General features: G+C 38.9%; 3 protein-coding genes, 1 long non-coding RNA gene and 1 pseudogene across 5 annotated transcripts in view; all 5 read left to right on the forward strand.

Moving 5' to 3' along the window:
* Nucleotides 1-8,874: 8,874 nt before the first annotated feature.
* LOC146467572 (uncharacterized) lies at nt 8,875-9,615 on the forward strand. The gene is made up of 2 exons (XM_085125621.1): nt 8,875-9,006; nt 9,251-9,615. The coding sequence occupies exons 1-2, from the start codon at nt 8,934-8,936 to the stop codon at nt 9,613-9,615; spliced, it is 438 nt and encodes a 145-aa protein (XP_084981747.1). The 5' UTR covers nt 8,875-8,933.
* A 1,902-nt stretch (nt 9,616-11,517) lies between these two features.
* On the forward strand, nt 11,518-41,756 carry LOC146467573 (uncharacterized; annotated as a pseudogene). The gene is made up of 17 exons (XR_014867689.1): nt 11,518-11,613; nt 15,320-15,427; nt 16,139-16,264; nt 16,505-16,601; nt 17,293-17,511; nt 18,630-19,009; nt 19,305-19,472; nt 19,813-19,923; nt 20,467-20,583; nt 21,202-21,296; nt 21,655-21,882; nt 22,341-22,483; nt 25,315-25,425; nt 26,872-26,982; nt 29,126-29,236; nt 32,213-32,310; nt 39,439-41,756. The product of XR_014867689.1 is annotated as an uncharacterized LOC146467573 (transcript).
* Nucleotides 41,757-47,484: 5,728 nt separating this feature from the next.
* On the forward strand, nt 47,485-69,965 carry LOC146467574 (uncharacterized). Its single transcript, XM_085125504.1, has 18 exons — nt 47,485-47,572; nt 48,233-48,591; nt 52,815-52,979; nt 53,747-53,854; nt 54,199-54,324; nt 54,637-54,733; nt 55,406-55,624; nt 55,798-56,177; nt 56,473-56,640; nt 57,007-57,117; nt 57,639-57,755; nt 58,130-58,220; nt 58,612-58,986; nt 59,235-59,345; nt 59,909-60,019; nt 63,952-64,062; nt 66,052-66,143; nt 69,303-69,965. Exons 1-18 carry the CDS (start codon nt 47,500-47,502, stop codon nt 69,948-69,950), a joined length of 3,462 nt encoding a protein of 1,153 aa, XP_084981630.1. The 5' UTR covers nt 47,485-47,499; the 3' UTR covers nt 69,951-69,965.
* A 21,255-nt stretch (nt 69,966-91,220) lies between these two features.
* Nucleotides 91,221-92,736, forward strand: LOC146467575 (uncharacterized). The gene is made up of 3 exons (XR_014867671.1): nt 91,221-91,384; nt 92,150-92,257; nt 92,611-92,736. It is a non-coding gene; the product is annotated as an uncharacterized LOC146467575 (long non-coding RNA).
* Nucleotides 92,737-97,009: 4,273 nt separating this feature from the next.
* LOC146467576 (uncharacterized) overlaps nt 97,010-106,938 on the forward strand; it is a 17,977-nt gene continuing 8,048 nt past the window's right edge. Inside the window, exons 1-8 of the mRNA XM_085125494.1 lie at nt 97,010-97,177; nt 97,544-97,654; nt 98,165-98,281; nt 98,657-98,747; nt 99,124-99,498; nt 99,801-99,911; nt 100,622-100,732; nt 101,125-101,235. Coding sequence (XP_084981620.1) covers nt 97,019-97,177; nt 97,544-97,654; nt 98,165-98,281; nt 98,657-98,747; nt 99,124-99,498; nt 99,801-99,911; nt 100,622-100,732; nt 101,125-101,235 — 1,186 coding nt within the window. The 5' untranslated portion in view covers nt 97,010-97,018. The remainder of the gene's footprint in view (nt 97,178-97,543; nt 97,655-98,164; nt 98,282-98,656; nt 98,748-99,123; nt 99,499-99,800; nt 99,912-100,621; nt 100,733-101,124; nt 101,236-106,938) is intronic.

The following is a 106,938-nucleotide window of genomic DNA, read 5'->3' on the forward strand; positions in this document are numbered from 1 at the left end:
GTGCCAAGCTGCTTGACTATAGACCCCCCGTATGCTGAAAGGACGGCTTTGTTCTTTTCCAGTGCTTCTGGTTTGGGATTTCCTTCGTCGTCAAACTTCTCTGGGGCGATTATGCGCAGTAGCCTTACGGGTAAAACATTGCTCTGTGCGCCCGTATCTACTTTACATTGAAGATTAATTTTCCGCTTCTTTTCTGGCTGAGTTATCTCAAGTGTTGCAAAGGCTTCGTCGCGTGTGTCGTGTATCGAGTGTTGCGTGTCTTCTATGGCGTTAACCTCGATGCTACGGATTGTCAGAATTTCATCGTCGTCGTCGTCGTCGTCTTTATCCTCAATCGCGTGAATAACTTTTTTGAAGACCGACTTCGTTCCTTGGTTAAGTTGTTTCCGTTTGCCGGATCGGCAAACAGATTGCCAATGATTAGCTTTGCCACATTTTCGACATGATGTGCCGTAGGCTGGACATTTGTTCCTCGGGTGTTGTTTTCCACAGTTGTTACAGAACTCCCTTTCTTGTTCCCTACGAATGGCATTAATACTCCTGTCCTCTTGGAAGTTTCTGCTACTTCCTGCTAGTGTCTTCATGTGTTTACTTGTTGCCTCGTGGCTCCTTGCAATCTCAATAGCGGCCGCAAGGGTTAGTGATTTGTCTCGACTTATGAGAGCCTTTTGAACATCAGGATTTCTCGATCCCCAAATAAGCTGATCTAGGACTCTGTCTTCAATTTCGGCGTTGTCGCGAAATTGGCACTTTGCTGCTAGATTTTTTAATCTTGAAATAAAATCATCCACTGGCTCGCCTTGCTCTTGTCGTATTCCTTGAAGCGTGTATCTATGAATTCGATGACTTTTTTTTTGGCTCCAATTGATTTTCGAACCGTTCGAAAATAACGTCCGGCTTTTTCCTGTCTTCCTCCTTTGCGAATGCCCAGCTGTTGTATATATCCAAGCCTTTTTCTCCTGAACAGAGTAGGATGTAGCTCACTTTTTCTTCGTCGTCGGTGCCTTTGAGAACGCTTGAAAACATAAGCTGGCATTTTTGTTTGAATCTTGCGAATGCAGTTATTGGGTCAGGGGCGTCCCAGTCCATCTGCGGCGATGCGAAAGGCGTTGCTGCTGTCATCATTCGCTTGTATTGACCTCTCTCTACTTAACTTTAAGGATTATTCTTGTAAAACGCTGCCACCATGTAGTATGTTGTCGAAGACTTTATTTCATCCGACTCCTGCACACAGGCCGCGTGTGCTTTCTGCATTTACATAAAACGTGTTAGCCTACTTAAATATGCGTATACAAAATATAACATATAATAGGTGCTAATTAGCACATGCATGCTGATATGTTACAATAACTAACCTGACATTTGATGCAGCAACTCAGTCAGCACAATAGGAAGCTTAGGCAGCTTTTTAAAATTATTTCGCTGAGAGAAAAATCTTGTGTCTTTAGCGAATTTGTGAGAAGTAATGTGTTTGCGCGTGGTAGGAATTTTTTTTATTCAAATAACTAGGGCTTTTTGAGCCTTGAAGTAAATTCTTCTGAGCTTCACACAACCACAGCTGGCTTTCTTTAAAGCCCTTAGTAAAAGGTTAGTAAAATTGTGATAATGTTCGCACCAGCGCCGTTATTTCTTCCGCTCCTGGGGCTGAAGAATAGTACGTACATGCCGATTTACTAATTCAATTCAGTTTTTATATGTCATATATAGCAAGTATAACAGGCATGGTTGACGTAAACGTTTTGCGAGCAGTATTATTTGTTTGGTATTAAACAGGGACACCCAAGCGGGGAAATGGCCTGTTCTGAAGACATACGCCCGGTGGACTTCTCTTTACGGGGAAATGATTTTGGCGGCTATTTTAACAAAAACAAATCAGTAAACAACTACAGCAGCACATGCTTGTCTTTTTATTTAGTACCTTTAATTTTCACCAAAATCAAATGGCGAAAAATCTCGACGGATTTTATTCGTCAGCTGGTTTAAATTTCCGTTTGTAGGAAGGTGAATTTCTCATTGAAAGTTCTGTCAACCTTCCGTTATAGCAGATTTCCGAGTCAAAATTAAACAGAGCAAGTTTCTGAAAAAAAGAAAGACTATTAAAAAAAATAAGATTACTTTGCAGAATACCAGACAAAGTTTAACAGTTTATAATGTTTAGTAATGCTCAACTTCAAATATCTCAGAGCTGAAAAGTCAAGGAAACATGGATAATTGGCTGCCTGAGAATTCTTACGTCTTTTGTTAACTTTAAAAGATTCAGTTTTGAGGTTTTGAGATGCACCTGTTTATGGCATGATTTTATGATCTGCTTTCGCCTTCTAATATAAGCCCCAAGTGCTTTCCAGTTGCGTTAACACCATCCCCCTTTTTATCCATTTATCGTTGTCCGACCGACCCAAATTTTGACAATTTTCAATTTGCAAAAAGAGAGAAAAAAAAATCAGTGATAGTACACTAATATTACAATTTCACGGCAGCTAACAGCTAAAAGTTACACAGATCAGGCAAAGGGGCCAGCCAACTTAGTTTCAGCGTAGAATTTAAAAGAGAGAACCTTTTTTACCATAAAAAACCCCGTAATTATCGGCCATCGCTACTTTCCGATTTAGTGGCCTCTTACTATAGCGTTAATTTTGGATTGCTGCCTTGAGCTAACGTACTTGCGTCCATCTGCCTTTTAAAATCATGACAAATGTTTAAACGTTCACACTCATATATATTTTTTGACCGAACAGGTATTCGTAATTTTTATGCTAAGTAAAAGTATTAAGGTTTTTGAGCGAAGGAGTTTCTTTACAGAATACAATACTCTATCCAGGACTATTTTGGCTGAGAGTACTAGTCCGCTACGTTAAGTTTTTCAACTGTGATATCGTTACGTTCGGGGAGTCGCTTCGCGAAAGGTTAGCAAGAATGTGCGTTAGCTTCTTAACGAAGAGACCAACTGTGACTGTGATTTATATGAGCTTGAATTGATCGTCATCATGATTCCCAACACTTTCCAGCATTTCTAGTTGAGGGTTTATGACCAGTCTCGACTCAAATTAGGGAATCTGAACAAAAACAATCAGTCACAAAAGGTTGCTTTCATTTTTGGACTTTCTCCCCTCAATGCTCTTGGGGATTAACACTAGCTTATAGACGCATACTAAGCGATTTTTTTTTTCTTGTTTCTCCCTCAAGGAATTGGATACAATGCGTAACGTCACGAAACTACCAACCGTGTAAAAGTAAAGCATATGACGTAGGTTTAACCCTAGTGATATCAGTCAGTAGCTTTTGTAAGTTAAGTTTTAAGTATAAACTAAGCTATCCTTCAACTCGATGCCCATGACTGATTTGATCAAACTCGCAATGCCGGTTTTCAACACCAATAGAATTACCTACCTTAACGGCTACAGGATTCTTTCGGAAAATTCTTAACGTCTTGGAACATTTAGCCTTTATTTATTTATTTATTTATTTATTTATTCACCACGACATACAAACATAGAAAGTTACAATGAATAATAGACTAGGATTACAAGTACATAAGTTTAGAGTAAATAAAAAATAGTAAAAGAAGTAAGAAGTGGCGAGGAGACCTCAAGAAACCCCCGGGCTTATACTGAGAGGTCTCCTCGGAGATATGTTGGGACTTAAAGACCAGTAAAGACATTGTGTTGAGATTTTTTAACATACGGTGGTGGTAAGACTATAAAAACATAACAGAGTCGGACGTTTCATGCAATTAACTGAGGAAATCAAGAAGCTTTCTTTTGAAGGTGGATAGACTAGGGGAAGACGTAATTGATAATGGCAAAGCATTCCATATTTTTGGCCCTCTATAGAGTATAGTAAATTGCTTGATATTAGTTCGGCAGGTGTGAGGTCGAAAATGAGCTGAGGTTCTGGTATCATAATTATGAATTTGACCACCAGTCGGAAATAAATTTAGAAAGGGCGAAGGCAGCAAACGTTGGTGATAGGAAAACATAAATTTTGCAATATAAAAGGAATTCACTTTAAAAATATCTAGGATATTCAGTTGTGCAAATAAAGGTGCAGAAGGTGCAAGGTGATTAGAATTTGTCATAGCTCGCACAGCTCGTTTTTGAAGAAGAAAAATGCGATTTAAGTTTGTTACATAAGTAGAAGACCAAACTGTAGTACAATAAGTTAAATAGGGATAAATTAAGGTATAATACAAAGATTTTTTAGTGTTTGATGACAAAAGGAAACGAAATCTGTACATTATACCAACGGACTTAGAGATTTTCTTGCAAATATAACTGATATGCGATTTCCAGGTGAGACCTTCATCAATATAAATACCTAAGAACTTAACTTCTGTTACTTGCTTGAGGGGTATACTGTCAAGTGAAATTTGGGAGCTCATGCGGACAGATTTTTGTTTGGGTTTAAATATAACATAATTGGTTTTCTTTATGTTAACAGAAAGTTTGTTTGATTTCATCCATAAGCTAATCTTAGTCAGTTCACTATTCATTACAGAGGCAACATGATCAGGGTCTGAATTGGAGTAAAAGATACTAGTGTCATCTGCAAAGAGCAGGCATTCTGCCAGTCTGGTTGTTTTGGGAAGATCATTGATATATAATATGAAAAGTAAAGGGCCTAATATGGAACCCTGTGGAACACCGCATCTAATTATCTGTTCGGAGGAACGGGTATCGTTGATCTGGACGAATTGGGTACGGTTGGAGAAATAACTTTTAATCCATTGCAATGCTAGTCCACAGACACCATAATGTTCAAGTTTCTCAAATAAGATTTGGTGGTCTAGCGTGTCAAACGCTTTAGAAAGGTCAAGAAAAACACCTGCCGTGATTTCATTTTGGTCAATGGACGTTGCAATTTTATTAACAAGGTAAGTTAGCGACAGCGCAGTGGAATGGTTTTTACGAAAACCAAACTGGAGTTGGTAAAAGATATCATGGCTATTTGCGAATTCTACTAGTCGATTGTGCATGACCTTTTCGAAGAATTTCGAAAAATTAGGAAGTAGTGAGATTGGTCTGTAATTAGTGAATAAATCCGGTTCATCACCTTTAAATACAGGAATCACTTTGGCAAGTTTTAGCTTGTCTGGGAATATTCCTTTGGAAAAGGATAAATTAATAATATTCTTAAGAGGTTCCGATACTACTTCAAAAGTGTTTTTGATAACATACATAGAAATATCGTCATATCCTGGGGCTTTCCCAGACTTCATGGACATACAGATTCCATTCAGCTCTTCAACAGTCGTCGGCTTCAAAATCAGAGACTCATTGATCTGATCATTCAAAAAAGAGTGGAAAGAAGAGTTCACCGGAGGTATTTTCGCTGCTAAATTAGGTCCTACGTTAGCAAAATAATTACAGAATCCATTTGCTATTTCTACAGGGTCGGTAAGAATGCTACCATCAGATCTAAATGACGAAGGAAAAGGAGGTCTACATTTACGCTTGTTGATAACTTCATTGATTAATTTCCAGGTCTCCTTTAGGTCATTTTTAGCCGAAGCAAACCTTTGGTCATAATAATGGCGTTTGGCAATTCTAATGAGATGGGTTAATTTGTTTCTGTAAGACTTATATTGTAACTCCCTCGTTGGATTAGGTGATCTCAGTAATTGTCTATACAGCTTGTTTTTCTTTCGAACAGAAGCTAATAAAGATTTGGTTATCCATGGGGAATAAGGCCTTTTACAATTCTTAACTTTATGAGGCTTCAATGGGAAACATAAATTATAAAGCCGCGAATATTCGGACAAGAATTTATTGTAAGAATCATTGGGGTCTTTATCATGTAGAAGTTCAGTCCAATCGACTTGAGAGAGGCGAGTTTTGAAATTATTTAAATTTGCCGTAGAGAAGTTTCTCACAGGTCGGTTGCCAATTCTTTTATGAACATGAACAAAAGAGTCATCAGAGACATACGCAAATACTGGTAAATGATCAGATATGTCACTTATATAACTCATGCCCATGTCAATCCTCCGGCCAAACCTGTATTAAGTGGACACCCTCAGGACCCTTGCTTATTACAGGGTGTCCGCAGAAAACTGGCTCCCTTAGAATTCGTCTTAAAAGGGTCATATTAACATTCCTCAGCATTAAAAGGCCTTGAAAGGATTAAATACCATTCCCGTGAACGGAAAGGTGTTTGGCAGACCGAAAACCAGATCGAGTTTATTCACCAGCAGAAAAGCCTACAGATCTTATGGAAGTACAGTCAACTCCCTTTATTGCGGACACCCTCAGGACCACGAGTTAATTAGTGTCCTTAATAGCGAGAGTCTGTAATAGCGGGAATTTATTTCAGTCAAACGTCTGTAATTTATTTTCGCCGGGGATTTAGCTGCTGTCCATATTATCGGGGTGTCCGTAATAGCGAGGTGTCAGCAAGGCGAGAGTTGACTGTAGTTGGGCGCGTTCCAAAGCTCATTAAAGCGTCCAACAAACCCAGGAAAAGTGAAAATTACTGAAAAGAGGGAGAGCAAAGCGGTTTGGAGCTACCAACTCCATCGGACCCCACGCTACGAAAGGGTTCTTTCCCTTTCTAGCGTAGTGTCCGGTGGAGAAACCACTGCTCGTAGGGTAGAAGTTACCCTGCGAGTACATTTTTCAAGGGGACACTTTTTCATGTAACTGGTTGAAACAGAAATTGATTAGGGATTTGTATTATGTACTCGTTTTACAGACATGTCCCTAGGTCTCGGGGGTAGGGGGGTGGGAGGGGGTACCCTCTAGAGCCCCTGTCCCATCATAGTCTATTTTGTGGCCAGTTATATAGACCCCATCTTAATCACTTTTGGGAAAATGTAATTTTCGCCATCCCAACCAAGTCACTTTCTATTTATTCATCTTCTTTATCAATCCCTTAAATAGATCATCCTGAATGAATTGACACATTTTTTTTAATTGAATGAAGAACACTTTATTTTTCACCTACAAAACAAGCATTCTGGTACGTTTGCTAACCGTATATACAGGCTGGCCCGGTAGGCGGGACGAATTTGGTATTTTGTTCATATGGGAAATTTAATCCCGGTTACCGAGATGAAAAATGTCCAGAAGGCCCCCAAAACTGACTCGTGGAACCGCGTTCCGACTTGTCAGCGACATTACAAGCCATGTACAGTTGAAAATGTTTCGTTACGGACAGTCGCCGGTATCCGGGCTGCGGAGTGTTCAGATGGGAAAATTTTTTTAGCTCGGGTACCGAGATCTCGGTTTTTGCGCCGGCCAGCCCGCCTTCTGATATGAACACATTGAAATTTTTGAAAAGAAAAGAGTCGCGAGGCGCGATGTCGGAAACTGAGCCAGCCCGGTCGGGCTCATATTAAGAGTAAAAGCCAGCAATTAACTGTGTTTGCAAGAGCTACCGAAACAAAATAAAAGTACCGGATCCTGTAGTGAAGGATCTAATCAGGAAAAAATTGTAAAACAAATAATATAAAAAATGAGCAAGGCTGATTTCACGGTAGCGTTATTTTGCTCATGCCTATTTACCAGTTGTATTAACAAAAGAAAGGACCATAAAAGACAAGTTTAAGGTGTCCGCGTCCGCTTAATAGAGGGGTGTACAGGCCCGCAAATAATCCCCGGACCGGAAATGATCCTCAAATTGAACCGCAAATGATCCCCGGACGGGAAATGATCCCCAGATTGGACCGCAAATGATCCCCGATCGCCTCACCATAAATATAGAATGGAATGGACTCAAATTTGGACAGTGGATTTCAACTTTATAGAAATCATTTCTTTTCAATAACACCAGTCGTTACAGTCAACTCCCTTTATCGCGGACACCCTCAGGACCACGAGTTAGTGTCCTTAATAGCGAGAGTCTGTAATAGCGGGAATTTATTTCAGTCAAACGTCTGTAACTTATTTTCGCCGGGGATTTAGTTGCTGTCCGTATTATCGGGGTGTCCGTAATAGCGAGGTGTCCGCAAGGCAAGAGTTGACTGTATATTTAAACTATCTGCATGCAAATTTCACATCTTTAAAAATTATAATATAGCAGTACAGTACAACAGAACAGTTTACCTATAAACTGGAACATACATGTATATGATCGGGGATCATTTGCGGTCCAATCTGGGGATCATTTCCCGTCCAGGGATCATTTGCGGTTCAATTTGGAGATCACTTCCGGTCCGGGGATCATTTGCGGGCCTGTACCGGGGGTCCGTTGAATACAGGTATTTTCTACAGTAAACGTGGGTAAAAAAAGAATGGACTTGTGCTGCTGTCCGCTTAGCAGAGGGTATCCGCTTATTATGGGGTCCGCTTAATACAAGGTTGACTGTGCTATGTTTATACTAGCTTAAAAAACATTTCAAATTGAAATAAAACCAAAAACGTTTGATTGATTTTGGCTTATCTGCGCACTGTTAATAGCTGGCAAAAATCCATCGTAGAAAATCCGATTTAAGACTGCTTAGCTTAGGGCCACCTTAAGGCATTTCACCGTAGATTAAATATAAACAGTTAAATGTCAATGTCATGCGGTTGTTCCTTTGCTATTTTTAACATAAACGTGAAGTTATTTCCCAGAGGTTATTCAATTCCTTGACCCAATTCTACCTGCTTTTCTTTCTATAAATTTGATACTTCATTTGACTGGGTGATTGATCAGCTCAGTGACTGATTGATCATAGTCTATATTCTCCGGACCTCTGCGAAACTGATCACCCTAAGACACTGTGTATATTCTTACCTTTGTCGGTTCGTTTCCTAGTTACTTCCGCCTTGTTAAATTCCTAAGTTCTCCCAAACTTTTACCCGGGAAGAAGGAATAAGAATATTAATTTTCGTCAGTTGAAGACATGGACCCTTTATGTACAAATTCGATGAGAGATTTAATCAGTGGCGTGTTCGACACCCAGAACGCATAGGTCGGAGTCCTTGTTTCTGCAGTTTTGCTTCTCCTCTGCAAGAATGGGGGTGTTCCCAGCTGTACAGCTGTTAGCTACGCTCTTAACATCGTGCGCTTTTCCCTATTTGGCCGAACGTGAGACCAGTGCAATTATTCTCTTGCCACTAATTGCAATTCGTTTTAGCCTTGAAGGTCCGGTTCTTGAACTGAACAACTTGAAATGTTAGAACCATGCGTTTGGCTCCGATACTCAAACGATCACGCCAGTTTGGATCTGTCACAGGAGAATTTAAAGTCATTCGTTGCTCCTGAAGGTTCATTTCTTTTCTCTTTTGAATCTTTGTTTTAAACTACATTTTCTCATATAATTTTCCGTTAGGACAAATTGTGTTCCAGCAAGGAAAGGTCAACTTCACTGTGTCATATCCTGACTTGGTCCATTGCAAAACCGTGCAATACCCTCAGGTATTTTCCAGCTCTGGCAATATTCGTGTTCTTGCATCTATCAGCCATGAAAATGAACCGCCCAGTGTTCATGATTTAGCAGTAGTGTGGACCGCCGAAGTGACGCAGAATAATTTCCGCGTCTGTGTGTTGGAATCAGGAATTGGTTCAAATGGATCTGTTGTTGTGAACTGGGTTGCGTTTCGCGGCACGCCTTCGGGAGCACTTGGCGGCACCGCCTCCTTCAATGCATTCACCAGCGGAACACAATGTGAAAGGGTTGATTATGCACAGGTATGACTCCCATTTGATAAGTTAATGAAGAAAAACTTCATTAAACACAAAGGAAGTAGCATATCAATTGGAGAGCTTTTCTTTTTAGAATTTGGCATTAACAATGACCAGCATACCTCACTACCTGTTCCATCCCTGTTCCATAAGTACTTGTAAATTAAATCGCTCAAAAATAAGAAGGTGGTTGCTTTGCCATTTAATTAAAACGTCTCGACTCGTTAGTCGAAAAAACAGACAGAAAACAATTCCAGCTCACATTTAAGTCGTATTTGGCAAATACCCAAGAGCAGTGTTATTCGTGTCTCACGCCAGTTTGGATCTTAAATTCCATTTCGTATGAATCAACTATAAACAGATTCACTGACCTTCAAGATGACAACTGCCTACTCCGAGCCAAACCCCTAAACACCAAGTGACCAGTAGTATTACTACTCCCCTCTGGAGAAAATGTCAATCCATCGCATGGTATCCCCGAGCGGAGTAGGCAGATACATTAATGATGGCGAGTAGCTAATGCCCTGCATAGACTTTGAGATTAGCATGGCTTGTAACTCTTTTGGTTGTTCTTTTCCTCCAGGGAACCTTTTTTTTTTGGCGTCTCCACAAAATGATACAAACTGAAGATGATTGATTTACCATCTTTCAACTAAGCACTTAAGTCTATTCGGATCAAAAAATACCTTAAGATGCAGAAACCAGGGTAAATGGAAATTCTTCTTTGACTTTGAGTTTAATAAAACAGTTTGGTGGCCCTATTGTTTTTAGAGCAAACCTTAAGAAAGATGATTTGTTTAAATCAGTTTAAAGGTGTCCGACGCTTTTACGAAATTCCGCAAGACTGAGCAGGAGAATTGTTTTATTATTCAACACATTGCTAACAAAGCGCAGGTTTATAGAAAAAAGCTGGAGGCGATCTTTATTTGTTAAAAAAAGAGAGTTTTAACACTGATTTGACCGGGCAAGGACGCGCATGAATGAAAGTGGTTTGACAGATTTATTCATCTCAAAACATTTTAACGCATTTATTCAACATAAAAAATGCTTAGAAATGTTTTACTCGTGATAACTGGAACAAAACGGAAGTGTAAAACAAAAACGTTTCTACTCTAAATAGTTTACACGTCCTATTAAAGGGTTAAATGAGGGTTTCTAAACTTTCTTTGTAACTCAGTAGGAAAAAACAAGGGGTGATAGGCCTGCGCGACTTTTAACAATGGAAACATTTTTTATGTGTAACTTTTTTATATTTTTGCTCCGACAAGCATATCATTTGGAGATTTTCCTTTTTTGAAGGAAATAAGTGGTTGCTCTTTGAAGATTTCTCTAAAAAATGTTTGAGGTTGGGCACTGATGGTTGGTATTGTGTTACAAAAGGCAATATTTGTCTGGGGGTGTTGTCTCAGTTTGCTTCAATGCTGATGACCTTTCAGTAAATTTGACATCTGATAAACTTTTTTCAATCAGATTATTTGGGTAGCCTCCAGCAAGGGTCGTGATTTAATTTTTTAATTATTTTCCTCAAATGTTGTTTTTGAAGAGTTTGTTCGTAGGCGTCTTAGGGCTTCGCCATTAACAAATCCTTTCTTGTCTCCTGGTGGATGGCTGGAGGAAAAATGCGTGTATTGAAAGGTTTCAGTCGGCTTGAAATGTGTTTAAATATCCAGAATGGAATGACGATGGAATCGATTGCCTTTGTATGCAACTGTATCCAGAAATGTAGTCTCAGCATTTGAGATTTCAGCCGTAAATTTGATAGTTGGATGATATGAGTTTGCTTGTTCAAAGAACCGTTCTATATCGTGTTTATCAGTGTCCCACAGAAACAAGATATCGTCAATGTAACGTTTTCAAACTGTAGGTTTTACGACGCTTTGGTTAACAATATTTGTTTCAATGCCGGCTATAAAAATGTTTGCCCATGGCTGTACCATGGATGTGGAGGTAATTCCTTCTATTGAGTTGAAAAGAATATTCTCTGAGAATGACTGTTGGAATTTCTATCAGGTACATGTATGGGGTGCGAATGGGAGGGTTGTTGCTGTGAAAATTATCGTATGCTTTGAAATGAATAAATCTGTCAAAGTTAATGCATTTCCACACACTTAGCATTTTCAATACTTCTCATCTACTACACTCCGTACTCCGCATTCCTTATTTTCCGTCCAACCAGCTTCCTTCAGAAGTTTTAATGAAATCGAGAGCGTGGATCGCACTTGCATCAAAATTGCGTACTCGTCTAGTACGCCAACAGCTCTGGCAAACATTTCCACAAAGTTATAGCCTGAAAACAAACATTATTTTGAAGTTGCGAAAGATTTGTTGTGTCAGCTGGGCCGAACGGAACAGAAAAAGTTTTGCAACGATTTCTCGGGTGAGTGTTTCTTTGTTTTCTGCGCAAGCATTTCACCATCTTTCCTCGGTGTTTTGCCGACAATTGAAACGCTTCCAGTGCCTTGTTGCTCTCAAGAACTCTGGATCTGTTATGATACTAAACGGTTTTATACAGCCAGCTCTAATTCTTCTAAGAGTAATTGCTTTGTACTCTATATTTTTGTCTACCAGAGAGATAAAATTTCTCGAGGCACTTTGCGAACTCGGTTTTCTCAGGTGGTTTTCTCCATTCCTTCGAGACGAGTCAAGAACTCTGTTTGATTGTTTCGAGATGAGGAATCAATCTAAGAAAATACTGTTTGTAATTTCTGAGCCTTTACTAGAATACGGGATAATACAAAAGTCTAGCGAAAAAAACAAACAAAAACAAAGATGCCCCCTAATGGCATTTACACGGAATGCTTAATGTAGCCTCATTAATTCCCCATTGTATGCTTCGCAGATTTTTAAAAACTATCCTCCCTTCGCAATTGAAATAATTGAATGATTTTATTCAGAGAGACTGCGTGATATTTTATCGTTGTGTTACTGGAAATCATACCGGAAATTACTATGCCATAACGTTATAACCCCCACTTGAACTGGTCTGGTTTCCTTCGCCTTGAATTATTCGATCTGTTTGTGAAAGTGTAGTTTCTTCGCTGTGAACTCTCCCAATTTCCACCGTTTAAACTGTCGAGTACTACTTAGAAGTTATTTTTTTCGATTTACTGCTTGAAAAACGTTTCTTTTCTTTCTCAAAACGGCAGATCAGAGTCTTAAATTCATACATGTGGCCGCCATTGACGCTGCATTGAACGAAAACAACCTTCTAAATGATGATTTGCTTTCATGTCACACAGGTAGAGATGACTGGGTCCCCTCCCTCGTGATATACGCGCCGATAATGGATTTTGATTGGGCCGGTTTTGTTTAAGACAATCAGAACAACAGATCCCTTTTGGGAGAGGGCAGAATTTAATGAAGGTTCAATGAATAAATCAAATAATCAGATTTGACGTCACACAGGAAGGAATGAGTGAGGCCCCTCTCTCGAAATATGTGCCTAAATAATAGATTTTAATTGGGCCGCTTCTGTTGAAGACAATTAGAACAATACATCCTTACTAGGAGAGGGGAGAGTTTAATGCATAAATTAATGTGCAAATTTGTGGCTACAATGAAGAAAAAAAAAACAAGATGCCTATACTGGCATTTACGCGTGATGCTGTGGCTGATTCATGCCCTGAGGGCATCCCGTGTAAAAAGGTAAGCAGTAAAAGTTTTTGCACTAACCATTACAAATCTTTACAGCAAACTTGGTTGTCTTGGTTGCGTTTTATGAAACATGTACTTGCGAGGTCGTTACTTTTTGAAAGCGCTCTGCCATACATTTTTCTTCCCGACACACGAAATTACGTATATCGCAGCAGAAAAGGTCTACGACCAAAATATTGAAAACTATGAACCGGAGGCAGTCAACAAAATTCTCGGGGATTTCCACGCAACAGTGCGTAAAGAAGACGGGAAAGACTATACGAGCATGGCAGTCTTCGCACTGCAATTGAACGTTACCTAAGAAGGCAAGGTTACAAATACTCCACAATTAGAAACCGAGAGTAAAAAGGTTCGAAGCAAGTTCTTGAAGGTAAAGCTCGACTACTGCGACAACAAGGTTAGCTTAAAGTCAAGCGGCTGAACAAGTCTCAGAAGTCTGACAAACACTGAATTAAATGAGCTGTTGTAAAGCAAAACGCTTTGAAGCACAAGTTCTGGTACAAACGGTTTGGTAGTTCCTGACTCAATATTTTGGCGTAGAGCATCATGTTGAAGATTTTCATGTCGGCTTGGACGAAAACAAATATGAATTCATTGAGAACCAGGTTAAAACACGCCAGTCTGGACTGTCTGCAAAGCCCCGGCTCCTAAGATCCAATCAGTTCGAAAACATGCCGAGGACGGTGATCAGACTTCAGACTTCTTTTAACATTGACCTAAAATTATGCTTTGTGATTTGAAAACTTGCTCTTTTTAGAGTGATGGTATTTTTAACATGTTTTCCGTACGTATGATGTATGTCAATCGAGCTTGTCATTTTTGAAACCAATCAAAGACATGTAGGCGGAGCATTAGCTGACGGACAAGAAATAAACAAAAACTCATTTGAAATTTTTGAATGTATATTATTAACAAGTAATCACATGATTTCTCTCGTGCAATTTGGAATAAATAAGCACTTGTAAAATTTTAAAAGGCCACAAATTGCACTCGCCCTGCGGGATCGTGGAATTTTGTTAGCCTTTTAAAATTTTACTCGTGCTTATTTATTCCAAATTGCACTCGGAATCATGTGATTACCTATACAAATTGTTACCCAGACGGACTGACAACAAATGATTTCTTGAAGAAAATAGGCATCAGAAAAGATAATATGTGCACCTTTTATTGAGGTGGAAAGTATAGTCCATCTTTTTTGTTTTTGCGAGGCGACGCCCTGCAGATCTGGCGGTGTTTCAAGCATGGCTTATCACCGAAAAAGCATGACAGATTTAAAGGCTATCAACCTTACTCCAGTCATAATATTGGGCTTAAATCCTCATTCTTTTAGAAAATAAATAGGTGCACCTCTTTCCCTTAATTGCAAGCTATTTTATTTGATTTAGCAAAATGCAGGATAAGGACCCTGATATACAAAAGCTTTTTTTTGACTTTCCTAACCTCCTTCCTGTGATGGGAGGTATCAAATTGTCTCGTATAAATTGCCTCTCGATTCACGAAGTTAAAATATACTCTCAGCCATGCTTCCTCAAGCCATGTAATTTTTTCCTCCTAAAATTTAATTTAATTTTCCGCAAAAAAGGTTCTGTGTTGTATTTATTTGACGTGCTTGCTTTAACTGTGGTGTGACAGTAATAGCGTCTCAACTGTACTGCAATGCAAGTATAAAATAATTAATTTAAAAAGGATCGGGAATATTGTCAGTATTGTAAGTAATGTAGGTATTGTAAGTATTGTTTAGTGTCAGCATTGTTAGTATTGTACGTGTAGTAAGTATTGTCAGTAGTGCAAGTATTGTTAGTATTGTAAGTAGCTATTTAGTATTGGTAAAATAAAGAAAATAAATTAAAATAATAAAAAAAGATAATTAGTATTGTGGAGTTCAAGATATAGTGTCGAAGTCGATTTTCTACAGCTTAAAGAACTCTTCCCCCAGCCTCTGTCCTTAGTTTTTCTTTAACACTTAAAGTATAAGGTCAAAAGGAAAGAATTTGACAAATTGGACAAAAAGAAGTTATTAGTAACATGTAACTAAGCAATTTTTTTAGACTTTTTCTTTCAGGATTGGTTGGCATTTTCACAGGGAATTGCTCAGTTGACTCTCCAAGGAAAACTCCAGTTTGAAAATGGTGGGGCTCCCCTGAAACAGGACAACTTCGCCTTCTGCAAGGTAATGATTTTTCTTTTTAGTTTCTGTTTGCTATTACAAACCTTAAACAGTAAAAAAAAAAAAAAAACAAAAAAAAAAAACGATAACAAACAAACAAACAAACAAAAAAACATAACCCCATCGAGGTAAGGTGTTGATTCCTCCCCAACTAGGTCACTAATATTTAGAGATATCAAAAAAACGTTCTGAGGACACGATGGGACACTATTTCGTTATGATCTCACTTCTGAAATTACAATACAATACAATACAATACAATTCAATACAATACAACATTTATTTTGCCATATACTCAACATTTACAGATGGAAAGAAAAATAAAGAAAATTGATGAAAAAAAATAAATGGCCAGAAAACCTGAAAGAAACCACGAGGCTTATAACAAGTCCGGATTCCTCACTTAAAATAACTAATCTTATATTAGAATTACAATATGGACTTATGGTAATTAACTTTGACCGCGCACACGTACACACACACACACACGCACACTTATATTAAGTAAGTTAGTTTAGAAATTAAAATAGATGAAAAATATCTGGCACTAAAACTGTAAAAATACCGCGAATGTTCTAAAAACCCTAAAGTATAACCTGTAAATGTAAAGCAAATTTTAGGATTTCCTTTAACTTACGTCATCAACTTCGCTGTCACGCTTACATCTCTCAGGACACTTATGGACCTTTAGCCTTTGCATTTTCTTTGTCACAGGTGTTTAATTTTACGGAAAAGTTTTATGCACCTCCTGTTGTCATGGTAACAGTCAATCATCTATACGATAGCAAGAACGTGTACTCAGTTAAGCCGGAAAACAACGTCCTTAACACCTGGAACGAGGTAAGTTACCATTTTTACTAACAAGTAGATTTGAATAGGAAAAGCACCTTCGGTATAAACTACCGTCGCATAAATACACAACTTTCAAACTACATGTTAAATCCGGCTGCTATTCCGCTCAAGACGTACCAAGTTTCATGCAATACAATTATCTTCAACCTTGAAACCTTGAAGAAAGTTATCATTCAGAGCATTGATCGCCATTTTACTTATTTGAGTTCATTTCTGCTCTTATCACAGGAAACAACAATTTCTTATGTTCGCGTGTGCATAAAAGACTTGGCAGGAATACAGAGCCAACATGATCCGGTCACAGTTGATTACGCAGTTATTGGAGGTAAACAAGTTGTTACGTTACTGTAACAACTAAATTACCAAATGGGTACACCTTTGAAAAAATGCACATGCTTGTATTACTTGGTGTATTAAACAAAAGGGACACTCAACGATTCTTTTAAGTGAAGTAGGTCTTCAAAAGGCCTTTGTTGATGGAAATTATGAGTTTTTTCTGCTATGAAAGTTTTCGAACAGACAAATACGTCGTTTAGCGTGTAATAAAAGGTCAGCTAGGATTTTTGGAAAGCCAAAAACAGCTCGCAAACTCCGGGAATGGGCTTCTGTTCTCTGAAAGTTTGAGCTACTTAAAAGGTCAGCTCTGAGGTGAATGAATGGAAGTGTGTTTAGTTACACAAATATCAGTTTGTAAGGTAAGAAAACGCAACCTTTGAAGGGTTTATTTACATTTTCTCGTCTGGTGCCCTTGAAACATTTAAGGCGGGAAAAATTTGCAAGTTCTGTTTTGACGTACATGCAAAACACGAACCAGCTACAGTTGAAAAGCTTGGACAATTACTTACTGTGATGAAATGTGACATTTTAATGGTCCAATTATCCATGTTTGCTCACAAGACGCCCAGTGATGTAATCTAAACCCTCGTAAAGTGACAATGATTTTATGATGCGGGCTATTATCGGTTCTATCACTTTCTTTTTCCTTATTGCTTTTCCTCTTAATTTATGTTATACAGATGTTGATCCTTGCATTAATGTTTCCTGTAAGTACTTTGCCGTTTGTAAGGCATTTGGTCCCAGGGACGCGCGATGCATATGCGTGGATAATTGTCCGTCGTATGAAGAGCCTGTGTGTTCCTCTAATGGTATCACATATGACAATGTGTGTGTGTTCCAGCGAGAAATGTGCCATCTGAGAGCAAATTTTACTGTCTATCATCCGGGTGACTGTACAGGTAACATCGCTGAATTCACTCTCTTTTCATAGAGGTATTGTAACCCTTTAGTTACCAGGGTAGGGAATTTATTTCCCTTAAAAATGGAAATGCTTACAAAGACACTTGTCGAGCTCATCCTTTTCGACAGAATCTTACAAACCCAATATTTTGAGATGGTGCATAAAATGTACTTTGGTATAACATATGGACATTACTGGATCTGTTAAAATTGCGACGTGACGAACAGTAAAAATATTCGGAAAACAGTAAAACCTCTTCGTGTAAACTACTGAACTACAGAAAGCTCTAAGATTAAGTGGCTATATATGGCTACTGGTTGTGCAAAGGGATAATCAATTGCAAGCAATTAAAAGTGGATAGTAACAGTTACACGGAACTAAAGAAAAAAAAAACGACTATACAAACTACAGCTTCTAACGAATGTCATCATGAGAATCGATATAAGAAGCGTGAACTTCCAAACAGTGTATTTAAGGACGGTGTCCACTAATACTGAAACATTTTTGCGCGGTTTATGACTATGCGGGAAAAGCAGATCTTTGCAAGGGCTATTGGAATCCAAAAAGAAAATTGGGGCTAACCACGCATTTTTTAGTAAAAAAATAATTAAGCCACAATTATTCTAAAAAGCCGTAAAATACAAAGCAGTGTATGGCATTATTTTTCCAAATTAAAGCTTTATTATCTCTTAAATGGTTACCACCCAATTTTCATTTTGGATACCAAGAGCACTTGCTGAGTTCTGCTTTCTCCGCATTGCTTTAAACCGCGCAAAAATACCCCTGTATTAGCAAGTACCACCCAAAGGAAACCCGAGTATCTCCAGATGCGCAGAATGTATGTGCAGTAACAAAAGTAGGCAACGTCCTTAAACGACAGCTATATCACAAAAAAATGAAGATGTGAAGTAATATGAAGATTTTTACAGAATTTGCTGTATTCACTTGAATCATTATAAACTGTTTCACACCAATGAATCTGACAGCAATCTTTAGGCGCATAAGCCTGGTGAAGCTCAAGCAAAGTATGGCAACTTGACCCTCAATACCTATGGCAACAGCATTGTAGTCCTATTATAAGAAAGAATTGAGATAATGTTGTTAAGTTATTTCCAGGATTTCCATCGCAAAAGGGCCGCCATCGCCTCCGCCACTATCCAGTTTGGGCTGAAGCAGTTTGTGAACAATTTCCATTTGCTCCTTACATCTTTTATCCTGACAAACCGGTTCACATACAGGTTTCCGTCAATCACGTGAACTTCTCAGATCCCAGATATGTCCACGAAGCTGTGGTTGCCTGGGTTGAAGAAATCATGGAGAATAATTTTACCGTTTGTGTTACACAGGCTGGGAGAAACGAGAAGAGAAATGGAGAGACGTTTGCTACAGTTGACTGGCTTGCCTACCAGGGGGCCCCTGACGGGGGAGTGTCTGGTGAAATGGACATGCCGACTTGGTGGACTGGAACGAGTTGTCGTACCGTGCCACTTCCCTCGGTAGGAGGCAAACTGCTATTGGTTTATTTTTGAAACTGAGTTTCAAAATTTTGATCTGTTCCGGTGGTTTCAACACAAACCTCAACACTAGCTTACTCAGAGTACTGAAAAAAAAAGACTGACGTAATGGGAAAAAGTACGGTGAATTAAATCATAACTTTAGCCAAAAATCAGAGATTTTCAAGATTTGAGTTCGGTTTAGGTGAAATAAATTTTCATTTACCGCCTTGATGTGCATAAAAACATTCACATTGCCGTTGAAATTGAGGCCATTTTTTGTTGTCCTTGATTACAGAGCAAGTTTAAGTCGACGCCCAGAGTTCTAGTGTCAGCGGAGCATGAAAGGCGTGGTGTGAAGCACGATGCATCTTCTGTGTGGTTAGAAGATATCACGAAAACGTCTTTCAAGATCTGCGTTCGAGAATTACAGAACTTTGATGGAGTTCACCGAAGTATTCATGTTGTGAGTGGTTTAAGTTAATACTCTCTTTATAATTTCTTCAAGTTCAAACTTCGCGTCAAAACTCAGCCGAAGCCTGTTATATGAAAAACTGCACTCAATTTATCTCTTTGTTGGATGGTACAGTTGGAGGACAGTTGTTATTTGAGTTTTACTAAAGTACGTTTTTAATGTTTTATCTTAGATCCGTACTTTCCATTATAACACAAAAAGAAATATCGTGCTGTTTGACTTATATAGTCTTGCACTGGGTATTGTTAGGACAGAGGATCACTCTTGCTCTTGGAAAATAGTTCTCAGAAAAGTGCCATTAACGTAATAACAAACGATGGCTTCTTTATAGGATTGAATAGCATTTGAAGAGCTTCATCGACCTCTGTTTAGAGAGCATGGAGCTATATACTTCTCCAATTCGAACAAGCCATCCCGAGATTTCAACTATGCGTTTTGTGAGGTAAGTAAGTCATTATTCTGCTCACAGGTTTGTTACGTTCTCCATCTACCTTTACAACCAATCACGTTTTCTTGTGCGGCTGCAGCGTCATTTTTAGGTGACACACGCGCATCTATACATTCACGCTTGCAGTCGCGGCTGCATTTGCGCATGCACACACCCATGGCCACGCATACAAACACGCACTTACGCCTGTGCGCACTAACTTTTTCGTTTACTTTTTCATTCGTTCTTCTGTTCGTTTTCTTTCAGATGTACTCTTGCCCACTCATACATTCTCAACTCTTAACAGTAATCCTAACCATTCATCTCTCATTTCCTTTTTTCTCTCTCCTTCCTTCCCTTCATTCCCTCTTCCTTCCTTTCTTCCTTTCTTCCTTTCTTTCTTTTTGTTCCATCCTCTACTTTTATAATAGCTCGATTAATTGGTTCACTTGTTTATTTCATTTTTTGTTTAAAATGTTCCAAACTTGCCAAGGCCGGTTTTGTTTTGAACTGTCATTCACAAGCAGTTGAAATCTCTCTTTTTTTTTTCTAATTTAGGATGTCGTGTTTAAGAAGCATTACAATGACTCTCCCGAAGTCTTAGTGTCAGCAAACCAGTCAACAAGCGGAGGAAATCTCAATCCTTTGTACAACTCCATTTCAGCATGGTATAAGGTAAGATATCACTTTTTTTGTCAACATGTATCTAGGAAATGAAAACTTTCTGGGAGTAATATCAAACGGCAGCATTTGAAAGTCAATCTTAGCTTCATTTGTGTTTTGTAGTTAACGTAGAAAGATGTGAAGATACAGTGTAGAGTAAGCGTTAATAGCATGTAAGGCGAGGAGATCCTTGGTTTGAGGATTGATCCTAGCTCGCTGAACGGGTGAGGGTATTATAGAGGCGAGAAAGGCCTTGCGATGAACTGACTTCCTATATAGCGACGTATAGTTATTCTTTAGTGACTTCACACCAAGAAAACTGGAGGTCAGCTTTGTGCAACTACAGGAACAGCTAGACATACTCTTTAGTTGTACAGGGAAGCATCCTTAATGCGACCACTTTCTGGACGTAAACGGATGTGAAAGTAATAACGGGGTGGTCGGAATAATGAGGTTGTTAATTTAAGGGAATGACTGGACTTTTGATTCGTTTGGGGCACAAACAAGTGGTCGATCGCAATAACGAGGTGGTCGTATTACCTAGGGGGTTCTACTGTATTTACTTTATTTCCACTGTAGTATTTGCATGTTATTAATTTCTAAAATATTGTATTCTTTGTATCTTTGCAGTACATAAACAAGACGGGCTTTAGAGCCTGTGTGAAGGAACTATTTGTACAACAACATGACCCTCTGTCAGTGTGTTACGCAGTTTTGCCAGATAGGGCCTTAACCATAGCTAATGTTATAGCGCTGAAATTCTTGAACTGACTAAAAATCGATGTCATATTTCTCACATTATGGAAATGTGATCTTTTCTTAAGGAGAAATTTTTATGTATGATTGCAGACGTGAAATTTTATTCCCACCTTGCCAAACTTTAGTCTACCAAAGCTACTGCGTACAAGGCAAGCCAAATTATGGGTCGGCTCAGAATCTTCACAAACGTGTTGTCGGGTTTGTTTGTTTGTTTTTTTTTTTTTTTCGTCAAACAGCCTTTTCAGTAGCGTTGGACTTCATTTTCAAATTAAGGGAAAATTACAGTAACGACAGCAACATTATCGTTTTATTTCCCACAGACGTCTGTAAACCCGGCTGGAGTTTCTACAATGGGTCCTGTTACTTCACCAGTGAAACATGCGAGACTTGGTCCAATGCAAGTATAATCTGCAGAGCCATGGGTGCAAATCTAGCTGCTATTGAAAGCCAGGAAGAAAACGTATATATCCAGCACAGGCACAATGGCGACAAGGCGTGGATCGGTTTAAATGAGATTGCCACAGAAGGATTGTTCAGCTGGGTGGATGGATCCCGGGGGGGGGGGGTACTCCCCTATATAAGGTATATAGGTATGTGCCGCCCCAAAGGGTATGGTTTTTAAGCCGTTTTGGTCTGAAATAGGGTATAGATTTTGACAATTACGGTCTGAAATGGGGTCGGGTTTTTGGGGCCGGGAACATTTACGAAAGCTTACAAACATATTTTTCTTCTCAGTACGTAACTGGAACGACTAACGGATAGCGAGAAAAAGAAATAGATAAACTATGTCATTCCAGCTTACTTTTACTCCTTGCGTCAACTTCCGTTCGGCACTGATGCATAATTATCAGGTCTGAAAACGGGTATAAATTTTAGAGGTCAGGTCTGAAAAAGGGTGTAGAAAATGGCATGTTTAGGTCTGAAATAGGGTCGGGATTTGAAGACCCGGGCGGCACACCCCCACCAAGAATTCCGAGAAGTACCCCCCCCCCCCCCCCGGGGGATGGATGTCCTGATAAATTTCGCTACTGGGCTCAAAACCAACCAAACGACTTTAGAGGGGAGGACTGCGTCCACACGCTCGGGGCAGGGCATGGATACATGTGGAATGACGTGGATTGCTCTGCCTGTCATCAGTACTCATGCAAGAAAGGTAAATGAGCCAACCGTGACAATTCCACCCAGGGGTCCTCTTGATATTGTGCTCGATGTGTCATCGTATGCCTGGAAATGTAAGATGAAACAGACACAGTGTATTAAAGTCGCGCAGTTTCATCTTGCGCTTTCGAGACAAACTCGTGCCTTGCGACGCGCAGTGTTTTCCGGAGAGGTATTGTATGATTCCACGATCAACTGCCGATTTTGCCATTGGTTTACCTTCGTTTTCATAACATTTCCTAGCCCAGACTGTCACAAAGGAATGGGATTTTTTGTATTTATCGATAATTGCGGCGGGCAGCAATTTAATTTATTGAATAACAGCAGACCACTTCCTCTGCTCGGGGATTTACCTTTACACATGCATATTCGACTTGGTAAGTTGTATCTACCATAAAGCCGAGGAAAATAGATCTTGGGTCATTCGTTTTTATTTTCTTCACCTGGGAATGCGATGCTCAGATGAATCGACGCCAGCCTCGAGAAAATAATGTACTTATGAAATTTCGTTGTATTAGTGTGAATTGTCCCAGCTTTGTCTGTCTTTGAATTTGGCTAACACATTTCCTCTCAGCATTTTAATAACGCAAGTATCATAGGATTGAAATGTCGAAAAGCAACGTATACGTTTATGAATTAGAACGATATTTTGGAAGGATGTACCTCTTTAGACCATTGCCGAGAGTCGAAGTCTTGTTGAATCTTTGTTATTATGGCGGGAAACTGATCGAGGTTGGGAAACTCGCGCGTATTCGACATGGATTCACGATCATATAAAAGCAAGGCAAGGCATTTGTGAGTAGTGAAATTTGTAAATAGGCTATATCAATTTTAAGATTCTGTTTTTTGAACTTATCAGTTGTATTGCATAGCTTGGCTCTTAGTCATTTATTTACTGCATTGTTTATATCTACCGCGCTACATTAATTCAGCCATCACCGCGAGATATTAATCCTGTTCTGCTTTACTTGGGTAGTCAGTTTTAATTTTAACTGTTGTTATCTGTCGAGCAGACTGCTTTTCTTGGGTAGTCAGTTCTTCCCAGAACTGTTCCTATCTGTCGAGCAAACTGCTTTACTTGGGTAGTCAGTTCTTTATTAAGCTGTTGTTATCTGTCGAGCAGAACATTAACCGGCTAACCTCGAGCAGAATTTTCTGCTTCCACTAATTAATATCGCAATAACCAATTCTGCTCTACTTGAGTAGTCAGCTTTCTTTTCAGCTAGCTGTTGTTATCTGTCGGGCAGGATATTAATCCAGCTTACTGTAATATTCTGCTTTGTAATATTTTGCTTTTGCGTTGCGCATAGCTGCTCTGTCTAGTACAAATGTAGTATAGAGTAACATTGCTTTGTAGTCCCAATTCTTTATAACTCTTTATGAGAGGAATACCAACCTCGCACTCCAGTTTATCAACTATTCCTTTTTTCTTCCATTTTAGGGCCGTCCGAATGCAACGCGCGGAGACTATCACTTGCTTTGTATCATCAATGTACAATTGTATCACTTTTCTTTCTTTCTTTTTTTTGTGTGGAAAAAAGACTCCAATTTTGTGTAATGTGATAACAACGTTCATAAAAACACAGTGTCTAGCGCGGCTTGTGCTACAATAAATATTGTTACATTTTGTGCAGGAAATAAATGTCCCAAACTCTGTGCCGCGATTCTACTGCTTTTGGCAGGAACTGTTTGCGTTCGTTCTTTGATTCGATTTTCTTTTAAAATGCTAAATCTCCCAATTGCCTATTTTGAGAGGTTCATATTATATTAAGTCTGTGTCTTGGAGTTACTATTCAGACAAAAGAACCATGTCTTACAAAAAGCATAAGAACCTTCGTTACTGGTTACCGTTCGCGTGGATAAAACGAAAGCATTCCTCGCGCGTTCGATCTGCACAAACCACGATGGCTGGGATTCTGTTTCTCTCTGCGTGACTGCTGGAACTCCGCGCGTGTGAAAAGAGACCATTCCGACCATGAATTATAACACGCAAAGGTGCCAAACGATTTCTCTTGTTGCAGTTAATGATAAGCCATTGGTGATTTCAACTCACCGTAAGCTCATTAGCATACATTTTTTTCTTCACCTAAGCTCATCAGTAAGACGCTGCAAATGTAGTAAGCTTCTCAGCAATAAGATTGCGAACACCATGAAAAGGGCATAGTAACTTTGAAGAATAGTATGGTTAATTATGCGACGGTTTTACCGGGAATAAATTTTTACCGGGGCGATTTTCTTGTTTTTCCTTAAAGGTTACAGATTCTTTTCTTTGTGTACCTTAGTGGTACTAATAATTCGATGGTGGGGTGATCGGGGAACAACTCTTCGTGAAACCTACTTTTTATCAAAAGTCGCAAAAATTAGAACCCGCAAGCACTGCATACCATACGGTATTTTTAGTCTTTCACGTCTGATTTCCGCGAGCGAGGAGTTCGTAAAAAAGACAGCGGATGAGGACATCGCTGGAGTCAAGTACAGTATATATATATTCGGGTGATATTTTGAAGTCTTCGGTTAATGAGCTAATTGGACCTTTGGGCTAAATTAATGCATGTACCCGAAAAACTCTTCATTTGTTCAATGTTACAGTTATTTCGTACGATTCAAGACTAAATCAAACTCTTATTTTTAACTCTATAGTGAGCTACATTCTCCTAAGTTTTACCTCCTCCTAAGTTTTAAGAGTCCCAGTAAAACTTGATTGAATACATTTACTTTGTAGTGTTTGAAATACAAAACATTTATTTACTAGTCAAGTACAGATAGATATAGCCCGTGGTAAAATTAAGATTATTCAGTTCAGTGATGTTATTTTTCTAAAACTAGATTATGACGAATGCATCAGCAATCCATGTTTGAATGGAGGTACTTGTGTGAACGGCGAAAGAAAATTCAGCTGCATCTGTCCTCGGACATATAAAGGAAGAACGTGTCAAGGTTAGTTCACTCACAAACGTTGAAACAAGAGTAAGGAAAAGTTGGGAACACGGTTTTGAACTGACGGCGACTGCTCCTGTCGTTGTTTTAGAGGTCGAAAACTTGAAAAGATTTCATAAAATGCTGTGAGTTATTTCCTCAGCTTGAATTAGATGGTATAGTTTTGTCATCTCTGTTCGTATGTATCAGATTTCGGCCATCGTGATTCTTAGCTCAACGTACTGGCAACATTTTCCTAATCACGCAGTACGTCATTCCAAAAAACGCCCAAGACTTAAATCAGCGGAAAATTTGAGCTAGCAAAGACAGTGAGTATTTGTCACACAGCCATTGCTAAAAACGTGTTTATGCCGACAGCGGCGCCTATATATAACCGTCGCGCACGAGAGACTGAAATGGGTATAATTGCGGTCAAGCACGAGGCCAGGATTCACTGAATCACGGATCATTTGTTGGGTTAATTTGGCCACTCACGCGGTGTTTATTTCAAACCATTTAAATGCTAAGGTATCAAATTAATCAAGTAAACATCGCTTTTTGTAAACTCATAGTATTTGTTTCAGTGAATTAAGTTGGGGCAAAAAATAGCCCAATAAGAGGTAGCAAGAGCAGAGGAGGAGTCAAGGGGATGGTGGAGAGCCGAATAAAGAAAAGTAACGTAAGCTTTGAAAGCTTAGCAGCTATCACGATCGGCGTTGGCAGAAAAAAGAGGCGAGAGATTGCTGAGCTCGCGAATTTATAGCTCGCTCTGCGTGTGGCGTCGAGCCTGCTATTGTTAATATCTTGGCTAACAACCTCTGAAGCCATTTACGCGAAAAAAAAAAACAAAAACAAAAAACAACAATAAAATAACAACAACAACAACAACAACAAAAAAATGTTTATTCACCAGACTTAAAATATAACATCACACTTCTTTTCGCATGTACCACACATCGACATTCAAATCTTAGCTGCAGTATGCAGGATGTTTGCCACATGAACCTAGTTTAATGGCCTTAGCTCCCACTAGTCTCCAGTAGCTCAGTGGTAGAGCATTCGAACTAGTAATCGGATAGTCATAGGTTCGACTCCTTATGGGAGAACTAGGATTTCTGTTTCTGAGTATGCCACTAACTGAAAAATACATCTATCAATGTGTGTTGGTAGCTTCTGTTCGTTGTTTATTGTAGAGCTAGCTCCAATTGTTAATTCAAAGAGTGGCTAACTTTATACAGCTGATAAGTCGCTATACCCAGCGGATAAAATGTATTAGCTGGAGTACATCTTATCCGCTCTTTGCGGAATGGCCGGATCCTGATGCCACATTTTCCCACTCCATCCGTTAGTTTCATTTACCCGGCCGAGGGCTTAATTTTCTGGACGCCATCTTGGTGAGGAATTTCTCTACAATTAACATTTTATAAAAATATAACTCTCATTCTGGATGTTTTTTTCTCGTTTCAGCGTTTGACGAATGCTCCAGCAATCCTTGTCTGAATGGAGGCACTTGTACTGATGGAAACAATAACTACACATGCGCATGTCCTTCACCATTTTATGAAAGGCAGTGTCTAGGTGAGGGATCAATTTCGCTTAAGGGCCCATTAAAGTATCTTTTGATGCCGTTGCTAGGGAAAAATCAATTTGCTAGAACTCTGCACGTGTATGTTTCAATTGGGCCAAATTTGGGTGATACCCATAGGGGGTAAATATGGTCCAGTTCGTGACGTCATCGGACCACGTCCAATGTAACGTGACCAGAAACAGAAAAAAAATGAGAATGGAAATTGTGCTTCTTTGACCACTCTTTTTCGCATATTTTTTTTGTTTTTCATTTTGTCGCAAAACCCATGCTTGAATTCCGAGAAAATATGATGTTCTTTCGAATTGTTTTAAAATCCAGCAACTACAATTATCTCTCGAGGAGAAAAGTTCTTTTTTCGCGGCACCGGAAGTGGTGAGCGAATTTTCAGCAGCCTGGTGCCTAAGCATTGTTGGCCAGGCTGCTCAACCGCTTATCCCTTCCCAGTTAGCACCTTGGCCGCGCGTTGTTCGGTGTGAGTACGCAATAATTTTGCCAGTCTTCGCATCGTGAACGGTAGCTGAGCTGTTATTCGAATAGTCGAATAGTGACCCCGAGTCAGATAAAATCCGTCGAACTGGATGTGCAATGACGAGTTATCTCCACGTCGAACTGCTTCAGTTCTTGCTTCTTGCACGCTCCAGTCGGCGATCCTTTTTACAAACGGTGCGATCCCTTCACTGAATATGGATCCACTGAGTGGAACTGACGTGATCCAGACCGAGAGTCCGGAGAATTTTGTGGTAATCTTTGGAATATTGCCCATTGACAAGGAATGAAAGAGCAACGAGATTACGAATTGCATATCTTGGATGAGTTGTGGCTTTAACGACAAGAATGCTACTCTTCAAGTTGACTTTTTTCGCTCATCGACTACACTCGAACTCGAACTCTTCAACTGTGTTTTGTTTTACCGAACGAAATTCGAATTCAGTTTCTTTTTCACAGTCACAGTGTTGTAGATTACTTAAATTACTGTTAACTAGGTTCTCAAGCGAGGTTGTTGTTGTAAGGAGAAGTTATCCATCACAAGTTTCGAGCTCACCATTATCAGTAAGGTTTTCTATCGAGTGGTTAGTATTTTTTTATGTAAGAATGAAGTTCTTGTGCTAGAGCTGCTTTCAAGGATAATTTACAAGCCTCCTTGCTCACCGTCTACTGCTCCATGCTGTCTTGGGAGAATGGTTGCAATTTAGTGGCCTCGATAGCTTCGTTTATTTGTGTTATATCTAAACAGTGGAGTTTCTCAGATTCGGAAGGGCAGTTCACGGACACAGGTTTACAGGGCGTCAGGGAGTTTCGGAGCGGTCAAAAAGGCCGCGGACACAGAGTTTTCTTTGAAGTTTGCAGGTGATGGTAGCGCAATACTAATTTCAGTTTGTGTCTCCGCATCTTTGAGTTTTCGATTCCCAACCTGACACTGGAAATCTTGTACTGTCATCTTTTCGAGATTTCCCCATCGACATGCAGCCATCGCTTCGGCGTTCTGTTTACGTCCGTACGTGGATGACATTTTCAAGCAAAACACTCAAGTTTCAAAACTAAAGGCACGACTCACATGTTGTAACCTTAAAGCAGAAAATTTATCAATAAAAATGTAAACAAAAAGTTTTTCTTGTGTTTGTTGCAACGAAGTGAAAAAAAAGGTACCGGCGACTTGAATTGGCGACGCCGGGCCGGCACCGAAAAAAGGGCGCGAAAAAATTTTGGCTGACCGGAAGTGAATTTGCCCTTGGTTAGCAACCGTGTAGCTTAGCAACGAGATACTTCAATGGGCCCTTAAAATCAAGAAAAAGTAATTTTTTCTTGACAGTTGGCTTACTTATATTCGTTAGTTTCATCAGTTACGTTGTTGATAGACAGTTTAAGCTGGTTCATGGTCGTACAGAGCTAAACCTTAATCGTGTTGTTTATGGTGATAACTTTTGGTAAATAAAAATAACGTATTAAGAATTTTTCGTGGACAAGTGTAAAAGAAAAACAGGATTTCAGTGTGATATTTAACAAACATGACCCACAATGGCCCTCATTTTAACTTTCTTCGCTCCATTAAACCTCAAGGTAGAGTCTTCGATGACATTTTTTTACAAGTGCGAGTGACGTTTGTTGAGGTTGATTTTGTTACAATCTTAACAGAAACAAACGAGTGTCAGTCCAACCCTTGTCAAAACGGTGGAACTTGCGTAGATGATGTGTACAAATTTACTTGTCTGTGTCCAAATGCTTACGCAGGAACATTTTGCCAAGGTAAGACTAAGTACAATTAATTATTATCCTTGAAGACCATCACTTTTCATTGGTGTATACTCATGACCTTACTCGAATGAGTTGAAATTAGACTTTGACCAATCTTGGATTAAGCCTAAGTTCTGCAGACGCCTGAATTGTTTCTCTTATCAGCCATATGGTTTGATATTACCCCAATTGAAGTGCACCTAGCACTTAAATAATTCCACCTTAAGTTAAAAAGTTCTTGGACAAATTTTTTGAATTGCTTGCATATGCGATTTTCTGTGGCTCAGCGAAGTTTCGAAACTACCGTCAAAAACGGCGCCATTTTGTTACGCGTCTACCAAATTAAACGGAGGACACGGAGCTATCTTATGCGTTCACTAACCTAACGAGGGGCACGCATAAAATGAGCTTAGGTAGCAAGGCCTACTGAACTGTTCAGCCCTCTGCCGTGGGCTAATATGAAGATTTACAGGTCGACTGGTTAGCGGCATCATTTATATCACGGTGGTCGGCTGTGATTAGTGCATTTCGATCCTCAATGTTCCGGCAAGAAGTTGTTCACTCGGCGGTTCGCTGTTGTACTATTCTCCTATTGTTTCTTGTCCGTGGGCATCCATGATTCGTGAATTTCAATTCCACTATCCCTGTTGATGTTATTAGGGTGAAGTCTTACGTGGATAGCTTCCATGACCCTACAGGTGTACCAGTGAGAGTCTCGATCAATAAACTTAACCTCACCCAAAGCGGATAATGGCCGGTCTCGTGGGCGTGCTCAGAAACGGCGGAGGTCTGGATACAAGCGAGTCGTATAACGAGTTTTTCTGTTTTTCGGCTTTTCTCTTTGTAGGGAAGAAGTTTGTTTAACACAGATTCATACTTTCTGTTTCAGCAAAAAATAACCGGTTTTCCTTCACTGAATGTTTAATTTTTGGAATTTTGTGGTAAAGCACAAATTCTGAAAATTCTAAAGAGAAGCCGTTTACATCCAAGTCTTGTTGGCGATGTGTTCTTTATGTCACACCGAAGAAAGGACTTGAGCCACGCAACAACGCAAGCTGTTTATGCAATTTTTTTTTTCAAAGCCATTGGCTCTAGAAATTTTTATAAGACCGGGTATACATGAGGTTATTTGTTGCCAAAATATAGGATATTATTATAGAAACAAGTTCTCGTTCGTATTCTGAGGTGTGCAATTGCTTTCTGCCCAAGAAATCGATCCCTTCTTATGGCTTATCATTTCAAGTGGAAAAGTTTGCTTTGGCTATTGTTTCTGTTTTGCGGACAACTTGAACAAGTGGTCGTCTTTTTGTGCTTTCAGTTAGAAATCGGTCTCGCTTTGTTTTATTATCCTGCTTTAGTGACGCTCTAATTTTCTGCATTGTGCAGGCCGCTTCCTGATGAAATTACTGAGTTAGACAAAAGTAAAAACGCAATTTCGAGATGTACCTGTCTGTCCCGTTTAAAGAGTAACGAAGGTACCGGGTCAAAACCAGCCTACGCGCCTAAGTAACTGGACGATACTGGGTAAGCTCGATCGGTTTCGATTGGACATATAAGCTGTCGAAATGATAAAATAAACAGACTTGATAATAAACCAGCTTAGACTTGTAATTGAAGAAAAATTAGGTGAAAGTTCGGCAACTGTGCATGGCTAATCGTTCCATTTTGGTACATGCACTTTCATGGCAATTTTTCTTTCAGTCTCAGCGTGTACGGGTACTTTGGCTCGACTGCATCGAGGAAAAGTGGAAACGAAACTCATTGATTACCGTCATTGAACATTCGGTGAAGGAAATTGAGGTTTGAAACAAAACATTGTTTCCTAGCCCCCATAATAAAAAGTCGAAGTCGCGGAGAATCACTATTTATTTACTTCTGTGTGAGGAAACCAAACACTTCCTCTAAACATTCAAGAAAAATGACGAAAAGAATGTGAAACCCAAGCGCAGTTAACTCTTGCTGATTATAAAAGTTTTGCACACATCTACAAAACTCAGAGAGTTCCAATTAGAATGTTTACATAAAACCAAAATGTGCAGTTTTTGTGGCATTTCAGAAGAAACTTTTATTCAATCCATTTGTTTTGGGGTTGCATCTCCGTTGATAATATCCGTGGTGACCACACAGAACTTTAAATGCGTCACCAAATAGTAAGAGGGCTTAACATTTTCAACAAACTCAGTTTGTTCGGATTAAAACCCCACACGGATGACATTTTGTTGAATCACTCCTTATCATTGGCCAGATATGACATATTCATCAAATCCTGATTCTATGCATAAATTTGTGTTTAACAGCCGAAAGAACTCAAGGAAAATTATATCTTTGAATAAGAGGTAGCCAATCAAAACAGACCTATATTTAATTGACAATAATGGTGCCGTATTTAGTCCACGTTCAAAGAAAGGCCATAGTTCTAGTCAGTTTCTCTTTCCAAACCAGTAATCAGGAATCCAGTGCCTACAATAATTATGATAAAATAGTACCCCCAGGTGCCTTAGGAAATAAGAATCGCTCTCGATGTTAGTCATGATGTCGTTCAAACAGGTTACACATCTACATTCCCTTCATGTTTCTAACTCTCTCCATTGCAGAGGCCCCTTTCCCACTAGAGCGGAGACATAACAACATGATACAAGGGACTGAAGAGAGACGTCCCCTGCGCCCCCTTTTTCTCCATTTCCGTTATTCTTCCCATTTCCGACTTTTTGTTCCCTTCTTTATGAAGGAACCTCTGCGGAGGATAGAGTGTTTCTAAATATAATTTGTCTGTGTATGCTCTCATAATTTGCACTAATCTGTAATAACCAACACCATTAATTGTAACGCAGTCTAACTAATCAAGCATAATAAAAACTATTTAAAAATTGATAAATGAATCAATCACGTACCGTAGCAAGCTCTAATGGGGGTTAGAGTACTGTTCCTCATTATCACAGCCTAGGGTGCCGAAAAATCATCATATCTATTAACATTTTTATTTCGTAGCTTCTGTGCAGGCAGCGGCATCTTGCAAGAGCCACTATTCAGCTGGGCGACATTCAAATGGATTGTATTACATAAACATCGGAGGTTTTCCTTTCCGAGTGAGTATTTCAATCATTAATTGCTTTGGCAACTGTAGGTACCCTCATGAAACGATCATTATTACAGATAGTAAATTGATTAAGGGAGTCAAGCTGCTTTTCTGTTTTTCAAGTAGATAAACAACCAGTGCAGGCACAACCGTTATTAATGATGACAAGCAATTAATATAATGACAACAATTTTCAGGCTTCGTTGCTTTGGTTTTCTCTAAGAATTATTTTTCTGAGCCTTTAAAACAATACCAACATCAGCGAAATAGAGATGCCATTACTAAGTAATGCAGATATATAAGGTAGGAATATAAGTTTCCACTGTTTCAGCAAATTCAAAAAAGATTCTGACAGGGCTTCAAAATCCTTGGTATATCTGTGAGAGGCAAGTAGAAGGATTACAAGAAATTCGAATAGCTTTCAAAAAGAAACAAGTTGACAAAATTATCTACATATAAACAGGATGCTTATAACTGGGAGCCAAATCAATAAAACGCTGTTAACGTTTACACTTGTTACTGAAATTTTTTGTTTTGGGCCCTTTGGTTGTAAGCGAGGGCAAAAACAAATTTAATATAACAATACAATTGATGTTCGCGAGCGTAAATGTGCTTTTGGCGCGCACTCTGCAGCTCATTTAAGTCCGAGCCACAGGCTAAAATGAGTTCTGAGAAGAATCTACTCTATACATGAGGATGATGTATTAATCACTTTATGACACAGGCATACTCGGAAAAAAAATCCGAGTGCTCCTATCAGGAGTCGAACCTAAGACCTTCCGATTACTAATTCGGATGCTCTACCACTGAGCTACAGGAGAATCGTGGGAACTAAGGCCATTAATGCTATGTTTGTCCCATGAACCTAGTTTAATGGCCTTAGCTCCCACGCATTACCTTAAAACTTTGGCAGAACACCGCAAATTTTTTCAAAAGAATCTTTGCTTCTAAGTTTTCAAAAGGAAAATATAAGAATTTTGTCAACAGCGAAGTGTTAACATTAATTGTGCAATTTCTAAACAGAGCGGGTTTCGCTCAACGAAGACAATTTTACATTCACCTCGCCTCCGGCCATGGAGCTACTACAGGCATTATTTCCACCATCACCCACGAGTTTCTGTATTTTAAGAAGTCTTCTTCATCTAGCTGACACGACTGAGAATTTGCTTCTTCGCTAGGTTTTTCAACCATTTTGTAGCTCAAACAATTTCTTTGTAGATGGCAGCGCTTCCAGTCAAACAAGCAAGAAAACGGCGCGAACAGTTGCATGGTTTCCAGTTCTGATTGGCTGGCTATGTTATTTTCTTCTTTCTTATTGGCTTAGCTCATTTTAGCCCGCAAAATACGCCGAAATGTTCGATGAAATTATTATAATAACAAGTTTAAAAACAAGTAATAAGGATTGTTTAGAACATGTACCAAATTAGACTGTAGCACAGTCCTCATTTGTCATCCATAAGTGTAAACGGTTTATTGAGTTGGCTCCTGAATTTTAATTATGGATTTCAAATAGAAAATAAGAATCAAATTAAAGTGCCCCTAACCCTTCAATTTGTTTTCTTTTGGTAGATTTCCATATCTGTGAAGAACTCATTTTCGTAAAAATTGTTTAGAAATATTGAAACCTTTTTTTTTACGAGCGCTAAAAGTTACTGAAATTTTTAAATTTTTGCGCGCTTTAAGCCCCGCTGGGCAAAGTTTTGTCTCATGGGCTCATTAGGAATGAGCCAATGAGAAGCGTCCGATATTTGACACTTTCTTAGCTGTGACGTAAGAAAAGGACACCAGAAGGATTCAGAAGGAATCTTATGCATGCTGATTCCTTTCTCTACATTTCGAGAGTTGCTGCATCCAAAAACCACACATTTTTCAACCATTTTCTCTGTTTAAATTGAAGCATTACCGCGAATCTCCGGATATTTTTGCGCAATGTCCTTTTCTTACGTCACGCTCCATATTTGGCCGAGTGGGGGACTAATGCGAACGATAGGTGAAAATATCGACAAGACTGCCTTCACTTCTAGCGCTCGTAAAAAAAAAAGGATTCAATATTTCTCAAAAAATTTTTCGAAAATGAGTTCTTGAAAGATATGGAAATCTACCAAAAGAAAACAGATTGAAGGGTTAGGGGCACTTTAATGTTATGGCTAAAAATGTGTACAAGTTGCATGTTCCTAAACTATTGCGTACTACGATTGTGAAAAGGGCACCCCCTTTGGGCGAGCCCTATCCTTAAAACCCTATTACATGGAGTTTTACCCCTCCACCCCCTCCCCTCACCCCTAAACACGCCCTTCCCCATCCCTCCAAGGCAAATGCATGACTCTCAAAAGTAATGAAGGCCGGACAGGATAATTTAAACAATCAGCAATGAAGTCGCCTTGGTTACATTCTTTTAAAAAGTTAGACTGTCCCTTATTGAGTACTGACCGTAAATAAAAAATCATTTTCACAAAAAAAAAAATAAATAAATAAAAAATAAGGAGACGATCAAAATTGCGGCATGAGGGTTTGCTACCAGCGTATTATAAACTTTTTACCCACAGCTAGCAGAGGTTTCTTTCTGGCAAGTCTTTTAGCATGTACGAAGTCGCTCGCTCGCGTTTTGAATCACATGACTAAATTTAAAAGCATGTTTTGCAGTTTTGATCGTCTCCTTATTTTTTTCTGTATAAAATATTGAATTATTTTGGTAGCTGTATGAATTTTGCTGCGGCTCATTAATTAACTAATAAATGCTTAAGTTGGCTTTGTCCACTTTCCTGTAGTCAGAAACCGTTAATAACTTCCTGCTCGGTTGAATTAAGGGGATCGGAGTATTTGAAAATAATTAACCCAGTTTTCTCCTTAACCCTTTCCCTACCGAGGGTCCTCAACTCATAACGTGGTCAGTATTTTCTCAATTAGAGAGAGCTTTTGTCAGCAAATTGGTCTTAAAAAGATCTTTGTATTTCAAAGAAAAAAATGGTACCCTCTGGTATCTACGATGTGGTTCACCACCCAAATGATTTGTTGAATGTTTTCATACACAGACTCTCACATATCTCAGAGTATTCTTGCATTAAAAGCTACAAAAGAAGCTACACGTTTGAGGTATACTTATCACCTGAGTCGATTTCTATTATAAGACCTGACATCCTTCAGTTATATCTTGATTCCAGAAACGAACTTCACTCACCAAGACCTTTTAAATGGTATATTTATTACACTAAGCAAGCTGGGTTTTTCTTCACCGTTTTGGAAAAATGGGCCAAACAATTTGGTAGGGAATGGTTAACCATATTGTGGGCCATTTCTTTGTCTTCAGAAACTCTATCTTGCTCTTACCTACTATTTCGTATAAATAAACTGATCCGCTTGTTCATTTGCTATGCCACAAAGAAAGAGATTTGTTAAAATCTACGAATATCTCGTTTGAACATGAATAAAAAGATTTGAATGAAGCTTAAACCAACTCCTCGGCCTATACCTTACGTTAGACTGGGACACATTTTTTCTTTCATTTAAATCAATATTTGTACGAGGTGTCCAGTTTAGCAAGGCTAGTTCAAATGGGGCCCTGATACAGTAACAACACAGTGGTGATAAAGTACATCCTACATGCGCAGACATGGTAAATTGCAGATTAGTGAATGAAAACTTTTTAGAGGCGACACTGAGTATCTGCATGCATGGCTATACACCACATTAGAAGTTGTAAGATACTGCCTATTTTTGACCGATGTGATAGTATTCTGAAATTTTTTATAATCGTAAATTCCAACCTTTGGATTTCAGTTCTGATAAAAAGACCCCTGAGAGGACATGCGCATAGGCAGCTAGTACAGCAAAGAGTTCCACCGTACACCCCCACGCCGTCAATTTGATCACGTCATTCATCATTACGCCACTTTTTTTGGCTTCAAACAACGCGTAGGTAGGCATGACAGCCAACTGACTGGAACATCGCATTCATTGTTAGTCAGTTAGTCATCATTGTAAGCTATCAGTAGTTCAGAATTATTTTCAGTTATTGTGAGCCACTATCACTGTAATCTATTGTGAAGCTGGCTGTATCTTTTATTCCGTGTCTGACGTTGTTGTAACTCTTCAGCTCTTTAAGTCACTGTAAATCAGTCAATGAATAAAAAAAAACAACAACAACAACAACAACAATTAAAAAGAAGGCTCTGATTGTGTCACTGCGAGGAAAAGGTAATTTCCTCGTTTCAGCCAAACTCTGAACAAACAAGAGAAAATGTGATGCGAACGTATCTCAAACAGTCAGTTAACATGGCGGGGAAAAAACTGACAATCGATATGCTTAATCTGCTCGTGCACGCAAGCTAGAGCAGTAAGCAAGTGAACTGGGGATCTCAGTGTACGTACGTAGGTTAATGTACGTTTACAGCCAGCGACTGGGAATTGACTATGGCGTTAGCGCACTACTCGACGTGTGATTCAATCAGTGAAGTATAATATAACAATAGAGTTGTTGTTCGCGGGCGTAAATATGTTTTTGGCCCGACTCAGGCTCATTTTAGCCCAAGCCGCAGGCGAGGGCTAAAATGAGTTCTGAGAAGGGTCAAAAAAATTTTTACGCCCAAGAACATCAACTCTATTACTATTATGATAATTTCAGAAGGCATTCACAACAGGAATACAAGACAATACAATGAGCGATCGCGATATCTTCTGTGAACGCTGCCGGAATTGCGTCGACGTTTATTTTATTGTACAAAAGCTTTCGTTGTCACAAAAACTTAAAACTTTGGCAGAACACCGCAAAATTTTGCCTTCTAAGTTTTCAAAAGTAAAATAACAGAATTTTGTAAACAGCGAAGAAATAGTCATTTTCGACTATTACAATTAAGGGTTTCGCTAAAAGAAGACAAATGACACTCGCCTCGCCTCCGGCCGTGGAGCTACTACAGGCATTATTTCCACCATCGCCCACGAGTTTCTGTATTAAAGTCCTCTTCATCTAGCTCAGACGACTGAGAATTTGCTTCTTCGTTAGGTTTTCCTTCGATTTTGTAGCTCAAAACAATTTCTTTGCAGATGGCAGCCCTTCCAGTCAAACAAGCAAGAAAACGGCGCGAACAGTTGAATGGCTTCCAGTTCTGATTGGCTGGCTACGTTACTTTCTTCTTTCTAATTGGCTCAGAGCAGCAGGCTAAAATATATTTTAGCCCGCTGAATTCTTCATTTAGCCTGCAAAATACGCCGTAATACCCGATAAAATTATTAAAATTATAAATATTTGCACAACTAAATACTTAAGACAAGAGATAAATGAAAAAAGGCTGCCTGAGGCCCCTTTATGCAAGTTTAATCAAGACCAACTCATGAGATCAACAGAAGACCCGACACGAACCGGGTAAACGGTCACTTGAAGATATAGCTTTGGAACTGAGCGCGTGTGTCATATCTGCAGTCTACTTAGGCACGATAGAGCTTTCAACTGCAGGTGCTGATCTGCCGTGAATAAAATTATAGTTTTCGTTCGTATTTTTATATTGCTTGGCAGTCTTGTTGTTGGATGTAGTGCATCGGAATGGGCAGTACCTCTTTTGTATGAAAATTTGAGCGAAAAGTTGGCTTTGATCTCGTTTCATTTGTACCATAGGCGTAACCGTGAAAGGTGTGCAGAACGAACGCCTTTGTCTCCCTTTGACATGTCTTGATGGTAGCTAATTATAGCACACTTGACAGTCCTTTTACATACATCAAAGTTGTTACGTTATTCCTAGGTGTGTGTCAAAGGTACCTTTGCACTAGTCAATCAAACATTTGACAACGCTTTTACCCTGCCTTTGATCTTAATCATTGGCGCTTTGCCTTTCACTAGGCCTTAATTTACCAAGTTTAACGATGCCAAAAAGCTTAGTAGAGGCGGCGTTACCACGTTTGATATAAGTCAAAGGTGAGTCAAAAGTGAGCGGCGAAAGCAATTTTTCGTGCACAGGAAGCGACGCACTTTCAGATGTTCTCGCAGATAGCCGCACTTTTCTCAGATCTATGAATTTCAAAACTAAGGTGTGGTCTATATGCCAGTCTTGGTGGCATTGTTGACTACACAGAGGCAATGGACCATGCACTGTATTTATGGAAAATATTCTCTACAAAGTCTAGGGAATTTTGGTGAGACCTTATGTGACTTCTGGTGTTGGTGATGTTGCTATGCTGTGTCTAAAAGCTCTTATTGCAGCTTGTTAGTCTGGAAAGCAGATATTTGAGTTAGAAGTACCTGTAGCCTTCTTCTTCTGTAGTCCTATACACTGACAGCATAAACATCTGCAGTAAAGTTCGCGCAGATTACTCCTGCACGTATTCCGTTCTGTAATTGTTTTATGTGGCCACAATATTAGTACACCATATCATCTGTCTCTGAAAGTATTTTCGCAGGATCTGTCTAGGAACAACTTGTCTTGGTGATGTTCAATTTAGTAAATAAGCCCTTTCGGGCAGCTAGTATATATAAGAGGATCATGGCTGAGGCTGAAAGCATTGTCCGACAAATGAACGATTGGCCGAGAAGCTTCGGTGGCAACTGTGAAATTTTAAGGAAAGGGGTTCATTTATTTAAAAACTCCGGATTAATTTCAGCCATGGCCAGTCATGGTCAAGACATAATTGTAGGGAAATAAATACTAACTGACCAGTTTACTCGATTTTAATACAGTCATCATGTCAGTTTAAACTAGAACAGTTAACCAAATATAACATTCTTTCTTTTTTTCTTTGTCGAAAAAATCGCGGATATCAAATTGAAAGAAAATAGGGGACGACATCCGACGCTATCCGGTTTTGACAGAACTGTCGTTCTATTTCAGCCACTACGATTTTTTACCTAGCATACCATTTTATTTCTGAAATTGGTATCGCTTTCTGTGGCAATATCATTTTATTATATACTAATATCTGATTTTACCATGTTTAAATGTTTGTCATTTAACTAATAATTAAGTGGTTACCTCCTCGGATGTTAGGGTTGTTATCAAGAAAGCTAGAATCCCAAGAACGCACTACTCTGACTTCCATAATTGGACGCCAGCATTCCTTACATTATTCCAACTTTTGATTCCTTTTATAAATATTGTTAGTAAAGTTTATTTCGTGCAAGTCACTAAATGCCTTTATCCTTTTGCATTGTAAGGTGTACTGTGACATGTCCAATGGTGGCTGGACTTTAATCTCACGCTTCTCGAATGCTGACAGTGCAAACTGGATGCAGTACAACGCCAGCTGGTGGTATGACCGAACAACATCTTACGGCAGCGTCACCAGTCCTTCAGACAACTATGACATGATATCGCCCGCATTCTGGCTTGTTCAGGGCGATTATCTCAAAATAACCCGCAGTGATGACAGCTCCCATACATATCTGCTAAACACTCTTAGAGGCTGCACTGGAGGGGTGACCTTCAGGAACTTTGTAACAAGCTTTGGTAACTACCGAAATGGTGGCATCTGGAACAGTAACTCATGCAGGCGCAATTGTATAGCGTGGTTTGGTGGTAGTTATTCGTCGACAGGGGGATTTAGTACGGTGGGGTGCGGCAGTAATCTTGGTATATATGGTGATAACAACTTAGCATTCTGGTGTGACTGGAGTTCCGGTGATGGAGCCGTGACGATGATTGGCGGTAGTGGTGACAGTTGTCAAAGGGCGGATCATGGGATTGGTATCACAGAGGCTGATCAGGCTCGGTTCGGTACAGGAGACTGTGATGGAGACTTTGGTGATAATTGCAATTTTCCTAACGGCTATTCTCTGAACTTGTGGATTAAATAGATTAAGATTAGCCTTTGGCGGTATACTGAATCTATTTAGCTACAGAACACATAAAGACGGATTAAAGTGTATCCACAATCCAAAAACAGTATGGTCGCCTATTAAAATTAATAGTAAAAACAAAAGAAATCCCAAGATTTAAAACTCTTAAAAGGAAGTTCAAGTCGTCCAAAGGGCTGGATGCATAACGTTTTTTGTATTTTTGTATTTCTTTCTTTTTTTTTTTTTTTTTGCAAAGAGCTTCAGAGTGCGGTTTATTGATTTCCCAAACTAATTTAAAATAATTCGTGAAGAGAAAACAAAGGAAATAACAACCTTGAAGGAGGTTTGAAAATGTGATTTTAATTATCATAAAACTTGATAATGTTTTTCATTTGAATTTTTTCAAGCTTTATTAATGCTTTAGAAGCTATAAAATTCACTCGTAAGGGTACTTTATCAGATTTCCAAATACCCCGAAGTTGCTTAATAAAGAACTGTGCTGCGCCTCATTTTTCAAGTCACTTTTCAATGTTTAGAACTCAGATGAAACGCAGCTCCTCGTGTTTATTCCATCACTTAAAGATTATTTGGAACTGTGATGTTACTTATCAAGTGAACTAGTTTTCTTTTGTATTTTTCGATGCTCCGTCCAAACTTATTTCATCGTTGTTAAACCGGCAATTACGATAGTAGGGATTTGCTGAAGCAAAGGCATATAAAAAACCAGGAAAGATTTATTAGTGCTCGACGATTTATTGCTGCATGCTAGTTAACTAGTCTCTTGATAATGGAGTCAATATGACCCCGAAACGTCGAGCAGCAATAAATCTTTCCTGGTTTTTTAATTACGATAGTGTCGCGCTTGGAAAAAAGGCAATGAAAACAGGTTTCAATTGTCGACCTTTCTCTACACCATCTAGGCACTGCTGAAAAGGTTGCCAATTATTTTTAGTATTAGTTTTTGTTATCAAAGAAAACTACCAACGATGGTCTATTTTTACGATATGACTCTTAGTTTTGTCAAACAATAAATTAATGCCTTTGGCCATGGATGACTAGGGTGGAATGAATCCCAACAGAACTTGAAAAAGCTGGACCAAAGTTTTCAAGTTCTACACATTTGTCTTGGAAAAATCGCTCCAATTGATTATGCACGGTTTTTTGTTATGGTATGTATACTTTGAAATAGTTATTTCATATCACGTTTTTTTTCCTCGGGTTCTGAGAGCATTGCGTGTAAGATAATTAGTGTATTGTTTTTGTGATTTTCAATATCCTGTGTTACTGCTAGTATTAGTTCTTAACACTTAACGTGAGGTATCTCCTAAAGGTTATTCCATGCCTTGACCTACTTCCAGTCATAACTGTCATAAATTAAATATGTCACTTAGTCAAACGTAGACTGCAAGCAGTCCCTTTCTGGTCAGTCGACAGGGTGCGCTTACAGAGCAGCGAGACTGGAGCGAAGAGAAATAAACGAGAAGAGACTGGAGGGGAATCTTTTCCTTTCCCTTTTTTCCCGCCTCTCCCCAAGCCCCCCTCCGCTCGTTCGCTCCAGTTTTTTCGCGCTCGGCTTTTTCGCGCGACCTCTCGACTATCCAGAAAGGGACTGCTGGCAGTCTAGGTCAAACGACGTTATTGATCAAATTCTAGGTCCTCAGGACTGGTGCAGATTTGATCACTTTCTGACCCTCTGAATTTTCAAACTTGTCGCTTCTTTTCCTAGTTACTTAGTCATACGTCTTGATTAAAATTGAGATTCTCTCAAACTTCCACCTGGACAGAAGGAATGAAAATATTAATTTTCGTCAGTTTATGGGATGGGCCCTTTATTAGGAGAATTCAACATGAATTTTCGCCAGTGGTATCTAGGATACCGGAAGAAGACAGGTCGAGACCCTGATTACGGCATTTCGATTGTTCTCTTCCAAGGATGAAGCTTATCACAGATGTTCAGCTGTTAGCTACGCTTTTGATTTTGTGCACACTTTCCTATTTGGTTGAAGGTAAGTCCATGCAATAATTTGTTAGTAACCGAAATCTATTTTGAGGAGTAAAAATTTGTAAATACTGATAATAAATACCGCAGCTCGTAACGTGTAGAGATATTTTACCCAAACGCAGTAAATTTTGACTGATTTGGTTAAAACGATTTCTTACCTCCTTTGAAGTATAAGTGTGCAAACTTATTAACGGACGCTGTCAGCAGATATGCACACACAGTCTCTTGTGGAATTTCTTGCTATTATTTAACGTTAATTCGAATACACCGCCTAAAAATATTCGCAACGCTAAACTATACTCTTCGTTTATTACCGAGGGTTACAGTTACACACAAAAAGAATACAACAGCATAAGCTATTTAAACTTAAATTCAAACGAAAATACAATAGTTTCAATAACAAAAGAAAATTCACTATTACCAATGGGAAGCTTAATTAAATATTCCTGTGAAGTAATGTCAGTGTGCATACATTAAAGTTCGAATTAGCAACCGTCAAATCACGTTCTTTTTCACAATAACAACACCGCCCCCATAATTAAAAGTTCAAGAAAAGTTCCAAATTCTGCTTTTATGACATTAAAACAAGAAAAATCAAAGGGAAATACAGCCTAACAGATTGGTTGTATTCCAATGGGCTCTCACCCGCCTAATTTCGACATACTGCAAAAGTTAAAAGCACAGTATATGCAGTGTTTGAATCTAGGATCAAATTGTCACAAAATCGCAGGATTAAGTAAAGTCATAAGTTACTTGGAAACTTAAACGTCACTCTCCTTTGAGTTGTTTCTTTTTGACGATCACTTGTACAATTTTCCCTCAAGGCAAAATCTCTTCCAGCAAGGAAAGGTCAACTTCACCGTGTCATATCCTGACTTGGTCCATTGCAAAACCGTGCAATACCCTGTGGCTCAGGTGTTTTCCAGTTCTGGCAATATTCGTGTTCTTGCATCCATCAGCCATGAAAATGAGCCGCTTAGTGTTCATGATTCAGCAGTAGTGTGGACCACAGAAGTGACGCAGAATAATTTCCGCGTCTGTGTGTTGGAATCAGGAATCAGGAATTCGAATACACCTTAAACTGATGTGTTTTATAAGTCGCAACACTTTCCTCCCCTCTCATGGGAGCCCAAAAATTAAGATTCAAGAAAAATTGACTACACTACAGCTGAATAGTTTGTATTCCAATGGCCTCTCACCCGGAAATTTCCACAGACCGGGAAAGTTAGCAGCGCAATATATACAGAGTTTCAACCTGGAATCAAAATTGTTCTCAGGATAAAGCAAAGTCATAAGTTACTTGGAAACTTAAACGTCATCTTTGAGTTGTTCCTTTTTGATTGTTTCTTATACAATTTTCCCTCAGGTCAGAATCTCTTCCAGCAAGGAAAGGTCAACTTCTCCGTGTCATATCCTGACTTGGTCCATTGCAAAACCGTGCAATACCCTCAGGTATTTTCCAGCTCGGGCAATATTCGTGTTCTTGCATCCATCAGCCATGAAAATAAACCGCCCAGTGTTCATGATTCAGCAGTAGCGTGGACCGCCGAAGTGACGCAGAATAATTTCCGCGTCTGTGTGTTGGAATCAGGAATTGGTTCAAATGGATCTGTTGTTGTGAACTGGGTTGCGTTTCGCGGCACGCCTTCTGGAGCACTTGACGGCACCGCCTCCTTCAATGCATTCACCAGCGGAACACAGTGTGAAAGGGTTGACTTTGCACAGGTATGGCTCTTATTTTATAATTTAGTGAAGAAAATTAAAGTTACTTAGTATTTCTTAACACGAAGGAAGCAGCACATTGAAGAGGTTTTCCAAGAATTTGGGCTTACTTATAAACTATGACATCATCCACTCTACATGCTTTTGCCTGTGCCACCCAGCTTACGTGTTAGCATGTTATGTCACTCAAAGATGAAAAGCGGGTTGCTTCGCCATGTAATTAAGGCGTCTCACCTCTTTTTAAAAAACAAACAAAAAACAATTTCGGCTCGCATTTGTGTCGGCAAATACGCCAAAGCAGTGGTAGTGGAATCTCATCGAGAAATAAAAGCAGTTTTTATTCTATTTTGTATGAATCCTGACTATAAACGGATTCACTGACCTGAGGTCTAACATGTAAGATCACACCTGGACTGCTGACAGTCTCCTATTTTCCGTGGGATTTTCGAGACCGAACTCCCGCCATATACATCTTCGTTTGTAAAGGCGAGCGCAACCTGGGGAGAGTGCCTAAACTACCGAGGGGTCCCTAGACAGGGGATTTCGATCGACGCCTACGAATCTCAAAAATCTCACGGAAAAATGGTGGACTGTGAACAGTCTAGATCACAACTGCCTGCTCCAAGCCAGACCTCTAAACACCAAGTGATCAGTAGTATTATTATCCCCCTTTGGAGAGAACGTCAATCCATCGCAGGGTATCCCCGGACGGAGAAGGCAGGTATTAACGTATAAATGACGGGAGTTGCTAAGACCTTTTTGGCTTTGAGATAATTTTTTTCAACTGGTGACTCTTTTGCGTTTGAAATTTTCATTCTAAACCTTTCATGTGAGAGGAAAAGATTTTGGCAGTTTGACCAGTTTAATGGGTTTAATGCGGTGAACAATCGACTTTTTGGGGATTACCTCCTGGCACAACAGTTTAACCAAATAGATTTGTATTTGATCGAGTGACTTGGCCTCATTCGCACGCTCGCCCCTAACCCTCAAGAGCTTTGTTAAATTTCGCTAACGGCTCTCTGAAATAGTAAACCTGAATGGTGTGAGACTTAAGCAGAGTACGTATCATGAGTTTGTTGTGAAATTTTTTTAATGGATTAATTTTGTTTTATAGTCCAATTTGTTTGCATGTATTTTTATTCGACGTGGAAGCTCTGCATGAATTTTATTTCGACAGAACTTCCTTTAATATCAAAGGCATGCAAAGCTTCGCACAGTTTAATTACAGTACCGCTCAAGGTGACAGTCTCTTTGGAGTCTCGATTTTCGCGAAATTCGAGTATCACGATTACGAGAAAGAAATAAGCTACTAAAGGTATCGCACCTCATTCGTCTTGAGCATTACACGATTACAAGATGACAATTAATGTTTTCTGTCGGAATATGTTGTTTGTTAGCGCGTTCGTGTTTAAAGTGCCGGTGGGGTCCAGCTTTACGGCTTCACAAATACTTTAATTTAACCATAACAAGGCAGGTGCCTGACAACACGCATGGCTAAGCAATATCGACGGTACTTTCATCGTCTGTATTGAATGTTTAGATATCTGAAAATATTTGTCGACATAGATCTTTATAACATACACCACCCCCCCCCCCCCCCCCCATTATTCTGCAACTATTCAAGTTGACATCTTTCCATTTCTTGATGTCATGATCTCCTTCAAAGATGGCTTCATAGAAACTGAACTGTACACTAAACCTACTGGTATAATTTTTTCTTTCCTGTCATTGTACTCACAAAACCCACATTTTTGCTCTTGGCCTCCCCCTCCCCCGGCGCCCCGGCTTTGCCTTCGCCGGCAACTGCTTTAACAATAACACTTACGAAAAAGGGAATCGCGTGAACTTATGGATTACCTCGCTAATCTGGGTTGTGACTTAAAATTCTTCAAACACAAATACAGCGAGCTTCTGACATTTCTCGCAACAGCGCACTCAAAAGCAAAATCTAAGAAAAAGATTGAGACCGTCCCTTTCGACATTATACAGAATCTCGAAATGGGTAACATTTCTCACATGACCCACAAAAATTCCACTCTACACTACTAGTCTGACCGTTGTAAAAACTCTTTTCAGTAATCTCGACTTAAGTAAGAAGTAATCCCTTGGTGAAGGAAGCGCGAGTGCACGCGGAAATCGCTTACTGCGAGAAGAGGCGACGCGCAGTAGGAAGCCGTTTGTGTTAACCCGTGCTAAACAGCAAATTTCAATTTTAAAAATGAGGCAATCAGGCTTGTCTGACCGTTCTCAACGCCATCAGAATTACTTGGGTCAGTGCGTTTTACTTGAGGGCAGAGCCCAATGACACTTTCAAGGATATAAATTAAACACTTGAAAGCAACAACAACAAAGAAAAAATGATCACACAACGCGCTTAGAAGGGTTTTTTAATAGATAATAAATATTTCTCCTCGGCTCACATAATTGTTTTAAGTTATGATCAATTCAGGAGACTGCTGCTTATTGGAGCAGATAATTTCCTAGAACAATTGTCCGTGCACATTCTAGCACCAAATTGATCGTGCATGTTTGTTTATATAAGTTTAAAAGGTCATTAAAATAACAGCTACATCCCTACTACAGTCTAGGTCTGCTTACAGAGCTATCTCATCTATTTTATATTTTAGAAACCTAAAAACTCCATGAAAGTCACAGATGATGGTTTATTTTGTTCGGAACGAACTCTTGGTTTTCTGAAGCAATAAGTTAAACTTTATGGGCCAGTTATTTAAACAGAGTCTAACTTAGGCCGTGGGTTAAGACAATCGGTGGGCAGCGCCAAATCTGTTTATAAGTGGTTTGTTTTAAGTAGATAAATAGTTTTCTAGTCTGGGATGCAAGTCGTCTTGTTACTGTCGGCAGTAGACAATGTTTAGATATGATTGTTGGCAAAATTAAAAATGGCTTAGAACGTGGTTTTGTTAAACACCGTCAAACTGTCTTTTAATAACTGACCCTATGTTTTGGCTATGGATTGCTAGGGTTGAAAATGAGTCCAACTTGGAAAAGCTGGCGTAATGTTTTGAACTTTTTCCCATGTGTCTTAGAAAATCGCTCAAATTGATTACGGCTTTTGTGTAATGGTTTCTTTTCTTTGTAAACGTTATTTCCTATCTTTTTGGGGATTCTGAGAGCATTGCGTGTACGAAAATTAGTGTATTGTTTTTGTTTTAACACAGGTTTGACCCAAAACCTGCGACTTCGCCCCTTCAAATGGCTGGCAAAAATCCACCATAGAATTGCAGATTTACTCTTGCGTGTAAGGCAACGTAATACGCGTTAAATCATAACTGTCAATATCGTGTGTTACTGCTATTATTAGTTATCAACACTTAACGTGAGTTATCTACTAAAAGTTATTCCATGCTTTGACCCACTTCCAGTCATAATTTTCATAAATTAAATACGTCACTTGGTCAAATGATGTTGTTGATCAAATTCTGTGTTCTCAGGACTGGTGCGAATTTGATCACTTTCTGACACTCTGAATTGTCAATTTGTCGCTTCTTTTCCTAGTTACTTCCGCCTTGATTAAAATTAAGATTCTCTCAAACTTCCACTCGGAAAAAAGAAATGAGAATATTAACCTTGGTCAGTTTAAGGGATGGGCCGCTAATAAAGAGAATTCAACATGAATTTCCGCCAGTGGTATCAAGGATACCGGAGGAAGACAGGTGGAGCCCTTGATAAAGCAGTTCGATTGTTCGCTTTCAAGAATGAGGTTGTCCACAGATTTTCAGCTGTTAGCTTCGCTTTTGCTTTTGTGCACACTTTCCTGTTCGGTTGAAGGTAAGGCCGGTACAGTAATTTGTTAGTAACCGAACTTTGTTTCGTTTTGAAGTTCTGATTCTATAAGATAGCTCAAAATCGAAGCAAGACAGATTAGAGCAAATCACACACTTCATAACAAACTGAAAGGAATTTAGCTGTAAGGAGTTAAAATTTGTTAATACTGATAATAAAAACCGCAGCTCGTCAGTTACGTGTGCAGATATTTTAGCAAAACGCAGTAAATTTTGTGTGATTTGGTTGAGGTTTCTTGCCTCTTTGGAAGGACAAGTGCGCAAACCTATCAACGGACACTGTCAGCAGATAGCGTACACAGTTGGTTTTTTTTGTGGAATTTCTTGCTAATATTTAATTTTAATTCGAATACACCTTAAACTGATGTGTTTTATATGTCGCAACACTTTCCTCCCCTCTCATGGGAGCCCAAAAATTAAGATTCAAGAAAAATTGACTACACTACAGCTGAATAGTTTGTATTCCAATGGCCTCTCACCCGGAAATTTCCACAGACCGGGAAAGTTAGCAGCGCAATATATACAGAGTTTCAACCTGGAATCAAAATTGTTCTCAGGATAAAGCAAAGCCATAAGTTACTTGGAAACTTAAACGTCATCTTTGAGTTGTTCCTTTTTGATTGTTTCTTATACAATTTTCCCTCAGGTCAGAATCTCTTCCAGCAAGGAAAGGTCAACTTCTCCCTGTCATATCCTGACTTGGTCCATTGCAAAACCGTGCAATACCCTCAGGTATTTTCCAGCTCGGGCAATATTCGTGTTCTTGCATCCATCAGCCATGAAAATAAACCGCCCAGTGTTCATGATTCAGCAGTAGCGTGGACCGCCGAAGTGACGCAGAATAATTTCCGCGTCTGTGTGTTGGAATCAGGACTTGGTTCAAATGGATCTGTTGTTGTTAACTGGGTTGCGTTTCGCGGCACGCCTTCTGGAGCACTTGACGGCACCGCCTCCTTCAATGCATTCACCAGCGGAACACAGTGTGAAAGGGTTGACTTTGCCCAGGTATGGCTCTTATTTTATAATTTAGTGAAGAAAATTAAAGTTACTTAGTATTTCTTAACACGAAGGGAGCAGCACATTGAAGAGGTTTTCCAAGAATTTGGGCTTACTTATAAACTATGACATCATCCGTTCTACATGCTTTTGCATTTGTCATCCAGCTTACGTGTTAGTATGTTATGTCACTCAAAGATGAAAAGCGGGTTGCTTCGCCATGTAATTAAGGTGTCTCACCTCTTTTTAAAAAACAAACAAAAAACAATTTCGGCTCGCATTTGTGTCGGCAAATACGCCAAAGCAGTGGTAGTGGAATCTCATCGAGAAATAAAAGCAGTTTTTATTCTATTTTGTATGAATCCTGACTATAAACGGATTCACTGACCTGAGGTCTAACATGTAAGATCACACCTGGACTGCTGACAGTCTCCTATTTTCCGTGGGATTTTCGAGACCGAACTCCCGCCATATACATCTTCGTTTGTAAAGGCGAGCGCAACCTGGGGAGAGTGCCTAAACTACCGAGGGGGGCCCTAGACAAGGGATTTCGATCGACGCCTACGAATCTCAAAAATCCCACGGAAAAATAGGGGACTGTGAACAGTCTAGATCACAACTACATGCTCCAAGCCAGTCCTCTAAACACCAAGTAATCAGTAGTATTACTACTCCCCTCTGGAAAGAACGTCAATCCACCTTAGGGTACCCCCGAACGGAGAAGGCTGGTATTAACGTATTAATGACGGGAGTTGCTTTGAGATTAATTTTTTCAACTGGTGACTCTTTTAGGTTTGAAATTTTCATTCGGAACCTTTCATGTGAAAGGAAAAGACTTTGGCAGTTTGACAATTTTAATGGGTTTTATGCGGTGAACAATCGACTTTTTGGGGATTACCTCCTGGCATACCAGTTTAACTAGGCTCCCCCGCAGCCGTTTTTTGGGCTGTCCCGCAATGCTCCCAAATAGATTTGTATTTGATTGAGTAACTTGGCCGCATTTGCACCTCCTCGTCATTAATATATTCAAATACCACCCCCGCCCCCAACCCCACTCCCTGAGGTAAATTCAAGAGCTTTGTTAAATTTCACCAACGGCTCTCACAAATAGTTAATATTAACGGCAGACTGATCCCAACGGCGGAGGTGACAAGCTTGAGAGAGCAAACAACAAAAGCTAGAATAACTGAAATATATTTGTTTTTTAAAAAAACAAATTTTTTTGCCCGATATTTCGGTTTGCAATACAAACCTTCCTCGGGGGCTGAACGAAAAAGAAAAGTGAGAAACATAAAAGGATCGTTACAAAGAAGATTTAAAATATAAAATGCGTGACAATGATTGGTTGTTTAGGACTAAGTGTGAGACATGTCATTGGCGTGTTTCGTCACGTCTATTTATACCAAGAGGGTGCAATGTTTTAGCTTTGTTGATTAAATGAGCTTCACGAGCCTTTCTAACTGAGTCACGTTTGCTGCGTATAAGTTCAAGCGGGATTAGTTGGACGTCGTTGATTGAGTGGCCAGGTTGGTTGAAATGTAGCGAGACAGGAGTGGGGTTGAGTAGTTGATGGTGATTCAGGATAGATCTGCGATGCTCCCCGAAACGTTCATTAAGTTTGCGCTTTGTCTCCCCAATGTATTGGGAGTGGCACTTCTTACATTGAATTAAATAGATTAGGTTTTTGGAATTACAAGATATGTAGTCAGAAATTTTGCGTGATTCGTGATATGTGATCTCATAAGAATGATTCTTACAATGAACAACTTTTCCTTCAACAACGAACACTATTTACAAGTACACGGGACAGCTATGGGAACCCGCATGGCACCTTCATACGCTAATCTATTCATGGGTAAATTTGAACAACACGCCCTTGGAAACGCTCCTCTCAAGCCGTTCGTTTGGTGGAGGTTCATCGATGATGTCTTTATGATATGGACAGAAGGAGAGGAACACCTTAAAGATTTCATCAGATACTTAAACTCTATTCACGCGAGTATCAAATTTACCCATGAATACTCAAATTCCTCTCATCAGACACTCCCTTTCCTAGATGTCCAAGTCCACCTCAGCAACAACCACATCCAAACAGATCTCCACACAAAACCCACAGACAAGCATCAATACCTCCTCAAAACTTCATGCCACCCGAACCACACTAAACAAACTATTCCATTCAGCCTTTTCCTGCGAATCCGTCGCATATGCTCTACTGACGCTTTCTTTGATAAACGAAGCGAAGAACTCATCAAGCACCTGGTCCAACGTGGTTATAGCCGCTATTCCCTACAAAAAGATGCAAATCGCGTACGAGCCATCCCACGTCACGCAACACTACAGCCACAAGAACAGAAAGCCACAAAAACAGACAGAACACCCTTCGTCATATCCTTCAATCCTGCACTTCCCAAAATCTCATCTATTGTGAAAAAACATATCAACATCCTCCAGTCCTCCGCCAACTGCAAACAAGTTTTCCCTCATCCACCAGTTATCGCCTACAAACGTAACGCAAGTCTACGTGATCTCCTGGTCCATTCCGAGCTACCTCAAAACAAGCCCTCCAACCAACAACCCGCTGGAATTCATAAATGCAACCACCCACGATGCCTAACTTGCTCATTTCTCCAAGAAGGTCAAACGAACTACACTTTTTTCAACACTAACGAATCACGCAAAATTTCTGACTACATATCTTGTAATTCCAAAAACCTAATCTATTTAATTCAATGTAAGAAGTGCCACTCCCAATACATTGGGGAGACAAAGCGCAAACTTAATGAACGTTTCGGGGAGCATCGCAGATCTATCCTGAATCACCATCAACTACTCAACCCCACTCCTGTCTCGCTACATTTCAACCAACCTGGCCACTCAATCAACGACGTCCAACTAATCCCGCTTGAACTTATACGCAGCAAACGTGACTCAGTTAGAAAGGCTCGTGAAGCTCATTTAATCAACAAAGCTAAAACATTGCACCCTCTTGGTATAAATAGACGTGACGAAACACGCCAATGACATGTCTCACACTTAGTCCTAAACAACCAATCATTGTCACGCATTTTATATTTTAAATCTTCTTTGTAACGATCCTTTTATGTTTCTCACTTTTCTTTTTCGTTCAGCCCCCGAGGAAGGTTTGTATTGCAAACCGAAATATCGGGCAAAAAAATTTGTTTTTTTAAAAAACAAATATATTTCAGTTATTCTAGCTTTTGTTGTTTGCTCTCTCAAGCTTGTCACCTCCGCCGTTGGGATCAGTCTGCCGTTAATATTTTCTATTTGAGATAATTTGCTGATCCAGGTCTACAAGTGATCCGGCACCACTCATTGGTTTGTCGCTGTGGAATTGCAGATTTTATTGTATTCACAAATAGTTAACCTGGGTGGGATGAGACAAAGTGGAGTATAATTTGTGACGTAAATCGTCAGCACGTTGGCAAAGACAACCGGTCTACACTGCGATAGTCAGACACCTTAAACACTGAGACAACGCGTTTCCATAAAATAATGCCTTCGCATTTTCTTTAAATCTATAAGTTCCCTTGATTTAATATTTGATGACTTCTGCCCCTTCTCCTCACGACAAGCAATACTTGACCTAGTTTATTCTCGCCATGAGTTATACATTATTTGCATACCGAAAAGTGAGGATTATCATTGTTTAGGTATAAGCTGGCTTGATAAACGGCTTTTACTTAAGCTTATTATTGAGCTAAAATTCGTTTTCATCTTAAAAAAATCCGTTCTTTTCTTGAGGGTTTGCACGTACGTCTCTTCATGGAGGTAAAGGGGGGGGGGGGGGGAGGGATGGGCCGGGGTTGGGGGGGGGGGAAGGGTGGAGAAGACAAGAGGAGCAAAGCAACTGAACGATTTCCAAAGAAATCTTTGGAAAAGCTTCAAGTGCTTCTTATTCGTTAGATAATTTCTACTTTATTATCGATTAAAAGGATTGAAATACAATTTCATTTTCTGGCGCGACATTTTTGTACATTAACAATGGAAGTCGTCTTCTTTGTTAGAATATGAGGGTTGGGGAGTAAAGGACAGGAATCGGGAAGGGTTGTGATTTCTTGTTCGACATGAAAAGAATTTAAAAACACTTTTCTTTTCATGACAAGACATCCTTCTTTTATTGCCTAAAAAGGTCAAAGGTTTAAATAAAGCAGTCCATACTCTCTCTAACCCCTTACCAAGTGTAAACAATTCTATTTCTTCCTTCGAAGCGATTTCCTTCTGTTCCCAAAGTATTTGCCACCGTACGTCACGCTGGAAGCACCAGACCACAGGACGCCATGAATTTGTGGATAGAAGAATTACGAGAAGATCATTTCCGAATCTGTATCCGAGAAGTGAAAACATTCGACGGAAAACATCAGAATCTGCAAGTGGTAAGTTTTTCATTTATACTAACGCGCACGTGACGCCTACCTCAAACCGCACGTGACCTCTTTGTACACACTTATATATTCCCAGATTTACGCAAATTTTAGTCTCGGTGTTTGAGCTAAATTTATCATATCCTCAAGGGGAAAACGGTAAAGATTTTTGTTCAAATACCCTTGAGTTTACACCCGTTTCTGTTCAGTCACGCAAAAGTCGCATGACAGATAGAAAACATTGGACTGTAGCCAAGGTTACAAAACAGTGAAAGTTGCGGATCTGTGACGGAGATCTGGATCGGCATAAAATCTTCAATGAATTTAAACATGTACTGCAAACTGTGGCGAAGGAAAGATAAACGCAAGAGGAATAGAACACAACCTGCCTTTTTAATAAGTGGATTGATTCACAGAGATGTAAAGAATCTGAAAAGAATTGTTGTTGCTGGAGGTACTGATTAGTACTGTGGAGTTCAAAATATAGTGTCGATCCACTGCTGACGATGATTGAGGTGTCATCAAGTTGAGATGAAATACCATTTCACTATTAGCCTGTTTGGTTAACATAGAAAATAATTCTCCCTCGCCTTCCTTAGTTCTTTCATCCTTTTCTTTTTTTTCTTTTTTTTTTTTTTTTACCAAGCAGGCTTCTTCAAACTAAACTGCAAGGTCGAAAGGGAGGCATTAGATAGATTTTTTTCCGTGTTTGGGATCTTTAGTAAGAGATTATCAGTATTATGTAACTAAGCGTACATTTTTTTTATTTTCTCCTTCAGGATTGGTTGGCGTTTTCACAGGGAATTGCTCAGTTGACTTTCCAAGGAAAACTCCAGTTTGAAAATGGTGGGGCTCCCTTAGAACAAGACAACTTCGCCTTCTGCAAGGTAATGATCATTTGTTCTTGTTTTGTACTTGTTTTTACGAACTTTTGAAATGATATAAAAGCAAATCAGAGCAGGAAATGAATAAAGAAATAGTTTCTCCCTCAACCAACTACACAGCATAGAGATTCGATTTAGCTCTCGGGCGCTGTTGTTATTTGGAGATATCAAAAGAGCGAACTGATAACAGGATGGGGCGCTTATTTCTGTTATGATCTCACATGTGGGAATGCCTGGACTGTAAAATGTAAAAATACCATGAACGTCCCAAAAAATTAAAATGACCTGTACAAGTAAAGCAAATATCAGTTTAATCAGCTTCGCTCTTGCATTTTTCTTTGTGACAGGTGCTTAATTTTACTGAGAAATTTTATGCACCTCCTGTTGTCATGGTAACAGTCAATCACCTATACGATAGCAAGAACGTGTATTCTGTTAAGCCGGAAAACAACGTCCTTAACACCTGGATAGAGGTAAGTTATAATCATTCCTGACAAGTAGATTTTTCGGTCTATTTAGTAAAAAAAAAAAAAAAAAACCCTTCAGAATCACAGTCACATGAATTTACAACCTTTAAATTACATGTCAAACCCGGTAGTGTTCCATCAAGCTATTCACCTCGAAACCTTCCATTAGTTTCATGAAAAACACAAGCCATTCTCCTCGAGACCTTCCAAGTTTCATGAAAAACAATTGTCTTCAACCTTAATTTTTTTGCAACAAATTATCGCTTAGTGCATTGATTGCCATTTTACTGATTTCATGCATTTCTGCTCTTATCACAGGAAACAACAATTTCTTATGTCCGCGTCTGCATAAAAGACTTGGCAGGAATGGAGAGCCAACATGATCCGGTAACAGTTGATTACGCAGTTATTGGAGGTAAATAAACAACACTGTATGACAGTTTTACTTTCTGATATTCTTTGAAGTCACCACGGGCTAAATGAGACCTCTTTCAATAAATGAAAAAAGCACATGTATGTATTACTTCATATTAAAATGAAAATAACATATTGGAAATTACGTACTTTTAGAAATTCTGATATTATTAGTCCAGTCCTGTTACAAAACTTAACGAACAGACAAAAATGTCGTTTGTGACATAAGGTCAGCTAGAATTTTCGGAAAGCCAACCGAGCAGCTCAACTAGCAGATTTTGGGGATTTGAATCTGTTCGCTAAAATTTTAAGCCACTTTCAACAAAAGAATCGGAATAAATTAAACGGCGTTTATAATAACAATGTTGTAAAACAGAAAACAGCATCCGAAATTTTTTTTGGTTTGTTTAAATTCCTTCATTGTGTGAAACAGTTGAAATGGATAAAATTTGAAAGTTATTTGCATGCAGAACATGACCCGGCCTTAGGCGAGGGACCACAATCGCTTGGCTTCTAAGAAAACAACCAGCAATCAAGTCTTGTTACATAACAGCGATTTAGAAATGCGTTCTATAATTGTTTCTTTCATTTTCTTATTCCTTATAAACCCTCTTAAGTAAGAGCAATTTTTGAGAAAAACAAAACGTAAACTTTGTTGCATTTCATGTTACAGATGTTGATCCCTGCATCAATGTTTCCTGTAAGTACTTTGCCGTTTGTAAGGCATTTGGTCCCAGGGACGCGCGGTGCATATGCGTGGATAATTGTCCGTCGTATGAAGAGCCTGTGTGTTCCTCTAATGGTACTACATATGACAACGTTTGTGTGTTCCAGCGAGAAATGTGCCATCTGAGAGCAAACTTCACTCTCTATCACCCGGGTGATTGTACAGGTAACATCATTGATTTCGCTTCTTTTCCATAGCTGTAGATGAGTGTTAAACAAACGTAAAGTGGACATTGACAGTTACACGACACCACAACACACCATCTACAGTATCCACGTCTGATAACAGTAGTCCCATTATAGGATTGAATTGACTTAGTGTTGTTAACTTTTTTGCAGGATTCCCTTCTCAAAAGGGCCGGCATCGCCTCCACCACTATCCAGTTTGGGCTGAAGCAGTTTGTGAACAAGTTCCACTGGCTCCTTACGTCTTTTATCCTGACAAACCGGTTCACATACAGGTTTCTGTCAATCACGTGAACTTCTCAGATCCCTCATATGTCCATGAAGCAGTTGTTGCTTGGGTTGAAGAAATCATGGAGAACAATTTTACAGTTTGTGTTACACGGGCCGGGAGAAACGAGAAAAGAAATGGAGAAACGTTTGCAACTGTTGACTGGCTTGCATACCAGGGGGCCCCTAACGGGGGAGTGTCTGGTGAAATGGACATGCCTACTTGGTGGACTGGAACGAGTTGTCGTACCGTGTCACTTCCCTCGGTAAGAAGCAAATTTGTATTGGTTTATTTTTGAAACTGAGTTTTAAATTTTGATCTGTTCTGTTGTGGCAACACAAACTCTAGCACCAGCTTAGTCAGTGTACTGGAAGGTATATTGAACTAGACGTAAGGGGAAAAGTGCTGACAATTAAATAATATCTCCACCCACAAATCAGAGAACTTCAAGATTTGAATTTAGTTTAGGCAAAAGAAATTTTTATTTACCGCTTTTATTTACATATAAACATTCGCATTGCCGTTAAAACTTAGCCCTTTTTTGTTGTCCTTGATTTCAGAGCAAGTTTAAGTCGACGCCCACAGTCCTAGTGTCAGCGGAGCATGAAAGGCGTGGTGTAAAACACGATGCATCCTCTGTGTGGTTAGAAGATATCACGAAAACTTCTTTCAAGATCTGCGTTCGAGAATTACAGAACTTTGATGGGGCGCACCAAAGTATTCATGTTGTAAGTGATTTTAGTTGTTACTCTCCTTATGATTTCCTCAAGTTCAAACTTAGCGCCAAAACTCAACCGAAGCCCGTTATATGAAAAACTGCACCCGATTTATACCGCTTTGTTGGACGGTACGGAAAAAGACTGGATGAAAGGAAAACAATTGTTCTTGGAGTTTTTCTTGAAGCATGCTCTTAATGTTTTCGATCCGTATATTTCATTTTATCACAAATGGAAATATGCTGCTTTCGATTTATACAGTCTTGCACTGGGTATTCTTATAGGAAGATCACCATAGCTATTTCTTCTGTCTTAAACATTAACCTCTTGAACGGTTGACAAGTAACAACGTGATAACAAACAATGGCTTCTTTATAGGATTGGATAGCGTTTGAAGAGCTTCATCGACCTCTGTTTAGAGAGCATGGAGCTATATACTTCTCCAATTCGAACAAGCCATCCCGAGATTTCAACTATGCTTTTTGTGAGGTAGGTAGGCCATTGTTGCACTCACGTTTACAACCTCTGACGGTCTTTGGACGGTTACGACTTCTTTTATAGATAACCAACCGCACGTCTGATCGCGAACATATGCAGTTATACATTCACACTTGTAGTTAAGTGCCTACATTTGCACGTGCACCCTAACTCGATCATGCAAACAAACTTACGTATATGCTCACACTCGCTTTTTCGTTCATTTTCTATTTGCTCTCCTATTCACTTTCTATCAGATGCACTGCTGCCCACTCATACATTCTCAACTTTTAATTTAATCAACCATTCATCTCTCCTTTCCCTATTTTTTCTCTCCCTTCTTATCTTTCTTCCCTGTTCTTTTTATTTCTTCTTTCCTTCCTTTTGTTGTTTTATGCCCTAGTTCATAATTGCTTGGTTGATTTTTTCAATTGTTAATTTCATTCTTTGTTTGAAAACTTTTCAAACAATTATAAACTTACAAAAGATTTGTTTTACCATCATACACAAACAGTTGAATTCTTTTCCTTTAGGATGTCGTATTTAAGAAGCATTACAATGACTCTCCCGAAGTCTTGGTGTCAGCAAACCATTCAACAAGTGGAGGAAACCTTAATCCTTTGTACAACTCCATTTCAGCTTGGGCTGAGGTAAGATAACAACAGCATTTGTAAGTTAATCTTAGCCTCACTCGTGTTTTGCAATGCACCGTAAGAGATGTGAGCATACAGTGTAGAGTGATCGTTAAGAGCTCGTTAGGCGAGATCCTTGGTTTGAGAATTGGACCTAGCTTGCTGTCTCCTTTTGAACGGGTGAGGGTATTATAGAGGCGAGAACTGAGGCCTTACGATAAACTGGCTATCTATATAGGGAAGTATAGTTACCCCTTAGTGACTTTATGCTAAGAAAACGGGATCTCATCTACGCCTTGATGGGCAATTTCAGGAACAGACTTACTCTTAAGTTGTCTTTATGGTTGCATGTTACTAATTTCTAAAACATTTTGTTTTTCTATTCTTTGCAGTACATAAACAAGACGGGCTTTAGAGCTTGCGTGAAGGAACTCTTTGTGCAACAACACGACCCTCTGTCAGTGTCTTACGCAGTTTTGCCAGGTAGGCTTTGAGCCATAGCAAATTATAAGTAGCGCTGGAATTCTTGGTCTAACTACAAATCCATTCTCAAGAGAATATTATTTGATGTCTCAGATTTGATCTGCTTCTGTTTAAAAAAAATTCCCTAAGTCTTCTTCTTCTTCTTCTTCTCATGCAAAAGTTGTCTTTTGAAAACAGGAAATTTTATTACAGCCGGGACAAATTTTAGTCTCCCACGGAAAAGCTACTGCTTGGGACGCAAGCCAAATTATGGGTTGGTTCACAACCTTAAAAAATGTTTGCCTATTTTTCCTCTTACGTCAAATAACTTTTTCGTACCATTAGTCTATCCTTTAACATTACGGTAACGACAAGAGCTTCGTAGTTTAATTTATTACTTTATTTTTCAAAGATGTCTGTGAACCCGGTTGGAGTTTCTACAATGCCTCCTGTTACTTCACCAGCGAAACATGCGAGACCTGGTCCAATGCAAGTATAACCTGCAGAGGCATGGGTGCTAATCTAGCTGCTATTGAAAGCCAGGAAGAAAACGTATATATCCAGCACAGGCACAATGGCGACAAAGCGTGGATCGGTTTAAATGACATTGCCACAGAAGGATTATTTAGCTGGGTGGATGGATGTCCTGATAAATTTCGCTACTGGGCTCAAAGCCAGCCAAACGACTTTAGAGGGGAGGACTGCGTCCACACCCTGGGGGCAGGGCATGGGTACATGTGGAATGACGTGGATTGCTCTGCCTGTCATCAGTACACATGCAAGAAAGGTAGTCACAAATTAGTTTCTGTCCTACTAGATACATTATCTTCCACTATACTGAGAGCAATATATATTCTCTAAAGGAGACTCTAAAAGAAACAAGAGACGGGGGAGACGGATAGGGAAGGGGGGAGGAGGAGGAGGATGGAGACAGACTTTCTAATAAACTGATTAGACTAGCTGTTATTTTTTCTCTCTCTTTTTTATGCCATAATATCCTTCTTTAAAGCCACTTTCAAATACCTTTTTGCTCAGATTATGATGAGTGCAGCAGCAATCCATGTTTGAATGGCGGCACATGTGTGATCGGAAAAAGGAAATTTACTTGCGTCTGCCCTCGGACACACAAAGGAAGGACATGTGAAGGTAAATATACAACTCAGTTTTTTGATTTCTCTTTACCTGTATTTAGCCTGGGCTTTTAAGTCTGTGTTCTGTGTCAGGGGTGCCCCACTCTCATCAATGGATCATTAACAACGTCAAGAGTGTTGAAAGTATCTCTACAAACCTTGAAGGGTACAAAGTATTTCCATATCTATTTCTTTTGAGGTCTGCAAAATGAGATGCTGACCGCATTTGATGTGCATATTGCGTATTTTTTCCCACACGTCCGCCAGCAAGGTTTCTCAATGAAAATATCAAGTCATTATACCATGTTCTTGCCACATAGATTTGGCGAAAAAGCCACAAACTTTTGTAGTGGTTGCCTTTGCATTTAAGGCGTTATGAACTTTAAAATTAAGCGCAGGTACTTTGTGCAGCGCCCCTCTCCTCCCTCAGGGAGACGTTGGGATATCCAACAACAAAGTTCTTTTTTTTACCTTATGGAATCGGAGAAAGTTTATCCGTGTAATATTTTTCTTTTATGGGAATAAAAATTGTAAATTTTCATTATTAGTTAACGGTTAAACGCATTTGTTGTGTTTCAGAGTTTGACGAATGTTCCAGCAATCCCTGTATGAATGGAGGCACTTGTACTGATGGAAACAATAACTACACATGCGCATGCCCTTCACCGTATTTTGGCAAGCAGTGCCAACGTATGTATAACAAAATGCTTTTAAGTAAAGGAAATATACTTGGGAATGCTCAGTTCCATCATCCGTCAATAACCCTTGACACATGATTTTCAATTTGAATGGCGATTTTGAAGGCGATTTAACCCTCAGGGCCGGGTTGTTCGAACGCCGATTAACGCTAATCCAAGATTAGATTTTAATCTAGGCTTTCAGCTCGCTCGTTAAAAATGGTTTTAAAGGCTAATTTCGAGCTAAAGGTAAAGAAAGGTCTAGGTAAAAACTGAGGGCCAAACTTTTTCTTGGAAGAATCTTTATCGATTAGCAATTAAACTCGAGTCAAAGTTTGCGTTCATCCAGGATTAGCTTAATCGGGCTTTGGACAACTGGGCTCAGGTGTAAAGGGGGGGGGGGGGGGGGGGCTACCCCTTCTAGATTTTGTCAGAAGCGAACTGTCGTCTAGAAGTATGCGTTTTTAGAGACGATTTTTATGGCAATTTTAAGCACAGTTATTTCAAATTGCCTATGGAAACTACAAGCGATAATTCCTGTAAAATTGCGGCGATCTGATTATGATTTGGAAATACTAAGCGTGTAACGACTCGAGAAATGCGCAAGCAATGTGAGCATAAATTACGTAAAAACCTCTCTCAAAGCAACTTTAAAGTGTATTTTTATTGAAATTATATTATTTGCTTGATAAAATCTTCATGTTGTTTCAACTCGAATGAAAATCGAAAAAACTTTTCCGTATCACCTTTTCCCCCCTCGAATTTCAAATGTATAAAAACGTGAAACTTCGCTTCGGCAAACGAAGGAAAGAAAAAATGATCAAGAATCTTTTTGAGTTTTGAAACGATAACAACGTGAAGATTAATAATACAAGTTAAAAGTATATAAAAAAGAGCTATTAAAAACCTATTCACATTTCATTTCGATTAAAAAAAGATAATATTTTTAAGCAACAATGTTTTTGTAAAGAAAAAGAAAAAAAAAAAACAAATGTTCTTTCATTTTTAATTTGCAGGACCCCACTGAAAACCGCCGAGGCGAGTGGGCTCCCTGGATAAATATTATTATTATTATTATTATTATTATTATTATTATTATTATTATTATTATTATTATTATTATTATTATTATTATTAATGTCATGAAGTTTTTAAAAAAAAATGAAATTCGGCATTTTAAAATCAGTTCCACTTGATAAAAAGAAAATAAAAAAAATAAACAAAATACGCATCTCTCAAATGGCCCCTTCTGCAGTTTCAATGTCAATAATAATAATAATAATAATAATAATAATAATAATAATAATAATAATAATAATAATAATAATAATAATAATAATAATAATAGAAACATCGCAATGAAGGAAATAGAAAAGAAAAGCAAATACAAAGACCTAGAACTAGAACTAGAGAATGTGGCACATGGCAACCATAGTGATCCCTGTAGTTGCTGGGGAGCTTGGTACAGTAAAGAAGGGGATGGTAGAAAACATCAACATCAATATCAGAGAGAGCTACTGTGACAGAGATTCAAAAGATCTGCATGCTGGGATCTGCGCAAATCCTCAGAAAGGTGCTTAGTATCTGAATAGAATGATTGACTTGAGTGACTGATGCCCCAGGTGCATGGTTTGCACCCAGCTGATGCACAAAATGAACACCAGCAAAGAGTGATAGTAGAGACAATGATAATAATAATAATAATAATAATAATAATAATAATAATAATAATAATAATAATAATAATAATGATAATAATAATAATATTATCTTTATCTTAATAATAATATCTTTATTAAACAAAATTACGCATCTCTGAAATGGCTCCCTCTGCAGTTTCAATGTCAATGTCCGCGTTCTTGATGTCTCGTTGAATTCTTCGTAATGTCCTAGAACCTCTTAGACAGACGAGTGCAGATCTTAACAGTGCGAATGAAATTCGGCTTCTGATCCATGACATGGTTTTGGCATATTGCTCCCCTTTCTTGATAGCAATCAGCTCCGCTAATCGACTATGGTATCTCAAGCATTCATTGCCCATTCCGCCGGTTGTAATCATTCTCATTCTCGTGCGTACGATAGATCTGTTGCAGCTCCAGGTCCTTATACGATTCAGCATTGGGGTGGCAAACCCTTACATCAAAGAACGCCGATCGTTGTTGCTCCCAGAACCCACGTGCATGAATATCCAATCTCGCATCTTGTGCTTTGTTGGATCCTCCTCTATGATGATAATAATAATAATAATAATAATAATAATAATAATAATAATAATAATAATAATAATAATAATTTTTTTAAACGGTAATAATCTCTTTATTAAAATATTCAAAGCAAAATTCCTATTTACAAGTTAAAAGTAGAAAAAGGAATAATAATAATAATAATAATAACAATAATAATAATAATCTCTTAACACAAACCTATGCACTCCTATTTCTTTTTTTAACTATTTATTTCGTAAAATGGATAACAACTCAAGACATTCTCAGTTTACATTGCATTATCCAGCCTAAAAATACAAATTTATAAAAATACAACACGATATTCTTCTTTTCTCCTCTTCTGCTCTATTTCCTACTTCATTTCTCACTTTCAATAGTTTAAAGGAGGACTTGACCTAAATTTGAATGAAATTCGAAGAGGTTTTAAGAAGGGATAGAAGAAAGAAAATGATTTTTGGAACACTAACAGACAGTTGATACCCACGCAAGAGCACCCCAGGTTGCTAGTGGACTAACTTGGTATCCGTCTATTAATTATTAACTACAAATTCTTATTTTAAAACTTCACTAATTCTTCAATATTTCTTATTTCTCTTAATTTAACCAATACTTCTAGAAAAACTATCTCCTCCTAAATATACCCAAAACTCACCCTAAAATTCACAAAACACCCCACAACAAGATTTACGGGATGAACATAGAGTTTTTGGATCGCTTGAAACGTGAACGAGATATTTCCATTACAGTCAACCCAGGTCACGCGTGAACAGTATTTCCAAGAATGAAATGAACATTCGAATTTCTCTTTGTAAGGTCCTACATGTGAATGGAATGTTGGACATTTCTCTGGAAATCGTTCCGAAAAGGACGCATTAACTGAAAAAAAGATTCAAAATACTTGGGAAACAATTGTTATTCTTGAAATATTCAATTTTGCAATGTAAAGAAAAATTCATAGCTTTATACCGTCAATAAGCTAGGGAAATTTATACGGGAACTCTGAAATCTCGTTGGCGATTTTCAAAACTGACACGTAATTTCAAAACTCCGTTCAAATTTCAAAAATATCGTTCACGCGTGACCTGGGTTGACTGTAAAGCCATGTAAAGTGCGGTAAAATGGCGTTTACGTTTTAGTCCCCCCTTAAAAAGCATCTAAAAGTTAATATATAATAATAATAGTAATAATAGTAATAATAATAATAATAATAATAATAATAATAATAATAATAATAATAACAACAACAACAACAACAACAACAACAACAATAATAATAATAATAATAATAATAATAATAATAATAATAATAATAATAATAATGGAATGATAACTTTATTATTTACAAGAATAAAATGTACTAGATACAGTTTGACTCTATTAAAACCTGAGTGATTTTACAGTTTGCTGTCCTAAAATTGTAAAATGTCAACATCTTATATATAAAAGCTAATTCATATGGGTTTGGTTCAGAAGATAAAAGAACAATTTCCACTGATGTAATAAAAATATATATACCCTCATAATAAGAATATTCTAAATAAATGCCCAGTCACAGTGTTTCCAATCATACACTAGCTAAAATAATAATAATAATAATAATAATAATAATAATAATAATAATAATAATAATAATAATAATAATAATAATAATAATAATAATAAATTGGTCATATACATTGTACAGTGACGTCACATGCCATTCCTTATTTCCGTTTTACAGATACGGATGAATGCCAATCAAATCCATGTCTGAATGGAGGAACCTGTATAGATGGAGTGTACAATTTTACTTGTGTTTGTCCAGGCTTTTATGGTGGACAGCGATGTGAAGGTACATTGTAGCATAGCTGCCATAGCTGCCATAAATTAAGAAGAACCGTGTGGTATTTTATTTTCTATTGAAAGAAATGTCCACACGTATCCGGAAAATTTTTTTCCCGCAAATATTTTTTTGCGGATGCGAAAATTTTCGCGTCCACACGCAGCGTACTCGAATCGTTTTCAGCCGTCCACACGTATCCGAGTGTATCCGGAAATTTTCTGATTTGCTCAGTGCGCAGTTCTTTTGCCAGAGAGAATCCTGAAATGAGCATGCACATAATTGCGATTTAGGCGCCATTGTTTTCTCGCCATAGCTACTGCGAGGTGTAAATAGTCGAAGCTTGTAGTTTATCACTCGAACAAATGTCTAAATCTACTGAAAAAGTCAAGGAAAAGTATGCTGATATGATGCCCACTGTTCATTGATAACAATCTCAAAACATTCTGTCTATCTCTAATGTATTGGTTGTGTAAATTTATCACAGCTGCATTTATCTGAACGCACGATATCAAACTAGAAATCAGAGCAACTAACAAACAAGCTACAACCTTGCTGTACGCCATGTTTGTTTATAATGCTCGCCGTGAAGACTGGATCCGAGAGAATGACGAAAGCGTATTCGAAAATTTCCGGATACGACCGTCCACACCTATACGTATTCGTGTCGGATAAAAAAAATTTCCACTCTGGAGAGCGTTTTCAAAAATTTCCGGATACGGCCGGAAAATATGCTGGATACGTGTGGACGCAAGCCGTATTCGTAAAAAAAATTGCGTTTTCACAAATTTCCGGATACGTGTGGACGACGCCTAAGGCCTGGAAAAGATTCTCCCTACACAATTCGTAGCTTGGAAGCAAGCGTCAGCTGAACGAATCCAGATTCGCGCGGAAAATACTCAAAGTGATACAGGGGATAAAATCGTGCAGACCGAAAATAAAACCTAGAGGAAACACTTGTTTTCAGGTCACAATTTGGCGCAGTGCCCTGCGTTGATTTTCATTTTCATGCACGCAACATTAAGTATGCCACCGTAAAATACAGAAGCATGTTATTTGATATAGCGAAAGTTCTACTGGAAAATTTTTTCTCGTCCTACCAGAGAAGTTTAAAGTTTGAGAATATAGCAAGCTTTGGAAAATAAAAACAGACAAACAATGCGATAGGTCTTCAACTATCTTCAACTGCAATTTAGAGGTTCTTTTGTGTGGAGATAGGATATAACCATGGTAACCACTATGATGTCACAATTGCATGATGACAGATTTGTAAAGATATCCAGAGGTTGCCTTGGTGATCAGATGATTACTTGTTGTCTCAGATTCATCCGGTTTGGGCAAAAAAAAAAAAAAAAAAAAAAAAAAAAAATGTGGTGATATTAAAACTAACTACCTTTACAAGCGTATACAAAATGCTTCTGGAGCACCAAGAGGACCAACAAAAAGTGCTTTTTTTCACAGTATAAAAAAACGGAATCACTTTTTATACACAAGAAAAGAACCTGAAAAAGCTTGAGCAATCTTTTTCAAGTTTCTGAGATCCATTTCTATCTTGGCCTTCTGTAGCCGAAGACACATATTTTTTACTGAAGCCATTACAGAGTATCTAGCACAGCGCAATTAAACAAAACTGGATCATTAATCTTGGATTTCTTCCTATTCCGTTGAGCCTTTAAAAATTGTTAAATTAAAGGACTTTAGAGGAACACTAGACACGGGTGAAAAGGTCCTTTTAAAACCCGTTCGGTGAAATTAACTCCCATGGCTTTGAGAACTGTGGTATTTGGAATTGGAAGCCGCCGAAACTGAGTAACAAATGTGGACTTATCATCAGTTTGGACCTTGGTTCAGGCTTTCAGCTTTTTATCGCTTAAAAATAATTAGTTGGTGTAAATGAAGTATTAATCTTGAAATTAATCCTCTCTTGTTTCCATTATTTTAAGCTGATTATTTCTACATCTTTGCCAGATCTAAGTCTTTTTTTCCTATTTCTTGTTAAAGGTATCGCAAGAGTATCGTGTAAAAATCTTCTACAAGCCGGTTACACCTCAAGTGGAACATACTCTTTGAAAATTAACGGTCATTCGTTCCAGGTTAGTTCTAATGTAATTTTCTCTGTTTCTTCAACGTACGTTTTTCGATGTTAATATTGATCAAGTACTAAGATAACCACGATATTCTAAATGTCAGGAGCTCTCTAGAGTCAACAATTGGCTTCCTGCAAATACGCTTACTCTTAATACATCTAAAACTGAGTTTATGTTGATTGGATCAAGACAAAGGCTTAGCACATTTGATACTGACTTCCCTCTCACTTGAAATTTATGAGGCACCTGTTAGTCAAGTGACTGTTACTAAATCCCTTGGTGTTTATGTTGACCAAAATCTATCTTGGAATGTTCCCGTCAACAATTTGTGCAAAAAGATTGCTGCTGGCATTGGTGTGATGAAACGTTTTAGAGCTTTTGTTCCATTTGATACTCTTCAATGTATGTATTCCTCTTTAGTGCAGCCAACTTCGATTACTGTAGCGAGAAACACTATCTACTAAACTTCACTATCTACTAAACTTTTAGTTTAATATAGAAATAGTGTTTTTAAGTCCTGATGAGATGACCTTGTTTAAATAAAGTTATTTATTCGTTATTCATTCATTCATTCATTCATTCATTCATCCATCCATCCATCCATCCATCCATCCATCCATCCATCCATCCATCCATCCATCCATCCATCCATCCATCCATCCCTCCCTCCCTCCCTCCCTCCCTCCCTCCCTCCCTCCCTCCCTTCCTTCCTTCCTTCCTTCCTTCCTTCCTTCCTTCCTTCCTTCCTTCCTTCCTTCCTTCCTTCCTTCTTTCCATGCTTCCTTCCTTCCTTCCTTCCTTCCTTCCTTCCTTCCTTCCTTCCTTCCTTCCTTCCTTCCTTCCTTCATTCATTCATTCATTCATTCATTCATTCATTCATTCATTCATTCATTCATTCATTCACTCATTCATTATCAAGGGCATGCATTTATATTTTAAAAGCTCTGCTATTTTAAATTAGCAATAATTAGTGACGATTCAAGTATAATGTCTGATGCTTGAAAGCATTCGTAAATTCTCTAAACCGTTTGGCTGTTAGCGTGTTTACTGAACATTCCATGAAACCTGCGACAAAATACAACCGCTGTGTTTATGATTAGACAGGTTTTGTTAGCCAATGCACTGCATGCATCCCAAAAACGTCCTGAATGAATAAATGCGATTACTCCAGTCAGCTGTCATACAGAGAGTAAGGAAAACCACAGAACAACAAGACAGCAGGGATATTTGTCTTGTTGATTGCTGTAACTTCTTACACACACAAAAAGATATGTTTTGGCAAACTTTTCCTTTATCGGGAGTGGGTCTATCCAGGCTCCTGATCTATCTTAGTAGAAGTGGGAGTCTTAAGTACTTCTTCCAAATTAGAGTAATTTAACTCCAACCGGGGGGAAGGCGGGTGGTCGAACGATTATGACACTCGCGCTCCTTGGTGAATTAATTTGTAACTCGCCGCCTCAGATTGTAGCTCGGGTTCAAATAAAAGCACTAATCGAATACTTTCTTCTTTTAATTCTTCAGTATTTTTTAACTAGTTATCCTTTTCCGTTGTTGCCTTAATAGAAGAAACAACTGATGACATTTTTTATTTCCGAGTAAGCCTTTGCTCACGTTGTATCGGTTGTTTAGATACATGATAAGCGAAACTAAGCGAGGTTGGCACCTGAATATCAAATTAGCTTAAGCTTACAGCATCTGTAATAACGCTCGACCTGACTAAGAACGAAAATTATAACCAAAAGACAACATGGATAACAAGGAATGGAGAGGAAACCAACACATGGCTGTCAAAAGAGCAAGCAGGAGAAAACGTAGCTCGAGTAAGTGACTTGGTGGAAAAAACTGGCAATTGTTATGCTAACCTGTTAGTGCACACAAGCGAGGGCAAGTGAAACTTCTTTTGCAGTCGGAGACTAGTATTGGACTAGGAAAAGTGAACTACTCGTTTGACTGATTCAATCAGTGAAGTATAATCATTACAAAACATTTGTACAACCTAGTAAATACCTAAAACAAGAGATAGAGGAAATAAGCCGGTCTCAGGCCCCTTTATGCAAGCTTGTAATCCAGACGAACATCACCAGAAGCCGCCCGGCACAAACCGGATAAACGGTCACTTGAAGTTACAGCTTTGGAACCGAGTGCGTGTGTCATATCTGCCAGCCATGGTGGATCAGAGAATTAACTCTGCTGCGTTTGTTTAAGTGCTAAGTGAACCCATGAAAATCCTACTGAGGGTTAGTCCTAGTAAGGAAATGCAATGGGAAACCACACGAAACAAAGAAAAACATTTTTGACCTCCGCGGCCTTCACATTTGCCGCAATTACCACCATTATTATCCACGACTTGCTCAGTTCTGTCCTCGTATCTCAGTTCGTAGAGCAACGGATGATCAAAATCGGAGGTCGTGGGTTCGTTTCCCGCCGAGGTCAAAGAGTTTTCCTTGCCTTATATTGTTGTTGTTGTTGTTGTTGTTGTTGTTGTAGTAGTTTATTGTGGAAATACGCTTAGCTTTTGTGAGACCAGGAAGCTAGGCTTATGACCTCCCATTTCCTTACTAGGGATAACGCTCGGTGGGAAATTCATGGGTTCACTTAGCACTTTAACATACACTGCAGAGTTAATTCTCTGACCATCATTTGTGTCACTAGAACTTAAATAAGCGGTGCAACATTCATTTGAACCATTCATATCTATTAGCTACTTGGACACAATAAAGCTTTTTCAGGCGCTTATCTACCGTCAATAAAGTCAGTTTTGAAAGCCTGGGTTTTCGACCAGGCTACAAACAGTATGTTTTCATTCGAATTGCTTGGCAATTACGTTAAATATCGGATATAGTCCTCTTGCGTAATCTCACTGCTATCATGCCATTAAATATTTCCTGAATAACGTTGTGGCACACGACGTTCGTCGTTCAGCTATAGATAGTCGCAAAATTAACTCCGTCGTTACCAGAATGTACCTTAAAGCTGTGTCAAACCCTTTCCTTAGAATCTATTCATAGAACATTTACCGTTAAAAATTAAATTCGCTAATAGCTTACGGTGCTTTATCCCCCTCGCATAATTGATATAAAAAGATTATTTTTATTTTAGCAAGGTCATGCTCCGTCTTAAAAAGTACGTCTTGACCTTACATAAGCTCTTGCTGTGTTTCTCCAGGCTTATTGTGACATGTCAGCAAACGGAGGCGGTTGGACACTTGTTGCTCGGTTCTCAAATAATGATGGGAAAAATTGGATGAGAGACGATGCTTACTGGTGGTACGACATCCAATCCTCGCGGGGATCCTACACAAGCACTTCAAGTAACTATGACATGATATCACCAGCGTTTTGGAAAGTCAGGGGAAGTGACCTTAAGATCACACGAAGCGACGATAGTTCGCACTCCGCCCTACTTCGTACTTACACCAACTGCTTAGGTTCAAGAACTCTCAGGGGATTCTTGTCCAGCTATGGTAGGTTTACTTATACCACCATTTGGTCTGATGATCGATGCCTTGGAAGCTGCCGAGTGTATTTTGGAGGATGGTATAGCTCCACTCCAAGCTTCAAGTATGCACACTGTAGTAGCAACATTCAGCGAAGCAACCGCATTGGATTCTGGTGCCAGTGGGATACTGGTGATGGGTCAGTGATGATGTTTGGTGGAGGAGGTGGCAACTGTGGCAGAGCAGATCATGGTATTGGGATCACTGAGAGGAATAATGGAGGGGCGTTTCAATGGTCAGGCTCTGAGCAAGATTTTGGAGGAGAGACTGACAGCTCCCACACCAGTTCTTACTCTTTAAATTTGTGGATTCGCTGAAAGCAAGAACCTGAACACAGCTACTGCCTTTTTTAAATAGAAGCCGTGTAGTCATAAATGATATATCCGATAGTAAAACCAAGTTAAAGTAGGAACCTTTTCCATTGCAAAGTCGGTATGAAATAATTCAGAATGAAATTAAAATTTTCACTGTCGTGCGTACAATGCCTAGGCTTGATGATGTTTGGAAATGGAGGTGCCAGCTTTAACAGAGCAGATAATGGGATTTGAAGAATATTCTCAGAATGGAGAACTAGATTCTGGCGATGATACTAATTCTTATTCCCTGAACTTGTGGATTCGCTTAAAGTAGTAAACTTAACAACAGTGCATGCCTTTACAAGAAAGAAACATTGTCTTATGAGAGCTAGATAAGATATTTGTCTCACTAGAAACTGTTTGCGCTTATGAGGACGTCTTCTTCACATACGATTTGCACTTTGACCTAGTCATGCGCACAAGTCCGAAATTGGCGAGACTTGTCACATGATCGCTAGGGTAATTCTGGGAGTAATTTCATCGTCTCTAATCACAGTTTTATGACACGCGATCTAGTCTTCTTAAGGACTCTCACTTGTCATATTAAAATCTTTAAAAATGCCTCTCCTCAGCCGAAAAATCGAAACTCGTTACTAGGAGCTATATCACAGTTTACTCGTCTTAAAAATAAATAATGTAAACAACTTTGTCTTGTTGTTTTTGATGTTTGGTAACAATTGTTATTGTTAAAAAAAATATTGCCGCAGAGCATTTAGAAACTATTTTTGTTATATTTGCACCAGGACGTACACCATCCTCGTTAGCACAAGAAATACACATGTCTGAGGTTCAAGACCGTTCTGCGCACAAGCATTGAGACTTCATGATTTATTATCTACTCCCTCGGCAAGCCTTATTTTCGGATCTTTAGAACAAGGTTGGATAAAATTCCAGCTTAAATAAGTATGTGCTGATATGATACCAGGAAGGCTAGTTGATACTTTTAGTCAGGCCAGATTTGTTTGTAGTCAGTCACTGAAGTAATATCACCAGCCGGCCCTCCGTAACAGCCCCGCGGTAAAAAGCACTGCGCCCGAGCACAAAATTGAACTTCCAGAAAATATCGCATTTCCGTTTACGCATTGACACCTGTTAACTGACCATAAAAATTCCCATCCTGCTAAGTTTAAAAAAGCAACTAACTTTGAGTGTGGGAAATTAATTTATTGTGCTAACGTAAAGCTTTTGCTTGGATAAAGTCGTATCACCTGCGCGAGCAAAAATATCGCTTGTGTAGCCGAAGATTAAAGTTCAGAGCCGTTCACCCTAAGAAAAATTTTTTTTTGTTAAATCCGAATTGTGTATTACATTGTTCAGTGAGTGACACAGGCATGCTCGGAAAAAGGATCGAAATCCGAGCTCTCCGTGTTGATATATGTCACATGCGAAATTGAATAAATGTGATGGTATAGTTTAGGCCTAGTAAATGAATACGGGTGTTATTGTGTTGGTTTGATGTTGCGGTTCGGTGAAAGGCGAGAAATGTAAAAAGAAATGTCAAAGTTAACGTAAATGTTCAAATGCGAAGGCTGCAGCCGATATTCTTTTTACAAACATGCATAGTTAGCCGGCCAGAGCCAGTAAGATCCCAGGGGGCAACAAAAGGTTCCTCGTGAAACTCATGATCATTCGTGGCCTCTCCGAAAACTGTCAACTTGGATGCCATTGGAAACATAGTTATAGTCTGTACCGTTTAGAAACTAGCCTGCCTGACAGTCACTAGAAAAGGGAAGGGAAGAGGGGCATCAGGCGCGCGCGCGAGGTGAGAGCGCGGAACACTGCATGACGACGCGTAAGAGAAGGAGGGAGGCGCCTGTAGCTTAGTTATTTTCAGTTTCGCCATCACGCCCTCATGTTAAAGAGACACTGTCATGGGTTAACATGCACAGTACTGCACCCTCTCAGAGACTCTCTCGGGCCGTGTGTTTATGTCACCCGCTAAAAAATTATTTTTGCAATCGATGATTTGAAGGTCAAGAGATGGTAAACAACCCAGCTGCAACAAGGCCCCGTGCGGTGGAAAGTAGCAGATGCTTCATGCTACAGAAATAATAATAATAATAATAATAATAATAATAATAATAATAATAATAATAATAATAATAATAATAATAATAATAATAATAATGATGATGATGAGCTGCCCTTGGGTTGAAAACAGGGGGGGAAAGATGCTGAGAAAGACAACAAAGTACGGGCCATTACGCTGGGAGCTCGAGCAGAGATATCCTGAATATCGTGTGAGACAGTTCAATATTATTGTGGATGTACTCGGAGGTTATTCAAGAGACGTCAGGAAGGCACTTAAAGAGCTAGTGGGAGATAAAAGCGACAAAATAGCTCTGCAGATACAGAAATCAGTTATCACAAGCTCACTCAACATTGCCAGGCGTTTTAAGCTTTTTAAATAATGGACATTAGGCGTTTTATTATACTTTTATTTTTATTTATTTTTTAAGTGTTTTCTTCGCGATAAGCAGAACTTTTAGTATTTAGATTTAGGATTTTATGGATGATAAATAGTTTTAGCATTTAATTACTAGGATTTTTATGATTAGAAGTTCAAGGGTTAATTGTGAATTTGTAATTTGTAATTTGTAATTTGGTCGTTACATTGATTGGCTACGGCTGGCCGCCCAATCATTGTTTAGGTAATCTGGGCATCCAGAAGTTTTTACTGCCATTTTATAATAATAATAATAATAATAATAATAATAATAATAATAATAATAATAATAATAATAATAATAATAATAATAATAATAATAATAATAATAATAATAATGATAACAGCATTTATTTAAACACGATTAAAAGTTCAGCAAAGCTGATGTGCTCGTGTACAATCAATAAAATTAAACTTCCTAAACTAATCGCAATAAAACTAAAACGGGTTAATCTCTGGCGTTGTGGTTAACAAAGTTTAAACGTTCATCTTTTTTAGTCAAGTTCAACCATTAGCAAATATCTCAGAAAAAAAGGGTCATCTCTGTCAGTGTTTTTCTCGAAGAATTTTCTCTCATAACCGTTTGTGGTATGAACTTTTTCTGTACTGTAGGATATAGCTTACAGGGATGTAGTTGGTAAGTAACAGAACTTTAATCAGAGCACCAGATAACAATCGCAAACTATTGAAGGATTCTGGTAGCTAGTTGCAGTCAAAGGGAGAGAGTGTACAACTGGTGCTCTGCGCTAAATACTTTGACACTTAAATAAAGTGATTTATTTTTGTATTTATATTTTAATGACGCTATAATGAAAATGTCGTATTGGAATTTGGTTTTAAAATATTTCTGTTCTGTCTGACATGGTAGGGTGAGTCTATATTCACCTCAGATTTTATTTCATCAAACAGGAAACCAAGAAAATAAGAGAGGACATTAAGCTTCTGCCTAAACATCCACTCAGAATAAGCGTAGGTAGGTACTATCTGAACTTAAACTTAAAATTATTAACTGATGCAATGGTACCTTATAAACATTTTTAAATTCGATTATACGAGCAGATACCATGGCTACGTACGTTGTGGTACATTTATCTTGGTTTATTTATTTTTAACCCCACGTTTAATTTTTTTTTTTCAGCTGCCTATAATTGATCGTTTTCCGTCCCTTCTTTTGTGGTTGTTTCAACTGTAAATCATTGTCTTATCCATTTGTAATTATATTAACTGTCTTACCATCTCCTTTTTTGTTTTTGTATATGTAACAGCACTGTAATGAGGAAGCCTTATTCTATAAGCCGTATGGTTTACTCCTAAGGCTTCCTTACAACTTTCTCTTTTCCATTTCAACTTCGGTTCGTTTTTTTTATAACTTGTGGGTGGACAGCCTACGAATACAGCTGCCTTACAATACTCCTGCCGCTTTGGATGTTCGCGATCGTTTAGCGGTGGGAGGCGGCTGTCTTTGCAGGCTAGGGTGTGGACAAAAATAAATGAATGAATAAATAAATAAATAAACAAATAAATAAATAATTAATTAATTAATTAACTAAATAAATAAATAAATAAATAAATGACTGAATCTTACAAGTTGAAGACAATCTCGTTCCCAGAGCCCTCGTTACCCTTGTCCAGCGGAGCGGGAAACGAGAGACTCTGGGATAAAGCGTTTCGGATCACATTCTCATTGGCTGAATATCTGAGCATGCGTAACTGTTTTCGGCTCTGACGGGGCTGGGAACAAACAATAAAATGGCGGAAAAGATCAGGCCGATTTCTGGCTTCGCAAACCACCCGATTGATTTGTTTGGAGCCAAAGCAGAGAGTGAGAATCTATTAAGTCTTATAGAGAGTGTAACGGGTCTAAAGTATTGTGACGGCGACGCGTTTCTCCGGAGAATTTGTAGAAATTTCTAGCAGAGCAACGGGAAGCCAAGCCAGGTAAACGCGATCACGTTGAGCAGGCCGAATGAAAATTAAATCTGTCCTCGATAATTAAGACAAAAGTCTGGCCAAGAGACGAAGGTTGTATTTGAGAACTTCGATTTCAGAATTCTGGCCAACATAATTCTTCGCAACCATCGTAACTCTGAAATGCATTAGATCGCTCAGTTTGTCACATTTGAGAGAGTTCCAACCAGCCAACTTGATGATTCACAGCCAATTGTAACCGACATTAAGGACTTTGATAATGTCAACTTTCTGATGAGTAAGACCGAGCTTGATCAGCAACGGAATAATTATATTATCCTTGTTGTCAGTGCTCATATATAGTTAAATGTTGCTTAATGCATGATATTACACAAACATTGGTTTAACAGGCTGCAATTCTATCTGTTCAAGCTTTGTTTGGATGCAAGATTTGTTATCATTCCTAGTATATGAAGCAGTGATGTGTACAGAGTACCCAGCACCTAACTATGCACTGTTTATATAGTTGTTTGAGACAAGGATTTTGATGGACTGTCCACATAGTGATACTTATTTTGAATGTTTAATAAAAATAATTATATTGTTTCCTTTGAGGTACCTGAATGAAATGGCTCAAAATTCTTGTATTTTGTTTTCCTTTATGTCATTTTATGATAATATTTGACAAAAAAAAAACAAAGAAAAAAAGAAATCAAACTAGTTTCTAATCATTTCCAGTTTTAGACTATAACATTTACATTAAACCTCTAAGTCAACATTGACAAGTGGGGAAAGGGGTGCATGCTAAACAAAAGGTGCTATGCATTCATGTATGTTTGTCTGCACTGGTTTTGCTGAAGATTGCATGTTAAAATGGAACCCAAATATCCTCAGACAAGTTCACAATTGTCTATAAAATTTGAATTACAAGCCCCCTCTCAAAAAATATCACAATATCATTCTTTTAATCTGCCAAGCACAACCAAGGACTGTCAGAGATAGCTACATATCTTAACTCCCCCCCTCCCCCCCCCCCCCCCCCAAACCCTCTGGCTGTGCACAATAAAGTCCTACAAATATAAGCCTAAGGGTCAGGCCTTAAAATTAGAATTTCATGGTCAATCATTTTTACCATAATTATTCAAGGTTGCCAAAGGTGTTCTTCTGAATAATACAGAAAATATCTGTAGCAATCTCATGGCTATAGACAGGTAAGATTGTTTGCACCTTTTCAACAGAAGTTAATTGTGTTAGTTAAGTGTTGTAGGACTAAATCAATCAATTAAAAAGAAAATCCACTTGAAAGACCCACACTACCTACAGTACTCCTGCCTAGTTGTCGTTGTAGGTTGACTCGGTATTGAATAAGGTACATTTTGATTTGGGTCTTGACTTCAGCATCAAAGATAGTTTCCTTCAGCTCTTCACCTGATTGATCCTGGAGAAGATGAAGAGCACTTGGTTGCTCCTGGGGAATGTCAACGACTATGTCTGCAAGTGCTTGTGCAAACTCACAGTCATTACACCTGCACTGACGACTGTGAAAGTCACAGCACATGGGCAGGATCATGATTGTTGAGGACATCATGGTCAAAATTGCTGAGAATCATTTTCCCTTTGCACTGTTTTTATTGCACAAAGTTCCTCATTTCATCAGACATGTTTTTTCTGATTTGGAGATATTGTTCAGTAGGAGTTGTAAAAGATATCTGCCCTGGCTGAGAGACCATCTCTTCCAGCCCGGCCTACCTTCCTGGCAGTAATCTTCCATTGTGTGGGGGACTCCAATGTGGATTACTCGTCTGATGTTGTTACAGTCGATCTTAAGGTCGAATGCAATGGTCACAAAAAGTATGCGGTGGATACATGTTTCCTTCACTAATTCTTCAACAATGAGATTTTGTTCATGCTCAGGGTACTGTGCATGGTACAGGCTGAAAAGCTTGGTTTTTTTTTTTTTTTTTTTGCTAAAGGCAGTGCAGTAGAAGGGTAGTACTGATCTTTTTAATTACCCATACTGTTGGTGAAGTAAAAGAAACATTCAGCACCTGTTACCAGATTTCCATAAATTAAGATAAGTGGCATTTGATTATTTTTAGCTTTCAGTTCAACAACAATGGGTTGTAAAATTGATTCAAGTTTCCCATCTCCTCTATTGGGGTGAACATGATACGCATAATATAGGTTTGCCCTGTTTGGGTTTGATTCAACAATAACTGGATCAGAGAGCCCCAGGGAATCTATTATACCACCCTTGGTGGCTCTTGTGGCAGTTCCTGTGAGTGCCAGAACTGGTACTGCAGGGAATAATAATTTAATAATAATTTATTCGCTTACATTGCGCATTTTCCATGACAAGATGATCAAATGCGCATTACAATAATTACAAAAGCACAATATGTATTTTAACAATAGGAGTATTACTTCGATTATAATAAGTTATGATTAAAAGTAAAAATATATAATAAAATGTAAAATGTAAAAATAAAAAAAAAATTTAAAAAAAATGTATATAAAACTACTTAAAAAAGAAAAATCAAAAAATCAATCAGGAGCGAATGCCATAGTAAAAAGGTGTGTCTTAAGTAGCGCCTTAAATTGGGTGAATAGAACTACAGGAACAAATTGGACAGAACCCCAATCTTCCCTTAAGCTGGCTTAAATGAGCATCTTAGAACAGAAAAAAGTATTTGTTAATTCACTTGGTTCATTCACAGGCATGCACCTCACCCACTATTGGTTACTCAAGGGTGATTTGTTACAATGTTTAAGCGTAACCAAGAGACTGATATACTACAAAAAATTTCCAGTAACAGTGGTGATTTCAAGAGGTGTTCCATGCAGGTGTTAAGGCAGTCTATTGAAGCAGATAAAAAGTTACACAACCCTTGCAAAATGTTAAATTATCGGTTTTTCTAACATCCGGGTCATCATACTAACATTGTACAGGGAAACCCTGAATGACAGATTATATTTGCTATCCAAAACCAAATGTATTTTTTCAGTAGGACTAGAGTTTGAGCTAACAGCAAACATCTAGATCCTGGACGGAATATGAAAGTGGCTAAGCCGGATTGCTCATCAAGGGACTGTCTATAATATAGCAAAAGGCACCATTGATTGTTTATAGAGTTTATATCAGCTTAGATTAATTCCTTTTCCCCAGGGGTGGAAAAGGGCCACTTTTATATAGAATGTATCGAATACAGAATAATCAAGAAATGTGAATTAAATGATAACTTTATTCTGAGGCCTACATTGATTAATGCAGATTAATGAAATAAAAGATGATAACTCAACAACATTCTAAACAACATTCTTATTTTTTAAATAAAATATATAAATACCATTGTAGAACCAAATGAGCCTCATTTATGACTATCGCTCGCACTCGCCTCTGAAATTCCTAACATCTTCGCTACGGTTTTTTTGTCCACAAAATCTCGGGATAACCAAACAGCAATCTACATTTGTTAACATCTTTAGGGACCGTAACCTTCTGCTCTCCTTCGTCTTCCACTATACTTTTTTGGAAACACAGACATACACACAACCTTTTAACTTCTGCAACTGATCCCGGATCATTTCATTTAACAGCGACGCAATGATGACTATCGAGTCTTTCTATTTACCTTCACTTTCAATATGTTTCAAGTTTGGAACAGAGCGATTTGCCAAAAGCCGTTGGCGACACAGTCCGGTACATCCTTTTTCTCCGGTCAAATGGCCCCAATCTCATCGTACTGCTCCTTTTTTAATTCTAGGTTAGGATTTCCTAATTTTGTAACAGAAAATTCAATTCCATCGTGGAATACTTTCTCCGCATTCGTCGCCATTTTGTCAAGATGCTCACGCCTGCGCAGTTGAACCCATGACAAGAATCTTGTCATCCGAAAACGCTTTATCCCAGAGTCTCTCGTTTCCCGCTCCGCTGGACAAGGGTAACGAGGGCTCTGGGAACGAGATTGAGTTGAAGACACAACGAGAACATTGTGCGCATGCGCATATTTACAACAAGTTGCTAGAAGGAAACACTTATCCGGCACAGTTACCTACATACAGCTAATATTTTCTCGTCCATATCATCTAACCACCTCCTATGCTATTGAAATTTTATGGACCACCCGTATTCGTTTCATGGTTATACTGTTTGAAAGTGCTATGTTGAAGTTGTAGCTAAGAGTTTTTTTTATTCTAAATGATGATCGACAGGGGTACGTGGGTCCAAAATAAGTTAGGATTAATGATGGACTTAAGTTGCCCTATACAATCACCGATAATGCATTATACATAGTGTAAACTATAGAGCACTTTTGCAGATTCCTTTATTCTTTTAAAAAACTTCTAGGCTATCATAACGTTCGAGAGGAGGAAGCCCTACACGATCACTTCGATGAACAGTAGAAAACGTCTTCGAGAAAACAATTTGTTTTGTCCTCTATAATTTTTCAGTTGTGTTTCTCCGTCTTTGTTGGTTTTGCAGTTATTTTGTACTACTTATTATTTACTAGGCATTCATTTCCTTAATGCCTTTTTGTGTATCGTTGGCTTCTAAGTTATGAGTTAACTGCATTGAAGGACAAAGCAAAGTAGACAAACCCCTTTTAAATATGGCTAGAAGAGAACTGGACATTTAAAGATGGGTAGCTAAATGAGAACTGGAAAAATTTAGTTCTGATCATCGTCGCCATATTTTCTTTGATCGTAGTTGTTGGGATTTAATGTTGATGCTTCTCTAATTCAGGGTGAGGATCCCTGGGTGTACTCTTTTCAACTGAGGTCAATCTTTGATTATAAAAGTAAATATTTAGCAAACGTATAGGCACAGAGGAATTAAATAGCTAGTTAATGTCACTGTACGTGTACAATGTTTATCCTAACACATTTGGGTTTAAATAAGTGAATGATCATCGCAGATATATTCGCAACTTTCAAAAGCAGTTGCGAAAACAAAGCATGACAAAAATTCAGGCTTGAACTGGATTCGAACCCATGACCTCTGCGATGCCGGTGCAGTGCTCCACCAATTGAGCTATTTGTTGGCGCGAAATGATTAATCGCAGGTTAAGGAAACAGTTTCTGTGGGCCACAAGCAAAGTCTTTTCTTATCGTGAGTTTCTTGGAATATTTAGCTTTCTGTAACACATTTCAGCCATGCCAATCCTCCGGTCAACTGGAAGGTACTGTTTATGTTAGCTTACAATAATATTTCGAAATGCATGAAAAGAAAGCTACATCTCTCGATTGAGCATGGCTTATCTGGGCACTGTTAACGGCCGGCAAAAATCCACCACAGAAAACCCAATTTACCGTTTAGCGTAAGGCATTTTACATAAATTAAATATGAAAGTTAAACGGTCAATATCGTGTGGTTACGCTTTTGCTATTTTCAACATAAATATGAAGTTATTTCCCCGAGGTTATTCAATGCCTTGACCCACTTCTACCTATTTTTCTTTCTTTTTTTTAAATTTGATACTTCACTTGGCTGAGCTGAGTGACTGATTGATCATAGTCTATATTCTCCGGACCTCTGTGAAACTGATCTCCTCGACACTATCTATTTTCTTACCTTTGTCGCTTCGTTTCCTAGTTACTTTCGCCTTGCTAAATTCCTAGATTCTCCCAGAATTGTACCCGGATAAAAAGAGTGAGAATATTAACCTTCGTCAATAAGACATGGACCCTTTATATAGAAATTCGATGGGATGTTTCGCCAGTGGTGTGTTCGACACCCAGAACACACAGGTCGGAGTCCTTGTTTCTGCAGTTTTGCTGCTTTTCTGCAACAATGGGGGCGTTCCCAGGCGTACAACTGTTAGCTACGCTTTTAGTATTGTGCGCTCTTCCCTTTTTGGTCGAAGGTAAGACCAGTGTAATTATTTCTTGCTAATTGCGACTCGTTTTAGCCTTGAAGGACCGGTTCTCGAATAACATCAAACATCCAAACTGTTAGAAGCACATGTTTGATTCCGGTACTCAAACGATCAGCTCAGGCTGGATCTGTCACAGGACAAACTTGTCTAAAGTCACACGTTACCCCTAAGCTTTAATTTTTGAATTCTGAATCACTGTTTTAGCCTACATTTTCTCATAAAATTTTCCCTCAGGTCAAAATCTCTTCCAGCAAGGAAAGGTCAACTTCTCCGCGTCTTATCCCGACTTGCTCCATTGCACAACCGTTCAATACCCTCAGGTATTTTCCAGCTCGGGCAATATTCGTGTTCTTGCATCTATCAGCCATGAAAATGAACCGCCCAGCGTTCGTGATTCAGCAGTAGCGTGGTCCACAGAAGTGACGCAGAATAATTTCCGCGTCTGTGTGTTGGAATCAGGCCTTGGTTCAAATGGATCTGTTGTTGTGAACTGGGTTGCGTTTCGCGGCACGCCTTCTGGAGCACTTGACGGCACCGCCTCCTTCAATGCATTCACCAGCGGAACACAGTGTGAAAGGGTTGACTTTGCATAGGTATATGAGCTCCTAATTTATAACTTTAGTGAAGGAAATTGAAGTTGCTTAGTATTCGTTAAACACAAAGGAACTAGCATATCGAGGAGGTTTTCCAAGAATTTGGTGTTACTTATAACCATGACATCATCCACTCTACATGCTTTTACCGGTGCCATCCAGCTTACGTGTTAGTATGCATGAGAGGACGCAGTGGAAGTCTACTTTAAGTACGACTTCACGCAGAGATTTAATCTTTGTGGTTCCTTGAGGCGTCTGTAATCTCATTCAATATGACAGAGAATGAACGGCTCATGTTATTCTCACTTCTTTCTTTGCGATCTGGACAGTGTTTTTGAATATTGTAACTCGATACAAAATTACCGCATTACTCCTCAAGACGAGATAAATTCGAATTAAATAAGTCTGTGGCCTGCCAGTGCTTATGTACGTACCGTCTAATGAGAGGTACCAAGCAATTGTTGATCATACCGATCAAAAAAAATATATATACCTTTAATTATATAAAAGGGACGCGTCGGCAAAATACCAAGATTGTATGACGCTTTGCTTTGCCACGTACTTTGTTTTGTAATGAATCAACAAGATCGATTTGCGCGAATTTTGCCGCAATTGTATGGTGAAAAAAATATTAGCCTGAATTTCGTACGATGCGTCCTGTGCACAAAGCTCGGAAACTAATCGCCATCCTTTTTGACCGGGCCTTTAGATCTACTAGTTGTACATTCGCTTCCGGAACACAACATTCCCAGCTAATGTTTCTATTGTTTTGCGATAAGCCGCTGGCTTTTCAAATTTGGATAATAACCATCACTGTATGGAAACGCGGGCACATATACAAGCATCTTGAAATGCGATCGCGTAATTATATTACGGCACTGTTTAGCGGGAACGAGAAGGAAGCACGCCCTTCCGAAATTGTGATCGATCATGCCACGAAAGTCGCGTGGAAGTTCATTAGAGAAAAAAAAAAAGGAAGATGCGCAAAGCAAGAAATAAAAGGAAGAGCCACTAATGAAAGCGAAGCCGGACAGATGCGAAGACAAAACCTGAGAGACGTATTCTTCTGCTTTGGAATTGGCGCGTGTTAATTATGCGAAATGGTAGGCATTGAAACAAAAGAAATGACAGAACCAAGGTAAGTCTCGCTTAGTCAAGAAGACGTAAGTTATCACAGAAGAGCATTTGCCTAGACAACCACAATTTTGAATATTCACGCTTAACATAAACACGACCAACATGATCTTGCCTTGTGCATCATCCGGGTTATTGTTCCGGGGGTAGGCGCCATAACATTCATAGTGTAGCAGAGCGGCCTTTAAAATTTATACTCCTGAACTTACAATGAAATGGAACAATCCATACTCACTTTCAGAGCAGGGGGCACGACAAATTCACTTTGTGCTCGAAATGAGGGGACTATATAGAACACTTTTATCAGTGAGGTCAGTATTTTACAAAAAAGCAATAAAAAACACGCAACTATATAGCTGGTGAAGTAATGAAGGAAGTGACTATGAAGCAAACTCGTAAAAATAATTAAATGAAAAATAAAAAAATGCACAGCCAATGTCGTGGTTGATATCGGTGTCATGATCTCGTGTAACAAAACAAATAACGCTAATACAGCAACTCAGCCTTTAATTTTTTATCCATCAGAACGGCGGGTGTTCCACCTGATACGGTCTGATGTAACGTAAAAAACGCTAATACAGCAATTCAGCCTTTAATTTTTTATCCATCAGAACGGCGGGTGTCCCACCTGATACGGTCTGATGTAACGTAAAAAACGCTAATACAGCAATTCAGCCTTTAATTTTTTATCCATCAGAACGGCGGGTGTCCCACCTGATACGGTCTGATGTAACGTAAAAAACGCTAATACAGCAATTCAGCCTTTAATTTTTTATCCATCAGAACGGCGGGTGTTCCACCTGATACGGTCTGATGTAACGTAAAAAACGCTAATACAGCAATTCAGCCTTTAATTTTTTATCCATCAGAACGGCGGGTGTCCCACCTGATACGGTCTGATGTAACGTAAAAAACGCTAATACAGCAATTCAGTCTTTAATTTTTTATCCATCAGAACGGCGGGTATCCCACCTGATACGGTCTGATGTAACGTAAGAAAAGCTAATACAGCAACTCAGCCTTTAATTTTTTATCCATCAGAACGGCGGGTGACCCACCTGACACGGTCTGGTGTAACGTAAAAAAACGCTAATACAGAAACACAGCCTTTAATTTTACATGGTATGATGTGACGATGCATTCACCAGTGTAGCCAGGCATCGGCCAATTGATATCGATCAGTATGGTGGGTACCCCCCCCCCCCTCCTCCCCCCTTACATACACGCTCTAAAATAAAATGAAGTAATTTATTTCCACAAGACTGAAAGTTGTTTCTCCTCGTACAGTTTACTATAGCATCGTTAATATGATGGAACAAGACAGAGGTATGCATATACATATACATGTCTCACAACTCCTGTCGCTCGTGACTTGAAGTGCGCTTTTTCTCGCGTTTTGCGCTCGCCCGCGAAACACACACGAAAAATAACGCTTTTTCTGCGGGGCCAGTCTGGTGTTTCTTCTATGGAAAAGTGCGTGTGCATTTTGCTTTCGTCTAAAAGTTAACTTTTTTTCCGGTGCAAATATCGTACTCAATTTTCGGGTTCTTTTAGCCTCTTCGAAAAATCGCGAGACAATTAGTGTATCTGGTATCGCAGATTATAAGTGAAGAGAGACAACTAGTCACAACATTAACAGGACCGCTCGCCAAATGCCATGGGATCTGATAATTTTGTCCACATAAGACTCCCTTACCCGGCTCAACTTTTTTCTTACAAATATGATAATACTTTAAAGTAAATTTAAACTAATAGAGAGCAACTGTTTACTATGGTAGTGCCATGAATATGCATATTCTTCAAGATTCGCCATAATTAATGCATTTGTCATTGTACTGTGTTGACAATAACACTCGTGCGATCACTTTTTTCAGGATTTCACTCCCAAGCTCACGATGTCTTTTTTTATGTTTCTTCTAACCGTGTCTCAAGGTGATTTAATAGCGCGCTTGATTTATGTCTGCCCTCTTGAATATACTCCGGGAAAATGTTGCACTTCATTTCAGAAAACGTATTATTTGCTCGATGATTAAAATTAGATCATATTCTTTCGGCATACAATTTTGTGGTCTCAAAACAGAATAATCTAGGAATGCCAGTAAATTCTGCACCACGTTACTCACAGTAGAGAACGCCTGTGTCCTGTTATGCGCGTGATTGTTTCGTAATCGAAACCGTATATTTACACTATCAAATCATTTGCAGGATCCCGTTACAGCATTTCTTGCCTCTCTTACCCACTCACGTCTTCTCTTTTTCCTTCCTCTCTTCTGCCTTAACCTTTCTTCATGAGTATCTCTGCGCCAGTAAATGGCCTGCCTTTGCGAGCTATTTTAGTTGGCCACGTCCGCCATTTCGAGTAGCGCAATTACATTGTACATTTGCATTTAGTCTAATTTCACATCACGTTTTTATTTCTTGGCACTTCTTGATGTGACATGTAGTCCAGATCATATTCCTATAACCTGTCTAGTCTGTTTTCGATTTAATTACATCCTCCATGACATAAAAACAGATTACGACACCTTGCAAGTCCCAAAAGAAAAGAAACCGGGTGAGTCTTAATTTGAGGAATGTTAGGAATGCTAGGAGATTCTACTAGCATTCCTTTGCGGAGCCCGCCTGCGTCCTGTCATGTATGTCACTCAAGATGAAAAACGGGTTGCTTCGCCATGTAATTAAAGCGTCTCACCTGTTTAAAAAGAAAAAAAAAAAACAACAACAACAACAACAAAAAACAAAAAACAAAAACAAAACAAAACAAAAAATTTCGGCTCGCATTTGTGTCGGCAAATACGCCAAAGCAGTGGTAGTGAAATCTCATTGGGGGAAAAAAAGCAGTTTTAAATCCATTTTGTATGACTCAACTATAAACGGATTCACTGACCTGAGGGCTAACAAGTGAGATCACACCTGGACTGCTTACAGTCCTCTATTTTTCCGCGGTATTTTTGAAACTCGTACGCTTCGGTCGAACTCCCGTCATCAGTTTGCAAAAGCGAGCGCAGCCTGGGGAGAGTTGCCTAAACTACCAAAGGGGACCCTAGTCAGGGGAGTTCGATCGAAGCATACAAATCTCAAAAATCTCACGGAAAAATGGGGGACTGTGAACAGTCTAGATCACAACTGCCTGCTCCAAGCCAGACCTCTAAACACCAAGTGATCAGTAGTATAACTACTCCTCTCTGGAGAAAATGTCAATCCACCGCAGGGTATCCCCGGACGGAGTAGGCAGGTATTAATGACGGGAGTTGCTAAGACCTTTTTGGATTTGAGATAAATTTTTTCAACTGATGACTCTTTTGCGTTTGAAATTTTCATTCTAAACCTTTCACGTGAGAGGAAAAGATTTTGGCAGTTTGACCAGTTTAATGGGTTTAATGCGGTGAACAATCGACTTTTTGGGGATTACCTCCTGGCACACCAGTTTAACCAAATGGATTTGTATTTGATTGAGTAATTTGGCCTCATTCGCACCCTTGCCCCCCAACCCCTGACGTAAACTCAAGAGCTTTGTTAAATTTCGCTAACGGCTCTCTCAAATACTTAACCTGAGTGGTGTGAGACTAAAATGCAGTACGTATCAGGAGTTTGCTGTGAAATTTTTCAATGGATGAATTTTGTTTTTTAGTCCAATTTGTCTGCATGTATTTTTATTCGACGTGGAAGCTCTGCATGATTTTTATTTCGACAGAACTTCCTTTAATATTAAAGGCATGCAAAGCTTCGCACAGTGTAATTACAGGGCCCCACTGAATATCACTTTCGTGATGTGGGCTCCCTGTATAAAGATTGTTATTATTATTATTATTATTATTATTATTATTATTATTATTATTATTATTATTATTATTATTATTATTATTAATATTATTATTATTATTATTATTATTATTATTATTATTATAGTCTCTTTGGAGTCTCGATTTTCGCGAAATTCGAGTATCGCGATTACGAGAAAGAAATAGGCTACTAAAGATATCGCACCTCTTTCGTCTTGAGCATTACACGATTACAAGATGACAATTAATATTTTCTGTCGGAATACGTTGTTTGTTAGCGCGTTTAAAGTGCCAGTGGGGTCCAGCATTACGGCTTCAAAAATACTTTAATTTAACCATAACAAGGCACGTGCCTGACAACACGCATGGCTAAGCAATATCGACGGTACTTTCATCGTCTGTACTAAATGTTTAGATCACTGAAAATATTTGTCGACATGGATCTTTATAACATACACCTCCCACTCCCCCACCCCCCCAATCCATCCGCATCAAGTTGACATCTTTCCATTTCTTGATCTCATGGTTTCCTTAAACTGAAGATGGCTTCATAGAAACCGAACTGTACACTAAACTTCCTGGCAAACACCAGTATAATTTTATTCTTTCCTGTCATTGTACTCACAAAACCGATATATCAGTTTGTGCTCTTCGCCTCCCCCTCCCCCTCCCCCGGCGCCCCAGGCTTTGCCTTCGCCGACAACTGCTCTAACAATAACACTTACGAAAAAGGGAATCGCGTGAACTTATGGATTACCTCGCTAATCTGGGTTGTGACTTAAAATTCTTAAAACACAAATACAGCGAGATTCTGATATTTCTCGCAACAGAGCACTTAAAAACAAAACCTAAGAAAAAAGATTGAGACCGTCCCTTTCGACATTATATAGAATCTCGAAATGGGTAACATCTCTCACATGACCCACAAAAATTCCAGTCTCCACTACTAGTCTGACCATTGTAAAAACTCTTTTCAGTAATTTTCTCTTAGGTAAGGAGTAATCCCTTGGTGAAATCGCTTACCGCGAGAAGAGGCGACGCGCAGTAGGAAGCCATTTGTGTTAACCCGTGCTAAACAGCAAATTTCAATATTAAAAATAAGGCAATCAGGTTTGTCCGACCGGTGTCAACGCCATCAGAATTACTTGGGTCAGTGCGTTTTACTTGAGGGCAGAGCCGAACAACACTTTCAAGGATATAAATTAAACACTTGAAAACAAGAAAAAAAAAATGATCACAGAACGCGCTCAGAAGGGTTTTTTAATAGACAATAAATATTTCTCCTCGGCTCACAAAATTGTTTTAAGTTATGATCAATTCAGGAGACTGCCGCTTATTGGAGCAGATAATTTCCTGGAACAATTGTCCGTGCACATTCTTGCACCAAATTGATCGTGCATGTTTGTTTATATAAGCTTAAAATGTCATTAAAATAACAGCTACATCCCTAAATCTAGGTCTGCTTACAGAGCTATCTCAACCTATTTTACTTTATATCAAAAACCTAAAAACTCAATGAAAGTCATAGATGATAGTTTATTTTGTTCGGAACGAACTCTTGGTTTTCTGAAAAAGCAATAAGTTAAACTTTATGGGCCAGTTATTTAAACAGAGTCTAACTTAGGCCGCGGGTTAAGACAATCAGTGGGCCGCCAAATCTGTTTATAAGTGGTTTGTTTTAAGTAGATAAATAGTTTTCTAGTCTGGGATGCAAGCCTTCTTGTTACTGTCGGCAGTAGACAATGTTTAGATAAAAAAGAAGCCCCCCCTTGTTTAGATATTATTGTTGGCAAAATTGAAAACGGCTTGGAACGTGGTTTTGTTAAACACCGTCAAAACTGTCTTTTAATAACTGACCCTGTGTCTTTGGCTATGGATTGCTAGGGTTGAAAATGAAGTCCAACTTGGAAAAGCTGGACCAGTGTCTTGAACTTCTTCCCATGTGTCTTGGAAAATCGCTCAAATTGTTACGGTTTTTGTGTAATGGTTTCGTTACTTTGTAAACGTTACTTCCTAACTTTTTCCTGGGTTTTGGAGCATTGCGTGTATACGAAAATTAGTGTATTGTTTTTGTTTCAACACAGCAGTTGACCCAAACCCTACGACTTCGCCCCTTTAAATAGCTGGCAAAAATCCACCATAGAATTGCAGATTCACTCTAGCGTAGAAGGCCACGTAATAAGCATTAAATCATAACTGTCAATATCGTGTGTTACTGCTATTATTAGTTTTCAACACTTAACGTGAGTTACCTACTAAAGGTTATTCCATGCTTTGACCCACTTCCAGTCATAATTTTCATACATTAAATACGTCACTTGGCCAAATGACGTTATTGATGAAATGCTATGTTCTCAGGACTGGTGCGAATTTGATCACTTTCTGACACTCTGAATTGTCAAATTTGTCGCTTCTTTTCCTAGTTACTTCCGCCTTGATTAAAATTAAGATTCTCTCAAACTTCCACCCGGAAAGAAGAAATGAGAATATTAACCTTGGTCAGTTTAAGGGATGGGCCGCTAATAAGGAGAATTCAACGTGAATTTCCGCCAGTGGTATCAAGGATACCGGAGGAAGACAGGTGGAGACCTTGATAAAGCAGTTCGATTGTTCGCTTTCAAGGATGAAGTTGTCCACAGATTTTCAGCTGTTAGCTTCGCTTTTGCTTTTGTGCACACTTTCCTGTTTGGTTGAAGGTAAGGCCGGTACAGTAATTTGTTAGTAACCGAACTTTGTTTCGTTTTGAAGTTCTGATTCTATAAGATAGCTCAAAATCGAAGCAAGACAGATTAGAGCAAATCACACACTTCATAACAAACTGAAAAGAATTTAGCTGTAAGGAGTTAAAATTTGTTAATACTGATAATAAAAACCGCAGCTCGTCAGTTACGTGTGCAGATATTTTAGCAAAACGCAGTAAATTTTGTGTGATTTGGTTGAGGTTTCTTGCCTCTTTGGAAGGACAAGTGCGCAAACCTATCAACGGACACTGTCAGCAGATAGCGTACACAGTTGGTTTTTTTTGTGGAATTTCTTGCTAATATTTAATTTTAATTCGAATACACCTTAAACTGATGTGTTTTATATGTCGCAACACTTTCCTCTCCTCTCACGGGAGCCCAAAAATTAAGATTCAAGAAAAATTGACTACACTACAGCTGAATAGTTTGTATTCCAATGGCCTCTCACCCGGAAATTTCCACAGACCGGGAAAGTTAGCAGCGCAATATATACAGAGTTTCAACCTTTGAATCAAAATTGTTCTCAGGATAAAGCAAAGCCATAAGTTACTTGAAAACTTAAACGTCATCTTTGAGTTGTTCCTTTTTGATTGTTTCTTATACAATTTTCCCTCAGGTCAGAATCTCTTCCAGCAAGGAAAGGTCAACTTCTCCGTGTCATACCCTGACTTGGTTCATTGCAAAACCGTGCAATACCCTCAGGTATTTTCCAGCTCGGGTAATATTCGTGTTCTTGCATCCATCAGCCATGAAAATGAACCCCCCAGTGTTCATGATTCAGCAGTAGTGTGGACCGCCGAAGTGACGCAGAATAATTTCCGCGTCTGTGTGTTGGAATCAGGCCTTGGTTCAAATGGATCTGTTGTTGTGAACTGGATTGCGTTTCGTGGAACTCCTTCAGGAGCACTTGACGGCACCGCCTCCTTCAATGCATTCACAAGCGGAACACAGTGTGAAAGGGCTGACTTTGCACAGGTAAATACATGTAGCTCCTATTTCATAAGTTTTAGAAGCTCCTATTTCAGTGTAAGTTTAGAATATTGAAGTTACTTAGTATTCTTTAAACACAAAGGAAGTAGCATATCGAGGAGGTTTTCCAAGAATTTGGTGTTACTTATAACCATGACATCATCCACTCTACATGCTTTTGCATTTGCCATCCACCGTTTACGTGTTAGTATGTTATGTCACTCAAAGATGAAAAGCGCGTTGCTTCACCATGTAATAAAAGCGTCTCATCTACCTGCCAAAGCCAGTCGACCCATAAAAACCAAGGGTCAGCTATTAAAAAAAAACAGTTTAGAGGGTGTTTAACAAAACCACGTTTTAAGCCATTTTCATTGTTGCCAAAAGTCATATCTAGGCTTGCATCCCAGACTAGAAAACTATTTATCTACTTATAATAAACTACTTATAAACTGATTTGGAGGCCCACTGGTTGTCTTAAGCTGCGGCCTAACTTAGACTCTGTTTAAATAACTGGCCCCAAGTGATTAGTAGTATTACTACTCCCCTCTGGAGAGAACGTCAATCCACTGCAGGGTATCCCCGAGCGAGGTGGGCAGGTACATTAATTATTGGAGTTGATAAGATCTTTTTGGCCATGAGATTAAGTTTTGTAATATTAAGCAAGTAGTGGCTCTTTTGGGTTTGAAATTGTCTTTCGGAACCTTTCTGGGAGGTTGAGATTTTTGTAGTTCCAATATTTAAAGGCTTTTATGCAGTGAACAATGGACGTTTTGGAGATTACCTTCTGGCACGTCAGTTTAACCAAATAGATTTGTATTTGATTGGGTAATTTGACCTCACCCGCACCTCCTCGTCATTAATAAATACATCCGAGTGCCACCCCGCCCCCACTTCCCACTCCCTGGGGTAACGGGTTTTATCTAAACCTAGCTGGTGTGAGAGAAAGTGGAGTACGTGTCATGAGTTTGTGGTGTAAATCATAACAACGATGGAAAAGACAACCGGTCTACACCGAGACGTCTTAAACACTGAGACAACGCGTATTCACAAAAAAAATGCCCTCGTATTTTCTAAAAAGCTATAATTTCCCCTTGATTTAATATTCGATGACTTCTACTCCTTGTCCTCAGACAAGCAATACTTGACCTGTAGTCTATTCTTGCCGTGAGTGATGCATTATTTGCATACCGAAAAGTGAGGATTATCATTGTTTAGGTATAAGCTGGCTTGATAAAAGGTTTTAACTTAAGCTTATTATTGAGCCAAAAGTCTTTTTCATCTTAAATGATCTTTTCTTTCCATGAGGGTTTGCACGTCGCTTTATGGAGGTTAAGGGAAGGGGGGGGGGGGGGGGGGGAATTGGGGATGGGCCGGGGTTGGAGCGGGGGGGGGGGGGAGAGGATGGAGAAGACGAGAGGAGCAAAACAACTGAACGATTTTGAAAGAAGTCTTTGGAAAACCTAATCAAGTTCTTCTTATTCGTTAGATAATTTCTAATTTATTATCCATGAAAAGGATGCAGATTCAATTTCATGTTCTGGAGCGACATTTTTGTACATAAGCAATGGAGTCGTCTTCCTTGTTAGAATATGAGGGTCGGGAGGTAAAGGATGGGAATCGGGAAGAGTTGTGATTTCTTGTCCGACATGAGAAGAATTATACACTTCTCGTGACAAGATATCCTTGTTTATTGTCTAAAAAGGTCAAAAAATTAAATAAAACAGTCCATACTCTCTGTAACCCCTTACCAAATGTAAACAATTCTATTTCTTCCTTCACAGCGATTTCCTTCTGTCCCCAAAGTACTTGCCACCGTACGCCACGCTGGCAGCACCAGACCACAGGACGCCATGAACACGTGAATAGAAGAATTACGAGAAGATCATTTCCGAATCTGTATCCGAGAAGTGAAAACATTTGACGGAAAACATCAGAATCTGCAAGTGGTAAGTTTTACATTTATGCTAACGCGCACGTGACGCCTACCTCAAACCACACGTGACCTCTTTGTACACCCTTATATATTCCCAGATTTACGCAAATTTTATTTCGGTGTTTGAGCTAAATTTATCATATCCTCAAGGGGAAAACGGTAGAGATTTTGTTCAAATACCCTTGAGTTTACACCCGTTTTTGTTCAGTCACGAAACAGTCATATGACAGATAAAAAAAAATTGGACTGTAGCCAAGGATACAAAACAGTGATAGTTGCGGATCTGTGACGGAGATCGAAATCGGCATAAAACCTTCAATTAATTTTTAAAATGTACTGCAAACTGCGGCGAAGGAAAGATAAACGCAAGAGGAATAGAAACCAACTTGCCTTTTTAATAAGAAATTTGATTCACAGAACTGAAAAGAATCTGCCGGAAAAGAATTGCTGCTGCTGTTGCTGGAGGTACTGATTAGTACTGTGGCCGAAGTTCAAAATTTAGTGTCGACCCACTGCTGACGATGATTGAGGTGTCATTAAGTTGAGTTGAAAGACCATTTCACGTACCATTAGCCAGATAGAAAAGAATTCTCCCTCGCTCTCCTTAGTTCTTTCATCTTTTTTTTTCTTTCGTTTTTGTTTTACACGCAGGCTACTTCAAACTAGAATGCAAGGTCAAAAGGGAGGCATTAGATAGATTTTTTTCCCGTGTTTGTGATCTTTAGCAAGAGATTATAAGTACCATGTAACTAAGCGTACATTTTTTTTTCTCCTTCAGGACTGGTTGGCGTTTTCACAGGGAATTGCTCAGTTGACTTTCCAAGGAAAACTCCAGTTTGAAAATGGTGGGGCTCCCTTAGAACAAGACAACTTCGCCTTCTGCAAGGTAATGATCATTTGTTCTTGCCTCTTTTGTATTTGTTTGTACGAACTTTTGGAAAAGATAAAAAAGCAAATCAGAGCAGGAAATGAATAAAGAAATAGTTTCTCCCTCAACCAACTACGCAGCAGAGAAATTCAATTTAGCTCTCGGGAACTGTTGTTATTTGGAGATATCAAAAGAGCGAGCTGATAACAGGATGGGGCGTTTATTTCTGTTATGATCTCACACGTGGGAATGCCTGGACTGTAAACTGTAAAAACACCATGAACTGTCCAAAAAAACTAAAGTATGACCTGTACAAGTAAAGCAACTCTCAGTTTAATCAGCTTTCGCTCTTGCATTTTTCTTTGTGACAGGTGCTTAATTTTAGTGAGAAATTTTATGCACCTCCTGTTGTCATGGTAACAGTCAATCACCTATACGATAGCAAGAACGTGTATTCTGTTAAGCCTGAAAACAACGTCCTTAACACCTGGATAGAGGTAAGTCATAATCATTCCTGACAAGTAGATTTTTTTGGTCTATTTAGTACAAGAATAAAACCCTCCAGAATTATCGACAGTCACATGAATGTACAGGCTTTAAACCCGGTGGTGTTCTATCAAGCTATTCACCTCGAGACTTTCCATTAGTTTCATGAAAAACACAAGCTATTCACCTCGAGACCTTCCAAGTTTCATGAAAAAACAATTCTTGAACCTTGAAACCTTGCAACAAGTTACTCCTTAGTGCATAGATCGCCATTTTACTATTTTGAGTTCATTTCTGCTCTTATCACAGGAAACAACTAATTCTCATGTCCGCGTCTGCATAAAAGACTTGGCAGGAATGGAGAGCCAACATGATCCGGTCACAGTTGATTACGCAGTTATTGGAGGTAAATAAGCAACATTGTGTGACAGTTTTACTTTCTAATATTCTTTGAAGTCACCACGAACTAAATGAGAACGCTTTCAATAAATGAAAAAAAAGCGCATGTATGTATTGCTTTCTGTAAAAATGAATTCAAAAACTCATTAATAATTCATAAGGCCATTTGACCTATCAAATGGTCGATAAAACATCACGTGGGTGGTTTTAAAACCCGATAAAACTTCCTCCTTATAAGTATGCAGTGTTTAATGTTTTTCTCGTATGCTAATTTCCAACGTTCACAAAAGCATTATTGTTATGAACTCTCTTGACACACGCATTTCCAGGAACATTTTTGAAGCCGTTCAAAAAACTCGCAGGACGTGTTTTATCGGATCTAACACCACTCGGCTGCGCCTCGTGGTTTTAAATCCCGACAAAACACTGCTGCTCGTATTTTAAACGTTACATAACATATTGGAAATTACTTACTTTGAAAAGTTATGATTTTATTAATCCAGTCCTGTTATGAAACTTAACGAGCGGACAAAAATGTCGTTTGACATAAGGTCAGCAAGAATTTTTGGAAAGCCAAAAATATCTCAGCTGGCAGGTTTCGGATATTTGAATCTGTTTGCTAAAAGTTTGAGCCACTTTCAACAAAAGAATATGAATAAATTACACAGCGTTTATAATAACAATGTTGTAAAACAGAGAACAGCATCTAAAGTTTTTTTTGTTATTATTTATATTCCTTCATGTGGTGAAACAGTTGACATGGATAAAATTTGAAAGTTGTTTGCATGCAGAACATGACCCGGCTTTAGCCGAGGGGCTAAAATAGGCCATTTCCGAGGTGCTTTGAACCTCATTATGAAAGCGAGGCTAAAGCGAGGCTAAGTGCAAAGCTTTTCATATGAAAATTAGTTTTGGTTGCATATGAATGAAAACTAATTTTCATAACAATAACTTTGCACTTAGCCCCACTTTCACAATAAGGTTCAGAGCAACTCGGAAATGGTCTATTGCTTGGCTTCCAAGAAAACAACCAGCAATCTATTGTCGCCACGTAGCAGCGATTTAATCATACATTTTATAATAATTTCTTTCATTTTCTTATTCCTTGTAAAAAGAGAGGATGAAGGTAAGAGAGGTAATCCCCCATATAGGCCCTATTCCCATCGTAATCCTTCTGAAGTTATTTTTAGAAGGTATCGATTTTCTCGCGGATAATGTTACCTCGCGCGTTACGTGTCTTTCACCGTTTTTAATTTTACAACGGCTACATGTAATCACAATCATGCACTTCCATAAAAAAAAAAAAAAAAAAAAATTGTTTCTCGCGTTACTTCCAACGAATCTCTAAGAAATACATGTGATTTGAAAGCTAATAGAATGTAGATTTGAATGTCCGAAGAGATTTTAAACTCGCTGTGACAAAAATATCAAAATTTTCGTGCCGCGGTTGGGATATTTATACTCGTCTGTTCAATCGCGGCTTCAATTCAAATATAATGTAACACTCTTGCATAATAAAGCTAAGATTTGTTTCTCGCCTTTCCTTTAAAGAATCTCTTGGCTACTTGCGTGATTAGAAAGCTAATAGAATGTAGATTTCAATGACCAAAGGGATTTGAACTCAGTGGGATAAAAATATTAAAATTCGTGCCGAGGTTGTGATGTTTATACTCGTCTGTTCAATCGCGGTTTTGACAGCTAAATGTAACACTCGTGCATGAAAAAAGATTTATTTCTCGTGTTTCTTAACTACAAACGTAATTTAAAAGTAAATAGAACGTAGATTTCAATGACTGAAGGAATTTTGTACTCACTGCGATAAAAATATCAAAATTCTTGCCGGAGGTTGTGATGTTTATACTCGTCTGTTCAATCGAGGCTTTCAATGTTTCGACAGCTATTAAACTGTAACACGGTTGCATGAAAAAAGATTTGTTTCTCGCGTTTCTTCCAACGAATCTCTTAGCTACATGCGTAATTAGAAAGCTAAAGGATGCAGATTTCAATGACCAAAGGGATTTTGAACTCACTGAGATAAAAATATCAAAATTCTTGCCGGAGGTTGTGATGTTTATACTCGTCTGTTCAATCGCGGGTTTCAATGTTTCGACAGTTAAATGTAATACTCTTGCATGAAAAAATATTTGTTCTTGCGTTTCTTCCAAACGAATCTCTTAACTACATACGTGATTAGAGAAGTAAATAAAACTTAGATTTCAATGACTGTAGGGATTTTGTACTCACTGCGATAAAAATATCGAAATTCGTGCCTAGGTTGAGATGTTTGCATTTGTCTGTTCAGTCACGGCTTTTAATTTTCGCCAGCTAATTGTATGTAATATTCTTGCATAATTTCCGCACAGCTGGGCTCTAAAACAAATCATGCCGGAGCGATTCTTTTCCAATCTGCGTTGTCCAAATACAACCACTTTAAACTCGCATTCGTCCACAAAACATATGCAGGCACCGCTTTCTGTATGCATGTTCCCCCATTTTGTTTTTAGATCAATTCGCGAAAGACGCGTAGCATTGCGTGGGAATCGGCTCAGCTGTCAACGTGGGTAAAATTCAGGATATATGATTGGCTATCACCTAACCCTCTTGGGACACTGGATCTCGCGGGAGATCTAAAAATAACTTCAGAGGGATTACGATGGGAATAGGGCCTATATGGGGGATTACCTCTCTCACCTTCATCCTCTCTTGGAGAGGATGAAGGCATCCTCTCTTGTTGTAACATGTAGACCCTCTAAAGTTAGAGTACTTATTTTGAGAAAAAAAAAACATAAAATTCTTTGCCTTTCATGTTACAGATGTTGATCCGTGCATTAATGTTTCCTGTAAGTACTTTGCCGTTTGTAAGGCATTTGGTCCCAGGGACGCGCGGTGCATATGCGTGGATAATTGTCCGTCGTATGAAGAGCCTGTGTGTTCCTCTAATGGTACCACATATGAAAATGTGTGTGTGTTCCAGCGTGAAATGTGCCATCTGAGAGCAAATTTCACTGTCTATCATCCGGGTGACTGTACAGGTAATATCACTGATTTCACTCCATTTCCACAGCTGTAGATAAATTTTAAACAAACGTAAAGTGGACACTGACACGTTTACACGAGATTCTAACAACATCGCATTAACACCAAAACACACCATCTACAGTGTCCACGTCTGATAACAGTAGTCCCATTATAGGATTGAATTTACTTACTTCTTAACTTTTTTGCAGGATTCCCTTCTCAAAAGGGCCGACATCGCCTCCACCACTATCCAGTTTGGGCTGAAGCAGTTTGTGAACAAGTTCCACTGGCTCTTTACGTCTTTTATCCTGACAAACCGGTTCACATACAGGTTTCTGTCAATCACGTGAACTTCTCAGATCCCGCCTATGTTCATGAAGCAGTGGTTGCCTGGGTTGAAGAAATCTTTGAAAACAATTTTACAGTTTGTGTTACACAGGCCGGGAGAAACGAGAAAAGAAATGGAGAAACGTTTGCAACTGTTGACTGGCTTGCCTACCAGGGAGCCCTTAACGGGGGAGTGTCTGGTGAAATTGACATGCCGACTTGGTGGACTGGAACGAGCTGTCGTACGGTGTCACTTCCCTCGGTAGGAAGCAAATTTCGTATTGTTTTATTTTTGAAACTGTTCTGTTGTGGCGACACAAACCCTCGCACCAGCTTAGTCAGTGTACTGGAAGGTACATTGAACTAGACATAATGGGAAAAAGTGTGGTCAATTAAATAATTTCTCCACCCACAAATCAGAAAATTTCAAGATTCGAGTTTAGTTTAGGCAGAAGAATTTTTTATTTACCGATTTTATTTACATATAAACACTCATAATGCCGTTAAAAATTAGGCCTTTTTTGTTGTCCTTGGTTACAGAGCAAGTTTATGTCGACGCCCACAGTTCTAGTGTCAGCGGAGCATGAAAGGCGTGGTGTCAAGCACGATGCATCTTCTGTGTGGTTAGAAGATATCACGAAAAATTCTTTTAAGATCTGCGTCCGAGAATTACAGAACTTTGATGGAGTTCACCAAAGTATTCATGTTGTAAGTGATTTTAGTTGTTACTCTTCTTATAATTTCCTCAAGTTCAAACTTCGCGCCAAACCTCAACCGAAGCCCGTTATATGAAAAACTGCACCCGATTTATACCGCTTTGTTGGACGGTACGGAAAAAGACTGGATGAAAGGAGAACAATTGTTCTTGGAGTTTTTCTTGAAGAACGCTCTTAATGTTTTCGATCCGTATATTTCATTTTATCACAAATGGAAATATGCTGCTTTCGATTTATACAGTCTTGCACTGGGTATTCTTATAGGAAGATCACCATAGCTATTTCTTCTGTCTTAAACATTAACGTCTTGGACGGTTGACAAGTAACAACGTGATAACAAACAATGGCTTCTTTGCAGGATTGGATAGCGTTTGAAGAGCTTCATCGACCTCTGTTTAGAGAGCATGGGGCTATATACTTCTCTAATTCGAACAAGCCATCCCGAGATTTCAACTATGCTTTTTGTGAGGTAGGTAGGCCATTATTGCACTCACGTTTACAACCCCTGACAGTCTTTGGATGGTTACGACTCCTTTTATAGATGACCACGCGTACGTCTGATCGCGAATATATGCACGTATACATCTACATTTGCAGTCGTGCCAACATTTGTGCATGCACCCTAACCCACTCATGCAGACAAACTTAGGTATGCTCACACTCGCTTTTTCGTTCATTTTTCATTCGCTCTCTTATTCACTTTCTATCAGATGCACTCCTGCCCACTCATGCATTCTCAACTTTTAATTTAATCAACCCTTCGTCTTTTCTTTCCCTTTTTTGTCTCTCCCTTCTTATCTTTCTTTCCTGTTTTTTTCATTTCTTCTTCCCTTCCTTTTGTTGTTTCATCCTTTAGTTCATAATTGCTTGGTTGGTTTTTTTCAATTGTTTATTTCATTCTTTGTTTGAAAATATTCTAAACTTACAAAAGGTTTGTTTTACCATCATGCACAAATAGTTGACTTTTGTTTTCCTTTAGGATGTCGTGTTTAAAAAGCATTACAATAACTCTCCAGAAATCTTGGTGTCAGCAAACCATTCAACAAGTGGAGGAAACCTTAATCCTTTGTATAACTCCATTTCAGCATGGGTTGAGGTAAGATAACAACAGAATCTGTAAGTTAATCTTAGCTTCACTCGTGTTTTGCAATGCACCGTAAGAGATGTGGGCATACAGTGTAGAGTGATCGTTAAAAGCAATGTTAGACAGGGAGATTCTTGGTTTGAGAATTGTTCCTAGCTTGCTGTTTCCTTTTGGACGGGTGAGGGTATTATAAAGGCGAGAACTGAAGCCTTGCGATAAACTGGCTTCCTTTACAGGGAAGTATAGTTACCCTCTGGTGACTTTATGCCGAGAAAACGGGTCATCTACGCCTTGATGGGCAACTTCCGGAACAGAATTACTCTTAAGTTATCTCTGTGGTTGCATGTTACTTATTTCTAAAACATTTTATTTTTCTTATCTTTGCAGTACATAAACAAGACGGGCTTTAGAGCTTGCGTGAAGGAACTGTTTGTGCAACAACACGACCCTCTTTCAGTGTCTTACGCAGTTTTGCCAGGTAGGCTCTGAGCCATAGCTAATTATAAATAGCACTGCAATTCTTGGTCTAACTACAAATCGATTCTCAAGAGAATGTTATTAGATGTATCAGATTTGATCTACTCCTGTGTAAAAAATTTCCCCAAGTCTAATTTATCTTCTCATACAAAAGTTGTCTTTTGAAAACAGGAAATTTTATTTTAGCCGGGACAAATATTATTCTCTTACGGAAAAGCTACTGCTTAGGTTATGGGTTGGTTCACAACCTTAAAAGAATGCTAGCTTTTTTTTTGCCTCTTTCGTCAAATAAGTTTTTTGGTAGCATTGTTCCGTCCCTCAACATTAAGGTAACGACAACAGCTTCGTAGTTTAATTTATTACTTTATTTTTCAAAGATGTCTGTGATCCCGGATGGAGTTTCTACAATGGCTCCTGTTACTTCACCAGTGAAACATGCGAGACTTGGTCCAATGCAAGTATAACCTGCAGAGCTATGGGTGCTAATCTAGCTGCTATTGAAAGCCAGGAAGAAAACGTATATATCCAGCACAGGCACAATGGCGACAAGGCGTGGATCGGTTTAAATGACATTGCTACAGAAGGATTATTCAGCTGGGTGGATGGATGTCCTGATAAATTTCGCTACTGGGCTCAAAGCCAGCCAAACGACTATAGAGGGGAGGACTGCGTACACACCCTGGGGGCAGGGCATGGGTACATGTGGAATGACGTGGATTGTTCAGCTTGTCATCAGTACACATGCAAGAAAGGTAGTCACAAATTAGTTTCTGACCTACTAGATACATTATCTTCCACTATACTGAGGGCAATATACATTCTCGAAAGAGACTCTAAAAGAAACAAAGAGATAGTATTATTTAATCGGGGAAGACCGAAGGCGAAGGAAGAGGAGGAGGAGGAGGAGGAGGCGGAGGAGGAGGAGGCGGAGGAAGGAGACAGGCTTACTAATAAGCTCATTAGACTGACTGTTCTGTTTTTTTTTTCTTTTCTTTTATGTCATAGTAACAATTAATTTCCTTTGAAAGTAACTTTCAAACATCTTTCTGCTCAGATTATGACGACTGCAGCAGCAATCCGTGTTTGAATGGCGGCACCTGTGTAAACGGCAAAAGGAAATTTACTTGCGTCTGCCCTCGTGCACACAAAGGAAGGACATGTGAAGGTAAATATACAAGTCAGTTTTCTGATTTCTCTTTCACCCTATTTCGCCTGGGTTTTTTCTGAGTTTCTGTGTCAAGACTGCCCCACCACTCACCACCGGATCACTAATAACTTCAAGAGTATTGAAAGTATGACTTCAAACCCTGGAGGATACCAAGTGCTTCCATATCTATTTCTTTTGAGGTCCGCAAAATGGGATGCTAACTGCATATGACGTGGATATCATGTCGTTTTACCTCACATCCGCATTCTTGGTTTCTCAATTTAGAAAACCATCCGAAATAACTCAAAGTAATGGAAACTGATAAAGAAACGTCAAAATAGGTCGAAAATGTAAATGTTGCGAGGATTAACTTAAATTTTTTTTATTAAAAGGTAAGAAATCCAAAGTTTGAAGCATGGAAATATCTAGTCATTATAAACATATTTTTGCCATTTGAGGAAAAGTTTGGTTCTGGTTTCCTTAAATTAACATTAAGGATGCTATGTACGTTCAAATCAAGCGCAGGTACTTTGTGCATCGCAGACATTTAATTGTGCTGTTAAAAGGAAATCCAACAATAAAATTCTTTACTATCTAACCTTATGGATAGCAACCAGCAACCCCTGGAAGCGGACAAAGTTTGGCCGTGCTATATTTTTCTGTTATTTGGATGAAAACTATTAATTCTAATTATAAGTTGAAGTTTTAACGCATTTTTTGCCTTTCAGAGTTTGACGAATGCTCCAGCAACCCCTGTATGAATGGAGGCACTTGTACTGATGGAAGCAATAACTACACATGCGCATGCCCATCACCATTCTATGGAAAACAGTGCCAAGGTAAGAAACCAATTTCGCAGTTTTTGATTAATGATCGTACAGAGCTACCAAAACTTTTAATCGTGTAGTTTATGGTGTTAGTTTTTGGCAAATAAAAAAAATTATGTGTTAAGTAAGTCGAGATAAAACGTTTAGGAAAGGTAGGTCTTAGTGGCAGGAATCATCATCCACTTCAATGAAGACTATATAATAAAATCAATGTAGGTATTTACGTCGAGCTCAACTAAAAGATCTCCGGACTCGTTTACCCACTAAGATCTATGACCCACAATGCGTGTCATTTTAACTTGCCTTAGTTTGCCCCATTAAAACTCAAGGCAGAGTTTAAGGTGACAATTTTTCACAAGTGCAAGTGACATTTATTGAGGTTGATTTCATCATGATCTTAGCAGAAACAAATGAGTGTCAGTCCAACCCTTGTCAAAACGGTGGAACATGCGTAGATGGTGTGAACAAATTTACTTGTCTGTGTAGAAGTGCTTACGGAGGAACATTTTGCCAAGGTAAGACCAAGTACAATTAGTTATTATCCCTGAAGTTCATTCCTTTTCATTAGTGTATACTCAAAACCTCATCCAAATATTAAATTAGGCTTTGACCAATCTTTCTTAGGTCTAGTTTCCAGACACCACTCGGGTATCTTATCAGTCAGTTTGAAATTACCCAATTAAAGTGCACCTAACCCCCAATTCGCTTAAACAATGCTACTTAGAATTAATAACTCCCGGAAAATAATGGATTTGGATGAATCTGATATTTTCTGTGGCACGACGAATTTCGAAACTACCGTCCAAAACGGCGCCATTTTGATTCGCTGTCGAGTTTAAGTTTTTCTTGAATGAGTCTGGCCTCTATTGTGACGTCTACACAGGAACGAAGGATCTGTCGCATTCAGTAATTTATCTGAAGGAAGAGCACATGTAAATGAGTTAAAATGAGCTCGAGGTTAGAAGGCCTGCATAACTTATACTTACTACGCAATGAAACATAACCAAACTTGGTAAACTTACCAATTTTTATGTGGTCTTTCTGGTGATGGGGTTTATTTCCGTTCATGCGACGCAATTTGAACAATGATTAAACTAGGGCCCAGTCCCTTTATGAACTTCGGAGCGGGCAATTATACGTTTGCAGGGGGTTAACATGGTGATTTGGAGGTTTTTGCTGCACTTAACCATCGCTTGTTTTGCATTTTGATCTGAAATGTCATTTCTGTCTTTCGTGGTCTGTGGCACTCTCCTGTTTATCTGACTCTTATTGATTCTCTTTAGCGACTGTGGTTCTTGTGCTATTTGAGTTATTTCAAGTAGGTTTAGCTGGGCTCGTTTCAGTCCATGATAGTACGACTTCACTTGTTGAGATCTATATAACGATACGATCTGAATCACTGTTTGGGCCGTATAATAAGCTCTACTGTTATAAGATGTAATTGGCAGTTGTGCTGTAGGCAGGTTTGCTACTCCTTTAACCTTGGTCAAGACCTTCTTGAAGGTTAATGTTATGAAGCTAACAGGACACCTTTTTAGTCATTCTTACTGGTTACCCTTTTTTAGACACTCTACTAACATGTTACTAAAAATAATAAATAAATGACTAAATAAATAAATAACCTTTATTTACCTTCGGCAGTGTTTATAGCACAAATGCTAGTGGGGCCCAGCGCTCAAAGTTATAAAGAAATAATACAAATTGAAAATAACATGGTTAAAAATCCCAACTGGCAGGAGGCAGACCAGCTGGCTATTTACAAGCGCGTTCAAGGAGTTGAACTTGGGGCTACCGAGAAACAACTCCTGTTAGTGGTCGGTCTCCATTGGTGTGTTTTTGCATACCACATTGCTTATCGTTTGTGGGAAACGTCTGGTCTTGGTTGACATAAAGTAACAAACGATGCTTACAGTACAATGGGCTGCAAGCCCTGTAGTTCTAGTGCATGTTCTCGAGAAGAGCAAGCTGACAGAGTAATAAAGCAGATTGACTAAAGATTACCGTTACCTCTACCTTTTATGAATTAGAACTATGCATGCGCAGTGTGTAGTAGAAAGAAGGCTGAAGTCTGTCTAAGTGTAGGTCGCACGGCGCTTTTTTTCTGTCATGGTTTAGCTCAGTATTATAACTGTAAGGTTTGTGTCGGCAGGAGCTCAATATTTTCTTTGTTCTTGTTTAGGCCAGCCCAGTGTATTAAAAAAATTAACTGTGTTTTGACTATTTGATACTTTTGATACTTCCTCCTTGCATCACATCAGTTGCCCTGAAAGGCTTAATTTTGAAGTTGCTTTTTGGACAATATAGAGTTTCTTTCGACAATGACAAGACAGTTCTGTCTAGCAGCCCAGGTACTGTGCGGATAGGAAATAGTCTTTGGTTTCTATCAAGGACTATTCGAAGAATGCAAACTGTAAACTACGGTTTTCGATCCTTTTAAGTTTGAAGATTGTACACGTTTTCGCTCGTACAGCACAGCCTCAGAACATTTTAGCAATTTTGTGCCATTTGGGAGAATTGAGGAGTTGTTTGTAAGTGGGCGCACATAATTTCTGCTTTACTGTATATAGCTTTTTTTTCTGCCATCGGACCCCGCCCAGCCTGATTTGTTCTTCTTGCAAAGTGTCATGTTTCTTGTCACGGCTTTTGGTATTTTGATCATTTCTTTCACGATGTAGCGTCTTGCAGAGCTACGTTAGACAAAAGTCTGCCTAGCTCACGTCTGTTCTTTACTCTTACACTAGCTACACTTTATAACTGCCTTTCGTTTTTTATTTACACGCCGCTAAATGGAACGCTTCGTGTCAACCTTTAAGCTCCTAGCAGGCTATGTTTTGCAACAAGTATGTAGGGTTTAGGTTAAAGTTTAAACAAGGAAAGGAAACAGAAAAAGTCCCTTCATGTAATACAGGCTTTTTTTATAGCTAAGAAGGGTGGTGAGAATTACGAAACTCCATAGTGATAAGTCTACTTACCATTCACTGCTTGCTATGGTCTAGGGCTTTCCTTCTTACTCTTCATTTTCTTTCGTTGCTCCTTCATATCTTGTGTCTATTCCTGGTCTACAATGGCTCGTCGGCGAAGAGGACCTCGTCGTCGTCGTCGTCGTCGTCGTCGTCGCTTGAAGTGCTGCTTTGTTTTGCGCGTTGCTCATCCCGCTCAATTTCTACTTCGATTCAGCAATGAAGTTATGTTGATGTCATACAAATAAAAATTTAAATCTGACTCCAAAGACGAACAACACATAATGTTGGCATGTACGCTCTGATGGCCAAAACAAAACCAACAAACAATTCAAAGGGAATGACTTAGAGGTTTGTTTTCCCTTGTAAATTTTCGAATGTTAAAATAAATATTTCTCCTCAAACTTTTAAAAATTGTTTAGAATGCTGAAAATCACCCGAAGAGGCATTTTTAAGATACGGAACAGCTCTGTCACGGCCGTCCTATTGATGTCACGCACGATGAAAGCTCGGAAATTGAAACTGTCCTATTTTCAAAAGGAAGTACGACATCGAGCTATGAAATTGTGAAAAGACATATTTTTAGGTAATCTTTCCTTGAATGAAGGTAAAAATTTTGTAGGCCTCCCGGTTTTGAATTCTAGAATTTGGTGACGTCACGTGAAAACCAAGAATCGCTCAGATAGTTCTCGGTCAAATTCCTGCGGAAACGTCATCAATCCCGCTCGGTCCAGGTGTCCTGCACTCGGTCGTGCAATGTGAGGAGAGAATAAGACTTTGGCAGGACATAGAAAATCTAGGGTTCAACCAAATCCATTTTTTTCTAAGTAATACATGAATGAAAAATAGGGGATTGGTCGTTTTTCTACGCACAACGGAGGATAGTTCGTCGAGACGCATAATGCGTGTTGTGCCCGTCTTTACACTAGCGACGCATAGCCAGACGAACAACAAATGTTTGGCTAACTTCGTCCAGACGCGTACGGATAATGTGACTGTCCTCTAGTATAAAAGTGGCCAATTTATTTGAGCGGAAACTGAACTTTGAAGTAAGGAGCACGGCTTAGAAATCATTAATTTATGGCCTTCTTTCTTGAAATTCGAAGATACATGGACAGTTCGCACGACATTGAAGTCGTCCGCAATGAAAGCTCAAAATTTACAATCAAACATAACAATGATTAATTACGCTTACAAAACAAGCCAAATATGAAATTGCGCCACATGCAAGGCGGCGTTACACCGACAAGCGATACTTCAGACTCGCTGTCGTAAAAAACTTCGAAGTTATTCCGGCAGAAATTTACGAAGGAAGGAATTTACGAAATCATCGTTAGTTGAAATTCTAACAAGCTCGATTTTGTTTGATCCTATACTGTCAAAATAATAGAATAAGCAGACTTGAGAAAGGAATGCCAAAAGCAGTCTTTGCGTGGAAAAAAAAAGAGGGAAAATTATTACTCGGGCCGTAAGGCGGCTCGAGTTAAGTTTTCGTTCGCGTTATCAATTTTTTTTTTAATTTTTTTGGTCGCGATGGGCCGAGACTGATAAGACTTCGGGCCACGAGTTAAGTTCTCGGTCTCTTTTTTTGTAGTCGGGCGGAAGGAGTTAAGTTTTCGGTCGCGTTATCAAATTCTTTCATTTTTTTTTTTTTTGGGGGGGGGGGGGGGGGGGTCGCGATAGTCCGGAACCCATTTTTAGACACAGTTTGCCCCTTAGCGCGTCCCACGTAATTTTAACTCGGCACCTCACGGCCGGACTACAAAGAACGCGACCGACAACGTAACTCATAACACGAAGTCTTATGCGTTAATTGATAGATACAGAGATATAGTGAAGCCACCGGATAAAATTGCATTATTTGCAGTACGAGTAAAATACAGGGGAAAACATTTGTTAAGTAGAATACCTTGTGCTTCATACCGGGATGCTTTTTTAAAATTCCCGGGCTTTAATCCTTACGTTTTCACCTTTGATTTGGAGACAGAAACCATTTGTACATTGATTAATTATATTTCAATACGAACCGAGAGTCATATAAATATCTGTATGACTTCGAGCATTGATAACGCTAACAGCAATTTCCGGTATGATCGTTGTGCATGTGAAGGCCACATTCAATTAAAAGTGTTCTACGCTTTCTACCAAATCTTGTGGTGATCACTAGCATTGTACTAAAACGCAAACTTTTGCAAGCGTTTTCCGTCATCATTGTCATGTCCGGATATTTACAGGTTTCGACAGAAATGATTTAAAGTAGTCATTAAGAATTTCCGAGATAGTCCTCTCTATGAATGCTAAAGTCTTGACCCGGGGTCACATGAACAGACGCGAAGAAACTTAATCTGTTTATGTGTCTATTTTTATAGTGTCTTTTGTGCATGACAAATGTCGTTTTTCCCTGTATTTCATTCTGATGCAAGAAACGCAATTTTATCTGGTGGTTACTTATTGCCTCACTACATCTCTGTATCTATCGATTTGGGGAAATTAACGGTGCTGGAGATTATCACTGCCAAAAGATCGTAAGCTTAGCACCACACAGTCAAATATGGCCCGAGTATAGGCTGAAAACGGCTTTTTGTTTACACTAAAGCCACTTTAAAAATGGAAAGCAAACACGCTGAACTGATCGTCATTGAACATTCGATGGTGGAAGCTGAGGTTGGAACCAAAACATCGTTTCCTAGGCCTACCTAATAAAAGCAATTTTTGAACTCAGTCTAAATCGCGTTTTATCAACTCTCCCTTAATAACATTCAAGAAAAGAGGCGAAAAGAATGCGAAATCAAGGTCACTGCGCATATTGGTTGGGAATTTGTGTTTGAAGCTCAAGTGCTTTGCACGACGTCTACAAAACTCTGACAGTTCTAACATAAGTTCCCACTCAGAACCAATATGTACAGTTTTATTGGCATTTTTTTTTAAACATTTTTTTCTTGTTTCGATCGAGAGGGAAGTCGAGTAGCGCGAGCGGCGATGTCCCTCCCTCCCAATCTCTCCTCGTTTTTGCCGTAAATTTGAATAAGTTATCCGAATTTCAGCTCCTATGTATGATCTGAGGAAAGAGGATGACTGCTTGCAGTCTGCACTGTTTATTACCGGCTAGATATGACGTACACAAATCTCGTTTGGAAATTGCTGTAACATTAAGCATTTGTTCACCAAAAGAAAAAAAAAAAACTCCACGAAAATTATGTCCTTTAAAAAAAAGTGAGCCAACCAAGTCATTCAGAACTCTCCGAAATTTTAATAGAA

Source organism: Pavona decussata, unplaced genomic scaffold, assembly GCF_977016875.1.
Source record: "Pavona decussata unplaced genomic scaffold, jaPavDecu1.1 SCAFFOLD_134, whole genome shotgun sequence".
Lineage (NCBI taxonomy): Eukaryota > Metazoa > Cnidaria > Anthozoa > Scleractinia > Agariciidae > Pavona > Pavona decussata.

Bases quoted from the DNA above. Each gene is read 5' to 3' on its own strand.
- LOC146467572 (XM_085125621.1), top strand. From the start codon at position 8,934: ATGGGGGTGTTCCCAGCTGTACAGCTGTTAGCTACGCTCTTAACATCG. The intron at 9,007-9,250 runs GTGAGACCAGTG...ATTTTCCGTTAG, and splicing joins TTTTCCCTATTTGGCCGAAC to GACAAATTGTGTTCCAGCAA.
- LOC146467574 (XM_085125504.1), top strand. From the start codon at position 47,500: ATGAGGTTGTCCACAGATTTTCAGCTGTTAGCTTCGCTTTTGCTTTTG. The intron at 52,980-53,746 runs GTAAGTTTTTCA...TTTCTCCTTCAG, and splicing joins AACATCAGAATCTGCAAGTG to GATTGGTTGGCGTTTTCACA. The intron at 57,118-57,638 runs GTAGGTAGGCCA...CTTTTCCTTTAG, and splicing joins TCAACTATGCTTTTTGTGAG to GATGTCGTATTTAAGAAGCA.